This window comes from Ascaphus truei, chromosome 1 (genome assembly GCF_040206685.1).
Source record: "Ascaphus truei isolate aAscTru1 chromosome 1, aAscTru1.hap1, whole genome shotgun sequence".
Classification (NCBI taxonomy): Eukaryota; Metazoa; Chordata; class Amphibia; order Anura; family Ascaphidae; genus Ascaphus; species Ascaphus truei.
The window spans coordinates 67,423,926-67,555,311 of record NC_134483.1 but is presented as its reverse complement, the minus strand read 5'-3'; the positions used below and the strand labels follow the sequence as shown (position 1 = coordinate 67,555,311).

The 131,386-nt window shown below is 43.4% G+C and overlaps 1 long non-coding RNA gene across 1 annotated transcript; it reads right to left on the bottom strand.

Moving 5' to 3' along the window:
* Nucleotides 1-9,793: 9,793 nt before the first annotated feature.
* Nucleotides 9,794-59,664, bottom strand: LOC142469073 (uncharacterized). The gene is made up of 3 exons (XR_012788953.1): nt 59,535-59,664; nt 10,545-10,754; nt 9,794-10,437 (listed from the first exon to the last, which is right to left on the bottom strand). It is a non-coding gene; the product is annotated as an uncharacterized LOC142469073 (long non-coding RNA).
* Between the last annotated feature and the right edge of the window lie 71,722 nt (nt 59,665-131,386).

Sequence of the window (131,386 nt, the reverse complement as noted above, 5' to 3'; positions counted from 1 at the left end):
CCACTCCCTCTCTCAGACCCACTCCCTCTCTCAGACCCACTCCCTCTCTCAGACCCACTCCCTCTCTCAGACCCACTCCCTCTCTCAGGCTCTCAGACCCACTCTCTCTCAGACCCATTCACTCTCTCAGACCCACTCCCTCTCTCAGACCCACTCCCTCTCTCAGACCCACGCCCTCTCTCAGACCCACTCCCTCTCTCAGACCCACTCCCTCTCTCAGACCCACTCCCTCTCTCAGACTCTCAGACCCACTCCCTCTCTCAGACTTTCAGACCCACTCTCTCTCAGGCTCTCAGACACACTCTCTCTCAGGCTCTCAGACCCACTCTCTCTCAGGCTCTCAGACCTACTCTCTCTCAGGCTCTCAGACCCACTCTCTCACTCTCAGACCCACTCTCTCTCAGACTCTCAGACCCACTCTCTCTCAGACACGCACACTTTCTCTCTCAGACACGCACACTCTCTCTCAGACATGCACACTCTCTCTCTTTCAGACACGCACACTTTCTCTCTCAGACACGCACACTTTTTTTTCTCAGACACGCACACTTTCTCTCTCAGACACGCACACGTTCTCTCTCAGACACGAACACTCTCTCAGACACACACACTCTCTCATACATGCACACTCTCTCAGACACGCACTCTCTCAGACACGCACTCTCTCAGACACGCACACACACTCTCAGACACACACACTCAGACACACACACACACACACTCTCAGACACACACACACTCTCAGACACACACACACTCTCAGACACACACACACTCTCTCTCTCAGACACACACACTCTCTCTCTCAGACACACACACTCTCTCTCAGTCACACACACTCTCTCTCAGACACACACACACACTCGTTGAGACACGCACACACACACTCGTTCAGACACTCTCACACTCTCTCTCTCTCTGACACACACAGGGGAAGGGAAATCTGATCGGGGGGGGGGGATCGGAGCAGGTGCCCTCCGCAACTGCTGCTCGGTGTGGGGAGAAGGAGGACCGTGTCAGTGCGCAAGGGGGGGGGGGGAATCTGAGCAGGGGGGATCGGAGCAGGTGCCCTCCTCCGCAACTGCTACCCGGTGTGGGGAGGAGGGCCGTGTAAGTGCACGGGGGAAGAGCAGGGGGGGATCGGAGCAGGTACCCTCCACAACTGCTGCCCGGTGTGAGGAGGAAGGGGAGAGGCGGTAGTGAGGTGTCTCTCCCACCGCAGACTAGTTCTTCTATCCCCCAAGCCTCTTATACCCCCTCCCCCCCATCTCCCACTCCTCTTATACCCTCTCCCCCCGGAGCACACAGTGACAGTGACACACAGTTACAATGACACACACACACACACACACACACACACACACACACACACACACACACACACACACACACACACACACACACACACACACACACACACACACACACACACACACACAGTGAGACACACAGAGAGAGATAGTGAAACACAGAGAGAGAGAGTGAGACACACAGAGAGAGACAGTGAGACACACACAGAGACAGTGATGCACACACACACACACACACACAGAGACAGTGACACACACACACAGAGACAGTGACCGTGACACACACACACACATAGACAGTGACAGTGACACACACAGTGACAGTGACAAACACACAGACAGACAGAGACACACAGTGACAGTGCCAAAAACACAGTGCCAGTGCCAGACACACACAGTGACAGTGCCAGACACACACACACACACACACACACACACACACACACACACACACACACACACACACACACACACACACACACACACACACACACACACACACACACACACAGAGAGACAGACACACAGAGAGACAGACACACACACAGTGACATACACAATAAGCCCACCTCTGCAAACACACACAAAAATAAGGCCTCTCCCCCCTTGGGTGGGTAAGGTGCCTGGGAGGGTGTATAAGCATGTGGGTTACCTGGGGCCCGTGGATGGGCTGCTGGAGCAGCATAGGTAGCCAGTGCAGCTGAGAGACTGGCAGGCCCGCGGAGCCTAAAGGGAGGGACAGAGGGGCGGAGCCGGCATTACTGGGGGAGAGAAGGGAGGGAGCAGTGCTGTAGAAAGAGGCGGGCCAAAAAAAAAAATCTTGGCAGAGAGACAGCACGGGCAGCCAATCAGGAGAGGGTTTTTTTTTTGTTTTTTTTTTAAACCATTCTTGCAGGCTTGCTTCCCGGGGGCCGGACCAAATGACTTTGCGGGCCTTACACGGCCCGTGGGCCGGACGTTCCCCACCCCTGTTCTAAAGCTTCAGATGTAACAGTAAGTTCCTCTGTCTTTAGTTTCTCCCAGTCTGTGATATTCCTATACTTGATTCTAAAATTTCAGATGTAACTGCAAGTTTCTGTCTATGGTTTCCCCTGCAATTTATGATATTTCTGTGCCTGATGCTAAGGTCTCAAATCTAAAGGTCAGCTCTCCTATCTCTTGTGCCTAATATTTCTGTTGTTATTCCAATGCGTCTGCTTTAAAGACACATTTTCCCTCTAATGGTTTTCTTGGGAAGTTTGGGTTCCCCATGTAGGAATCTATGGCTACACTTTGAAAACAGACTTCAGCAATAAATGTGAACACAGTACCACTGACTCTTCAGAGTTTCTCAAAGCAAAGAGAAAGAAAATGAAGAAGGGAGTTTCTCCGATTACATTGGAAACTGCAGAAGGAATTAAGGATGACCCTTTAAAAAACTCACTAGGCAATCAATTACATAAATCATACCACTAACCAAACAATATATTTAATACATAAAACCAGTAACCAATACAACAATTAATTAATACAACCCTAGGTAACACATAAATGAAAACCAGTAGTCAGCAAAATACATAATTTAATAAAAATGCTAACCAATCTGTCCCAAAAAAATACACAAGCCATCACAATTCAAAACAATTTAATCTAAGCAATAAGCAGAAATAGAGCATATAACAGTTAATAGAAGAGATGTATTTGGCCAAAAATGCATTGGCTACCACTGTATTCATCTGTACCCTAAACAGGCACAGATTAATATATTAGCAGTCAATGGGTAATGAAAAACATAAAAAAAAAAACAGATTGGGGATATAGTTCTCACAATCTGATTGTCTGAAGTACCATGTGACAGAAGCCATGTTGGATTGTGTGACGTCATGTTAAAGAGAAATGAAGCACAGCCATTCTGATTGGCTGGCTTCAGTCCATTTACATGACGTTGCATAAAAAAAAGGGCACATGGTTTTCACAGCCATTCAGATGGCGTGTGAACCATTTGCTGCCCAAATGTGACGTCACATGCCATATTTAAGGCCGGGACGTCTCATTTGAGCTCAAGAAGCAGACGGGTAAACATCGTGGATTTAACATGGGGTTATTGGATTAACAGATGAAATCAGGAGATTAAGACAGAAGAAAAAGAAAATAAAGAAATAATCACAGATGAAGAAAGAAGATGAGAGAAGATTAAAGATTGAAGAATTTGGTTAGCTTTTCCAGATCTTCACGGTGGATGGTGTTGGATTGAGTTTCATGACGTCACGGTACGAGAGCTTGTTGATTCCCCAGGATTCGGAGGGCCCAACGCTTCTAAAGGTATGATAAATATTGAATGTACTGTATGTACTTTTATTTTTCCAGGTTTTTTGATTGGATTCTTTTTTTTTATGTTTTTCATTACCCATTGACTGCTAATATATTAATCTGTGCCTGTTTAGGGTACAGATGAATACAGTGCCAATGTATTTTGGCCAAATACATCTCTTCTATTAACTGTTATATTCTCTATTTATATTTATTGTTTAGATTACATTGTTTTGAATTGTGATGGCTTGTGTATTTTTTTGGGACAGATTGATTAGCGTTCTTATTAAATGATGTATTTTGCTGGCTACTGGTTTTCATTTATGTGTTGCCTAGTGATTGTATTAATTAATTGTTGTGTTGGTTACTGCCTTTATGTATTAAATGTGCAGTATTGTTTAGCTAGTGGTATGATTTATGTAATTGATTGCTTAGTGGGTTCTAATGATTATATTGAATGCATAGTGGTTTTATTTCTTTAATTGTTTGGCTAATGTTTTTTTTAGGTAATTGATTGGTTGGCTAGTGCTTTACATTTTTTATTTTGGGTATTTAGGTTCTTGTACAGTATATGTTTGATTATTGTGTATTTTGGACATTCATGTATTTTTTTTGTATTAGGATGACCATTGACTGCTCTAGTAGCTTATCATACCCATATTATTTATTTATTTATTTTATTTATAAAATATTTTACCAGGAAGTAATACATTGAGAGTTACCTCTCGTTTTCAAGTATGTCCTGGGCACAGAGTAAAACAAAATAATACATGGTTACAAATACAGTTACATAAATGAACAAGGTATACATTATATACAAGACATTGCATGCACAGTTAAAGAAAATATATATTATGAGCGTATGAAACAGTTACAGACCAGATTAAAGTGTGAGATATTATATGGTATGATGTACTACTATGCCACTCAATGCGTACAAGGTGGGTATAGTGGGTCCAGGGTGGGAGGTTAGGCCTCCCGGGTGGGTAGTGGGGGAGGGTGGGTTAACCCTTTAATTACTATAGCGGTTATTAACCACTAAGGTGTTAAGGGGTTAGGGGCCATTAGATTATTTTATGTATTCTTTCTGGCAACGGAGGACATGGCCCTGTAGTATGCTGACGAGGACGCCCTTCATAATGGCAGGGTTAAGTAGAACGGTTTTATTTACTTTATTTATGCTGGCTGCCTAATGATTTGTTTAATAATGGGCAAATGAGCTATTATCCATATCTGGATAATAGTTATTTTGCACATTACTGTACTATATGTGTTTGGGGGGGGGTGTATTTATTGAAATGTAGGTAATCTTAATTTTTATTACAACACGAATAGTACCGCAGGCCAGCAGGGACCCACAGGTAGCACCCGAGGACCTCCGGACACCTCCGGACACCACCCGGGGACCCCTGTGGGGCCCCGGACACCCCCACCAGCCTATGTTATCAATCTTGTGTTAAAATAAATTAATAAGGGTTTTATAAGGGGGCAGAGGGGGTGGGTTGTTTATTGGTGCTTACTATATATTTTACTATACATTTTAATACTAGTGTACGTGAGCAGGGGGTCTCCTGAGCAGAACCAAGTTGATTTCAGGTCCGGGGACCCCCTGCTTCCCGAGATACAGGCCCCATTATGGGGTGCTGGTATCTCCTATGCATGTAAATTTCCTGCGTCACGTGACCGGGACATTTACATCCATACGAGATACTGGCACCCCATAATGGGGCCTCTATCTCAGGACGCAGGGGGTCCCTGGACTTGAAATCAACGCGGTTCTGCTCCGGAGACCCCCTGCTCACGTACGCTAGTAATAAAATGTAAATGAAAAATAATTTCTTTACGGCGAAATTTGCGCAGGGAGAGGTGGATCTCTCTCTGCAGCAGAATTAACTCGCGGGGTGAGCCGTTTTCTGATGGTCAATCATCTCGGCGCTGGATACTCCCCATTTTTGCAAATGTTGCTATCACTGGTATTCAGGGCTTTCTGCATACCGTGACAGCAACGCTGTCAAAAATGGAGATTAAAAAAACGGCGATTTTTTCTATCTGACTTTACTGCATGAGGCCCTCAGTCGGTAACAAGATTGAGAAGGTTCCCTGGGTATTCAGTGGTGCTCTTTGTGAAGGTAAGGGAGTAGCCAGGCCATACAATAAAGTTCAAGCCCATCTGGTTACCCCTGAGAGCCGTTGCCCCCTGGCAGCTATCTAGCACCATAAATCAGGGATTGTAACATGTAAAAGTTAAAGTGTCCCCTGCTTTTCCACTTTTCATGTTCCCTGTGCCCTAGACTCATGAAATTTGCTATGGGCAAGTTTTTAGGTGGGATATTTGGGAAGAAATGCAATTGCTTTGATTGCAGGAGTTCGGGGGCCAAAGAAAGTGGTAGTCCCTTTATTCTTCCCGGCGTGCAGGCATGATTTGCCAGTACGCGGATTGAATTACACCGGGGCTGCCCAGTGTCCCCCAGACACCTGGTTTTCGAGCCCAGATATCCCAGTCCTATTTCCCTTACAAATATGTCTCCCCAAGTGTTCCCATGTATTAACGTATATTTTATTTCATTTGTGCTTTTACTATAAATGTCTATTCAGTCAGCCCGAGCATCCATATAGGTGCCTGGAAGTCTGGATAGACATCAGAGTTCAAAGAGGAGACGGGATGTTGAGAGGTCAGGGTGCTAAGTGGCCGGGGCAGTGTTGAGTTCTGGGTCCGGAGAACAGACCCCCTGTAGGAGGACACTCTGGTCTGCAGACTCAGTGGAGCCTGCCCAGTAGGTGGCAATGGGTTGACTGGGGGAAGCGGCAGAATGTCGGCACGTTTCCCATTGGTCAATTCCTATGTCCCGCCCACGGGGCATCCCGAGCCGGTTTGGCATGCCCACTCCTCTGACTTCAGCCAAGAGACGAGCCCCTGTTTCTATTGGCTAGTGTGATAGGGTTCCCACTCTCTGATTGGTCGCTCCTCCTTCCTCCATGCTAAGGATAGCTTAGCGGAGTGTATGTAAGGAGATGCCTCATTCAGAGAACCAGACAATCTAGTGGCTTGTGTCAATGAAGCTAGGAAAGATTGCCCTGCTTTTTTGTTGTTTGTTTTTACAACCTTGTTTTGCCTAGTGAATGATCCTGGTATAAATATAAAAAAAGTGTCAAAAGTCCAGGTCTTCCCTGGTCTCCCATGACACTCTTGTATGAATAAATGAATGCACCAAGGAAGAGGGATGACACAAGATACAGTCAGAGCTGATAAGAGTCCCACCAAGGTTGAGCTGCTGGAGATCTGTGATGCTAAGCCAGACACAGATTGTCACGCAAGCAACAAGAAAAAGATAACAGCACAATGCCTGGGGCAATTTGCTGTTAAACCTGGGGATTAAAACTTTGAGTGAGACGTTCTCTGCGGGGTTAAGAAGAATAATCCCCTCACTGATTTTTATGAAGAGCCTGATGGACCTGTTGTTGTTTCCTGTGCCCTTGCTGTAAAGATAAGCACTTCGCCAGCCAATAGACCAGCAGAGGAGGGCCATCTCGAGTCAGCTTTCCATGAAGGGCATCCTGCTGATCCAGTAAGGTCGTCCGGTGGACCTCCATAGAAAGGGGGGAGTAATGTCAGGTATAGCCCTGACATATCTTCCTAAGTCTCCCTCTCTCCCAGTTCCCTTGTCTGTCCATTTGGTGTGCTACTGTTTTCTGTCTGCTCTGAGTTTCCTCTGTCTGCCTACTCTTGGTGCTCCTATCCTCTGTCTCTGCCTGTCCTTATAGTTTCCTGTGCTTCCTTGCCTTTGCTTTATATGTTGCTGACTCCCTCTGCCCTGATCCGCTTCTGTTTGTTCTGTATTGAGTCCTGTACATATTAAAGGCCCTTGCCTATGATCTGGCTTGTCCCCATTTGTTTCCTGATCCCTGCTCTGTTCCTGCACCCCTGCCTTCCTGCTTCTGACCTCTGCCTGTGACCCCAACCATGCCACCTGCCGCCTGCCTCCGATCTCTGCCTGTGACCTCGACCATGCCGTCTGCCTCCGACCTCTGCCTGTGACCCCCGACCATGCTATCTGCCATATGTCTGCGACCCTGATGAGTCTTGCCTGCTCCCCGCTGTTCCGGCCACTGAGGTATTAGCCACTCAGGAGTCTCCATCGTGACAAGCAGTGTAGTCGGATTGACAGTTCCAAAGTCAGAGCAGGAGAGATGCAAACAGACTCCATGTACAAGGCAAAGTGGAGAGAAACTACGGTGCTCCCTTTTAACACTTGAAGATATAAATGTGAATGAACATATATAAAAACACGTGGGAGCCTAAAAACATAAAGATGGTATACTGGCCCTTCAAATTGCAACTCAACCTTGATGAGATCCTTCCTTGATCTCCACCAGTAGTAATTCTTGTCGAAAAGGTGAGCGCATAGAAAAAAATAAATAAATAAAATAAACACTAAGTGAACCCACTAAATGAAACAAGCATACACACAGGGAATAGGTGGTGAAAATATAAAAAGGCTGAAGCCAGACCTTACTCACACGGACAAGTGAGACGATCTTGTCAAAGTTTCTTTAAAGAGATCTACTTCAAAGGGTAGTACCCAGGGTGATATGGGGGCTTCCGATATGAGCAGTTCACTCCCTCTGATAGGCTCTAAACAGGGGCAGAAACGCTCAGTGAGTTAAAAGTGATTTTATTAAACAACAGGTAAGTGTAAGAACTTACATGTAAATAATACACTTCCGGCATCCGTCTCCTTAGTGCCAGCTCATGCGGGGGTCTCCCTAGCTGACGCGTCCGGTCGCAGGGCCTGCAAATGAGCTTCTCCTTCAGAAAGTACAGTGGCCTTCAGTGGTCCAAAACAGACCAGCTATGCCGACACAGTTAATGTGAAATCATGGGATCCCATCTGTATGTATGAGTGGTCTGTGTTGCCCAATGAACTAGTACATTGTCTACAGCAGTGTTTTTCAACAGGGGTTTCAAGGAGCCTTGGGTTCCGTGGGCATCTCTAAAGGATTCCCTTAAATTTTCAGGTCATTTGCAAATTATACTAAATACAGAACAATGTACAGTGCATCTGATCTCAGATGCAATTAGAGAGGGTTGGGGTTCCTTACAATGCATCTGATCTCAGACACAATTAGAGAGGGTTGGGGTTCCTTACAATGCATCTGATCTCAGATACGCTATTAGAGAGGGTTGGGGTTCCTTACAATGCAACTGATCTCAGACGCGCTATTAGAGAGGGTTGGGATTCCTTACAATGCATCTAATTTCAGATGCGCTATTAGAGAGTGTTAGTGATCTGCAGAATTTCCCAATATAATTATAGGGTTCCAGAACAAATAATAGGTTGAAAACCACTGGTCTACAGACTTTCTGGTCATGGCCTATTGCCTTTTGTCTACTCTAGCTAAAAAATAATACGCACCATGCTAGCCCTTGCTGGTAATTGTCTGTCATCACCTCCACTTACATGAGTCTCCTTCATATTACGCTCATACTTCTCTCCTCCATCAGATATTTTGCCACCTCTAGGTTCACTTAAGCCTGGTGCATAGGTCCTGGCAGCCTCTTTGGCTTCTAAATATGGGACTTTTACTTATAGAAATGAAAGAAAGAGATCAGCAATTGATTTATTTATATATTAAAATAGGTAACTAAAGAACCAAGCCACTTAAAGCAGTAAAGTTTGTTAATGACTTGCAGGATTTTTGCAGTATTTCAGAAACCCATGAGAACCTAGAAAGGGTTAATTACAGTGGTGATGCATAGGAATGAAAACATTTTTGATGTTTGAGAGACCTGCAATGCATTACAGAGCACTAAAAGGGTTAAGTGGATGTGTATTGCTGTTGCATATGAAGTCACACTCTTACAGCACTCCTGTGAGTATTATGAAGTGAGAAAATATTATATTTATTGGGTGATATTGCCAAAGTTTGGATTCTAAGAGACGGCGGAAAACACACAAGGAGGTAGAAGGACAAAGGGAAATTGAGGCAAAGCAGTAGAGAGTAAGGGAGACAAATGAGAAACAAAGAAGGGTGCAAGAGATGGAAAGCTCAATTTAATATGGTTAGGAGTGGGTAACACACAGTTAATAATGCATTATCTCCAAAAGGGGTAGTAGAGCAAGGACTGCAGATTAAGTAATCAAATTCTTTATTTAGATGTTTAGATGTTTAGATGTTTATTTAGATGTTGACAGAACAGCAACACTGGGCAATTATTTCCAACAGGATAAAAATATAAAATAATAAAAAGACCAAACCAGCCCCACATAATTGTACTGGGGGAGTTAGTACAGAATACACCAACAAAGACTTCTGCTGCAGTAACTGTTCTAAGCAAACTGCACACACGGTACTGGGCAGTTATTGCACAAACACCCACACAGACTGTTGCAGCTTTCCAGCAGTGCTAAAGAGCATCCTCTCAGAGTCCACTGTATATGTTATAACTTTTTTTAAAGATATAGGTTATTACTTATGTAACCCTGTTTCCCCCACCCAATCTCATCTCGGGCCTATCTCGGGGAAAGCTACTCTAGTTACTCATTATGGTGTGGTGCAACCGGGGGCTCTGTTGGGGGGGTGGGGGCGAGGGAAATCAGCGGCAATTAACACAGCCGACTCCCGGTCTGTGTGCATACTTTCACTTTGCCAGGCCTTCACCCTCCTTGATTGACGATCCGCTTACTCCTACAAACAATTGACAGCCTCACTGCAGCTATGCTGGCAGAATGGTAGAAAAACGCCAGCCCCTGTGTTTCTTTTGATCTCCCGTTCCTCTGTGTGTCTTGCAAGGGATACTCTAACAGCTGATAGGAATCTCAGTAAGCAGACATTAACCCTATGAGAGATGATAAATATTTTCCATATACATTGCTTCAAAAGCCTTATGTCACATATTATATATCTGCTTTTGTTCTCTGTGAGGCCTTTATCTTTTCTACTTACTTCACTAAGGCCGACAATATCCCATTTCATCTTCTCAAGCAGGTCTTTCAGTTCTTGCAGTGCTGCTTCACTGGAGAGGTTCCAGTAGTTGTAGATGGCCACATAGATGTTTGAAAGATATTTATTGATTTCTACTTGAATTCATTTCTTTCGTGACTTTTTCTTGTGTTTCCTCTATAGATGGGACTCATTGATATCCAATACCAGGATCTAATAAGATTCAACACACAGCATATTTTACTAAATGCTTATTTATTGCACTATGAACTTGCCACATTCTATCTGCTAATTGCAATGCTCTTTAGTTGTCCCTTAATGTTTCAGCTCCTTCCATATACTCTTTCAACACTGTTGCCTTATTAAGCATTATAGATTATACAACCAGTTTATCCTCAAGATTTTCAATAGAATTTTTTTCCAACTTTTTATTTTGTTGGGTACATAATTTTTGGAGTACGTAATTTTTAGATGCTGAGGTGTAAATGGAGACGGACTGTAGTGGTTCCGATTGGTCTTGAGGAAGGACCCAAGGTGGACTGAAACATTGACCAATACATTTGCACGTTTGCACTTGGGTGCACATGCTGTTTTCCTCATTTTCATACTCACATCTTTGACTCTGTACGGCTCTGTGGCTCTGCAGCTCTGCGAATTAGGTATAGAGTCCCTATTCACAAATGGAAGTTAAACGTTTTGTGAATTGCATAACATTTGTGGCAAATTTAAACAAAGAAAAAATTGTTTTTGAAGGATGCAAGAAGTTCTGGTGAGATTGATCATTTCTACATTCAGTATATATTTATTCACAGATGTACTATACATAAATATTACCTAAAACACACAAAAAAAGTCATTAAAAAAAATGACATTGAAAGAATTATATGGGTCTCTCTAATAACTCTGCCATGACCCCCATTTGCATTGGCAATAAGGAAGAAAACACATGCCAAATTGTTATATAGAATAAATGACAGTATATAAAATGGACATAGTTTTAACTTTTAAATGTAGAATGATCATCCATTAGGGAATTTCATAATCCTGGCAACATTTTTCCATTGCAAACCTTGAGCAGATGGAAAAAATGTACATACCCCCCATCCCCCGACTGATCATCTTGCACTTTCACTTAAAACCGATAAACACCGGAAATGAAGAATCCTTTCCTATTAAATTCCACCTCTCGTGGCAGCCCCTCCACAGGTAAGAAACAAAAACATCATATGAAGTGTAAGCCTGCACTCATCATATGAAGTGTAAGCCATCGATCATATGAAGTGTAAGCCTGCATTTTTTGAATCCCCCTTTTAATACAAAAACCATCTGCACTATATGGTCTCTTTTCTTCTTTTTTTCCTCGGAGGTTGGGGGCTGGTGGCTGCTGTATACACAGGGTACATCCACCCCTTAAGTTGGATGACTGCCCAAATTTGACTGCTTTATTGTGAGTAGTCACTTTTGAGCTTTGATTGCACCAATTATTTCATAACATTATTGCACTATAGTGAAAAAAATGTGATTGCAACGGCGCTTACTTATAACAATGTCCTAAAAAAGTGAAATATGTGTAACAATGTGTTTAAAAAGCAAATGACAGAAATAATATCCATAAATTCAATTACAACGTGAACTGTGATCTATTACTTAATCATGTGATAAATCCACCACCCAGTGTAAAAGGTGCTAATAGAAAAGCTACTCAAAACCCTTGTAAAGACTGTTCTCTTAGTCTTTTTGATTGCAGAATTCCTCAAAGATTCAGGTGAGCGCCAATGTTCACGTGATTATATGAAAAAGAAAAATAAAGGCAACATAGTGTGAAACAGTCTCAATTCTTTCTTTCTAGTGAAAAAGGTAATCCACTCACAATTTTCCTTTCAAAAATTAGGCATTACAGAGACACTCCTCTCTCTGTTTAGAGCAATGAACATGGATATCCACAGGTGTAAACCCCTTTCACTTTTTCTGCACCACCGCACGAATACCCAGAAATAATAAGAAATACCAAAATTGCGCAATAACGTCTTAAAATGTATTGGAGATCATCACAGATGAAACATATGGCTATGCACGCACATAAGGAATAATAGGTACAGTCATTGTACGAAATCCTGATAGATAAAGCAATTCACCGGTACACAGTGTGTTTCTTCCCTCTGCTTCTCTGCTCCCATCAACGTCACATCCGGTTGACGCAGGGCTGTGGGCGGAAGTGCTGTAAGGGGGATCTCCGGCTGCCAGGACTTCTCAACTGTGACTTGCACAGACTGGATGCGGTGGTGGAGAAAAAGTGAAAGGGGTCTACACCTGTGGATATCCATGTTCATTGCTCTAAACAGAGAGAGGAGTGTCTCTGTAATGCCTAATTTTTGAAAGGAAAATTGTGAGTGGATTACCTTTTTCACTAGAAAGAAAGAATTGAGACTGTTTCACACTATGTTGCCTTTATTTTTCTTTTTCATATAATCACGTGAACATTGGCGCTCCCCTGAATCTTCGAGGAATTATTGCACTATGTAATGTTTCTTTATTTCATAACTACGAGACAAGCTCCCCTGATTTTTTGGAAGATCACCTGATGCAAGACGAGTGGAACAGTCTTTATCAAGGGTTGTAGCTTGATTCACAGTTCTTTATTTTATTATTTGTTCGCTTAATTGTTATTTTTAACACTATATTACTTTTTAAACACGATTATTACAATTATTGTTTTATTATTCACATATGTGTGGTTGACTTGTATATTTTCACATTTAGGGTGTGTTAGAGTGCTATTGTTAATCTTCCCTCAAAGAGACAAAAACATCACAGGAGAATATGGACACTAAAAAACAAAATGCTTGGATAAACACCAAATTCAAATGTGTATCAATTTCTTTTCGTTGCTCACTCTGATAAACACAGATTTTTAAAATAAACCAAAAAAGCACTGACAATAAATAAACACTGATTTCATGAAACAATAAACAGAGAAAACCGGAATCCCGAAATATAATCTGTAGGGGTTTATTCTGTGTCAGACGAAAGGTCCAGTTGGGCTTCTGTCGGCAGAAATTCCCCATTGACTTTCGTCCGAAAATGGCTTAATCGTCCGCTTCAGCTAATGTAGAAAAAGCCCTTTAGTATTATTAGAATTGCACAAGATTTTACTTCTCCTGATAAACATGTTTAAAAAAAAAAAAAACCTTTGTAAAAGTATTATAAAATGTAAACACAAAGCTGTGTGTATTATTGATTAGAACTAGAAAGTACACACAACGATAAGACCTATAAAATACAGATTAACTGCTTTCAGTGTATTTATGTCTGTTCTGTATTTCTGTATTTACTTATAAATATATATATATATATATATATATATATATATATATATATATATGTGGAAAAAAGGAAAGAAAAAGAAACAGGCGCACACCTAGTGCATTACCATAATAAAATTGTATTAAAGGAACATAAAATCTGTAAAATGCCCACTCACAAAAGTACAGCAATCAATAGCATCTATGAGATAGGCTCTCATGTGCCAACAGCTCGATCATCAGCATCCGGCTCAGGTTAGTGGCGTCGTCACGTGACCCTCCTTCGTGCAGCAAAAACCAGAAGCGGAACACCTCGCATTCAGTGTTCACCGAGAAAGGTCCCTCCAGGGAGCAGTGCTTGGAAGGTCCTTTGATTAGTAGTAAACCGGCCGTGGAACACACACAAGAGCCAAAGTTTGACTGTAGACAGCAACAATGTTCGTGGGCAAATGGCGGCCGCAATCTTAGCCACGAACTAAGATTGCGGCCGCCATTTGCCCACGAACATTGTAAAGTGAAGCGCCGTCCAATCAACTTCGCTGAATTTGGCTGAATCTGAGCAGACAATATATACCTATACACTTCAGAATTCATCCGGCTGCTTCTGTCTTCTGTCACATCATCAATAAACACTAGTGACCCAGTGCCATTGTAAGCCATGCATGCCCATGCCATCACACTGCCTCCACCTTGTTTTACAGATGATGTGGTATGCTTCGGATCATGAGCCGCTCCAAGCCTTCTCCATACTTTTTTCTTCCCATCATTCTGGTACAGGTTGATCTTAGATTCATCTGTCCAAAGAATGCTGTTCCAGAACTGGGCTGGCTTTTTTAGATATTGTTTGGCAAAGTCCAATCTGGACTTTCTATTCTTGAGGCTTCTGAATGGTTTGCACCTTGTGGTGAACCCTCTGTATTTGCTCTCGTGAAGTCTTCTCTTTATGGTAGACTTGGATAATGATATGCCTGTAACGCTTGCGCAAGCCCACAAACAAGACCTGACCCTGGCACTGAGGTGGGAAGGACTATGCCACCCACCCACAGTAGCGGAGGCAGACCCAGAAGGTGGTTTGTAGCGTTGGTGGGTCTGGGTATGAAGAAAGGGTAAATCTAATATTTGCAGTAGTCCGTGTGTTGGAGAGGTACACATAGTTGAAGTCCGTAAGCCTGTGATCTGGGGTTGGAGAGGTACTTGTAGTCATTATCCGTAAGCCAGGGGTCAAAAGCCAGAGAGAATCCAAATACAAAGCTAGGTCGGTACACGAGAGGTTAACTGCAGAGAACATGACAAGACTGGGCTGGACAAGGCAGGCACACACAAAGGCTACACAAAGTTATGCTCAGCAATGAGACTGAGCACTGACTGGGTCTTTATACAGGAAGTGACCAATGACTTGGGAGGTGGAGTGGAGGCGCGGCATCAGAGGAAGCTGGGATACTTGCAGGCAGACAAGGGTCTCGTTAGTAGCTTGACACGCAGCTGGGGATCGCTGCACGATGTCACGCGTGCGCGCCACGCGCAGAGGATGCATGGCGCGACCAAGGGGGCGGAGCTATGCTCTGTGACACTCTGGAAGAGGAGCGAGTGCGCGCTCTGTAAGCAGAGCGGGGTTACGTGCACCAGCGGGGGGAAGAGCGGAGGCAGCAGCAGCTGCAGTACTGGAAGTAAAAGAGGAGGGAACGCGCCACAAGGGACGTGTTCCCCTATTCCTCACAATGCCTACCTCCTGGAGAGTGTTCTTCACTTGGCTGGATGTTGTGAAGGGGTTTTTCTTTACCATGGAAAGGATCCTATGATTATCCACCACTGTTGTCTTCCGTGGACGTCCAGGCCATTTTGTTTTGCAGAGCTCACCAGTGCGTTCTTTTTTCCTCAGAATGTACCAAACTGTTGCTTTGGCCACTCCTAATGTTCCTGCTTTCTCTCTGATGGATTTTTTGCAGCCTAAGGATGCCCTTTTTCACTTGCATTGAGAGCTCCTTTGACCGCATGTTGTGGGTTCACAGCAACAGCTTCCAAATGCGAATGCCACACCTGGAATCAACTCCAGACCTTGTACCTGCTTAATTGATGATGAAATAACAAAGGAATACCGTAGCCCACACCTCTCCATGAATCAGCTTTTGTGTCAATTGTCCAATTACTTTTGGTCCCTTGAAAAAGAGGGGGCTTCATAATAAAGAGATGTAATTCCTAAATCCATCCTCCAATTTGGATGTGAATACCCTCAAATTAAAGCTGATAGACTGCACTGTAAGCCCATATTCATTATTTAACTGTAACTTATTTATTTTGGTACACAGCCGAAATAACAAAACTTGTATCAGTGTCCAATTATTTTCGGACCAAACTGTATGTATGTATATGTATATATGTATATATATATATATATATATATATATATATATATATATATATATATATATAAATATATATATATATATAAATATATATATGTATATATATATATGTATATATGTACTGCTGCGGCACAGTTTATTCGAGCATTTGCCCGTTCTGTGCCGCAGCAGTAGCCTGGCGCGCGCCCGAGTGTGACGGGCGCGCGCCGAAGCAGCGGAAGAGCGCCCTCCGATCGGGGCGCTCTCCCTACCGCTGCCGGGTCCGCCGGGTCCCCCGGAACCCCCTGCCGCTGTCCCGCGATCGCGGGACACCAGGGCTCCCTCGGGGAGCCCCTGGACACGCGTGCAGGGGGCGCACGCTCCCGATGACGCGTGACCGCGCGTCTATGACGCGCGGCACGCCGAGGGGCGGCCACTAGCAAGCCGGGAGATTTCCCGGCTTGCGGTACCGACCACACTTCAATAAAGTGTGTCGGTAGTGTATATATGTATATATGTATATATATATATATATATATATATGTATATATATAATCACCACATTTATTAAGGTTATGGTGGGTAAAAAAAGTGACAAAAACCCTCCACAGTATAGCATATAGCAACTGTAAATATTCCTGTATATTCATTTGCATGTCTTAGACAGGTCTGCAACCCTGTCTTTCACCATTATCGCCCAGCACACAGCACTTCCACTGCAGCAAGGGATTCTGGGAAATGACATGCAAATGAGCACACAGTGCCACCTTTTAGCTCAAGCTCACATTACATGAACAACCCTTAGCCAATGCATGCTGTTTTAAACACAGCTTTTAAGCAAGGACTTGGGAGATGCAAAGTCAGTTAACCCACTCACAGACATGTTTCAACCTTGATGGGCCCAGTGACTCCCTGCACTAGGCCAGCAGCCCCCTAGGCCCCAGATAGCCCTGAGTTACTAGTAGCATTGAGTGTTGTAGGGACAGGCCTCAGGTTAGGGACCCTGCCCCTTACTACCCAGAGTCAGTTAGGGACACAGCGGATGCTGCGCGTCCATCCAGAGGTTTGGGCTCAGACCTCCGCTGCAGCAGCCATCCGGGTGGGATCGCCCCGGATGGTAGTTCCTGTATTCATCAGCCTTCGGATCCTTTGTGAAGCTTCTTGGCAGGCCCGGGCACTGGAGTGCTCGGCAGGTAACCATCACCAAGTGCACCAACGATCCTACATATATATTATATTCATACGGGACTAGTGGCTGCGCAGTCACACATATCATCTCCCTTTAAGGGTGCGGGACATATTGTGTGGGGTTACTGGACACGGGGTGGGATCACCCGGTGTAGGTGGGAGTGTCCTGCAAGACGCAGTAGTTAGTGTCTCCTCTAGAGAGGGACACCTGTTGATATATGAATAAGTATTGCTACAGTAAATTCATTGGTTATTTTACATGCGGTATGTGGAGTGATATATATATATATTTGTCCTGCGAGGTACCACTCCTCCTCTGGCAGGAGCCATCACAGGTGGAGGCGTTGCACCACGAGTTTGTGTTATATGTATGTACCCCAGGCTCCCTGAGCGGAGGCTTAAGCTCCTGAAAGCCACACAGGTATACACAGCAGGTAGTAGCGTCTGTATTCACAGGGAATACCCGTTACATTTGGAGGCGCTGCTGAGATGTCAGCCCTGGGGTGCCCTACTCAGTAGTTCACATAGTATCCTATCAGTCAGCATGTCTGCGCTCACACCCCAACAAGTGGCTGACTGGGTCGAAAGGCTAGGAGAGCTCCTGCGACACATAGTCGCTGTAGACAGGGTACCTGCCGATGTATCCATGTTTACTGTCTGCAGCGCAGTAAGGACATTACCTGGTCTGGCGGGCGCCCACCTCATCAGCAAGCACTACAACCTTGACCAACAAGAGAACACCCTATTACTGGCCACCGAACAAGCTATACCCCCTGATAGAGGCCCACGAGTAGTGTATCTACCAGAGACTTTACCGCAAGTGTGCCCTCTAATTTACCCTGGAACCGTTTCCAGTCACGTAACTTCCCTTACCAGACATGCGGGTTGGGAAGACAAGGATAGTTTGCAGCAAGCTTATCAACAGGCTGATTGCCCTAAACAAAACTGGAGAGGGGGAGATAAGATAAATCTAATATCGCGGCGAGAAAGCTATTGGATCTATACCTTAAAAACATTAACTCCAAGAGGTCTCAATATAGATTTCGATCTGGCATCATTTCTACAAGATAGCTAATTGGGTAAGCATCTGTATGGGAGTTCCTGGTCCTCCTCATTATACTCCTCTGAATCCTCTGTTCTTTTCCTAATCTGCTTGCTACATGGTTTGTGCTAATTAGCTTCAGCAGAGTGAAGGTTAGTATAAGCCATTAAAATGATTAATTAAATGTATTGTAATTTATATCATTTGTTTTGAAATATGTAGAATTATTGCATTGTATTTTTATGTATAATTTTTATGTAATACTTGTATTTACTTATGGTGAATTTTTGCTATGGTCATAAGTTTTTTCCATGGCATTCTCCACTATAATAATTTTTATTATAGCCAGCTGTCCCTTTAAGATTAATTATCCTATCAGGGCCTTAGAACTGGCTTTCTATATGCTTAAATAGCACACTCCACCATCATTGCTCCATACCCCTGAGGAAGTGACGTCAGTAGTCACGAAACGCGCGTAGGGTGGAGCTTAGACTGCACGCATTGCTGCGTGCACGAACCGGCTGGGGAAGGTGCAGTGGATGTTGACGTCATCTGAGGTTGACCTGGCGCTTTGAGTTGTGGCCGCAAGAAGAGGTACACGTGGGACTCAACCTCTTTACACACCACACAACAGCTCCTCAAGCCTGCGGACGGCACGTCGTAATCCATGTAGTAAGGTCATATAGCATGTGAGTGCATTGGCTGTTTTGATCTTAAATCGTTTTTATTAAATTGTACTGTACTACACCATTGGCATTTTTATTATTCCTTATGATATCTGGCACTGCGGTTGATCCGTGTGGAGAGGGCGTATAACACCTGAGGACCCATTTTCAACCTTGGAGTGTCCCAGACGGCCAGCTAAAGATACCTTTCAAGGCCTTTCTTTATCTACTTGGATGTAAGTAGCTAGCAGCTGTGTGGATGAGATCTCCACTAATAGAGAGTACTGCACAATGGTTTTTCTGTCTTCTTTGATTCCAGATAACTACTTACCATCATAAGAAATCCAAGAGAATCAACGGCGAAGATTCATGAACTGTTTCTCTTAATCTCAGCACTGGGAACTTTCGTATCAGGTTAACATACATGATAGTGCGCCAAGGACTTTGTTCTCTGTATTGCTACAGTAAAGTCATTGGTTATTTTACATGCGGTGTGTGGAGTAATATATATATATTTGTCCTGCGAGGAACCACTCCTCCTCTGGCGGGAGCCATCACAGGTGGAGGCGTTGCACCACGAGATTGTGTTATATGTATCTACCCCAGGCTCCCCGAGCGGAGGCTTAGGCTCCTGAGAGCCACACAGGTATACACAGCAGGTAGTAGCGTCTGTATTCACAGGGAATACCCGTTACATATATGTAATATTTGAAAGCTTATACATTTCAAACAATATTTGATGTTTTTATATACAACTATTTGATATATGTTTCCTAATGTAATGCCTATGTAAATGGGGGGCAGAGTTATGGGTCGGAAGTCCATAACTCTGCATTTCCAAACTTTTTCTGGTTGGAGAGAGATCCAAATCGTGCTTTTGACATCATTTTTTCTAATGTTTGTTTCAGCTTGATGTGTTGCAGTTGTAGCTTTTCTAAAACAGTTATAATGACAGTCATTACAAAGCCATCAGATGATCACATACAGTATGACGATTTAAGTGTCTTTAGGTCATGTTTGCTTCACGCTTTGTAGTGCATGTCAAAGTTATCGTATGTTAGATCTGCCATTTCTTCTTAGTAAAGTTCTCCTAAGATGACAGCAACATAATATTCATGATAAATGTGAAGCTGAAGGGTATGTATGAGAACATATAGCAGACACAAACAATGCATGATTTCATGTCACCAAGGAGCAGTTCTTTTTATATGTCACTCCATCCTGTCCCAGTTGCCAGTCTAAACATAAGTAATTTGCTACTTCCTAAAGTGTTAAGATTCACAATGTCATTTATCACTTCAGCCCTCGGCAGGTTGCTAAACAGGTTCATGCCCAAAATAGAGTAAATAAACATCAACACTGCAAGAAGTCCAATGTTAAAAAGGGCAGCAATAGAAATAACCTATGTAAACAAAAGCATTTGTTCTGCTGAGCGATTTTTTCAGTCAAAACAGCTGATCAAGTCTGGCCACTCTAAACTTGGGAAGAAATACATGTTTGCTGTCAAATATTCTTTTATATTATACAGAGTTAGATTAGGGAAACTTCAAATATTTATTTTGAAAAGAGATAAATTAAACGGGAATTGTGCATCATTCTAAAGTGTATTTGAACTGGAGTACTTATTTTATTTTTCATGGGAACAAGCCAATGTCTAAATTTGGAAGCCAGGTTTGCAGTAGTATTTTCCAGGCACTGTACCCTCAGGTTATAAAGGACAAATGCTCCTTTCTAAAATAAGGGATCGTGCTACAGTAGGAGCCTTTATACTGTATCTACTACCAAAAGATTTGAATAAAGAACTAACTTTTGTTGCTATTTTCACAGACTAGACTCTATGCATATTTGCCTTTCTCCTACAGAAAAAAACTACATGTTTAATCAAAAACGATTTAATTATTTAGAATATATTTACCCCAAGACATAGAGGTGCCTGAATGTTTTAACGAGATTCTTTTTTTTTCTTCTCTTAATATGATATTTCTGTTATTAAAAAGGCTGAACAGATTCTTTAAATAAGCAAATTGTGAATATTATAATGTAACAGAGGTTAAGAAGATGGTTGTCCTGTTTAGAACAGTGCTATGGGTCATGTAGGAGCAGAAAATAAGAGAAGTAATTCTGTCATACAGGAGAAAAGCCCTAAATGAATGTTTAATTGCTTCCGAACATGAGAGAACAGCAGAATACCTAACTCTTCAACTACAAGAGGTTACAGCTTCCACAAAGCTATAGTTATCAACACAAGAAGAGGAATATGAAGGTCTAACTGGTACAGTACATGACACACAGGTGATGTAATGAACAAATCCTGGTACAGACTTGGGAATGACCTGGTACAGACTACAGACTTCCTCCACGAGAGAGGTGAATATACTGTAATGTTTACAGGTAGTGGTGGACCTGCAAACCTTGGTGTAGTTGCAGTCTTGCAATGCTTTGGCCAAAGGATTTAACTAAATTACCCCTTCTTATGAGAAGAAACACATACCACACAATAACAGAACAAATACACACACCAGATGCATGCAGCATGCATGAACAAACACACTATATAAACACAGGCACACCACATACACACAGTGCATGCTGAACATATATGCACAAACAGACACAAAATATATACATTTACCTTACCAGCACAGTGCAAAGAGGAGCCAGCAGGAGGAGCCTGGGAGGGGCTACCATTTGAGCTCTCAATACCACCTAGGGGCCTGAATCTTAGGCCTTGGACCCGGTGCGCCCGGCGGCGCGGGCGGCCACACGCGTGTTCCCCACCAGCAGGGGAATCCTGCGGAGCCGGTCCCGGTCCCCCCTGGCTGCACAGCTTACTAAACGCTGAGGCGCATCAGCCGCTATGGGATACAAGAGAATGGTGATCCCTAGCGTTGACGCGTCATGTGATGTGGCTGTGAGCCAATGGGGAGGGGAGACTTCGGGAGGAGGAGAGGCTTCGGGGAGCGGAGGCTTCGGGGAGCGGGGAGGAGTATGGAGTGAAAGCAGCGTGAGTGCCTGTCTGTGTGTGTGTATGTGTGTGTCTGAGTGCGTGAGTGCCTGCCTCTGTGTGTGTGTCTGAGTGCCTGTCTGTGTGTGTGTATGTGTGTGCCTGAGTGCGTGAGTGCCTGCCTCTGTCTGTGTGTGTGTGTGTGTATGAGTGCCTGCGTGTGTGTGTGTGCCTGTCTGTGTGTATGTGCCTGTGCCTGTCTATGTGTATGAGTGTGTGTGTGTGTGTTGCTTTACTTACCTTCAATCAGCAGCCCGAGCCGTGGAGGGAGGGGGGGGAGAGTAGCGGGTCCCTCCGCTCAAGCCATGCCCCACCTCCCGCTCAAGCCTCCCACTCCCGCCCACCTCCCGCTCCGGCTCCCGCTCCCTAGAGACCGCATATCGCGGTCTGTGTATGTCAGCACCCCGCCTGTCTGCAGTGCGGGCGCGCTGACTCTGGGAGCGGGGCCTTAGCCTAATGAAAACTCAGCTGCACGCAGCAAATCCTGCTCCTCTCCTCTCTTCAACCTGCTTCTTGTATTGACCCCGAATATATTTGCATATAGTTTATTTATTTATTTATAAAAATGTTTTACCAGGAAGTAATACATTGAGAGTTACCTCTCGTTTTCAAGTATGTCCTGGGCATAGAGCAATGATGACAATTCCTACTTACCCCCTGAAAGAAACTAATAAGGTTATTTTGGTTATAGGTTATACCTATGCTATATAAATCCATGCTGACTATTACTAATAATTTTGTTATCCATTAGGTATTCATGAATATTATCCTGTACAAAACATACAAGCTGCTTTCTTAGGCCATGTCCCCGCTGCCTACTGCACAATGGGGCCGGGCTCGTTGCGAGGGGCGGCCGCCGTGCTGACAAGAAAATTGAGAACAGGACTCGCGACTGAGCTCTAGGCCATGCCCCCCCCCGTGGTTCAGCCAATGAGGGCGAACCTGCTGGGTGACGTCACGTCCGTGCCCCCTCACTCCCCCATCACACCCCCCCTGTCTTTCACCCCGCAGCTCACTGCATACCGGGGGACTCGGCTGGACGCAACGCCAGCCTCGCAGAAGCGCATGCAGCACAGGCACTGGAGCCGTAGCCTTACTATTGATCTCAGGCTTACAGACAATGGCGTAACTTCATATTTTGGGCCCGCCCTGCAAAAATGTTGTTTCCACCAGAGTCCCTATGTGAGCAGCCTTGCAAGTCCCACCACTCACACACCTTGCTCTTACCCCCTCACAGTCCCTCTTCTCATCCTCACACACCTTCCACCCTTACTCTACCCCCATGTCTCTCCCCCTTTCTTACTCTTCCTTCCTCTCTTTCTCTCCCCCTTTTTTCTCCCTCACCCAGCCCCAGTCCTCACTCAATACGCACGCATGCATGCATGCCCCCCTGTGCGCTCTCGGGAGCAGCGGTGGTTACGTCACTACTACACATGTCTGTAAATACTTCCTTTGTGGCACCTGGTTAATTTTGATGGGTCAAATCTCCTTGATGGGGATCAAAACCTGTCACAGAAGTGACATCATGTGCTGGTGTTGTTTGCGCATACGCAGACGTGGCAGTTGCAGCCAGAACATGCGCATGCGCAGAAACAGCCATAACAGGAAGTGACATAATGCGTAGAGGCGGCCGTCACCGAGAGTGCATGCGCAGAGGCATGGCAACACACACACACTCCTCCTCCCCCTGGGCTGGGGTCTGTGTGTGAGTATAAATATAGAAATGCAAATAGCAAACATTTTAGAAATCTATCATTTCTCATTAAAAACCAAGAAGTGGAAAAGATGCAAGGTGTCTAAACATATAAAGAAACAACAAAGGGATAGGGAGTGATCACAGAACCATACTAATTGAATTAAGTGGTCAAATACATCAATGTGGTAATTAAGTAATGGGTGCAAACTGTGAACTGAAAAGTGAATCAGAAAAGGTGAAGGGAAACACAAAATGGATGTGCCCCCTAAAAGAATTCACTTAAATGCACACCATAACAGTGTAAAAATTAGCTTTTAATAAATTTACTTAAAACATATATTACCAAAGTGATGTGTAATCTGAATTAAAAATATATTAAATCAACGCTATCGGGCAACCGTGTCGTCTGTTATAAGTACATACTATCCCAGTTAACCACTTGATAATGGTGAGATAAGAGGACACAGGTTGCTAGGAGTCAGGGTGTTAACCCCTCTGGAGCAACGGTGAGACCCAATAATGAAAGTGTATAAATGTACACAAGTGAGTGGCCAATGGGTTAAATGTCCAGCTACCTTGCTAAATCAACCAGCACTGCGCACTATAATAAAGACTTTAGTGTGTTAAAATAAGAGTGCTAGAGTGATAAAGCTGGCAAATGCAGTGATAATGGTGATACATACACTGCAGCATAGACCTGCCAGACACAGCAGTGCTGTGCAAGGAAAGCAGGCACACTCACTATAAAATTAAAGAATACAATAAATAATTAGCTGATGGGATCAACACAGTTAGAGCCAGGAGACTACTGACACTACATTAAAACAGCTCCAAGTAGGAGACTGACAACATTGCGCGTCCAACGCGCGTTTCCCTCCAGCAAAGGAGCTTACTCAGGGACAAATTTTACTGGGGCAGTGAGGTGTGAACCTTTTTATACCCTGGCAGTACCCTAATTGCAAGATCAATTGATCACAGCTGTTGCACATGCGCAGTGTGCTTACACCTAAACTCACTCCATAAGGTACTTATATACTAATTAGACACACTATCAGTCAATTCCTTAGTGTCATTCCTTCAGTTAGCACTTTTCCCAGTGATTTTCGGGCTTTAGGAGCAGTTTTTATAACTATAAATCGTGTGCTCCGGTTGGGGTGGCTACTGCGCATGCGCGGGAACTTAGAGGTGATTACAAACGGTCTTTTTCCATTGCGCATGCCCGACATCTTGGAAAATATTCCTGTATCATTCCATACGCATAGCGCATGCGTGTGCTCTTAGAAATGATTCGACTCCATTCCCATTCAATGTGCGCATGCGTGGGGACATAGAAAAGTTTACAGTCTCACATATGCGTCGTGCGCTACTGCGGTCTGCGCATGCGCTGGGACTTAAAACTTATACCATTCTGGCCTGTTCTCATTGCGCATGCGTTGACACTTAGAAATTTTGCGCGATCTCTGTTAGTTAGTCCCGCGCATGCGCGGGGAATTAGAAATTATACCGTTAGGGTCTATACTCATTGCGCATGCGTTGGCACTTAGAAATTTTTCGCAATCTCTGTTAGTTAGTCCCGCGCATGCGCGGGAACTTAGAAATGATACCGTTAGGGTCTATACTCATTGCGCATGCGTTGACACTTAGAAATTTTGCGCGATCTCTGGTAGATAGTCCCACGCAGGCGCGGGGACTTAGAAAAAAATCCTAATATCTAACAGAGCATGGTATACATGCGCAGAGACACAGATTGAATCTATGAAAACACATAGAGAACCTAATAGTAAAGTGCATATATAGGGTACTGATTAAAAGTGGATGTTATGGGTATATGTTATGGTTATAAGGGACTTATATTGCACATATATTAATAAGTGATTGTGCAAGTAAGGATGTTAGCAACCCCCCATAATTATATTATGTTACACAATGTGTCAAGTTGTAATGCAATGGTTGATAATTAAATTGATCAATTCAAAGATATAGGATGTATATTTGCTCGTAATTTTTATTATCTCAATTTAATGTATGGCACGTATACACTCATTACACAAATATTAAACCCACTGCTGGGTTTAGAACTTTAGTCTTATAGTCACTAGTCTAAATAATAATACTATAAAATATTTATTGTTTCAATACCAAAGGCTGAGAACTGTCTTAGTGGACAACGGAAATGACTGAGCCGGTTATCAGAGAGACCAGTTCTGTGTATATTCACAAAGTTGATCAAATGCAGAATACACATGGCCAATCAGTTGGCCCCCTTATCCAATAAAAGGTGTGAAGGTGAACCCCTCATTAAGACCATTGGGGCTCCTTGTTTTTAACTTATAAATCCATTCTGCTTCGATACGAAGCAAGGATTGATCAGTGTTGCCACCTCTCATGGGACATTTCAATTGATAAATGCCCATGAATTTAATAGCATTAATGTCGCCATCATGACATTGTGTAACGTGTCTAGCAACCGATGTCTCTGCAGAGTGTTTAATAGAATTAATGTGTTCAAGAACACGTCTGCGCAGCTGTCTTGTTGTCTTACCAACGTACCTCTTACCACAATTACATGTGATAAGATAGATAACGTTGGTGGTACGACAGTTGATGAAGCTATCGACACTGAATTGTAAAGTATTGTCATGATTGGCGAATGCTTTGCCAACGTTGATGTGTCTGCACGCTTTACATCCCTGGCAGCGATACATACCCTTCATGGGGCTCAACCAGGTGGTAGTTCTAGCCCGCTGAAAATGGCTGTTAACTAGAGAATCCCGTAGGTTCCTAGATCACCTGCTTGTAATGATGGGTCTAGGACCTATAACCTTAGCCAGGTCCTCATCTGCCTGGAGGAGATGCCAATGTCTTGCAAAGATCTTTTTAATAGCCCACCATCTTTTATTAAAGGTGCCAATGACTCTGATTGTATTGTCCTTCGCTTTCTCATTATTACTGGACAGAAGTGAGACCCTATCGCTGTGTAGTTCCCGATGATAAGCCTTATTCAATGTCTTGATGCTATACCCACGGTTGAGGAACCTAGATCGAAGTTCTTTGGATTGGGTAGTAAATTCCTCAATCGTCGAGCAGTTACGCCGAAGACGGAGGTACTGCCCTATTGGGATACCTGCTATCAGGCTCCTGGGATGTTGGCTCTGTGCCAGTAACAAACTGTTAGTTGCTGTACTTTTTCTAAACACCTTAGTTTGGATATTGCATTCGTGATCAACATAGATGTTCAGATCTAAAATTTTTATTGATGTAGTACTCATCACAGTCGTGAGCCTCAAATTAAGCGTGTTCGTATTCAGCACCTCAACAAATTCATACAGTAGTTGACTGGATCCTTCCCACAGGAGCAGGATATCATCTATGTACCTGATCCACATGGAAATGTGGTCAGTGTACATAGAAAGTTCCTCATTAAAAACGTGGGTACGTTCCCACCAGCCCAGGTACAGGTTGGCATATGTGGGTGCACAAGCTGTGCCCATAGCTGTACCTTGGGTCTGGTGGTAATACTGCCCATCAAAGACAAAATAATTATGTGTTAGAACGAAGTTAAGTAGGTCCAACACAAATGAGTTATGTCTATTGAACCTACAATCCCTAGTCGCTAAGAAGTATTGTACAGCAGTAAGACCATTCTTGTGAACGATGTAAGTATATAATGATTCAACATCTAAACTTACAAGAATGGTCTGAGATGTAACATGGATACCGTCCAGTCTCTTGAGTGTATCTTTCGTATCCTGGACATACGACGGGAGGCTAATGACAAAGTCCCTCAAAACCTTATCCAAATAAATACTACTGCCTTCGGACAAGCAGTTATTGCCTGAGACAATTGGGCATCCGGGAGGGGATTGTAGGCGTTTATGTACCTTAGGTAAGGTATAAAATGTCGCCACAGTGGGCGACCTGCGGTACATAAAGTCAAACTCATTACGGCTTATCATTTCTGTGTCTAGGGAGTCCTGCAAGATGTTCAGTAGTTCTGATTTGTATTCAGATGTGGGACTGCGTTCCAGGGTCTCATAACAATCTTTGTCATTGAGGAGTCTCATATTTTCATTAACATAGGCTTCAGTGTCTAAAATAACTATGTTACCACCTTTATCAGATGGTTTGATGGTATAGGCTTTATTAGACATCAGGTCTCTTAGGCCGGTTCTTTCCTCAAATGTGAGGTTGTTGTCAGACTTGTAGTGTTTAGGTTCGGCTTCAAGGTCCCTAGTAACGCAGCTGACAAAGAGTTCAACAGCTGGACAGATGGAAATGGGTGGAGTAAAATGACTCTTGATCTTAAGGTGAGTAAAGGGGCCAGCTATGTCACTATTTGATTAAATATTTTGGTCAAACAACTGACAAAGGTCCGCAACATCCTGTCTTTCCTGTACACTCATTCCATCCGTAAGTTCATTAGGGTTATTGGCAGTACGTTTAGAATGGAATTTATGCAGCAATAACCTTCTGCTGAAGAGGTTCAAGTCCTTCACCCACTCGAATAAGTTAAAGTCCGAAGTGGGTGAAAAGGATAGTCCCTTCCTCAGCAGATTGAGTTGACTAGCAGTGAATGAATAGCCGGACAGATTGAACATTTGCAGGGCATCATTGTCTATATTGTTATTGGTCATTAGGTGGGTGCATTTGGATTTTTCTTTGTTCTTAGCGACCTTTTTTCCTCTCCTGGTTTTGTGCTTTGCAGGGCCTGAGCTAAAAAACCCACCTGAGTGTCTTTGGTGGCCTTGCTACCTCTGCCCTTGTTGGGGCCCTTCTGTTTGGAGCCCCTTTGTTCACTATCAGAGGCTTCTGTCTCTGATGAGGAATAATCAGAGTAGGTGCCCCTTCGCCTAGACCTAATCGGGTATCTATAGACTGTGCCCTGCTCGTAATCATTAGTATCACGTAAATATTTAGTGTGTTTTCTATCCTTCAACTCTTGTCTGAACTTGGTCATATTGGTTTCCAATTTTTTCTCCATCTCCTCAAATTCTTGTAATTGATTATATTTGCTGAGATCTTTAAGGTGGATATCAAGATCTTTGTTAGTCACATCTAGTCTTGACTTCTCATGATCAATTAGGAGATGCATAAGTTCATTAGAGCACCTGGACAAAGTATCTTCCCACTTTTTAATGAAATCCTGTGAGGTAATATGATACGCAGGACTCAGCTTCAATCTCAGTCCTCTGGGGATCATATTTGAGTCAATATAGCTTTGTAAACTTGTGATCTCCCACCAGACTTGAGACTGAGTACGTAGGAGTTGGGAGATATTGCGGAAATAATTTACGATATCCTGACCTGTATCAGAGGTACCCTGTGATATTTTGGTAAAGACGTTCCTGGCCTCATCTTGCCAGCCAGACATGTCCATGCCACTAGTCAGATAACCAGCCATGGTATGTATGAGAATTGGATCCACTCCCTAGAAGGGGTTAACTAGAGTACCCCGTATAGTCACTTAAAGAAACAACAAAGGGATAGGGAGTGATCACAGAACCATACTAATTGAATGAAGTGGTCAAATACATCAATGTGGTAATCAAGTAATGGGTGCAAACTGTGAACTGAAAAGTGAATCAGAAAAGGTGAAGGGAAACACAAAATGGATGTGCCCCCTAAAAGAATTCATTTAAATGCACACCATAACAGTGTAAAAATTAGCTTTTAATAAATTTACTTAAAACATATATTACCAAAGTAATGTGTAATGTGAATTAAAAATATATTAAATCAACGCTATCGGGCAACCGTGTCGTCTGTTATAAGTACATACTATCCCAGTTAACCACTTGATAATGGTGGGATAAGAGGACACAGGTTGCTAGGAGTCAGGGTGTTAACCCCTCTGGAGCAACGGTGAGACCCAATAATGAAAGTGTATAAATGTACACAAGTGAGTACAAGTGGGTTAAATGTCCAGCTACCTTGCTAAATCAACCAGCACTGCGCACTATAATAAAGACTTTAGTGTGTTAAAATAAGAGTGCTAGAGTGATAAAGCTGGCAAATGCAGTGATAATGGTGATACGTACACTGCAGCATAGACCTGCCAGACACAGCAGTGCTGTGCAAGGAAAGCAGGCACACTCACTATAAAATTAAAGAATACAATAAATAATTAGCTGATGGGATCAACACAGTTAGAGCCAGGAGACTACTGACACTACATTAAAACAGCTCCAAGTAGGAGACTGACAACATTGCGCGTCCAACGCGCGTTTCCCTCCAGCAAAGGAGCTTCCTCAGGGACAAATTTTACTGGGGCAATGAGGTCTGAACCTTTTTGTACCCTGGCAGTACCCTAATTGCAAGATCAATTGATCACAGCTGTTGCACATGCGCAGTGTGCTTGCACCTAAACTCACTCCATAAGGTACTTATATACTAATTAGACACACTATTCGTCAATTCCTTAGTGTCATACCTTCAGTTAGCACTTTTCCCAGTGATTTTCGGGCTTTAGGAGCAGTTTTTATAACTATAAATCGTGTGCTCCGGTTGGGGTGGCTACTGCGCATGCGCGGGAACTTAGAGGTGATTACAAACGGTCTTTTTCCATTGCGCATGCGCGACATCTTGGAAAATATTCCTGTATCATTCCATACGCATAGCGCATGCGTGTGCTCTTAGAAATGATTCGACTCCATTCCCATTCAATGTGCGCATGCGTGGGGACATAGAAAAGTTTACAGTCTCACATATGCGTCGTGCGCTACTGTGGTCTGCGCATGCGCTGGGACTTAAAACTTATACCATTCTGGCCTGTTCTCATTGCGCATGCGTTGACACTTAGAAATTTTGCGCGATCTCTGTTAGTTAGTCCCGCGCATGCGCGTGGACTTAGAAATTATACCGTTAGGGTCTATACTCATTGCGCATGCGTTGGCACTTAGAAATTTTTCGCAATCTCTGTTAGTTAGTCCCGCGCATGCGCGGGAACTTAGAAATTATACCGTTAGGGTCTATACTCATTGCGCATGCGTTGACACTTAGAAATTTTGCGCGATCTCTGGTAGATAGTCCCACGCAGGCGCGGGGACTTAGAAAAAAATCCTAATATCTAACAGAGCATGGTATACATGCGCAGAGACACAGATTGAATCTATGAAAACACATAGAGAACCTAATAGTAAAGTGCATATATAGGGTACTGATTAAAAGTGGATGTTATGGGTATATGTTATGGTTATAAGGGACTTATATTGCACATATATTAATAAGTGATTGTGCAAGTAAGGATGTTAGCAACCCCCCATAATTATATTATGTTACACAATGTGTCAAGTTGTAATGCAATGGTTGATAATTAAATTGATCAATTCAAAGATATAGGATGTATATTTGCTCGTAATTTTTATTATCTCAATTTAATGTATGGCACGTATACACTCATTACACAAATATTAAACCCACTGCTGGGTTTAGAACTTTAGTCTTATAGTCACTAGTCTAAATAATAATACTATAAAATATTTATTGTTTCAATACCAAAGGCTGAGAACTGTCTTAGTGGACAACGGAAATGACTGAGCCGGTTATCAGAGAGACCAGTTCTGTGTATATTCACAAAGTTGATCAAATGCAGAATACACATGGCCAATCAGTTGGCCCCCTTATCCAATAAAAGGTGTGAAGGTGAACCCCTCATTAAGACCATTGGGGCTCCTTGTTTTTAACTTATAAATCCATTCTGCTTCGATACGAAGCAAGGATTGATCAGTGTTGCCACCTCTCATGGGACATTTCAATTGATAAATGCCCATGAATTTAATAGCATTAATGTCGCCATCATGACATTGTGTAATGTGTCTAGCAACCGATGTCTCTGCAGAGTGTTTAATAGAATTAATGTGTTCAAGAACACGTCTGCGCAGCTGTCTTGTTGTCTTACCAACGTACCTCTTACCACAATTACATGTGATAAGATAGATAACGTTGGTGGTACGACAGTTGATGAAGCTATCGACACTGAATTGTAAAGTATTGTCATGATTGGCGAATGCTTTGCCAACGTTGATGTGTCTGCACGCTTTACATCCCTGGCAGCGATACATACCCTTCACGGGGCTCAACTAGGTGGTAGTTCTAGCCCGCTGAAAATGGCTGTTAACTAGAGAATCCCGTAGGTTCCTAGATCGCCTGCTTGTAATGATGGGTCTAGGACCTATAACCTTAGCCAGGTCCTCATCTGCCTGGAGGAGATGCCAATGTCTTGACTCAAATATGATCCCCAGAGGACTGAGATTGAAGCTGAGTCCTGTGTATCATATTACCTCACAGGATTTCATTAAAAAGTGGGAAGATACTTTGTCCAGGTGCTCTAATGAACTTATGCATCTCCTAATTGATCATGAGAAGTCAAGACTAGATGTGACTAACAAAGATCTTGATATCCACCTTAAAGATCTCAGCAAATATAATCAATTACAAGAATTTGAGGAGATGGAGAAAAAATTGGAAACCAATATGACCAAGTTCAGACAAGAGTTGAAGGATAGAAAACACACTAAATATTTACGTGATACTAATGATTACGAGCAGGGCACAGTCTATAGATACCCGATTAGGTCTAGGCGAAGGGGCACCTACTCTGATTATTCCTCATCAGAGACAGAAGCCTCTGATAGTGAACAAAGGGGCTCCAAACAGAAGGGCCCCAACAAGGGCAGAGGTAGCAAGGCCACCAAAGACACTCAGGTGGGTTTTTTAGCTCAGGCCCTGCAAAGCACAAAACCAGGAGAGGAAAAAAGGTCGCTAAGAACAAAGAAAAATCCAAATGCACCCACCTAATGACCAATAACAATATAGACAATGATGCCCTGCAAATTTTCAATCTGTCCGGCTATTCATTCACTGCTAGTCAACTCAATCTGCTGAGGAAGGGACTATCCTTTTCACCCACTTCGGACTTTAACTTATTCGAGTGGGTGAAGGACTTGAACCTCTTCAGCAGAAGGTTATTGCTGCATAAATTCCATTCTAAACGTACTGCCAATAACCCTAATGAACTTACGGATGGAATGAGTGTACAGGAAAGACAGGATGTTGCGGACCTTTGTCAGTTGTTTGACCAAAATATTTCATCAAATAGTGACATAACTGGCCCCTTTACTCACCTTAAGATCAAGAGTCATTTTACTCCACCCATTTCCATCTGTCCAGCTGTTGAACTCTTTGTCGGCTGCGTTACTAGGGACCTTGAAGCCGAACCTAAACACTACAAGTCTGACATAATAAGATACAAATATTTTGGATTGCAAAGTATCTAAATGCTGTTACTCTGAAAAGTGAATCAGAAAAAGGGGGAAGGGAAACACAAAATGGATGTGCACCCTAAAAGAATTCACTTATATGCACACCAAACTAGTGTAAAAATTAACTTTTAATAAATTCCTTATGTAACGGGTATTCCCTATGAATACAGCCGCTACTACCTGCTGTGCAACCTGTGTGGCTCTCAGGAGCCTAAGCCTCCGCTTGGGGAACGTGGGGTACATACATATTATACATCTCTTGGTGCAACGCCTCCACCTGGGAGGGATCCCAACAGAGTGGGAGGAGGCCCTCACAGGAAACAACCACACAAAGCGAGCAAATGTAAAACAGGACTGGCTTTACTGCATAGCAAACATATATCAACACAAATCAACATGCGCCACGGCGGACGCTAACCACACTGGGCGTCACGGCGGACGCTAACCACACTAGGCGTCACGGCGGACGCTACCACCTCTTCTAGGCGTCACGGCGGACTCTACCACCTCTAGGCGTCACATTGTGACCCCACGGCGGACACTAACCTCCCACATTGTGACCCCACCCTGTGTCCAGTAACCCACACCCAAATGTCTCGCACTCCCAGAATCAAATACCACTGTGCATATGTGTGTGTGACTGCGCAGCCACTATGTTTGGTGATAGGCCTGGTTGGTGCACATGAGTTGCAGGTTACCTGCCCGGGCTCCAGCCACGGGTACCGCAATATCAATCCGCACGATCCGACGTTGTCCTCCACACCGCGTGGGTTGAAAGTCCAGCGCGAACAATGTCTCTCCTAGTCTTAGGGTCTGTGGTGGTGTTCTGAGCCCAGTACCCACCTCGCAGGGCCGCACGGCTTCAGCACTGTGTCCCTGACTACTCGACCAAATAATGGGGCAGTGTCCCTATCTAGGGCCTGTCCCTAAGCTCCACAAGCTACTAGGTGGCTCAGGACCTAACTGGGACCTTGGGGGCTGCTGGCCTATGCAGAGGGTCACTGACCCCTGCATCCACCTCTTACCCCTAGCTGGTCCGGATCCTGACTCCTGCGTGGCTGCAAAACCCCGCGAAATGTATCTCTCTATCCCCAGGCAAATCCTTCAGCCCTATTGGCTCCCTGGCGTCAGGTGTCTCTGCCCCTATGCACCCTGGGGGCTGGCATACTCGTCTCGCACATGCGCGAGCTATCTGGGGCCTCCCGCGCTGTCCTTTTCCACTGCGCATGCGCAACAGCCTTAGGTATGGCGGCGCCCTGCTTCCCGAGCCGCCGAGCCGGTGGCAACGCGATCGCGGCCTTAGCGACGGCCGATCGCGTCCCCGGCAACCGGCCTGCTCGCCGCTCGCGTCCCTAGCTACCAGGGATTGATCTCTCTCTTCGCGCGCCGGCCCCCCCTCACTCCCTCGCACACAGCGTCTGGCGAGAAGGGAGGAGGGCGTCAGCCATGACAGGGGGGACCTGGCTACATCCTCCCCCTGGTGAAAACTCCAACGTCCTTGCTTGGACCACATAACTTCCCAACAATGTACAAAAATTATATAATAAAAAATGCAGTAACTATATGACTTAGCACAGTTAACTCTAAACGAGATTGCATAATTCGTTGAGCATCACAATCACAGACTGTATCTTACTACGAGAACACTGCTGAGCCTCATAATGGGGTGCCCCCATTTGATCGTAAGTAACCCTAGTTGGCGGGTACCTAACTCATTGACTCCGTCTGAGTTGTTCTTCGGCAACTCCCTCGGGGGAGTAATAAGCATAGTCCTGAGGCCTAGCCTCTTCCCTTGAGGGGAGAAATGTCTCTGAGGGTACAAAACACGGGCTCTGTGGATCCAAAGGCTGGCCTGTTGGTGCCACCTTAGTAGGCATTGGCCTACGGGGCCCTTTACCCGTAGCTCCTTCGGGAGATGCCCCTTCTGCGGGATGGTCCCTTTGAGAGGGTCCCTCCATAGGGTCTTCCGGAGTTTCAGAGTGAGTCTCGTTAGTTACAGTCTCTTGACCCACCTCTGATAGATCGAACTCACCGTTGAGCGGTGTGGCCTGTAGTTCCTCTTCTTCATCTCCCACTTGGGGGATGGGGAGAAGGTGATTACGATGCCAAACCTTTACCCGGCCATCGGTGTCTCTGATGCGATAAACCGGGAGGCCAGGCATCTGTGACTCCACCTCATATACGCCATCTCTCCACCGGTCCGCCAGTTTATGTTTTCCGGGGATTCCCAAATTACGAAGTAACACTGCATCCCCAGGACGTAACTCTCGATACTTGACTTTATTGTCATAACGTCTCTTGTTACTAGCATTCAGTTTGGCTGTAGACTTCTCAGCCTGTTGGTAAGCTTGTTGCAGAATGTCTTTTAGCCTTTGCACGTACTTAAAATGAGTGGTATTGAATATCCCGTCCGTTGATACTCGGAGACGCACATCTACTGGAAGTCTGGCCTCCCGCCCAAACATGAGGAAGTACGGGGAGAACCCCGTGGACTCATGGCGAGTACAGTTATACGCGTGTACCAAAGTTTCTACATGACGACTCCATTCTGTTTTCTGCATTCCCTTCAGGGTTCCAAGCATGTCCAACAGGGTCCTGTTGAATCGTTCAGGTAAAGCATCTCCTTCAGGGTGGTACGGCGTCGTCCGGGATTTGGCGATGTTCAGCATTTTAAGTAATTCTCGGATCAGAGTACTCTCAAAATCTCGCCCTTGGTCGGAGTGAAGTCGGTTTGGAAGACCGTAGTGAACGAATAACTTTTCCCATAGAACTTTCGCGACCGTGATAGCCTTCTGGTCTTTTGTGGGGAAGGCCTGTGCATAGCGGGTGTAATGGTCCGTGATGACCAGCACATTATCGATTCCTCGACTATCAGGTTCGATACACAGGAAGTCCATACACACCAGGTCCATTGGACCAGAACTCTTTAGATGGGCCATGGGAGCTGCTCGGGTAGGCAACGTCTTGCGTTGAACGCACCGGGAACAACGGCGGCAGTGTTGTTCCACCGCTTCCCGCATCTTGGGCCAGAAAAAACGGTCTCGGACTAGCCCAAAAGTCTTCTCTACCCCGAGATGCCCGTGGTCATCGTGTAGAGACTTCAACACCATATATCTCAAGTTTTGGGGTAGAACTAGTTGTCGCCTATCAGGGTGGTTATGATATTGGACTACCCTATAGAGCAAACAATTATCTATCTCGAACTTGTCCACCTCACGCATGAGTAACGCGACCAGATCTCGGGGAGCACTCTTCAATAGAGCAGGGTTCTTCCGCTGAACGGCTTGTCAGATTATGCTGATCACTGGATCTCTTAATTGATAGTCTACTAAGTCTTTCCATCTTATGACTTTGTCCTGGGTTATGTTCATCCCTGCGGGGTCGCAGTAGGCAGCAGGGATCGCCTGCGACTGGCACCCTAACGAATCGGCAACTCTTAGTTCAGAGAATGCGACCTGATCATTGATGACGGCCGCTATACTACACATTGCTCGCATCCCAGGTCCAGGGATCTCTTCCCATTCATCATCATCAGGGGTGGCACTCAATCCTGGTCGTCGTGATAGAGCATCGGCCCCAATGTTCAGAGGCCCTGGCTTGTACTTCAGGGAGAATCGGTAGTTACATAGTGTCGCCAACCATCGGTGTCCGGCTGCATCCAATTTGGCGGAAGTATTGATGTACGTGAGGGGATTGTTATCGGTCCTTACCTCAAACGTAACACCATAGAGGTAATCATGAAGTTTCTCCGTGATCGCCCATTTGAGAGCCAGGAACTCTAACTTGTGCACCGGATATTTCTGCTCACTGGGTGTCAGACTGCGGCTGATGTAGGCTACAGGCCGAAGACCCTCGGGGTGCTTCTGATGAAGGACAGCGCCCAGTCCATTGAGACTGGCATCCACATGCAGGACATATGGTTGTTCTGGGTCAGCATATGCAAGCACTGGTGCTTCAGTCAGGCTTTTCTTCAAATTCAGGAAGGCCCGTTCACACTCAGGCGTCCACTTATCACCAAACGGTTGACGGGCCGACGTGGCCTTTCTCCCAGTATCTTCAGGGTATATCTTCAGCAAATTGTTCAGGGGTTTAGCTCGACTAGAGTACCCTTCCACGAACCGACGGTAATACCCACAGAACCCGAGGAAGGATCGCAGTTCCGCAACATTATCGGGATGCGGCCAGTTCACCACCGCTTCTACTTTGGCTGGATCAGTAGCAATCCCCTGGGCAGACACGATGTGTCCCACGTAGGTCACTGAGGTGTGGCAAAACCTACACTTGTCGAGTGATAGCTTCAATCCTTCTTGGCCAAGACGATCTATCACCTTCAGTAGCCTCTCCTCGTGTTCTTCTAAGGTCTTCCCAAAGACAATGATATCGTCCAGGTAAACCAGGCACTCCCGAGGATTCATGAACCCTATTGTTTTTTCCATCAACCGCTGGAAGGTAGCAGGGGCTCCGCATATACCTTGGGGCATACGCGTGAACTGGTAGAAGCCCAGGGGACAGACGAAGGCAGTCTTTTCCTGATCCTCTTCACTCATGGGTACCTGGTAGTACCCAGATCGCAAATCGAGCACACTAAACCATTGGCTCCCGTTCAGAGCGTTCAGGATCTCTTCAATACGAGGGAGATTGTATTGGTCAGGTACCGTATGATTATTTAGGGTTCGATAATCGACGCACAATCTTACAGATCCATTCTTCTTCCTTACTACCACTATGGGTGATGCATAAGGACTCCGCGACTCCGTCAGTATTCCAGCGGTCTTCATCTCCTCCAGGACATCCCTTACATCGTCCACATCCCTGGGGGCGATACGACGAGAGCGTTCACGGAACGGAGTGGCGTCATTCAGCCTAATAGTGTGTTGGGCGCTGCGACTGCGGCCCACATCCATCTCGCTGGTAGAAAATACTGTTTTTCTTTCCTTCAGCTTGGCTGTCAGTCGATCCTTCCACTCGGTCGGCAGGGTCGAATCTCCGAAGTTGAAGTCCAGGTCGACTAACCGCTCACCTACTGCAGCGGCGTTCACCTGGGGCGTGGTTTCCACCGGGATATATACTGCCCAGACTTTGTCCTACATCGATGTCCATTGGAAATGGAGAGATGTTTTGGATATACACATGGGTTCGGAGAGGAACTCGGGTCGTCCACTCTTTTACTTCAGGTATTACCCGATACCCTCTCTGGATCTCTTCCTCAGGGTCACTCTCCAGAGAGAACAGATGATCGGTCTCCTCCCGATCCGGATAACAGCACCAGACGGCCAGGCGTTTCACTCCCCCTGGTGAAATGGTCGTCAGTCCGCGTTGACGATTGTAGAGGTCACCGTGACGCTCTAGGGCATATACTCGGTTGCACTCCTCTCTCAGTACAGGATCTAGGCGGGTATCGGCCATTGGCAATTCATTAGTCTCCTTCAAGTAGGCTCTGATTACAGCTCGTACTATATCCGTATTTGTCCCCAGGATGACCGGATACTGACACTGTCCTTGAGGCTTTGGGCACACCATTGCCTCCACACTCATGGGATGTTTCTTGCCGGTATTCAATTGAAGTATCTCCAGTTGAACGCTCACAATCCCATCGATGGGGTAATCTTCGTTGCTCAACCCCCTCACTTTCATATGTTCCGCCAACCGCAGGGGACAATGCTTCAGGTGCTGGTCGTAGAAGTGCCGGTATATTATGGTCACTTGAGACCCGGTGTCCAATAGAGCAGCAGCATAGACTCCCTCTACTACCACACGTACGATGGCCGAAGGGCCCACCTGACAGTAGCCATCTCCCCCTGGAGTTCCTTCGCCTGGGCTCAGGTCAGGAGGGGCTTCGGGAGGCGTGGGGGTGGCCTCGGTGGTTTTGGCTTCTGAGGTCTGCCTCTGACAGATCATAGTCCTGGCCGAGCTTCCTTTACGGGGCGTTTCCTTTTCTTGGGTGTCTCCATTAGGGCACTCTCTAGAGAAATGGCCTTTCTGTCCACAGGTATAGCAGACGACGTCTTTGAGGTCCAGTCGTCTTGGGTAGGTGGGGGAGGATCTCCCCGAAGCCCGCCCTTTCGTTGAGGGCGAATTGGGTGGCGCATCTTCCTCTTTGACAGGTGTCTTGGGCCGGCGAGCGGAGGCTCCCGGGGTGGCACTGGCCGGAGGATCTTTGACTTTGGTGCCTGCATGCAGCTTGGTATATGCCTCATGCCCTTTTACGATTCCCAGAATGTCCATGAAGGTAGGGGGAGGTCCCTCCTTTAGTGAGCACCTGATCATAATCACAATGTGATGCGTGGGGATGGCCCCTCGGAGGAACTGCTTGCGCCGATATTCGTCCATCTCTGAAGATAGGATGAGGCCGCAAGTTCGCAATTTCCACAGGACCAGCTGGATGCGTTGCAGGAAGTCGGACAGGTCTTCCTTCTCCTTCTGGCGTAGAGCGTAATATTTGAACCACAGTTCGCTCTCCTCTTCCTCTTTACCATAGATCTGGACTAACAAGTCTACCATCTGGTGAGCAGAGAGATCAGGATCTTGGTCACGCTGTGCATTGACCATGGTGGCCGCTGGGGGTCGTAGGCTTTCCAGGATTCTTTGCCGTCTGACCGTTTCAGAGCAGGGCCATTCGTCGATCACCTTGAGGGTGTGCTCCTTCCAAGAATCGATACTTTCTTCGCCTGTGGGGACAGGGACCGTTCCTTAGAACGCCTTCAACTTCCTATAATTTTGGGCTTGAGCGGACGTAGTTATCGCTTCCACAAGCTGCGGGAATGTCACTCCTAGCAGAGAGCCATCATTGTCGGAGCTACTGGCTATCGCTGCTCGCTGCCTATTAGGGGTTGGGGTAGAACTGTTCACAGACCTGTTAGTAACCGGTGATGTTGGCGAACTACCGGCCCAGCTGGTGGCCCCTTGCCTAGCATCAGAAGAGAAGGTCACTCTGGGTAGTGCTATATCTGATCGGATGGGTGTACTGGCGGCCATATCTCTGTCGTCCCAACCCTCATGTCTGGGGAGGGAAGTGACGTGACTGGAAACGGTTCCGGGGTAAATTAGAGGGCACCCTTGCGGTAAAGTCTCTGGTAGATACACTACTCGTGGGCCTCTATCAGGAAGTATAGCTTGTTCAGTGGCTAGCAATAGGGTATTCTCTTGCCGGTCAACGTTATAGTGCTTGCCGTCTACAGCGACCACGTGTCGCAGAAGCTCTCCTAGCTTTTTGGCCCAGTCGGCCACTTGTTTGGGCGTGAGCGCAGACATGCTGACTGACAGGGTAACGGTAACTACAAAGTGGGGCACCCCAGGACTATCTCAGCAGCGCCTCCAAATGTAACGGGTATTCCCTATGAATACAGCCGCTACTACCTGCTCTGCACCCTGTGTGGCTCACAGGAGCCTAAGCCTCCGCTTGGGGAACCTGGGGTACATACATATTATACATCTCTTGGTGCAACGCCTCCACCTGGGAGGGATCCCAACGGAGTGGGAGGAGGCCCTCACAGGAAACAACCACACAAAGCGAGCAAATGTAAAACAGGACTGGCTTTACTGCATAGCAAACATATATCAACACAAATCAACATGCGCCACGGCGGACGCTAACCACACTGGGCGTCACGGCGGACGCTAACCACACTAGGCGTCACGGCGGACGCTACCACCTCTTCTAGGCGTCACGGCGGACGCTACCACCTCTAGGCGTCACGGCGGACGCTAACCTCCCACAGTGTGACCCCACCCTGTGTCCAGTAACCCCCACCCAAATGTCTCGCACTCCCAGAGTCAAATACCACTGTGCATATGTGTGTGTGACTGCGCAGCCACTATGTTTGGTGATAGGCCTGGTTGGTGCACGTGAGTTGCAGGTTACCTGCCCGGGCTCCAGCCACGGGTACCGCGATATCAATCCGCACGATCCGACGTTGTCCTCCATACCGCGTGGGTTGAAAGTCCAGCGCGAACAATGTCTCTCCTACTCTTAGGGTCTGTGGTGGTGTTCTGAGCCCAGAACCCACCTCGCAGGGCCGCACGGCTTCAGCACTGTGTCCCTGACTACTCGACCAAATAATGGGGCAGTGTCCCTATCTAGGGCCTGTCCCTAAGCTCCACAAGCTACTAGGTGGCTCAGGACCTAACTGGGACCTTGGGGGCTGCTGGCCTAGAGGGTCACTGACCCCTGCATCCACCTCTTACCCCTAGCTGGTCCGGATCCTGACTCCTGTGTGGCTGCAAAACCCCGCGAAATGTATCTCTCTATCCCCAGGCAAATCCTTCAGCCCTATTGGCTCCCTGGCATCAGGTGTCTCTGCCCCTATGCACCCTGGGGGCTGGCATACTCGTCTCGCGCATGCGCGAGCTATCTGGGGCCTCCCGCACTGTCCTTTTCCACTGCGCATGCGCAACAGCCTTAGGTATGGCGGCGCCCTGCTTCCCGAGCCGCCGAGCCGGTGGCAACGCGATCGCGGCCTTAGCGACGGCCCGATCGCGTCCCCGGCAACCAGCCTGCTCGCCGCTCGCGTCCCTAGCTACCAGGGATCGATCTCTCTCTTCGCGCGCCGGCCCCCCCTCACTCCCTCGCACACAGCGTCTGGCGAGAAGGGAGGAGGGGGTCAGCCATGACAGGGGGGACCTGGCTACATCTAAAACATATATTACCAAAGTAATGTGTAATGTGAATTAAAAATGTATTAAATCAGCAATATCTGGCATCCGTGTCTTTGATTTTTGGAGTCATGCTATCCCAGATGTCCACTTAATATTAGTGGGATACCAGAGACAGGGGATGCTAAGAGTCAGGGTATTAACCCCTCTGGAGCAACGATGAGACCCAGTAGTAAGAATATATAGTGGTTCACAAGTAGGTGGCCAACAGATTAAGCTTCCTTGCTTAATATATAATATATAATAAAGCTAGCTTAATATATAATATATAATAAAGCTAGCACATATAGTGTAATGATGATACAGACACTGCAGCATAAAACTGCCAGACACAGTAGTACTGGGGTGAATAGCACAGTGATAACTGTGAAAGCGCCTCACATAGAGTGCAAGGAAAGCAGGCACATAAACTGTGAGAATAAGACTTGACAAGACTTGTCCCTGAAGAAGCGCCTTTGCTGGAGGGAAACGCGCGTTGGACGCGCAATGTTGTCAGTCTCCTACTTGGAGCTGTTTTAATGTAGTGTCTGCAGTCTCCTGGTTCTAACTTTGCAGACCCTAGCAGTTAGTCGTTCATTTATTTATTCTCACAGTTTATGTGCCTGCTTTCCTTGCACTCTATGTGAGGCGCTTTCACAGTTATCACTGTGCTATTCACCCCAGCACTACTGTGTCTGGCAGTTTTATGCTGCAGTGTCTGTATCATCATTACACTATATGTGCTAGCTTTATTATCCAGGCACTTGTACTTTAATACACCTAAGCCTTCATTGCAGTGCGCAGTGCTGGTCCATCTAGCAAGGAAGCTTAATCTGTTGGCCACCTACTTGTGAACCACTATATATTCTTACTACATCGTTGCTCCAGAGGGGTTAATACCCTGACTCTTAGCATCCCCTGTCTCTGGTATCCCACTAATATTAAGTGGACATCTGGGATAGCATGACTCCAAAAATCAAAGACACGGATGCCAGATATTTCTGATTTAATACATTTTTAATTCACATTACACATTACTTTGGTAATATATGTTTTAAGGAATTTATTAAAAGTTAATTTTTACACTAGTTTGGTGTGCATATAAGTGAATTCTTTTAGGGTGCACATCCATTTTGTGTTTCCCTTCCCCCTTTTTCTGATTCACTTTTCAGAGTAACAGCATTTAGATACTTTGCAATCCAAAATATTTGTATCTTATTATGTCAATTAGATCATGTGTTCATAGTAATAGTATGGAAATTTCGACACAAAAATAAATAAAATAAATTCTTCCATTGAATTAAAAACATCACCATTACAAATGCAATTTCTGTGACAAAACACAAAGAAGTTTTACTTACAATGCATGTGCTCAGCACTGACAAAATTTCTTTTAAATATAGGCACCATGTCTGCTTTACGCCAATCTTGTGGTACTGAGCCTGTGGAAATGGAGTCCTTGAATATTAAATGTAATGGTTTGGCTATTACTGAACTTAACTGCTTGAGAACTCTTGGATGTATGCCATCGGGGCCAGGTGCCTTAATTACTTTAATTTTATCAAGCCAACTATTAACTTCTTCCTCAGTTAACCATTTGCTTGTTAATATAGAGGTTGTGGCTTCCTCCTGCGGCACTACTATTGAAATTGATTCCTTCCTAGTAAAAACAGAGAAATTGGAATGTATTTGATGCCTCTGCTTTTGCCTTATCTCCAATAATCTGCCTGCCCATCTCACACTGAAATGGTCCTATATTTTCTTTTCTAATCTTTTTGTTATTAAGGTACTTCATTTTTTTAGGGTTGATCTTACTTTCTAATGCAATCTTTTTTTAATTTTCAATATCTGGTAATCTGATTGCTCTTTTGCATTTGTTGTTACATTCCTTGTTATTCTGATATGATAGACAGAGGATGAGACACGCACTCAATATCAATGGTAATAGAGGTGGGGTACTTAGCTGCCGGTGCGCTGGTCCTGGGGAGCTCCTGTAGTCCCAAATGTTCTAGTACAAAGAAGACGAAGCAGGCACACGGTCTTACTCAAAAGGAGGTTTAATATGCCATAAAGTCCAACGTTTCGGCAGTCAAATACTGCCTTTCTCAAGGTGAGAAAGGCAGTATTTGACTGCCGAAACGTTGGACTTTATGGCATAGTAAACCTCCTTTTGAGTAAGACCGTGTGCCTGCTTCGTCTTCTTTATTCTGATATGATGCCTTTGTCCCCTCTGATTTGATGAAACCAAACGCCTGCCTCTTCCTTTCCATTTCCTCCCCAACCTGTTTATTTGGCGACGTTGGTTTAGATTTTTTTCTTTAATATTTATTAACCAAGGGTATACTGATATGTGTACATATCTAACAATGTTTTAAAGACTGATCATTTATCTTGCACATTTTTTCCTTCAAAAATGTCATCCCAGTTTATTCCCTGTAGATTATTCCTCAGTTTATTCAAATCTGCCTTTCTAAAATGTAAAGCCTTTTAATATCTTCCCTCATAACAGTTTTTAAATTTGGTTTAACATGTAAACATACACCAGGACCTCTTCTATTTGCTCAATCGCTTCGAAAGGTAATAACCCTCTAAATTACCTTCCCACTCATTAGCTTCATCCCACCATGTTGTAGTAATGCCTATGATATCATACTGCTACCTTCTAGCTAGTAATTCTTTTATTATATCTGTCAGACTTCTTACATTAACACACATGCATTAAAGGGGGTTTCCAGTCTGTGCTATTATCTTATCTGCTCCTGCCTTTCTATTCCAATTGCATTTACAGTAGTCTCTAGAAGTTTTTAGTATTATCTGAATTTAATATGGTTGTCTCCCTGCTTGCCAAACTCCCACTTGCCCCTATTCCACCTCCATGACCCGTAGCTATTTATCCATTCCTATCTATTTTGTTTAGTTCATTATCTATTTCTTGTCCACCCCCTCTTGTCCTTGTTTAAAATCTCCTCCAACCATTCTAACGTCTGTCCTCCCCCCTAAAACAGGTGTCTTTGTTGAGGTGCAATCCATCCCTACTATAAAGATAGCAACTCTCAGAGAAGGAATCCCAGTGTTCAAAAAACCCCAAAGCCTCCTTCCTACACCACTTTCTTAGCCATTCCTTTACCTCCCTAAGCTTCAACTGTCTCCCTAGTGTAGCACGACATGTAGTATTTTAGAAAATACTACCTCAGACGTCCTTATCTTAAGCTTGCAGCCTATATCACTGAAATAATTTTTTAGGACCCTTTATCTTTCTCTAGTTTGTTATTGGTGCCAAAATGTACTAATACCGGGTCAGTCCCAATATCTTCACTCAATCTGGCAAATCTATTGGGATAGCTGTAGAGAAAAGAGGAAACTGGCGCACAGTCCAATGAAGTGGGTCCCAGGATAACAAAAATAAATATTTATTGATGTGAAAACATCCAACAAACGGAGGAGAGCAAAAGGAGGTTGCTCTCCTCCGTTTGTTGGATGTTTTCACAACAATAAATATTTATTTTTGTTATCCTGGGACCCACTTCATTGGACTGTGCGCCAGTTTTCTCTTTCTCTACAGCTATCCATATCTACTTGGCTGCACGTCTACCAGGAATCCAAAGGACCAGTGCAATATGCAAGTACTTTTAACACTTTGAGGGGGACCATCCCCATTGGAGGTATTATGGGGGTTTATTGCTTGCCCCTACCTCAGGGATCTTTTGGCCCCACAGAGGATGTTATGTCTTATTAGCCTGAGTTCTTTTCTCCATCATTTGTGTGATCAAACACTGGAGCGCAGTTGTCACTACAAATTTTACAAATCTATTGGGATGTCAGCTCAGAACTGGACTGCCTCTTCCTCCTCCCCCTACTTCCCCTACTAACTGTTAGTCACCTATCATCATAGGTGAACATTTATCCGTTCAATGCAAAGTGACCTTACTTGTATTCTCAAAGGGAAAAAAAAAAGTCACCATTCCACCCTCTGCACCACTAATCCCAGCCAGGGCCTACTTGATGAGCAATAAACTCCTTTCAAGATTGTCAATGTCCTTCAATGTTGCAAATTGTCTCTTCCGATCAGCAATCTAAGGCTAAGGCCCCGGTAACTCAGCTGCAATGCGCGCCCGCGAGACTGGCGGCGCGTGCAGCCGATCACCTGGTCTGCAGGGAGCTGCACTAAGAGAGACCGGGGGGGCGTGGCGGGGGAGTGACGGGGGCGCGGCCATGACGTCACCCGGCTGGTTTGCCCTCATTGGCTGAACCGCCGGGGGGCGTGGCTTTGCGCTCCGTAGCGAGTCCTGCTTTCAATTCTATTGAGAGCAGGAGCAGCTCTCGCCCCAGCGCTGTGGCCCCCCCTCGCAGCGGGCCCGGCGCCATTGAGGGGAGGGCTCTCGTTCCTGCAGCGTCCGCCACAGCGGACGCTGTAGTAGGCAGCAGGATCAAGCCCTAAGACTCCAAAGAGACCACCTGCTCACACTTCCCAAAGCTACATGCTCCCTGGAACAGCTGCTCCAAGTGCACATATATGTGGCAAGATGTGCATTGAGTGGCATTCTCAATCCTGCTCATTGTTGCAACTATGGAGTTATGAAGGTCTAACAATTTACTGTACTTCTATATACCTTGTTTCACACCTTCCTTGTTTCTACTCTTGGTTCAACTCCACACTTAATTCAGCTGTACATGAACACACTGCAATTTACTCACAGATCTCAATATTTGCATGCCAATGATTTGTTACAAGCCTCTGTTACAAGCCAATCTTTGTTACAAGCCAATCAGGTGTGTTAGGTACGTAAAGAACTAAACCACACACACTGCAATCTCTCAACCAGACAGGAAAAAGAAAAAATGTTTGCTACAGACTCCCAATTCCCACACAATCAAAACAAATTGACCCACTCTACACTCCCCAAGCTATTTTTTTTTAACTTTGTCATTAAACTCTTGCACTTATAGTGAAAGAAGATCTTTGTGGTTTAAAAAACATACCTTAATTTCTCTAGTTGGCATTAAATAAAGTTGTTTTTTACTTTAATCTCTAGTACCTTATTTTTAAGAAATCATAAATTGGGTGATTTAAACAAATATTTTATGGCAGCCGATTTTCAGTGCTGGTTACTGATTACTGAAGGAGCAAAGAACGCGCAAGCACTGAGGGCTATAGCGATCTGGCGCCAGCTTGTGACAGGAGTTGGTGGCTGCTGAGAGCTGATGAGGTGCATTTTGTCTAACCTGAACTCCCCCACCCCTGTTGATGACTGCACACAGAGATTTCTCTCCCACATATGGTTGCTTTTTTTAATCCTGTGAGTGCAATACCTTTGGGCTGCAGTCTTTTAATAAATGTACTCTATTGTTTAAACAGTTACATGCTACGGAGCTTGCGCTTCTGTTTGTTTTTTGTTCTTAAATATTTTATACTGTCTGACTGCTATTCCTACAGTAGATGGAATGGTGATAAAACATTATTTTAATGATTCAGCAATCAGAAGTGATTGGATCTTACCAAATATCTGGTGAATTATTACATTAAAACAAATTTAATTGGATGGTAATCGACATTTCTATGGCAATATACTGTACATAAAGCAGAGCCATTCAAGCAGAAGATACATTGGTACTCAAACATTATTACTTATGATAACACTTTTGAGAATATGTGGTTAATGATTAATATCAACTGATATAAATTGTAAAACATTTATCGGAGTTTAGTGAATAAGGGCCTAACAGGGTTATTAATTAAGCTGTGATCGTGCAGATCGGGTAATTATTGTACAGAATCTCCAGTTGACTTGGGTGGGAGTTTAATTGCGACAGTGCTACAATCGGGACTATCGCAGTTTAATGAATAACCTCTTAGGCCCCTATCCACTAAACGGGTAAATATGAGGGGGATTAGATAAGGATCCCCAATTCTTTAAAACTGTGCCTGTCTTTTCCTGATGTTATCCCTGTGAACACTGGCTTGGTGGACAGCAGTAGCGAGAGTGAAGTTGAAGGATAGATTTTCTTAGACTGCCACTTTTGCTTCAACTCTGGTGTTAATCTTAAGAGTCTCAGGTAACAGTTATATAGTGTAAGGCATGTATTCATTGCCCCTGAACAATCATCAGAACACATTCCAATGAATGTTAATGTTTGTGTATTGTTAAAATACCCTATGAAAATCGCAGTCATGAGCACGATTACTCTTGGAAGGGAGGTGCAGCTGGCCCCCTTTCTCACAGAATGGAAAAGATAGGTTGATTGTAGGATTAAGAAACAAGGAAGAAATCCGGAGCAGAAGTGGAGTGAAGCAAGTGAAAATTAGTGCATAAAAAAAGCCCGCGCTTTTCGCACCTGATTCAGGATACGGGGTCGCGGGACAGTTCTATTGTAAACCTCTTAAAGATACATTTCAGAGTATAACAGATGGTTTGCATTTGTATAGGTGGCTGTGCAAAGGGTGGTGTTTGCATTTGTATAGGTGACTGTGTCAAGGAAGATGTTTGCATTTGTATAGGTGGCTGTGCCAAGGGTGGTGTTTGCCTTTGTATAGGTGGCTGTGCCAAGGGTGGTGTTTGCCTTTGTATAGGTGGCTGTGCCAAGGGTGGTGTTTGCCTTTGTATAGGTGGCTGTGCCAAGGGTGGTGTTTGCATTTGTATAGGTGGCTGTGCCATGGGTGGTGTTTGCATTTGTATAGGTGGCTGTGCCAAGGGTGGTGTTTGCATTTGTATAGGTGGCTGTGCCAAGGGTGGTGTTTGCATTTGTATAGGTGGCTGTGCCAAGGGTGGAGTGACTGGCATGAAATGTGGTTGTGGCAAGTATGGACTTAGTGGCATTATGCGAGCTGGCTGTGGCAACAGTGCATGAGAAATTGTGTCTGTTCTACAAAATGTTTCTTCCAAGTACACGATTGTGTGCACCAGTATTTAGGAACTAATTTTCTCTTCTTATTATACATCTACACTTTTAGTTTTTACAGGTGTCTAAGCAATGAGTGCTTGTGGAGATGCTTCAATAATGTTTGGCAGCGATGCTTCAATGACTGTTGGTGAAGATAATTGCATTAGTCTTTGTGGAGACGCTTCACTAACTGTTATTGGAGAATGTGCTAGAGATGTCTTTGGTTAAAAAACTGCACAATCTAACGATCAACACACAGAACACCAGCAAGCTCTTTTTGGGAACCCCTGAGCCCCCACAAAATATACAGTATATGCATATAAGTGTCAAAAAAGAGAGCTATTGAGCATGGCAAATGTATACAACAAGCAACAGAGAAGCCCAATGCTACATCCAATGTGGCAAAAATACAATTTAACGATCCAACTTCTGAGGAGGCAGGTGTAACGTACGTGCTTGCCACAAACTGGTACCGGACCACGGGGCTGAGGTGGGAATGTATAAGCACCGACCTTAGGCCACAGAGTCAGGTCCGGAGTGCGGATTCCATAGTCAGACATAGCCAGGTCAGGATTGGAGAAAGTAGGGTTAACGTTATCCAGGCAGGGGTCAAGGCAGGCGGCACAGGAGCGGTGGTCGAGGAAACAAGCCGAGGTCATCAACAGGAAATCTTGGGTGAAGGTACTTGAGCATAGGAGGCTAGAACCTTGAGAGAAGCCACTGCAGCGGAGATGCTTCAGCGAAGGTGCTGCAGTGCGTCAGGAAAAGGCCAGGAGTAAACTCCACTCGGAGGAAGCAGGAGCCAGAGGTGCAGACACGCCACAGGAAATGCTGGGGAAACCAGCGTAGCCGCTTCAGCGCGGTGAAGGCAAAGTCTGCCAGGAACAAGGAAGCAGCGCCGAGGCTACTATGCAAGAAGCCCTAGGCAGCAGGGGACTAGGCACAGGATATAAGGCACAAGGAGGCCTAGCAGGCCAAACAGAGAGTCTGTGACAAGCACAGTTACTTGCAACTTGGATTGCAAAGTCTATGTCCAGCAACTTCCTGAGGGCGGGGCAGTCACTAAATAGCACAGGAGGCCAATCAGGCCAGAGCTGCACAGGAGGCAGCAAGAGGCAGGTGATGGCAGAAACAGGGAATAGTTTGTCTGGAACCTTCAAAGCTCCGGATGGATGGGCTCCAGCCAAACCCAGGAGCGGATTCATGACAGCAGGAAAGTGTACTTTCGAGGCGATTGCCGAGGCCTGAATCTCATTTTGTTTCAGTAAACTTGCACCAATAGATTGCATCGTGGTATTGTGAATTTGAAATTCTGCAGTATTCAGTAGCAAGTTTTCTTTTATATTTGTGATTTCAGCTACCATTTTTTCATGAACACTCATCAATTGTTGATGACGGGATATTTGGCTTTGCAATAAACGAGCTGCTTCAGATTGTTCAATTGAAGCCAAATGCTCTTGGTGGACATAATCACAATGTGCGGTAGCATGTTGGTGATGGCTTAATCCCGGACTCTCAATATCCATAGCGAAAGACATAGAGCTGCGACTGCCTTTATCCTAAGGCGGCCGTAGCCGCGTCGCTCTGATAACCGCGGCCAGACGCAGTCTGTTTTCTTTTTTTCCGGAGCGATTTTCGAAATGTTAGCGCTCGGATTTTTAGCGTTGTCTGCAATACTGCAATACCGTGTAAAAACTCAGATGGGCGATCGCGAGCTGTTGTCTTAAAAGTCTAATAGCAATTCAACCTACAGTACAGCCGTACATTTTCTGCAAGTCTGTGTGTGCACGTGCAGTAATTGTAAATTTGAAGATTTATACAGTATTACAAAAATATAACGTTGCGTCTTCTTCGAATATAAAATTATCACATTTCTACAGTATATGTATTATTTAGTAATCAATACTTTTACTTCTTTTCATACTGTTTATTTTATGCGCATGTGTGTACTGTACAGTAAAGTATGTCTCATTTGAACATTGTTGAAATGCATAGGCATGTTACAATATCACATTTCGGCGCATTAAACATTATGATGACATTTTGAAAATATTTCTTTGAACTGATAATCCATCATACAGCGCTCTCCCCCTCGCCCCCGCACACACACAAGGCTCAAGGATTTCAACTTCTTATCTACACCTCTCCCACACCATTCATTTGTAATGGATGGCTTTCTGACTTGAATCTTCCCGAGCATGGCATTACATTCCTGCGCATGCGTGTATGACTTTCCATTCATTTAGAAGTTAGTTCAAGTTTTAAAAATTTGTTTTTTTTGGTTATCGACATGGGCTTGCATAACAATTCTGGATATTATGAGAATCAAGTTTTAAAAAAATATTTTTTTTTCCGGTTATCGATATGGGCTTGCATAACAATTCTGCATATTATGAGAATCACGTTTTAAAAATATCGATTTTTTTCGGGTTATCGACATGGGCTTGCATAACAATTCTGGATATTATGAGAATCAATCAGTACAAGGGCTTTTTAATTCTACACTAGTCATGTACGTTCTTTATGAGGTGGGTGGCGTAGTACTGTGATTTTTATTTGGGGGTGTGGGGATCAAAACATTATGATGAACTGTTGAAAATATTTATTTGAACTACAGGTAATCCATCATACAGCTTTACCCCCCTCCCCCCGCACACACACAAGGCTCAAGGATTTCAACTCCTTATCGACACCTCTCACAAACCATTCATTTTCAAATAGTTGGCTTTGTGGCTTTAATCTTCCGAGCCTTGTCTCACATTTCTGCGCCTGCATGTAATTCTCTTTGGGTGGGACCTTCTTGATTATTAATGCGCATGCGTGTATAACTTCCCATTCATTTAGAAGTTAGTTCAAGTTTAAAAAAAAAAAATATATATTTTTTGGTTATCGACTGGGCTTGCATAACAATTCTGGATATTATGAGAATCAAGTAAGTACTGTTTCTTTTTAATTCTACACTAGTCATGTATGTTCTTTATGAGGTGGGTGGCATAGTACTGTGATTTTTATTTCGGGGTGTGGGGATCAAAACATTAATATGACCTGTTGAAAATATTTCTTTGAACTACAGGTAATCCATCATACAGCTTTACCCCCTTTCCCCCCCGCACACACACAAGGCTCGAGGATTTCAACTTCTTATCGACACCTCTCACAAATGTGATAATCCCTTCCCGAATTTAATATGTTAATCTGATTAGCACTTCTTGGCCCTTTAACCACTCCCCCCCCACCACTTCACACACAAGCCTTACAATGTGAGGGGTGTGGGGTGTTTCAATGATTATGATTATCGTGAATGTAAAGAAATATTTATTTTATTTTATCAGGAATAAAAAATACAAATAATCATGAATAATACAAATTTAAGTCTTTATCTTCTTTGTACACGTACTGCAGTTCTTCTGTCAGTTGAAAATTAAGGGCCGGTGGATAATAATGGAAAAATGAAAAATACAAATAATCATGAATAATGTAAATTTATAATAATAAAACAGTAATACACATTTTCAGTCTTTCTCTTCTTTGTCATGGCCACATTGCATTCTGTAGTTCATTGAGAGAGGGGGGGGGGGTTGTGTAAATCATGACTTTAGATACACTATACACACTATACACACTGATCACACAATTTACACATGATAGCCCCCTCCCCCTCACCCGTCCTTTTTTAGTGCAGATCTCTCTGAAAAGGAAAGAAAAAATTAGTTCAGTTAAGTGCATTTACTGTAATGGCATTGTGTTCAGTATAACTACTCCATATTGGACTATGCAGTTACTACTGTCAAACCAATGTATACTGGAACTCATTATACATTATAACTACTGTATAACTACTGTAAAATACGTTGTAACAGGAACAGGTTAAGTGCATACTGTAGCAAAGTAAACGGACGAAACGCGTCAGAGGATGTGAATCTTTGTGATGTCCAGCACCACGTTTGAATAAAAATTGATTTTATCTTCATCTATGGCTGAGTTCCTATCTGCGCAGTGACCGCCAACATTCCATTTACTTTGCTACTCTACGTCTATGGCTGGGGCACGCTAAGGATCCCTTGCTCTAAAGGACATACGTCACGATACCTCCTCCCTCTGCAGTTGCGGGGCTTGCCGGGATACGTGACGCGTCGTGGGAAACCCTCCCGGAGTAACCAGGTCGGCGATGGCGATGACATCATTCTGAAGCGCAGCACATGTGGAGCAAACACCGGGAGTTCACCGAGGGAGCAGTGAAGACACCAGGCGGGCAAGGGCAGCAGACACCGGTTGGTTTATCCGTGAGTACAGGAGGGGAGTTCTCAAAGGGCTTCTCATCCAGTCTCCTTACCAGCCCCTGCACAACGGCCCCCCCCCTAGGTATTTCAAGTCTGCCTTATCCTTCTCTCATTTATATACATGAATGCTTCATACTTCAATTGCAGTGGGATCGCTTTTTCATTCCTTTTCATGACAGCATCCAAGTGTACCAATTGACCCATATCCAGTTATACACACCCCTAAGAGCACCGAACACTATGGGGTTTACTCCCCTTACTTTATATAAGTGCATACTGTATACTGTAAAACAATCTGTCATACTTACCTGTATCATACTGTACTTGGTGTGCCTGTACTTACCATACTACAGTATAGTACTGTACCATACTACCTTCCTGATGCATGCCCATTAAACTGTATCACAATGGGAAACACAGTCGCAATATGGTCGATATATTTATTACATCGTTCGACGGTGAGTACATTGTTCCAAAAACTCAGTATGCCAATCGCCAACTAATCCTTTTTTGAGGGTTTCACAACTTTTCGGATATGATCCTTTGCTGTTGCAAGACCATTTTGATTGGATTGAAGTCTGGCGATCTGTCATTGGAGGGGGAAAAGAAGGAAAATTAGTTAAAGAGATACACAGTAAACAGTGGGAAAAAATGAGACACGATTACCGTACTTACTCCGCTGGCGTCTTCACTCAGTTGATACCGCAGGCAAGAATATGCGCAGTTGACGCGGTGTGTTTGGGATCGTTGTCCTGATAGAAACGGTGACCATCTGGAAATTCACGTGTGATGTATTCCACAATCTCAGGCACTATTTTCTCTTGAAAAAAAACTTTATTCATGATTCCTGTAACAAGAAAAGAAAAGTGCTCAAAATAATGCACACTACAGTAGTACAGTACAGTGCATAAGGCTACAGCATGTGACTTTGTGCATTATTTTACCATCAAAGATGACGATGCATTCTGGTCCACGCCTAGAGATGGAACCCCACACATGCATCTTCACTGGGTGTTTTGGACGCGGCTTCATAGATATGCGTTCTTTTTTGTGTAATGCAAAGGTGGCAAATCTCTCCAGCGATACAGTAGACTCGTCAGTGAAGATACAATCCTGAAAAGTTTCTCCACTGTCGATTCATGCCTGGGCCTGGACCACTCTCTTGATCTTGTTGACATCTCTTATCATAGGTTACACTCTGTAATGACAATGAATAATTTTATAGGTACAGTACAGTTTCTTAAACCACACTTTTACCTCCTGTACCGTCCAGTACTAACCTCACACGTCCATATTTCCATCCAATTCTGCGTCTCATCTTCTTGATGCTGGTCTCTGGTACGGATATATTATGAGTTTTCTGCAGAGTTTCTTTGACCCTTGTGGCACTCTTCTCATCATTCTCTTCACTTATTTGGTCAACCAGAAGAGTTGTCTCCCTACAGTGTAAAGGAAAACCAACAATACGTTACAGTAGACCACAAGTACTGTACAGTACATCATTTATGCTCAGGCCTACAATATGGCTAAATATATATAATACTGTATACTGTAGTTATATAAATATACAGCGATATAAATAATAATATATATATATTATATACAGTAATATAGTTATATAAATATACAGCGATGTAAATAATAATAGATATATATAGTAATATAGTTATATAAATATACAGCGATATAAATAATAATAGATATGTATATATAGTAATATTGTTATATAAATATACAGCGATAACAATAATAATAGATAAATATATAATATAGTTATATAAATATACAGCGATAACAATTATAATATAATATTTCTGGTACTTTATGTGTGTGTGTCATGCTGTTTACAGTAAACAGTAAACTATGTACTGAAATGGGGGGTTGTGAGTGCGTGAGTCATAATGAGTAATAATGAAGTGAGTGATAATTAAGGAAAGTGGTGCAACTCACTTTGAAATACTGTAGAAATAGAATTGATTATAAGAATGTAAGAATGTAATTATGATAATTGAGGAAGGAGGTGCAATACAAAAACAAATTGTACAGTCAGGGAGAAATATAGGTTTGCAAGCGGTGGTATAGCCCAGAAACATGCCATGTACATTTTCAAGCACCACGTGAGCTACGAGTTGTACTTACTGTGGGCCCACAAAGTCAATTACAAAGGGAATCGCGTCAAAAAGGCTCTTCCTGAAAATTTAACAAAGACTATTGTGGAGGAATTGCGGCGCAATCATTCCATTACAGATCATTGAATGAAAATCGTGAGAGACTCCATAAATGGCATTTTGCGGCATACAAAGCATCGTCCCTGGAAGGACAGACTGGTGGGGATCGAATTCGATGCGTGATTGGTTGTCTTTTCAAATGTTGATTCATTTTTGACTTACTGTACTGTACTCCAATAAAAATAATGTAGATTGTTTTAAATTGTATTAATAAATAAATATTTTTACTTACACCATACACCTGTGAATATTTTGACTTACAGTACTGTACTACAATAAAAATAATGTAGATTGTTTTAAATTGTATTAATAAATAAATGTTTTTACTTACACCATACACCTGTGAATGTTTTGACTTACTGTACTCCAATAAAAATTATGTACAGTACATTAGATTGTTTTAAATTGTATTAATAAATAAATGTTTTTACTTACACCATACACCTGTGAATGTTTTGATTTACTGTACTCCAATAAAAACAATGTAGATTTTTTAAAATTGTTTCATTGTGTCTCCTTTTATAACAAAATACAGTGTTTCTGTACAGTAATTAATGGTTGGTTAATGAATGTGCAGTAGTAAACACAAGCATTTTGCGTTTCAACAAGGTTCCATGAGGCATACTGTACAGTACTGTACTGTATACTGTAAGCATGCGCATCACATCAAAACAGTATTAAAACAATACATACTGTACGGTTATAGAATACACATTCTGTAATACATGTAGAATAAATGCATACTTTTGTGAGGGGTAAGCGGTGTGGGGTGTTTCAATGATTATGATTATTGTGAATGTAAAGAAATATTTATTTTATTTTATCAGGAATAAAAAATACAAATAATCATGAATAATACAAATTTCAGTCTTTATCTTCTTTCTACATGTACTGTAGTTTTTCTGTCAGTTGAAAATTAAGGGACGGTGGATAATCATGGAAGAATGAAAAATACAAATAATCATGAATAATGCAAATTTATAATAATAAAAACAGTAATACACATTTTCAGTCTTTCTCTTCTTTGTCATGGCCACATTGCATTCTGTAGTTCATTGAGAGAGGGGGGGGGGGGTTGTGTAAATCATGACTTTAGATACACTATACACACTATACACACAGTTCACACAATTTACACATGATAGCCCCCCCCTCCCCCTCACCCGTCCTTTTTTAGTGCAGATCTCTCTGAAAAGGAAAGAAAAAATTAGTGCAGTTAAGTGCATATACTGTAATGGCATTGTGTACAGTATAACTACTCCATATTGGACTATGCTGTTACTACTGTCAAACCACTGTATACTGGAACTCATTATACATTATAACCACTGTATAACTACTGTAACATACTTTGTAACAGGAACAGGTTAAGTGCATACTGTATACTGTAAAACAATCTGTGTCATACTTACCTGTATCATACTGTACTTGGTGTGCCTGTACTTACCATACTACAGTACAGCACTGTACCATACTACCTTCCTGATGCATGCCCATTAAACTGTATCACAATGGGCAACACAGTCGCAATATGGTCGATATATTTATTACATCGTTCGACGGTGAGTACATTGTTCCAAAAACTCAGTATGCCATTCGCCAACTCATCCTTTTTTGAGGGTTTCACAACTTTTCGGATATGATCCTTTGCTGTTGCAAGACCATTTTGATTGGATTGAAGTCTGGCGATCTGTCATTGGAGGGGGAAAAGAAGGAGAATTAGTTAAAGAGATACACAGTAAACAGTGGGAAAAAATGAGACACGATTACCGTACTTACTCCGCTGGCGTCTTCACTCAGTTGATACCGCAGGCAAGAATATGCGCAGTTGACGTAGTGTGTTTGGGATCGTTGTCCTGATAGGAACAGTGACCATCTGGAATTCACGTGTGATGTATTCCACAATATCAGGCACTATTTTCTCTTGAAAAAAAACTTTATTCATGATTCCTGTAACAAGAAAAGAAAAGTGCTCAAAATAATGCACACTACAGTAATACAGTACAGTGCATAAGGCTACAGCATGTGACTTTGTGCATTATTTACCATCAAAGATGACGATGCATTCTGGTCCACGCCTAGAGATGGCACCCTACACATGCATCTTCACTGGGTGTTTTGGACGCGGCTTCATAGATATGCGTTCTTTTTTGTGTAATGCAAAGGTGGCAAATCTCTCCAGCGGTACAGTAGACTCGTCAGTGAAGATACAATCCTGAAAAGTTTCTCCACTGTCGATTCATGCCTGGGCCTGGACCACTCTCTTGATCTTGTTGACATCTCTTATCATAGGGTACGCTCTGTAATGACAAGGAATAATTTTATAGGTACAGTACAGTTTCTTAAACCACACTTTTACCTCCTGTACCGTCCAGTACTAACCTCACACGTCCATATTTCCATCCAATTCTGCGTCTCATCTTCTTGATGCTGGTCTCTGATACGGATATATTATGAGTTTTCTGCAGAGTTTCTTTTACCCTTGTGGCACTCTTCTCATCATTCTCTTCACTTATTTGGACAACCAGAAGAGTTGTCTCCCTACAGTGTAAAGGAAAACCAATAATACGTTACAGTAGACCACAAGTACTGTACAGTACATCATTTATGCTCAGGCCTACAATATGGCTAAATATATATAATACTGTATACTGTAGTTATATAAATATACAGCAATATAAATAATAATATATATTATATACAGTAATATAGTTATATAAATATACAGCGATGTAAATAATAATAGATATATATAGTAATATAGTTATATAAATATACAGCGATATAAATAATAATAGATATGTATATATAGTAATATTGTTATATAAATATACAGCGATAACAATAATAATAGATATATAATATAGTTATATAAATATACAGTGATAACAATTATAATATAGTATTACTGGTACTTTATGTGTGTGTGTCATGCTGTTTACAGTAAACAGTAAACTATGTACTGAAATGGGGGGTTGTGAGTGCGTGAGTCATAATGAGTAATAATGAAGTGAGTGATAATTAAGGAAAGTGGTGCAACTCACTTTGAAATACTGTAGAAATAGAATTGATTATAAGAATGTAAGAATGTAATTATGATAATTGAGGAAGGTGGTGCAATACAAAAACAAATTGTACAGTCAGGGAGAAATATAGGTTTGCAAGTGGTGGTATATCCCAGAAACATGCCATGTACATTTTCAAGCACCACGTGAGCTACGAGTTGTACTAACTGTGGGCCCACAAAGTCAATTACAAAGGGAATCGTGTCAAAAAGGCTCTTCCTGAAAATTTAAGAAAGACTATTGTGGAGGAATTGCGGCGCAATCATTCCATTACAGATCATTGAATGAAAATCGTGAGAGACTCCATAAATGGCATTTTGCGGCATACAAAGCATCGTCCCTGGAAGGACAGACTGGTGGGGATCGAATTCGATGCGTGATTGGTTGTCTTTTTAAATGTTGATTCATTTTTGACTTACTGTACTGTACTCCAATAAAAATAATGTAGATTGTTTTAAATTGTATTAATAAATAAATGTTTTTACTTACACCATACACCTGTGAATGTTTTGACTTACAGTACTGTACTCCAATAAAAATAATGTAGATTGTTTTAAATTGTATTAATAAATAAATGTTTTTACTTACATCATACTGTACACCTGTGAATGTTTTGACTTACTGTACTCCAATAAAAATAATGTAGATTGTTTTAAATTGTATTACTAAATAAATGTTTTTACTTTCACCATACACCTGTGAATGTTTTGACTTACTGTACTCCAATAACAAATTATGTACATTAGATTGTTTTAAATTTTATTAATAAATAAATGTTTTTACTTACACCATACACCTGTGAATGTTTTGATTTACTGTACTCCAATAAAAATAATGTAGATTGTTTTAAAGTGTTTCATTGTGTCTCCTTTTATAACAAAATACAGTGTTTCTGTACAGTTAGTAATGGTTGGTTAATGAATGTACAGTAGTAAACACAAGCATTTTGCGTTTCAACAAGGTTCCATGAGGCATACTGTACAGTACTGTACTGTATACTGTAGGCATGCGCATCACATCAAAACAGTATTAAAACAATACATACTGTACGGGTATAGTATGTAAAAAAAGTATTGTATATTGTATGAAAAATATTTTTCATATGTGAGTGTTTAACTTTGATCAGCAGCAGCTGTATATGCTACATATCAATAATATTTTACATTGACACATGACATCATGAAAAACACAATATGAATACTACTACATACTACAGTATGTGAATGCAGGGGTGTGTGATACATTTTCTTCTGTGAGCCTACATAAACAGTATGTACTAAGTATTATTTTGTTCGCATACACTATAAAATCATGTAATCATAACAGAATAAACAACTTAGAACACTAATGATATTGTATTTTTAAACAGTACATTTCAATTGAAAACATTTACTCATGTAAAAGTACTGACCTGGGGGAAACGGATGATCGTACACACCGATATCCCTATCACCAGGCAAGCCTTCAACCATGACGGGTAAGAATCTTTCACTCAGCTGCTCCTCCAATGGAGTCAGCCTTAAATTGGGGACTGGAGGTCCTCCTCCAGTGCCTGAAACATGTAAACATACACTTTGCAATTTCACCTTCAATTCCCGTTTTATATTATCAAATAGTTTTCTGCAGTTATCATATGTTCGGACATGATTTCCACAGGCAGACAGAGACAGTCTAATCTGTTCCCACAAATCCTTTTTGACATGTGCACTGGTCTTGCCTTTAGATATATAACAAAATAACTTTTATCATGTACATATCTTAACATGAAATATTCTCCTCATCGTTGAAATGTATATTTAGTTTTTTTTCTATACGCTTTTAACGCCAAGCTACAACCACTGAGCTCGGCGGCTGCTGACTGGACTCCCCTTCTTCCAATGGAAGAGACTGCAGGAGCCAACACCATCGCCAAAACCTTCACCAGTCGCCAACACCTTCACCAGCCACCCCACCATCACCAGTCACCGTACCAACAACAGTCACCCCACCATGAACAGTCACCCCACCATCAACAGTCACCCACCATCACCAGTCACCCAACCACAACCACTACTCCCCTGACTCACATGTACACTCATATGTCGACTCATACAAACACCACTCACCTCAGCACCACCACTCACCCCAGCCGTCACCCCACCATCACTCCTCTGACTCCCACGCCTGCCGTCCATACCTCTAGCACTCCCAAATAACAGATAAACAAATTAAACGACACACTCACAAAACACTTTCAAAATCACAAGAACAAAAATGTGTAAAGAAAACAAAACAGCACAAGACTAATCTATCAAAATACACAACTGTAGCAATCTCAAATCCTCCAAACGCCTAGCTCTGCCTGTCTCTCACTCCCAACAACACAGAGAAAGAATAAAAATAAACGTAGCATTTAAATAGGCCGCTCGACAAATTGGTTGTCTCGCGAGATTATCGCCAAATGCCAAAATAAATTTTTTGAACACGCCTTGCCATTTCCTAGTTCTCAGAGCGACGATCATCACGCTGCAGGATACTCACCAATTGGAAACATTTTGCTATCATTGTTATTTGGGGCGTTCTCCATACCGTAATAGCAACGCTGTAAAAATAGCGATTTAAAAACCGTGGCAATTTTTTTTTTCAGAGTTTAGTACATGAGGCCCTAAGTGTTTTAGAGTTGGATGGACTTTTACTACACTCATTATCCCATGTGATATTCAAGACTTTATGAGCAAATCATTATTCAGTTTCTCCCAGAGCGCAAGACAGTGGACTTTCCTATTTCTATGATTGTAGGATTATCCAAGTACACTAAGATTAAATATTAACCATGGCTGCTTTTCCTCAAGGTCCAAAAAGCCCAACAAATTATTCTAAGAAATTTGGGAGATTGCCTTTTACATACTGCTTTACAGTGTTTCCAAAGAGCTACATACACAATGTTATATACAATATATTAATAAATGGCGACATTTACCAGACATAAGGATCATGAAAGCTAATTGAAAGACTTAATTGACCACCATAAACCAAGGAGGGGGTACGAGACTACTATTTCAGAAACCTAAAAACTTTCAAGGAAAATTATGCAACCTTTAAATTCAATATTGGAATATCCCTGTTTCCCAGGTCTGCAAGTCGTCTCCCATATTAGGACTCAACACTGAATGCATTTTAGAAAATGGAGACATGCATACATTTGGAAATCTTAAGCTCCTGTTTTTTCAGTTCTGAGCATGTGATGATGACAGTAGGGGCAATATGGCTGGCATAATAAAGGTTAAGCCCAGCCATTGTCCCTACTTGTCAAGATGGGGGCCCAGGTTTGGGCATAGTATCTCCATCTTATTATGGCTAAAATGGCTGACATGTGTGAATCTGTGTGCTCTGTAGCAGCAGTCTTTCCCCCATGCATACTGTATATAATGTAATGTATTCAAATGACTCCTTTGTGTGTTGAGTGGGTACTTTACATTACCAGCCAGCACACAAAAATACATTTTGCCCATCCCTGACTGATGCAGTGGTCAGTTTGAATTTCTCACTCTCCTAAAACTTGGTCACCTCCCATGGCCCTGATTGTCTGACATGGCATCCGTGCTGGGATTGGCCGTGGCATTCGTGCTCTGATTGGTCAGCACACGGTCTTCCATGCTTGTAGATGGAGACTAGGAAGCTATGTAAACCCTTGCCCATCACAGATAGTTAGATCAGTTCCAGACTCATTCAGGGAGACAGTTGGGTTGTTACTCTGAGGATTTTGACGGAGACACACAGATCCAGAACGAGTCTCGGTTGCATAGACAAGCAGGACTTTTAAACAACTAGTATCCTTACAGTACCGTGGTACCCAGAGAGTACCGATGAGCGGTAGCTGACCTGGGTAAGCCTACTGAAGCGGCGCCCAGCACCTAGTGAGCTAGGATTCCCCCTGTAAGCCATGTTTTGGTGAGTTTGTGCTGTAATCATGTATTGTGTTGTGCCTGTTGACTCTGGACAAAATTAACCTGTTTTCTTTAACTCCTTCGTTCTGCCTGGTGTGTGCGATCCCATGTAAATTGTCCTATTCTACCGTGACAGTGACGAAACCAGCAAAACACATTTTTTGATGTGGTCTTGACATGTGATATACAGCTACCAGTTTGACGAGGTGATGGAGGAATTAAGCGAATAGTCCAAAATTACTTTGAGAACTCAGGTTTGCCCAAATTGGGGATGAGACAAAAAATTAAAACAATGGAAAGCAGATGAGTGATTTGAATGGGACAAGGTCAGAAATAGTTCATTCCAAGATTTCAAAATAACAGCAGAACAGAGATTGTTGGGGGAAATAACCTTCAATATGGAATGATGTGGGAGTACCACATACTCCCATCCATGATATCAGTCCAAGCCTTCCAGTAAATATTATTGCGCTTGGCAATTTAAGGAAAATGAACACTTTCAGTACATTTATTTCAATGCATTTTGTCACAACCATTATAACTGTAGCCCTCCGATCTCCCCCCCCCCGGTCGCAGATCGGACGCCCTGAGGTGTACTAAGGTCTAGCTACGTGTCTTGATGTGGTGCATACCTGCTGGCAACAGGAGGGCCTGAGTCTCCCGCGATGGTGTGGGGGATGACAGGACCAGGTTTCTGGGGCAAATGCCTTCATCTCTTCTCAGTGGTGCAATGCCTCCATCTCTGTGAAGCCCCAGGGATATGGGGTGGAACCCTTACAGAGGACTTCCCACAAAGGGATGAGAGATTCCAGTCTCAGTCAGTCTTTAAAATCAGCAGCAGCTCTTTATTGCACACAGCAGCAGAGTAGCAGCAACAGCAACAATCAGGTATCACAGGTACAGGGTCTTCTCTCCCACCAGACTGCACACACTCAGGATGGTCTCTGGGTACTCTGTGTCCCTGCCTCCACCCCAAGTCATGGGCACTCAGGGTGGGGCTAGCTCTTCCCTCACCCCCTAGGCAGGGTGAGAGGCACTGGTCCATCTATAGCTCACTAGGCCCTACTCCTCAGGAACCTAGCTAGCTCACACACTATGACTGTTCAGGACTGAACCCAGGAATCAACTCTTACTGTCACTGACAGGAACAGGCAACCTCTAAATTGAGCCAGCCCTCCCCTTCATCACATCAGCAGGTACCGCCCCTGTGTCTATGCCTTCCACACAGGGTCAGGTGACCTACTTCCACCACTCAGAGCAGGGCTTGATGTGGGGGAAACCCATGATAACTACTGGCAGCCTGCCCTTAGCAGGGCTTATACCAGTAGGAGGAAAGACATATAGCCCTATTTCTTACCAGGGCTACATAACAAATAGTAATGCTATTTGGATTTCTCATAAATGTGTATTTTGCCATTGGCAATATACCTGTTGACACATTGGAACACTTTGGTAAAATAAATAATTTAATATTGAGTATTCCAAAGTTGTGCAAATGGGTATTTAATAGACCAACTTTGGCTGAAATCTAATTAAAAATGGCAGATAATAAATATATTATAATCTATATTATAATATCTCTCACATTCTCTTCTGACATTCAAAAGATAGCAAAATATTTTTTTTCCTATGCAATATTACCAAGATACGCCCTTTCCTTTGTTGCTTGACTGCAAAAACTCCAACACAGACCCTAATTCTCTCCCGTCTCGACTACTGTAACCTCCTGCTGTCTGGCCTTCCTGCCTCTCACCTGTCTCCCCTACAATCTATCCTAATTGCTGCTGCTAGAATCCCTACTCTTTCCTAAATCTGTCTCAGCGTCTCCCCTGCTGAAATCCCTCTCCTGGCTTTCTATCAAATTCCATACCACACACTCAATTCTTCTCACTTTTAAAGCTTTACACTCTTCTGCTCCTCCTTACATCTCAGCCCTAATTTCTCGCTGTACATCATCCCAACTCTTGCGTTCTGCTCAAGGATGTCTTCTCTCTACCCCTTTTGTATCTAAAGCCCTCTCCCGCCTTAAACCCTTCTCACTGACTGCCCCACACCTCTGGAATGCCCTTCCCCTCAATATCCGACTAGCACCCTCTCTATCCACATTTAAGATCCACCTCAAAACACACCTGCTTAAGGAAGCATATGAGTAGCTCCATGGCTGATAATTATCACCTCATACATTAACCTTGGCCCCCTGCAGACGCACTTAGCAGAACACCCTCCTACTGTCTCTGTACGTTCTTCCTACCTACTAATTAGATTGTAAGCTCTTTGGAGCAGGGACTCCTTTTCCTAACTGTTACTTTTAAGTCTGAAGCACTTCTCCCCTTTATGTGTTATTTATATTATTTGTTATTTATATGATTGTCACGTATATTACTGCTGTGAAGCGCTATGTACATTAATGGCGCTATATAAATAAAGAGATACAGTACAATACAATATATATATAATGTAGAATTACTGTATATAATTGTCATGTTTGTTATGCAACTTCTGTTTGCCCCCTATCATTTTTATTGGGTTCACTGTACTGTGTTGATTTCAAGCCTATTCTTTTTTTTATCTCTGATTAATTATATTTGTGAAGGTTGCACTGTACTTTTCCATCTACTTTTTTTGCCATGTTTATAGCATTGTTACTATTATTATCTTTTATTTGCATAGCGACAACATATTTCACAGAGCAGTACAATTTGGGAGGGAGGTCAATAACATTGTACAACAAAAGATCTAATGCAAACCGAGATAATAGGAATGCGGTTCCAGCTTCAAGGAGCTTACAGTGTTAAAGGGTGGGGCGAGTGGAGACACAAGGAAAAGGGAATATGTGTGTTTGTGTGAAGTTGCTCAGCATGGGTTTATCAACAACTTTGGTCCTCTGAGTTTGGACTTCTAAAATTAAAGTAAAAGGAAGCAGTCAGAAGAGTGTTGGATAGGCCCATTGGAAAAAGTGTGTTTTTAGAGAACATGAAATGTATATAATAATAACAATACCTTTATTTAATATCATGCTTTTCTCACTCAGCACTTTTCAATTACAGCACAATGTCTGGTATGCAGGACATAGGATTTTTCACAGACACAGTCACTGCCCAGATGAGCTTGCAATCTATGATTCTGGTGCACAAGGAAATAAGGTGACACTGGGATTTGAACCCTGTGCTGATTCAAACTCAGTATCTTTGTTTACGCAATCAATAAAGTGTCTTTAGTCACTGAGCCGCTCCTTCTCCAACTATATGGTAATGGAGAGTCTGATTGTGTATGGTAGAGAATTCTAAAGTTGGGGTACAGCCAAGAAGTCTTGGAGGCAGGATTGAGAGGAAATACTGAGGGAGGTGGAGAGATGTAGAACGAGTCGAGCATTCATTTTGTGGGAGTTTTCTTTGTAACTAGGCTTCAAATGTAGAGAGGAGCAGTGCTATGTATAGATTTATAGATGGGCACAAAGTGTCTTGCTTTGGGCTCTGTTGGGTATGGGCATCCATTTGCATAGTGGGGCAGTAGAGGAGGAGCAATAGGTGAAGTAAATGAGCCTGTCACCTACATTTAGAAGGGACTGAAGAAGGGACAGATGGCAGAGAGGAAGCAACTACAATTAGGTTGCAATATTCCATTCGGGTATAATAACTGAGTTAGTTTGGGTGGATTTTTCAGTGAGGAAGGGGCTGTTATACGTTTCAATAAAATATGAAATATTTTGAACATTGGGGTTTGGGATTAATATTCTGGGATAAAGCCAATGTACTGTAAACAAAGATAAGTTGCTATGCTACACAATCTCCAGATGATTGTGTTATTTCAGAGTTTGGAATGATCTCTACTTCTTAACTGTGGAGCCATTTTTATATCATATTTTTTGGCAAAACGTACCTGAATGTATCTGTTTATTAACAATGAGTATTCCAGAATGCTTAATATAAAGAGGAATCTGATGTCAACTGCAGAACCAAGAGCAATCCTAATGTCCGGAATGCTACATAGTTAATGTTTTAAGACATTTAAGATGTGAGCTGCTATGTATTAATCAGAGTATATTTGAATTGAAGAGCTTTGCATTAGTTTTTACTTTATTTTGCAATAATACCAAGTGAGTAACTGCCTTTATAGGGCAATAAGATGAACTAAACTAAAAGTAATTTGATACATAAGTATTATGGGTTTGCATAAATATGCTTTTTTTTATTGTAACAATTTGCCCTCTCGTTTTTAGAATAATCAAAATCACCAGATTTGAACTATCAATAGCTGTGGCTTTGTAAAAAATGTGTATTACATGTATTAAATTGAGTGCAAATGTTACGAGAGAGGCTATTGGAAAAGTGGTTGAAACCATTGTCACATATAGATAAAAATGCCAAAAGCACCTGTTGGAGTTGCGTTACCATCAAATAACCCTTAGGTTTTAAAAATTTCAGCTAACCAGATTGTGACTAAAAATTTCAACAGTACTGTTTCTTATCATGCTTGTTGAAGTTCTTGCACAAGTTTAATTTTGGCAAGATAAATGCACTGTATTCCAACAATGACGTATTGAAATTCTCTTGTTCGAGCAGAAAATAAAAGCTTAATTTATGCTATAAACAGAAATCATTTTTGCGTTGTATTATTTAATATCCTCTGTCCGTTTCAGGTCAGGATAAAATGGTAATCTGAACCAGAAAGGTTTAAATGTTCTAATCCAGAGGTGGCCAACTCCAGTCCTCAAGGGCCACCATCAGTCCAGGTATTACAGATATCCCTGCTTCAGCACATGTGACTCAATCAGTGGCTCCGTCGTTGACTCCTGTGCTGAAGCAGGGATATCCTTAAAATCTGAGCTTTAGGACTTGAGCTGGCCGCCTCTGTTCTAGTCTGTAAAGGATTTTTTTTTAACTGTTTCAGAATTACAATGTAATGTTTTTGATGATTCATAATTTACTTTTGAAAGATTTCTTACTACAAAATGGATTCTGACTTTGTAAATGACCAAACTAGTTTATATTGGTAACATTTAGGGCCAAATTCAATAGACTCCAAAGCGGCTGCTTGCACCGTTATCAGCGGGAAAAAATAAAATACTATGGGAGTATTGGCTGTTTTATAGTATATTGAATTACCCCCTTAATGTTCCAATAATATCCAGAATGATACACAAAGCATGGGGATGATCATAAAGTAAACTGCTTTAGTTAAAATGCTTTTTGAAGTGTTCATTATTTCCTACAATTGAACAAAACGATTGTAATTTTTTTTGGACTGATAAATATACTCTATCCATTTTTATGGTGTAATCAAGTGTAAATGTTTTGAAAACCTTGTCTTTATCAACTGTTTTGGTTTTGCTCGTGTATATGAATGGTAGGGGTTAGGCCCACCGACACGGAGAAGAGCGTAGACATGAATGACGGAGGTTGGTCCGCCCCAGCAGTCCGATCCCGTAAGTCAGGCCCCACCAGAAGTTGGGCCCTATTTCTGGTGTCAGCCGTGCCTGGGTGGGCCCTCCTCTGCCTCCAGGATGGAACCTTACCCCCACTCTAAAGGTAGGGCCCGGGTGGGGGCAGAGGGGGGGAAGGGAAGAAGAGAGGGGGGAGGGAAAAGAGGGGGTGAAGGGAAGAAGAGAGGGGGGAGATGGAAAGGAGGGGGTGAGAGAAAGGGTACCACAGAGTGGGAGGTAGGCTGGAGTGGGAGAGTAGGGGATACGGTGAGAGGGGGAGATAAATTAGGGATTGAAAGAGGGGGGGAAGGAGAGGGGTAAACTGTGTGTGGGAGGGGTGGAAGTGATAGAGGGAGAGGTGGGGATCACTGGACTACCGACAGGGGAGGAGCAGACACCTCCCTCAAAATCTGTCCGTTGCCCTGGTAAGGGTGGTATTGATTTGAGGTGATATAACTTGAAGATGAAACGTATGTAACATGGTATGTCCCATAATACCTTTCTTTCCCCACAGTATATCTGTGATGTAAGTCCCTAGTAAGTTCAAGGCTTTCATGGGTTAATCTTTAGGCAATTGACCCCCTTTCTGCCCACGTGTAAGGGATGGACGTAAGGTGGTGACTCGTGGCCTGTGTAAGCTTATCAGTGATGGGTACAGTCCATGAGCCCGCCTATTCCTGAAGCTAACCAGTGGGTGTTGCAAAGTTAGAGCAGTCTTGCTCTGCCTTCCAAGGGGAGAGCATGGGCTGTCAGACTCTCCCATTACGTGGATGAGCTGACCCATCCTAGGCTGAAAGGCCTGGGGACCATCAAGACTCAAGGCCCCATAATATCAGGGCAAACACCATCCTGAAGTCCTGGGATGTTGGACTTCAACAAATATGCTGTGTGAAAAGCTGATGCAGCATGTCCAATAAATCTACTTGTTCACTATACCTCTGCCTGGGTATGATCCTGGGCAGGAGGGGTAAGGAGTGTTATGGTGGGAGTTGAGAACCTGCATCCCAGGAACCCATCACAGCTGAAGGCGCAGAACCAATGAGCAAGAACCCAGAGACCACCCTGGACCACCCAAAAGCCTGTCTTGTTGCCCCTACCATCACGGCTACACAGCTCTCCTGAACCAGCAGGTATGCCTCAGCACCACACTAAGATAGTAATTCAGTCCTTCTCCCAGAGGGAGGTGGGGGTGGAATATGGGTTATACCTATAACATTTTGAAAGCTCTGAATACTATATTTCCCCTATGAGGAACACTAATGTTCATCCCCTAAAATGTAAAACAACCTATAAGGAATCCAGCTTATGCAATCCAGTAATCACAAATTATGCAGATATCATGGTCTTTTCATTTTTTTTTCAGTATCGGAGGCTTCTGTATACTTTAACTGGGAGATAATATGTTCTTGGTTTTACTCTTATTTTCACAAGGTACAGTCTACAATCTTTTAGCAACATTGTTTTTCATTACTATTTTATATCCACATAATGCATTTCCATGGTTTGTATTTTAGGAGTAGCAGGATGTTAACAACAACTGGAGCATATGCATGCATGTACTGTACATAAACAGGGCAAGAGAGGCAGAGCTTTACCTTTGTAAGCAGTGATTGCTCGGGTTATATTCCAGCACTGAAAAACACTTTCTGTTACTACACAGTGAACTATTGGTGAGTCATAGAAATGTAACAATTGTATGCTGACCATACACCTTGCTGACCATAGTCACTACACTTTGTCAATCATTGGTGCTTCCTTATTTGTGGGAATAAAGACCAAAGAAATCTACACGCTACATTTACATGTGCCCAGAGCAGGGCAAGCACCCACAGGCGCATTGTTGCTCATACAAACATAAGAGTAGTTTTCAAATGCAGGGATTTCAATAACTGACAAGGGAAAAAGCAGGGGCGGACTGGTCTATCGGGACACTGGGCAAATGCCGGTGGGTTCATGGGCCGGTGCCACAGCATGCCCGCTGCACCGGGCATGCTGTGGGCCGGTGCTGTACTAGGCATCATTACAAAGGCCCCTTCCCCACAGCAGTAAAAGTGTTTGCCAGGGGACTCTGTAAGAGAGCAGCACTCTTTCATGGATGTTGCAACGTCGTGACACTGTCACGGCAACACGACATCACATGGAGACATATTGCCATGACAACCCTAAAGAGAAACATGGGAACATCAATAATATTCTGTTTGTCTGTGTTCCATAACATACTTTAAAACTCTACAGCCAGGGAGGAATGAGCTAGGAAACCATAAAACCTCTATCCACTGCCTTGTGCAGTAGTTATCAAGACCACTCATAAGCTAAATAAATTCTGGAAAAGAAAAAAGGATCTGCCTATGTTTTTACTTGTAAAGTACAAACCAGGGTCTGTACAATTTGAGCTGTAGTTGAGAAGAAGCATAGCTGTCTTCCATTAGCTGAAAAGGACAGTACATTGTAAGAAAGGGTTTAGATTGAACTGGGAGACAAGCGATTTCCCTAAAATAAATACAGTGTTTAGCCTTTAAACTATGCTTTCTTGTTTAGTCATTGCATTTACAATACCTGTGTCACTAAATATGTATATCCAGCGTAGCCCTGGTCCCTGGCGGCACCTAGAGACCCCCCTCCTTTGTGGCATCGCGGTCGCGGGTGCTGCCGGAGCCAGCGACGGACCCGCCGGCTGCTTCCAAAGGTGGGGGCCGGAGCAGGGAGCGGTGAGAGCCTTAGGGGGCTCGGCGGCGCACCCGGCCAGCGGGGGCCGCCATTGCGGTTGCGCATGCATGCGGCGTAATCACGCATGCGCGGATGAGGCCAGGGAGTTGCGGTGGCCATTGAGGAGTTGCGCATGCGCAGTGCAGTCGCGCATGCGGCCCCAATGTAGGGATAGCCTCCACGGGACTACTATTCCCAGGAGGCTAAGGGGGGAAGGTACCAGGTGCCCCAGAGTGGCCAATAGGGCTGGAGGATTGCCCTGCAGAGAGAATAGATACATTTGGCGGGGTTTGGAGGAGAGGGGCAGTTGGCGCCAGGAGAAGCTAGGGGAAGGAGGTAGGGTGCAGGAGTCAGTGACTCCCTGCACTAGGCCAGCAGCCCCCAAGGCCCAGCTAGCCCTGAGTCACCCAGTAGTGTGAGTTGTGTCAGGGACAGCCCCCAGGTTAGGGACCCTGCCACTTACTATCTAGAGTCAGTTAGTGGCCCCGCAAACGCTGCGCGTCCGTCCAGAGTTTTGGGCTCAGACCTCCGCTAGCAAGGCAGCAGCCATCCGGGTGGGATCGCCCCGGACGGTAGTTCCTGTGTAAAGTCGACATCAAGATCCTTTGTGAAGTTCTCTGGCAGGCCCGGGCACCGGAGTGCCCGTCAGGTAATCTACATGTGCACCAACGAGTCATATCACATTCACAAGGGACATAGTGGCTGCGCAGTCACACATATTTCTCTCACTTGAGGGTGGGGTAATACTGTGTGGGGTTACTGGAGGTGGAGGTGGAGGTAGCGTCCTGCGAGATGCAGTAGTTAGTGTCTCCTCTAGGGAGGGACACCTGTTGATTATATGCAAAAGTACTTTCATATACTCACAGGTAAAGTCATTGTTGTTTTACATACTGTGTGTGGAGTGATATATATAGTGTCCTGCGAGGAACCACTCCCCCTCTGGTGGGAGCCATCGCAGGTGGAGGCGCTGCACCAAGTACGAGATTGTTCATATTGTGTCATACGTGCCCCAGGCTCTCCGTGGCGGAGGCTTAGGCCTCCTGTGAGCCTAACAGGTAAAGCACCACGCTGGGTAATGCATATAGATCCCCTCCTATACACCCTATCTGCGATTGGGGGGGGGGGATATGGGTTACACCTGTTTAAAAAAAACTGAACACATAACAGCAAAGGAATTCATATAAAAAAAAATTTCTTCAATTTTTTTTTTTTGTATGTTAACTAGACAAACAAAGGTGAATAGTCCTGCTCAACTAAATGCTGGAGATATAGTTTTAGGGCTAGCTAAGATCTAGATCATTTGGATTTATAGAGATAGAAAAAACATATACAGGCATACCCCGGTTTAAGGACACTCACTTTAAGTACACTCGCGAGTAAGTACATATCGCTCAATAGGCAAACGGCAGCTCACGCATGCGCCTGTCAGCACGTCCTGAACAGCAATACCGGCTCCCTACCTGTACCGAAGCTGTGCGCAAGCGGGGAGACTATAGAGCCTGTTACACATGTGTTATTTACATCAGTTATGCACCTATATGACAATTGCAGTACAGTACATGCATCGATAAGTGGAAAAATGTAGTGCTTCACTTTAAGAACATTTTCGCTTTACATACATGCTCCGGTCCCATTGTGTACGTTAATGCGGGGTATGCCTGTAGATCTTTTATTCTGCACATTTAAATGCCCATAAATAATGGTAAGCTGATGTGTAAATTAAAATTACTTTATTTCAAACAAATGTAAAATAAATGTGATAATATCACATAATCTAGCACTTGTAACCAGTAAATGTATTATTTGTCTGTGATTATCTTGTTCGCTGCATTGAACTCCATGTCTAATTAATATAGCCCGTTTATTAGGAATGGAGTGTACAATTTATAGCTATAAGGTAGCTATTGAAATCGGAGTCATTTTTATTAGTATATCCTTTTGATACACAAATTAATTCTACTGCCAAGTTAGAAAGATGTCCGCCAAACATTAGCATTAGTAATTGACCCCATAGATCTATAGCCAAAAAAATCACTCTTTAGCTAGAGGTTTTTTGTTAGACTGAAAGATCTAGCTGTGGGATCTTAGCTTATAGCAGAGGTAGCAATCACATACAAGATTCACTGGAAAAGAGAGAATTCTCTAAGTGCAACAATAAATACTTTTCTAGCACTTGTATCCAGTGTATGTATCATTTGTTTGTGTTTATATCATTCGCTGCTGTAAAACTCAGTGCCTAATTAATATAGCCTTTTAGACAGGAATGGAGAGTACAGCTTACAGCTATGAGGTACAGTAGCTATATAATTTAGAGCAGTTGTTGCTAGCATGCCATGTTAGTACACAAGTTACAGTATCTCTACTGCCACATAAAAAAGATTGCAGCCATATATACTTCATATGTAGAAGTTAGTCCACGTTGTTCTCTTGTATATTGTATATATAACCCAGATAGTAGGTAGCATCTTATAAGTCTAGAAGTATACAGTAGCTCTGTAAATGTTATATCATGCTCTTAGTGTTGTAAATGAGTTTGCCCCAGCACTAGAACGGCATCCCACAGAATCGCCTAGTGTTACAATAGAAACATAGAGTACAGCTTGCCCCCGTTTCTCCGTTGTGGCGTAACACGTTTATGACGTCACATGCACCCAACGCGCGTTTCGCCTTATAGGCTTCGTCTGGGGTGGAGTCCTCCATATCGCATTGGGAAGTTTTATAGTGTCTCATTGCCATGGAGATTTGTCAATGCTCTATTTCTTTTTATACGCATGCGTTTGCTTCTTATAATTAATGACGATCATTTTGTTAGGGAAAGTAGAAATTATATGCCTTCATTGTAATTATAGCGTTATTAAGAAGTTCAAACAATGTTTTGGTAACAGTTTTCAGTTTTCAATACATTTAATAGTTTGTGGGTTTTAATTTGCTGTTTTGGCACAGAAGCTGCAAAGAGAGCTGTTATACACACCACTCAATCCAGCTAGGTAAGTATTGAGAGAGGGAAATAAATGCCATAGATGTTGGGATGAGTGTTCAATCATTTACTATAGTGATATACCTTATAGTGATATAAAATATGTGAAAGCAAAACCTTCATTTATACCATTAGGACTCTGGGTGTTTAAGTTGAAGATCCATATAAACGCCTGTTGTAAAAGTCTGAGGTTCAGTTTCCCCCTCATCTGTAATTTGGGATATATTCAATACCTTGGGAACTTAAGGTTTCCAGGTTTCCATCATGACTTTCCCTTACATATTTAAAGATAGGGGTATCTAAAGAATTTGGGATAGATCCTATATTTTCAAGTATTCTTGTTTGAAATTTTCTGTGGATTTTACCCATGTATTTGAGTCCAAAAGTACAGGTTATTAGATAGATCACGCAGGTGTTTTACAATTTATAAAACAATGTATTTTGAATTATTTGGTATTTCCTTGGTAATAGAAGGCTTTGCTGGATTTTACATATTGGCACACCTAGCATCTACAACATTTGTAAGTACCCAAGGTTTGTCGGGAGCGCCTTTTTTATTTGTTATACTTGTAGCTATGCCATGACTGGCTACTATTCTGCCCTGTCCTGACATATCAGTCCCGGTAACAGCAGGCAATGATAGGACCAATCATGGGTTTTCCCACTTAGGGAGTACCCTTGAGTGACAGGGTAGAAGGTGGAATCAGGTCTGTGTTCTATCCAATCCTGGGTTCAGACCTGGTACCCTCCCCCTACTTTACTCAAGGGGGTTGCATCTCTAAAATGTCAATTGGTCTCTACCCTTGAGAGAGACAATGTATCATACCCAGGCTGCTGTGTACTGGCAGGTCCTGGTTCCCTTCAGGGAGTGGGTGATTACCTATACCTCTGTTCCCGCTAGAGAATCAGGGAAGAGCTAGGACTGCTGCGGGGGCCCTTGACCAGTAGTGTAGGTCCAGGGACCATCTGAAGTTTGAGACCAGAGCTGTGACTGCATTGGGCAGAATTTGCCTTGAGACTGTGCTGTACAGAAGAATAAACCAGTTCCTGTTATCGATACCTCCTGCCTGGTGTGTAATCTTTCCTGGGGGAGAGGAGTCTATTCTACTGTGGGAGATTACCTTCATACATCTTGAGCCTACAGCAGATGGCACGCCTAGCATCTACAACATTTGTAAGTACCCAAGGTTTGTCGGGAGCGCCTTTTTTAGTTGTTATACTTGTAGCTATGCCACGACTGGCTACTATTCTGCCCTGTCCTGACATATCAGTCCTGGTAACAGCAGGCAATGTTAGGACCAATCATGGGTTTTCCCACTTAGGCAGTACCCTTGAGTGACAGGGTAGGAGGTGGAATCAGGTCTGTGTTCTATCCAATCCTGGGTTCAGACCTGGTACCCTCCCCCTACTTTACTCAAGGGAGTTGCATCTCTAAATTGTCAATTGGTCTCTACCCTTGAGAGAAACAAGGTATCATACCCAGGCTGCTGTGTACTGGCAGGTCCTGGTTCCCTTCAGGGAGTGGGTGATTACCTATACCTCTGTTCCCGCTAGAGAATCAGGGAAGAGCTAGGACTACTGCGGGGGCCCTTGACCAGTAGTGTAGGTCCAGGGACCATCTGAAGTTTGAGAGACCAGAGCTGTGACTGCATTGGGCAGAATTTGCCTTGAGACTGTGCTGTACAGAAGAATAAACCAGTTCCTGTTATCGATACCTCCTGCCTGGTGTGTAATCTTTCCTGGGGGAGAGGAGTCTATTCTACTGTGGGAGATTACCTTCATACATCTTTAGCCTACAGCAGATGGAGGCACTGAGTACTATGGAGTAAATGTTGGGCATGTACCCCAGAAGCCTGCCCTCCAGTCCCCACAAACATCGGCAGACACCTCAGCCTCTTGTGAACCAACAGGTAGCATGCACCATACACCTGGTAACAGTGGTCTCCCATAGGGTGGGGGAAACACTGTTATATACTTTTGTTTCTAAAGTGACTGTGCACTAGAAGATCATTTAGATCTTTTGACCTCCTGCTGACATTTGTGGGTATAGATTTTAGGAATTTTCTCAAGTCCTTATCCTCAAGATGGATGTGCAAAAGTTTTTTTTATATATTAGGTTATAGTTTGCCATTGTGAATTATAGGTCCCTATAAATCTAATGGTCTTTTGTTCTCCTTTAGTTTCTTTTTGTCCATGTAGAAGTTGATGTCTTTCTTTCCCCAAAGCATTTGATAAGCTCTTTTAATGTTGTCATGGCTATATCCCCTAACTAGGAATTTTTATTTCTTTAGATCAGCCTGTTTCTTAAATTCACAAAGGTCAGAGCAGTTCCTGCAAATCCTTAGAAATTGTCCCGCCGGGATGCCTTTAATAAGTGCTTGTGGATGATGACTATCTGCCAGTAGGTAACTGTTAGTTGTTGTCTTTTGTGTGTATACAGTTTTGCTTAATATGCCAAGTTTATCTTTCTTGATTTTTAAGTATAGAATGACAATTTCCTCTAGACTTGTTTCATACGTCAATAATAAGTTGTCAGTGTTGGCATTCAATATTTGTGCAAATTCATGAAAGAGTTCTTGACTTCCCTTCCACAAGACCAGGATTTCAAGACCAGGATTCTATCAATGTAGTGTATCCAGAGCCCCTCACATTCAGTGTATTTCTGTAGTGCCTCATGGAATATGCTACATCTTTCCCACCACCCTAAATATAAGTGTTCCTACGTTGGGGCACTTGTTGTGCCCATGGCTGTGCCTTGTGTCTGAAGATATATTTTTAATTATTTTATCTAGTTGATAATATCACATTTATTTTACACTTATTTGAAATAAAGTAATTTTAATTTATACACCAACTTCCCATTATTTATGGGCATTTAAGTGTGCGGCGTAAAAGATCTGTTCTCTCTATCTCTTAGCTAGACAAGCATCAATTCCAAACCTACTAACAGCTTATTCTATCCCCCACTAATGTTAGCGTGTGCTATGGGTTCCGTATATACCAGATATAACCGTACCGTATAGAACAGAAGTTGAATGGCAGGTTTCCTATATTCCTTGTGTGGCCATGGCTGGGTGTGGCTACTATTGTACTCTGTACTGGTAACAACAGGGGGTATTAGGATCAATCAGGGGTTTTCCCCAATCAAGGCAGTACCCTTGAGTGACAGGGGAGGAGGTGGATAAGGCCTGAGGTTGCCCAATCGTGGCTTAAGACTGGTACCCCCCCCTGCTGTGCTTAAGTGGGTTGCATTCTAAATTATAGTGAGTTGGTCTCTACCATTGAGAGAGACAAGGTGTCACAACCAGGCTGCTGTGCACTGGCAGGCCCAGGTTTCCTTCCCTTCAGGGAAGTGAGTGATTACCTACATCCCTGGTGCTACTAGAGGGCTAGGGAAGATCTAGGACTGATGCGGAGGCCCTTGACCCGTAGTGCAGGTCCATGGACCATCTGAAGTCTGAGACCAGAATTTTGTGACTGCATTGGGCAGAGCTGCCAAGTGACTACGCTGAGAGCAGAAGAGAATATACCCTTTCCTGTTTCATATATGTCCTGCATATTGTGTAATCTTTCTGGGGGGAGAGGAAACCATTCTACTGTGGGAGATTACCTCCATACACATGGAGCCTACAGCAGATAGAGTACCATGAGCAAAATGTCGGGTATGTACCCCAGAAGCCTGTTCTGTAGTCCCCCCAACCATCGGCGGACACCACAGCCTCTTGTGAGCCTACAGGTAGCATGCACCATATACCTGGTAACAGGGAAATCTCCCATAGGGTGGAGGAAACACCGTTACACTTGAAACAACTGCCATATGTTAACTAATTGAAATGAAAGTAAAAACTTTCACTAGCACCTTTCCTAATTCAATGCAGGGGCTTCTTTTTTTTTTTTTTAAACACTTTTGAGCTGGAGAGGTTAATTATCTTAGTTCAGGTATTTCTGGTATGAAGACTGAACATTTTAGTATTTGTTTCCAGTAACTGTTAATTAATTTTACTGTATGCAACCCCCCCCCCCCCAATGAATGTGCTTAGTAAAAGAAATAATGTGAGCATTAACTAAATTCCACATTGTTTGTGCGCACAAACCCCAAAGGCACTGCAGATTATTTAACCTCAACATTTGTAACCTCACTGTGTCAGCACTGCTTAGGCCAAACTGAGGCACATCCAGCTTTACAAATGAGGTGATCCAGCTCCAAGAAACATGTTACGTGTGTTCCAAATATGAAGACACCACAGCTTCCTCCTCCAAGAGTCCTGTCTGTAATGCATCTCTCCATGGAGTGCTACATGATAACAATTACTTTTGTATTTTGTAAAAACAGGAAGAAATTGGTTCGTTTTTAAAAACAGTGTTTTCGCTGCAAAGCCCCAAGTAATTGTATTTCTATACTACATTTTTTTCTAACATAAAGTACCACATAGTATTAATAACAATGTCAAATAAACAACAGCCAGAAAATGTAAATGTCTGAAACACATTTCTTTCCCATATTTTCCAATATGCAACTGGCTTATTGGAAGTGTATACACATATGTGAAAGTGTTGGTATTTGGGGTCAGTCTTAATGCTAAATGAATAAGATAGAGCGTTAGTATCCAGCAGCATGTAATGCATACCGTCATGGGCGTCCGCAGGGGGGGGCAAGGGGGGGCGCTTGCCCCCCCCTGGATCCTGGGCCGCCAACAGCGAGGAACAGAGGGCACTGGCGTGACAGGATTTAGCGCGCTCTTCTGCAAAAAAAAAAAACCTCCCTTGTCTCCTGATTGGCTGGCACGTGTTGGCACGCTGCCAGGATTTTTTTTTTTTGTCCCTCGCAACCCTATCTCAGCGGTGCGCAAAACTGGGGGGCGCCAAATTATTTAGGGGGGGGGGGCAGCCTGTGCGGCGAAACCTGTGGGCAGAGCAGAGCAGGGGCAGAGCAGGGGCAGAGCAGAGCAGAGCAATGCCAGGCAGAAGATCCGTGCTGTGTTTCCCTGTGCTTGCAGAGGGGGCGGGGCGTCCCTCTGCACACAGACACAAGCCCTCCTCTTCCTGTCTTTACTTGAGTGGGGAGCCGAGCAAGCAGTACAGGTGTGTGTGTGTGTGTGTGTGTGTGTGTGTGTGTGTGTGTGTGTGTGTGTGTGTGTGTGTGTGTGTGTGTGTGTGTGTGTGTGTGTGTGTGTGTGTGTGTGTGTGTGTGTGTGTGTGTGTATAGTGATGTCACTGTGTGTGTGTATATGTATAGTGATGTGTGTGTGTGTGTGTGTGTATATGTATAGTGATGTGTGTGTGTATATATATATGTATAGTGATGTGTGTGTGTGTGTATATGTATAGTGATGTGTGTGTGTGTGTGTGTATATATGTATAGTGATGTGTGTGTGTGTGTATGTATATATATATATATATATATATATATATATATATAAAATGTGTAGTGATGTGTGTGTTTTGTGATTGAATGTGTGCTGTGATTGTGTGGGGGGTGTTGTTTGTGTTGTGATTGATTGTGTGCTTGGCGAGACAAACAAAATTGACATTGAAGCATGCTCAGCAGCAGTCAATGCGCACAACCCCACACCCACACACAAACACAGAAATAGCCCTGATCCATACCCCCCACTCGTGCTTGCAAAATTATGCAGGACACCCTGTGCTCATGCTTGGAGAGTTGGTGATGTCACCACTCTCGGCGGCAGAGTGGACGCAGCCTAATTTTGCAAGCGCGAGCTGTTGAAACATATTTGTATTTACATTGTATATCGTTTAATAAAGGGGGGGGGGTCATGTGATTTTGATTACGTCAGGCAGGGGGGGGCCCGAGAAATTAAATGGATGAAAAGGGGGGCTCGGCATAAAAAGTTTGCTCACCCCTGCGAGTCTATCTGACCTTCCCTGGCGAGGCCTGCCCTTTCCTGCATGGAGCAAGTCAGGTGACTACTGCTCCATGCCACTCTCGCTTCCCCCTTGTCCTCCTGCTCTGATTCCCTCCCCCCCCCTGCTCCGGTCCCCCCTTCCCGTTCCGATTCCCCCCCTGCTCCGGGTCCCCCCTTCCCGTTCCGATTCCCCCCCCCCCCTGCTCCGATTCCCCCTTGTTGCGAGTGTCTGAGTTTGTGTCTGAGTGTGTTTCAGTGTGTGTGAGATCAGGGGGGGAGGGAATGAATGTGAGGAGGACGGATTCAGGGAGTGGGTTTGAGTCAGAGGGGCATAATTGATGGAGGGGGAAGAGTGAGGAGACAGGGGGTGTAATAGAGGAAGTGAGGAAGAGAGGGGTGAGGGGAGAGAGTGAATGAAGAAGAGAGGGGGTAAGAAAGAGATGGGGCTACACCTTGGGACTATCTGCATTAGAGTGGGGTGTGTGGTGTGTGGGGTGTGTGTGTGTCTGAGTCTGAGTGAGAGACAGAGAGAGTCTGAGTGAGAGAGAGAGAGTCTGAGTGAGCGAGGGATTCTGAAGGGGAGGGAGTCTGAGGGGGGAGTCTGAGAGAGTCTGAGGGGGAGAGAGTCTGAGGGGAAGAGAGTCTGAGGGGGAGAGAGAGAGTCTGAGGGGGAGAGAGAGAGTCTGAGGGGGAGAGAGAGAGTCTGAGGGGGAGAGAGACAGTCTGAGAGGGAGAGGGAGAGTCTGAGAGGGAGAGGGAGAGTCTGAGAGGGAGAGGGAGAGTCTGAGAGGGAGAGGGAGAGTCTGAGAGGGAGAGTCTGAGAGGGAGAGGGAGAGTCTGAGAGGGAGAGTGAGAGTCTGAGAGGGAGAGTGAGAGTTTGAGAGGGAGAGGGACAGTCTGAAAGGGAGAGTGAGAGGGAGAGTGAGAGTCTGAGAGGGAGAGGGACAGTCTGAGAGGGAGAGGGAGAGTTTGAGAGGGAGAGTCTGAGAGGGAGAGTCTGAGAGGGAGAGGGAGAGTCTGAGAGGGAGAGTCTGAGAGGGGGAGAGTCTGAGAGAGGGAGGGTGTGTGTTTGTGTCTGTCTGTCTGTGAATGAATACAGACACCAACCCACAGTCAGTCAGTCACCCACCCAAGTGTCAGTCAGTCACCCAAGTGTCAGTCACACACGAGTCAGTCAGTCAAAGTGTCAGTCACCCACCCCGTCACCCCCCCCCCCACAACCACTCTCTCTCTCTGTATAGTTAACATTATGCCCCCCCCTGAAAACATTTCTGCGGACGCCCATGCATACCGTATATTGACTTCAATAGGAGTTTTCAGCCATTGATGGTTCAATCCGTTGCTTCAGAACTTGAATGAGCCCATGAATGTGTTACCGTGATAAAGTTAGTTAATGATGGGCAGGTTCGTGGGTTTAACATCTGGACTTCGCGGAATCAGGAAATCTATTTGAGCAGTTTGACAATTTGATGTCTGATTTGCACCACGAATCAAACTTCAGAACATGCTTTTGAATTCCAACGAGGCAAAAACAGATTTTGTTTAGTTTTTCCCATAATTAAAAAACAAACAAATCCAAATTCATTAGAGTTTTGGCAAAACCAAAAACACAGAGACCAAAATACAAAACATTTTTAGAATGAAAACACAAGTGCAACCCTCCATTTATTTAGGTACAAATAAAAGCTGACACATTTCAACAAATCTGTCTTTGGACAATTTTGTGCACGTCAAACAAAAAACAAGCAATTTTTACATGGATTTTTTTTAAAGAAGCATTTTATTTTGTCTTTCAAAGCTTAGTGCTAAATGTTAATTACTATGTTAATACATTTTTGTTCAAATATATATTCACCCATTATTTATTAAACTCTAGTGACCTGTAATATTAGAATAATTTGATTAAATCTGTCAGATATCTATCTCAGATTCCAGACTGATAATCTGTGGCTAGGTTGGCTATACATATAATACCTGCAACGTGCGTTGCCAATCCGCACATAAGACCAGAAACATTTAATAAAGTACCTGATCACATAAATTAATAATTATAATGTTTATCCTATATCAGTCAAAATGGCTACCAAGACATTAACAATCCATTCTTACCTGACTTCTGTGGAATACAAGAAACTTATTATGGTGCCTAACCAAACACTACCTTGGCACTAAATTACCTCAATGACCCTACTATGGTCCAGATACATCAAGCTACATTATTAAAAAAATGCGGTATTACCATCCAAAAAAAAGCATTATCTTTATAGTGCAACATATCAATGTTGCAACGTTAAAATTAACCCATTTTAATCGGATCCGTTAAAAATATCGGAGGTGTTACAAAGTAGGCCAATGTCACGAACAGCACGCCTGTGAGCACGTGACTTGTGTATGTGACAAGGGTTAATACACACAGCTCACAAGCTGACTCGCATCTTCCCCTATATGAGCTATATATCCCCCCAGGTATGAGCTATATGTCCCCCTAAACCATCACAGTATACCTCAATTCGCTTCCACCACCAAAACATTTTCATGTCTAACCTGCAGAGTTCTTGGTCTTTGTTTATTAGGATAAAATATGATTAACACACAAAAACTTACTGTAGCAAAATGTGTCTGACAATGCAGTTACTCTACAAATTCAATTAGATCCCTAAAACAGAACTTATTAAATGTTATATTTAATATATGCAAATAGTACAGTGCTTAGTTACAGAAAAAAAGAATGTTACAAGAATATACAATTATATAATTGCAGACAATTTAATAAAATAAACAAGATCAAAACAGAAAATCAAAATATTTTACCACATAACAATATCATATACAAACCCCACTTGGCTACCTTAGTGGTTAGTAAAGCATTGTCATTCAATGATTTACTAACCACTAACCATGTGTTGCCGCACATATGAAATTTAAAAAAAACAAAATTTCTTTAATGGTTTTCAATGGCCAAAAGCCCTTTTAGTCACATTTGGCTAATAGTGATATTGCCCACTAGTCAATGGGGGAGGAAGAGTTTTTCTTGGGGGGGGGGGAGGGAAGGGGAGGTAGAGGCGGTGATGATGGAAGTAGTGGCCCCAGGTTGGGTGGTTATGCTACCCAGGGAGGGTGTGGTGATAGGGGTTAAACCCTTGATTACCTTAGCGGTTAGTAAAGCATTGCATGACACTAGCCAGTAAAGTACGGTAGCCAAGGGGGAGGGTACTATAGAGTATTTCTTTTAAATTGTATTAACTCCTTTGATGCCTGTGGTACACCTTGGTTGTCATAGGCATCAAAGGGGTTAATGTTATTTCTACTAAAGGGTTCTGTAATAATAGCTATTGCAGATTGTCACGAAGATACCAATATTGAATATTTTAATAATCTGGTACACAAAGGGCTTACGTATATTTTTGAAAAACCTATTTTACTTCTATGTAAAGTCAAACTGGCCTAGGTATTTATTGGTTGGTAAATAAAAAAAAATGTTTAGATAACAGTTCTTGGTGGGGGTTATCTAATAGCACCCTGGATGTCATTCTTAAAAGGGATCATATATTTCTCAAATCCACCCTTTAAGTAGCAGAGAAAGGTGACCAAAGGGTCACCATTCAGTCGCAGGTCCTTACTAAAATTTAAAGATATATTAAATCTGATATAATCCACAAGAATAAAAGATATATGTTTCTAACTGTTCAGCTGTTTCAATTGAGTCCAAAGATGCTGAAGTAGTTAGGCTGCATATGTAAGATATTCATTTGTCCATCAGAGATGGAAATAGGTCTGCCAAGAGATAGGTGTGTAAACGTATATTTTCATCAGTCGAACACAGCAATATGAGTTCCATCATCCTGGCGCTATAGAAAGAAAGTTATGGATTCTTTTAATGCTGAAATATTCTAATCCTAAAACTAAGTTTGTTGTCATTAATGTCACATGGATGGGAGGGAGTTAAGGGCACACCCACAAAAGGTGGGGATCATCTTTACGACAGAGGCAAAGTTAGGATAAAAATATTAATTTATTTCATGAAGGGAGAATTCAACAAAGGAATTATTAATGCTATAACGTGAATGCCAATATTTCCAAATTTCCAACTCAAGACCCTGTGAGAAGCCTAATATGTGGTATGTGGTAATGTACAGTATGTTAGGAATTTCTGTTTGTTTTATCCCATTATTTTTTATGAAATTGTCTACATATTATACTGTATGTTTCTTGTAACATTCGTTTCTGTAACTAAGCACTGTACTTCTGTTGCATATTAACTAAAATCGAATAAGTATTGTCTTTGGGCCCAAATTGAATTTTGTATGCTTTTAAATAGAATAACTGCATTTTCGGACACATTTAGCTACAATAGGTTTTCGTGTGATAATTACATATTTTTTCATTGTAAACAGGACCGAGGACCCTTAGAGGTAAGATCCTTGGGGGTGGCATATTGTGCCATATTGAGGTATATTGTGACGGATTGACGGATATTACTCATGTTAGGAACCCGTCTGGGAGATAAAGTAACTGAACCAGCTAGATAGCTGTGTGTTTTAACCCTTGTCATGCAAGTCATGTGCTCACAAGTGTGGTTTACGTGATACAGAAGCCTCTGATAGAAATAGTATTAATGTTATCACGAGGCAGCAATGAACACATTATTAATGGTCACGTTAATTCCCGCATCGCGAATTTGGGTAAAATATCGCGCCTGGTAAATTATTACCAGAATCTTGATGTATTCCATCTTAAAATTGTAGCAATAAGAGGCTTTATTTATTGTTTAGCGGGTGCGATACTAACTCTATTTTAACGGAGTTTGATGTATTCGGACCTATGTCTGAGGAGCTTGTTAGCTGTTCAAGAACACACGTTTGTAGACTTTTAGGGAAAACATATACAACAATAAATAAGACATAAAATTAATAATTAAATAGTAATGTGGTACTATAAATATATTATTGACATTATTTGCTAGTACATCATAAATCCTTTCCACTAATCCATTAAAAAAAATGAAAAAAAATCTAAATAGTTTAACATGATAAATGAAACCTAGCAGGGCATTGTTTTGCCACCTGCTACTGACCACGCATTGTTTTTCATCCTAAGTGTAAGCCTCCATTTGTAGTCTTACTGTGTACTAATATACTTGCAATCTACACTATTTGGTCTGTTTTCTTCTTTTGGAAATTGGCTGCTGATATTTGCTGCATTTCATCTATGGGAACATCCACCCCTTGAGTTGGATGACTGCCCCCTTTTTCTGCTCTATTGTGAGTAGCCATTTGTGAGCCCTTTATGAGAGATTGTTGATTCACTTTGTATGACATTACTATTTGATGTCCATTTATTTTTCATGGCTGCAAGCTATGCTTATGAGAACAGCTGTATCTTAGTATCTGTGTAGGTTGTTCAGAAAGGATGATCTATATTTAGGTATTGGATTTACTGTCTGCAATACTTTGTCAAATATGTATCAATATAATGCAATTTTATCCATCCCAATGGAGGAAATGTTTTAATTTTCTCCATTTGTTTGATGCTTGCTCTTTGAGCTTGGTGCTTAGGAAAAAAGACTAATGTCACCTCAGACCTGGTGGATTAAATGACATAACTCTGCTCCACTGTATTGATAGTAACTTTGATACATCAAACTGCTCCAAAACTCAGTAATTGAACCACGTTGAGCAAAACTGATGCAAAGCACCTTAAAGCCGCAGTCAAAGCTGCTGTTTTTTAATTTATTTAATTGTTTCCCTTTAATATGTGCATCAATACAATCCACACACTGATAAGTTGTTAGCTAAGTTGCAGATCGATCCGTTCTCCTGTGATTGATCGGCCAAGATTTTGCTCGGGGGTTCACTAAATGGCTGTCAGTGCTGCAGAAGTGGACGAAAGATGCAAAGTTATGAGGGAAAGACCATTTGACCAGGCAGTCACTAGATACAATTGGTGCACTGCTAGAGAGAGGGCAGGGCACAAAAAGGGATGAGCCAGAAACTTTTTCAGAAGAGGAAGGGGATGTGACTTTGTAAATGGTTGCTATAGAAACAAAAAATGCTTGTTAAATTATAATACATTAAAAAAGTCATTCGTAGTTGTTGCTTTAAAAAAAAATGCTACAAGTATTTTCTCATAGCACAGAACTGATTTATTTAAAAAAAACACACATGTAGGATATTGCTTGGTCTGCAGCTTTAATACATTGACACGAGAGTAACACATCATTTTTGGAGCAATACTCCACATTTGATCCAATTGCGATGCTCGACACATATACCATATTGAATTCATCCATTTCCTGCTGCCATTACTACAGGGCTGTACTAGAGATAATGACAAAGAACACTTCTTTAGCACAGCATTAACATGTTTGCAATAGGATTTCCCCCCCTAATTTTTCCTGTTGAATATATAAAGTATATGATGTCAGCAAAATAAACCTATTTAATGTATTTGCCTTTTGGGCAAACGCAATAACAGTATAATAAAAAGTAAATGACTGTGTCTACTTTATAGTACGTAGCGGTGTATGACTATATACAGATGTAGTTTCTCTTAAATTGCATGTTTTCACCAAATTTTCAGGTCACATTGCTAAACATTTGCAGTCAATTTGGCCACTTTTAGTCTGATTTATGCTAAGATTGCAGTATTTAAAGGGTCATGTGACTGGCAGATTGACTAATGCTTGGTAATTTTTTTTTTTTAAGACTTTGCCAATTTGTGCCAAAACGATAGGAAAAAGTTGTCAGGTTGCCGAACTACAGCAAATATTTGACATAATTTCTAATAGTACTAATAATATTTGAATCTTACAAAGTGATAACTTAGGCAACCCATCAGAGGAGATAGTAAATTAAATGCCACCCACTCCATATGCTTATTCACATACACAATTCTAAAATAATTATGTCTGCTGTGTTGACAGTGGTTAGATTTTAAGACAGTTTGTTGGAGGATTCTAGATAACCATTATGGCACATCTTAATTTGCTGAAAAGAAAAGTTGATACAGTGCACTCAAGTTACGGTGTCATCTAGGAATTGTGACTATTTATTCTATTTTTGTGTAGTTTCAATGTTATTTAAAAAAAAGTTTAAAATAAATGAATAATGTGTGCTTTATGTGGGGTTATTAGAGATATATTTCGATAACTCATTTGCTTTTTCCTGTTTTTGCTACTATGCAATACTAGGTCTGAAGACTGAAATCTAAACCTGCTCACTGTACACACCCACACACTCGGCTCAATGCCTAACAAAAAAAAGGTGAAAAGAATGTGGGTAACTTTATTTTTGTAAGCTGTGGTCTAACCACAGGTATCAACCCAAATAGCCCAACTCACCTCGTAAAACTTCACAAAATAAGCACATGGAGACTAACAACAAATCTAACAGAAAAATGAAAAGAATGCCTTAAGAATATTTTTGTGACTTCCCGACTGAAACACATTATATTTATTGTAGCTGCTGTCTTTTTAACAGTAGTTAAAGCACTACTTACTGTAAATGTTGCACATTGATATATTTGTTATACTCATCACAAAAGAAAATTGAGAACTAATGGTCACCCAAACATACATTTTATTTTGGTTTTGTGGCCTTTTCAATGCTAATTAAAGTTATTATAATATTATCATGAGAATATGAGATTTTTTCTTCAGTTTGTTCAGGTGCTATGTATATCTCAAAAGTCTCTTCTACCAATGAACATTGTATCAGATAATGCAGAAACTTGGTTACCACAAAGTAAGGCCACACTTAGGGGCTTATTCTAGTAGCATCGATAAAATCACTACCAAATCAAACGGTTTTGCATGACTTGACCTCATGGTCTGACATTTGTGTTATCACGGTATTCAGAAAGAATTATCGCAAGTCAGAAACCGTGAGGAAGAAAAATGACAATACAGCTCGGGTTAGAAGTGTCCTTATTTCAGCCTTTTTCTAAGTTCTACCCGTGCGATCTGCCTGCGGTCTGTAAGAACTGCACAGACAGAGCTGCATCTCTCTGCACAGATCTTACAGAGTTTCTCACTGCACAGCTCTTAAGGCGATTGCACTGTTTTTAATTACATTTTAATAACAGAGTATTGATGCAGGGGGTCTCCGGAGCTCAAGCACCTTAATTTCAGCCTCGGGGACCTCCTGCTTCCTGAGTTACAGACTCCGGTATGGGGTACCGGTATCTCCTGTGCATTTAAATCTCCCGGTCATGTTATGCAGGACATTTAAACAATGCAGGGAGATTCCAGCACCACATACCGAGGCCTATAACTCGGGAAACAGGGGGTTCCCGAGGCTGAAATCTATGTGGTTTAGATCCAGAGACCCCCTGCTTCAATACCCTGTTATTAAATTTTAAATAAGAACAGTGTGATCGCCTGTAAGAGCTGTGCAGGGAGATCGCCTGTAGGAGCTGTTCAGGGAGATGCAGCTATCTATGTGCAGTTCTTACAGACTGCAGGCAGATCACATTTAATACTGTTATTAAAATCAAATAAAAACAGCTTCCTTATCTTAGCCGCTAGCCGCTAAGATAATGAAGGGGTTAAGCCAGAGTACCTGGTTGGTTGGGGGTAGAGGGTGTGGTTTAAGGGGGTAGTTGCACCAGGGTGGGTGGTTAGGCCTACCAGGAAGGTTGCGGGAGGAGTTAATCTCTTCACAACCATAGCACTTTAACCCACTCGAGAGGCCTAACCACCTACCCTGAGACAACTACCCCCTTCATCCACCCCCTATACCCCCAAGAAACATTAAAATACAACAACCCTACTACCCACCCCCACCCTCCCAACATATACAGTACCATAATAGGCAAAATTCCAAAAATCCAGATATGGATAATAGCGCATTTGCTATAGAGCATCTTCCCTTTCACCCTTATTATTTTTGATTATTGTTCAAAAATATTGTTGTTATATCTTTAGGTAATCCTGGACATATTGTATCTATAAAATTGGCCTAACCAAACTGTCTTTGGACATCTATACATATAGAAAATGGCCAATTGGAAATTTCTCTGTCTGTATGGTTTACCACTGTTATTTTGTTTATTTTCTGTATGTAAATATTGTTTACTGTCTTTGATTTTGTTCTATTTTATGTCATGCTGAAAAATTCAATAAAAATGTATGTAAAATAAAATAAATAAATAAAAATTACCCAGCCAGCATAAAGTAAATTAAAGTTCTACCTACCCCTGCCAGGATAAAGGCTGTCCTCATCTTCCTCCGCATCCTCTGTGTCCTCTCTGGGCAGCAGCATTAAAATAAAAAACGAACTACTGGCCACTAACCCCTTAATTGCCTTAGTGGTAAGAAACTGCTATAGTAATTATGGGGTTACTCCCCAGCCCCGCTATCCACCTGGGAGGCCTAACCACACTCCCTGGGTCAACTACCAATTGATTTTCACAGTGGTAACCCATGCCCAAAATATGGACATAAATTACCACAAAAGCAATGAATGGACAAGCTAAAAAAATGAAACACAAAATAAAACACATTATATTTAAAGAAAAACAAGCATTGGACAATAAAGTCATTGATTGTGACTGTTGTAAACCATGCCCACCATATGGACATGGATTGCCACAATAACAATGAGTAATCAAGCTAAAAAAAAACCATAATAAAAAATATCCAGAAAGGGGCAAAGATAAGCACATTGGCAGTCAATGGGCAACCTGAAAAAAACCCATTGTATCGAGTTGAGTATTGTATCGAGGTTCAAGGGGTGGTGCCGGAGAAGGACGAGGGTGAATACAGCAAAGCTAAGAAACACATTGATTGGCTTTTATGTAATTGTGTTTTTTTAGGTTGCCCATTGACTGCCAATGTGCTTATTTATGCCCCTTTCTGGGTATAGATAAGCACAATGACAATCAATGCATTTTTTTAGCAAATGCTTGTTTTTATTTAATTGTTATGTATTGTATTTTTTGTTATGTTTTTTTAGCTTGCCCATTCAGTGCTATTGTGGCAATCCATGCCCATATTGTGGGCACGGTTTACCAAAGTAACAATCAATGAGTTTATTGGCAAGTGTACTGTTATGCCAATATTATTTTATTGTGCATTTCTTTTGTTTTACAAACAAATGGGCAAACGTGCTATTAGCCATTTTTGGATACAAGGGCATTTGCCCATTTGTATGTGTGGTGATGGGGGTAGAGTGGTGGGGGTAGTTGCCTGAGTGAGGGTGGTTAGGCCTCCTGGGTGGGTATTGGGGAGGGGTTAACCCCTTAATTACTATAGCGGTTACTAACCGCTAAGGGTATTAAGGGGTTAGTGGCCAGTAGTTAGGTTTTTCATTTTAATGCTTTTAAAGTTGCTGCCCACAAATGAAAAGGAGGATGCAGAGGATGGCGATGAGGATGTTAGCAGCCCTCATCCTGGCAGGGGTAATTCTAACTTTAATTTACTTTATGATGCCTGGATAATGTTTTATTTTTAATGGGCAAATGAGCTATTATCCAGATCTGGATAATAGGGATTTTCCCGTTACTGTACTGTACATGTTAAGGGGTCACTGGGTTGTTGGGGGATAGACGGGGTGGGTTGTAGGGTGACCATTCATTGCTATTGGGGTTATCTTTGCTCCAATTGAGGGCATAGGTAACCACACTGGCAATCAATGGGTGTATTGGCTAGTATTGGTGTTTGTATGGTGTTTTAATGTTTATTATGGGTAGTGGAAGTGGGTGAAGGTGGTATTTGGCGTGTGGTGGGTGTTTATGCCTACCGGATGGGTAGCGGGAGGGATTAAACCCTTCATTACCTTAGCAGTAGTAACCGCTAAGGTAATGCAGGGGTTAATTCCTCCCGCACCCCTACCTGTAGGCATAAACACCCACCATGGGCCAAATACCACCTTCACCCACCTCCTCTACCCCCAATAAACCGGGTAATTTTATTTACTTATTTATAAAAAAAATTACAGGAAGAAATACATTGAGAGTTACCTCTCATTTTCAAGTATGTCCTGGACATAGTTAATGACAAATAATACATGGTTACAAATACAGGTAATGGTATTTAACCCCTTCATTACCTTAGCAGTTAGCCGCTAAGTAACAAAGCTGCGTGTAAATATATTTTTATTACAATGGGTTGAAGCAGGGGGTTTCTGGAGCCGATATGAATGCGGGTCAGCTCCGGAGACACCCAGATTCAATCCTATGCAGTAAAAATATTTTTTTTCTTCTACGTCACATCGCGAATCCCATCTCTCCACCCTTAAGTTGGAGAGAAGAGAACCTACAAATTTATTGCGAGTTGCAGCCATGATGTGCATATCAAAGCTACCGAAATAGCGTGATATCTCAAGAAATGCGAGTTTGAGCATTTTTGGAGCTCCCGCATGGTTTGTCGGTTCGGGAGCACTTCTGATCAGGAAGAAGCACTTCTCGAGAGAGTTTGGCAAGTGATCAAATTTTTCAGAATAGCTACTCTTGCCAACTCGTTTGGGAAGTGCCCAAAATGCTTGATGAGTTCCTTATCGAAGCTATTAGAATAGGCCCCTTAGTGTTCAATCTGTCTCAAAATTTAGGTAACAAATTACCCAATTGCACTTTAGCATAGACATTTTAAAAATCTTTAAGATGTCCATCATTTAATCAACTTGTTAACTGCTTATATCTGTGACCATATGTCTGAATAGGAGATGGAGGAGATTCTTGGGGCATGGTCTTTAAAAGGGGTTCAAGGAAATTTGTTAACTCAGAAATAATGGGGTGATGTATAGATGTACTTTAACAAGTCATGATACACTTTTTCCTCTATTATGTCCTGCAATCCTATTGAAGTGCACATCAAATTTGCATATACACTTGAACAAAACCTCTAATGAACCTAATTAACCTAGGGGCCAGATGTGGCCGTTATTGAATTTGGAGTAGCTTGATATTTTTTTCTCTGGCAAAATCCCATGGACCAGTTATCAGATATTTCTAAATGTTCTTAAGAGGTTAAGAAAAAGTATTCCTGAAACAGCCTTTCACTTAATATCATTTTAAGGTTCTCAAGAGGAAAGTAAGCCTAATACTAAGCCACGGGATTTGGCATCTTTGCTACAGTGCATCATATGAGGCCAATTACTTTATTTCACTGCATTTTTTCATAGTAGAAATGATCCAACGTGGTTGATACTGGTAAAATAAATAATGCACACCCCAAATATTGGGGTGTGCTCTTTCTGATCTGTAACTTTCTCCAAAATACAGTATCAAGCAGACATTATTAAATTTGTGCAATTTTTTAATGCTTCATAATACATAAACAATATAAACACATTTTATAATAGTTTGGAATTATACTAAGGGGAAGAACAGAGGAAGGAAAGCAGAGCACTTGTCTCCATTGAAAAAAGGAGTAGAGCAGAGAGAGTTGTCCCAGAGTATAAAAATGTATTAATTAAGAAAAACAAACCTGGACAAATAGGTCTATCAGCAGCTCCTACGCGTTTCAGGCAAAAAAGCCCTTTATCAAGGTAACTAAGGGACACTTACCAGACTGTTTAAATACCGAAGTTTGGCGCCGATTTGTTTTATACCAACTCTGAATTTCTATTTCAAATTCATCAATAAATCAGGAGTCAGAACTGTAAATCATTTTCATTTTTGTAACCTTATGATTTAAGTAAAAGTGTAAGGTAAAGTTTATATAATGTTTTTTATAACCATTTACTAGAGGAAAAAATAAATGCTATCAAGCTATAATGAAATGAAATAAATATGAATACAAAATAAATCACATATTTTAAATAACCAAGTGAGTGAATACATGCAGAAAATACATGCAGAAAAAACAACCACCAATGTACAAAAAAGGATCTACTTAGAGAATTGAACTACATACAAAAGGCAGGTCGATAGTTAGAAAGACAGGTAGGGTCAAGCTTGCGGTTTTTGAGTAATGGTATGACTGTTGCATGTTTGAAGGAGGATGGAAAGGTTCCAGAGCAGAGGGAGGAGTTAAAAATGTGTGTGAGCGTAGGGATTATAGTAGGAGCAAAGGGTTTTAGGAGATGGGAGGGAATGGGGTCGAGAGGGCAAGTGGTAGAGGGAGAAGAGGCAATCAACAGCGACACATCCTCCTCTGAGACAGTGGAAAAAGAGTCAAGGAAGGCAGGAGGAGAGTTAGGAAGAGGTGTAGGATGGGAAGAAGAAACAGAGGGGATGTTCTGCCGTATGGATTCCACCTTTTCCTTAAAATAGTCAGCAAAGTCCTGAGTGGAGATGGAGGAAGGAGAGGCAGCTGAGGGTGGTTTGAGAAGAGTATCAAAGACAGAGAACAGTTGGCATGGGTTAGACTTGTGCATGTTGATTAGTGCAGAAAAGTAGGCTTGTTTAGCTTGCGAGAGGGCAGAGTTGAAACAGGATAGCATAAATTTGTAGTGAAGGAAGTCATGCGAGAGTGTGAGACTTCCTCCAGAGGCGTTCAGAGGAACGAGTGGAGGAACGCAGCATGCGCGTGTGGGAATTTAGCCAGGGTCTAGGGTTAGAAGGGCGGCAGAGAGAAAGCGGGGCATGTAGATCAAGAGAGGAGGACAAGGCAGAGTTGTAGTCCCTGACCAAGTTGTCAGGGTCTGTAGCAGAGCTGAGAGAGGAGAGGGAGGAGCGTAAAGTGGACTCAAAGTCAGGCAAGTGAATAGAGCACAGGTTTCTCCAGAACTGGGGGAAGCTGGAGGTGGAGAAGGGGAGAAGCGAGATAGAGAGAATGAGATGAGGTGATGGTCAGAGAGAGGAAAAGGGGAAATTGAGAAATCGGAGAGAGAGAAGTTTTTAGTGAAAACCAGGTCTAAGTAATGGCCATCCTTGTGGGTGCTGGCTGCAGTCCACTGTTGAAGGCCAAAAGAAGAGGTTAGAGAAAGTAAGCGGGAAGCCCAAGGGAGAGAGGGGTCATCAATGTGGCAGTTGAAGTCCCCAAGGAGAAGAACACGGGAGTCTGAGGAGAGGAAGAAAGAGAGCCAGGATTCAAAGTGAGAGAGAAAGGCAGAAGGGGGATGAGTAGAGGTAGGTGGGCGATAGATGACCGCCACATGGACAGGGAGAGGAGAGAAGATCTGGACAGTGTGAGCCTCAAAGGAGGGAAAAGCAAGAGATGGAGGAATAGGAAGGGTTCGGTGGTGGCAGAGAGAGGAGAACAGGAGCCCCACGCCTCCACCCCTGCCATCAGTGCGCAGAATGTGGGAGAAGGAATGGCCACCATAGGAGAGGGCAGCTTCCAGAGCAGTGTCAGACTGAGTGAGCCAGGTCTCAGTTATAGCAAATAGGAGCAGTGTCAGGGCGTGCTCACCACAAACGAGACGGGACCGCGGTGCTGAGGTGGGATAGGATATAACGCCACCCACAGCCACGAGGGCACGTCTTGAGAGTAGAGTGGTCTGGGAGTCCGGATCGGGGCAGGAGAGGTACAGATGGTAGAGGGTGCTGTTTGCCAAGTCCGGGGTTAGAGAGAAGGACGTAATCGTTTACCGTTAGCCAGGATCGGGATGCCAGAGGTGCGGAGAGTCGTGTTGCCGTATGCCGAGTTCGGGATGCCAGAGGTGCGGGTAGACGTAGCGGAAGCCGGTTCGGTACACGAGGAAGACTGCAAAACAAGACAGGACAAGAGGACTAGGGAGGCAGAGAGTGATGAGAACAACTGGTTCTATGCTCAGCCAACGAGTCAGTGACACTGTAAGGTATATATAGGAGAGAGGGTCCAATGGCAGCGCAGCAAGGTGGGGGTGTGTGGAAGGGCCAGGCTACGGCAGGGATAGGTCCAGCATGAGTCCCAGGGGAGGAGCCATAAAGCTCAGTAGTCAGACTGCATTTGATTGCAGCAATGGTTTGAGGTGCTGTGCCTTTAAGGGGTTGGTGCGGCTCCGTGTGGCCGCGCCTCCGTGTAGCTGTGCTTGCGGGCGCGTGACCGAGCGTAGCCGCCGACCCAAGAGTAGAAGAGGAGTTTTGGCGTGCGCGCGCGCCCACGTGGAGCTGTGATCGGCGTTCCGGAGAGAGGCTGCCAGCGTGCCGCGGGGGGACCCGTCGGAGCTGCAGGTGAGTGGGGAGCACGCAGAGGGCGGCGTGACTCCCAGACCCTTACAAGCAGAGAGTGAGAGAGAAAAAGTCATGTACAGAGAGGAACTATTAGAAAGGGAGCGAGCATTCCAAAGGGCACATGAGAAAGGGAGAGAGGAGGGAGGGTGGCAGGGGATGGTTATGAGGTTGGAGGGGTTGACACCAGAAGGAGTAGAGGTTGCAATTGGCAGGCGAGGACGAGCGCATGTAGAAATAAGGCAGTTACCAGGATTGGGAGAGATATCCCCAGAAGCAGGGAGGAGAAGCATGGATAGAAAGAGGATGTGTGAGGATGATTTGTAAGGGTGTTTTTTAGTGCAGGGGATATAGCTGTGTGGTGTCAGAGGACGCAGGTAAGAAAGGAGTTCATGTGAACAGAGAAGTGGTGAAGGAAGGAGAGATGGAGATATATGAATAGAGTTTGAGACATACTGAGGCTGGTAAAAAGAAGTGCATAATTTGAGAAGAAGTGAAGTTACAGCAAATATAAATGGTAAAGGCAGCATCACAGCAGTAATGATGCAGATACCTATTATATACCTCCAACATATTGCAGGGTCTACTTTAAGTGTAAAGGTGTAATTACAAAACCCTGTACTACAGTAGCGACAAAGTTTATTCGAGCAAATGCCGCTCGGCAGGATGCGTGGCGGCAGCGTGGAGAAGCGTTGGGAAGCGGCTCGTTCGCGTGACGTCCGTGACGTCACAGTCAAGCGAGCGCCCGGCTTCCCCGGCTTCCCCGGCTTCCCCGACTCCCCTGAAGGTTTGAAGTGAGGTAAGCGGGGGAGCGGGGAAGCAGAGGGGCACAGCAGGCGCAGCTAGAGGGTCGGGAAGATGTTTAAATTGCGCGCGGATTGGAGGGGGGGGGGGGGGAACGGAGGGGACGCGGCTGGATGCGGCTGATGTGCTGACTTTCCTCAGCACCAGCCGGAGTAAATCCCAGTGAACCGGCGGCATTTGCTGCAATAAACTTTGTCGGTGCTGTAGGTGGTATGCATATTATTTATTTATAAAATGGTTTACCAGGAAGTAACACATTGATAGTTACCTCCCGTTTTCAAGTATGTTCTGGGTACAGAGTTATGATGACAAATACATGGTTACAAATACATGGCTGCATTAAGTGAACAGAGTTATTCATTATTTATAAAGCCATTGCATGACCGTAAAAGATAATATATGTTATAGGCGTATGTAACAGTCACGGACCAGATTAAAATGTAAATATGTAAAAATGTAATATGTATTTGCAAAAAGAAAAAAGTACACTTTTTTTCATATTTCTTTGATAATTTGAGCATTTAAAATTGTCTGGGATTAGTGGTAATTTATTGTGAAGATATAATTAATGATTTTGCCTGCAAGTTAAATGTTTATAGTATAGCAGGAAATGGAACTGTAATCACACAGTTTTCCAAAGTTTTGTTAACACTTCAGACCTGTTAACATATATCGATATACAATAAAAGTTTGCAACAAAAATTAGAAACAGAAATATATACAAAGTCATTAGGAAAATACATCTTGGAAATATCAAACAAAATGTAACCAGCACATGCATATTAGTACAATTGAATCAATTCTATAAATACTACACATTCTTTCTTGTAACTTGCAAAAACGAACCAGTGGGAACTCATAATAAATGTAAATTATTTTTCAACACAGAAAAACGACTAATGTTTTAAACACTAGAGATCTATGATTCTTGCCCTTTCCAAAGCCATTTTTTTAATCTGATGCTTCATTTAGGAGATATAAGCATTTGAAATATTTTAAGTATAGGCTGTGTCCCCCTGGTCCCCTGTTTGTCCTCTTAACTTTCCATAGGAGTATAGCAGCAAGGGAACTGCAAGTTCCAACAGCCTCAGGGGCTGCATCCACGTGTTGCCAGGCAACCAATAGGCAGAGAAATTCTGACAGTTGGGATTCTGCCAGTTAAGGGGACTGTTAGTTGGAGCCAGGGCAGACAAGGGGAAGGGAGGGTCTGCGTTTCAGTGGCACTTAGACTAGGCCAGAGAATCCCCATAGGTCCCAGATAGGCCCCACTCACGTGTAGCTTGTGGCTGCTGCAGGGAAATCCCCTTAGATAGGGATGCTTCTCCATTTTACTGTAGTGTCAGGGACAAAGTGAAGACGCCGTGCGGTGATCGTGGTCTGTGGTCTGGGACCAGACCACCACGGTGCTATCAAAGACTCTAAAAGGTGAGACCCTCCTACCGGAGTTCACCTAACGCAGAGGCGGACGCCATTGCTGAGGGCCACGTTGCTGGATCATACGGATCCTCATTTCTAAGTCGGCCGCACCGAGTACTGGAGTACTCAGAAGGTACCTCAACAAGTGCAACAACAGTTCACGGGATAGTGCTACTCCCTACACTTTTGGGTGGGCTGGACACTGGGTAAGGGACATCAGGGTATTGGTGCCTAGCACCCAATATACATTGGGACACTCACTGGTGGTACTGGGAGGTGGTGTATGTTATATGTGTTATCAGTAAATGTTGTTATTATATACTGTGTGTTTAATATTACTATTGGTTCCTGTGAGAGGCTTCTCCCACTATGCCGGGATCCCTCGCATGTGGAGACGCTGCACCGAGATGATAATTATACCACCCCAGGCTTCCCGTGGCAGAGGCTTGGGTCCTCTGTGAGCCAACAGGTAACAGCAATACCGGTAGTCTCTTTATTTACGGGGAGAGAGGGCTACATATGCAAAATGTCTTTATTTTTATTACGCCATTAATGTACATAGCGCTTCACAGCAGTAATACACATGACAATCATATAAATAACAAATGGTACAAATACAACATAAATGGAAGAAGTGCTTCAGGCCTAAAAGTAACATTTAGGAAAAGGAGTCCCTGCTCCGAAGAGCTTACAATCTAATTGGTTGGTAGGAAGAAAGTACAGAGACAGTAGGAGGGCGTTCTGGTAAATACATCTGCAAGGGGCCAAGGTTTATGTATGAGGTGTAAATTATCAGCCATGGAGCTACTCATATCCTTCCTTTGCAGGTGTGTTTTAAGGTGGGTCTTAAAGGTGCTAGTCGGATATTGAGGGGATGGGCATTCCAGAGGTTTGGGGCAGTCAATGAGAAAGGTTTAAGGCAGAAGAGGGCTTTAGATATGAAAAGAGGTAGAGAGAAGACATCCTTGAGCAGAACACAAGAGTCAGGATGGTGTACAGTATACTGAGAAATTAGGGCTGAGATGTAAGGAGGAGAAGAAGTGTGTAAAGCTTTAAAAGTGAGGAGGGGAATTGCGTGTGTAATATGAGATTTGATAGGAAGCCAGGAGAGGGATTTCAGCAGTGGAGACGCTGAGACAGATTTCGGAAATAGTAGAGTGATTCTGGCAGCAGCGTTTAGGATAAATTGTAGGGGAGACAAGTGAGAGGCAGGAAGGCCGACCAGCAGGAGGTAACAGTAATCAAGACGGGAGAGAATGAGGGTCCCTTTCCCAATTCAACAAAAATCTGTAATCACCACTGTCATGGGAGACCAAGACACTTAAAACCAGGCTCGCAGACACTAGACAAGGCAAGAGGTTAAAATAAAACAAGTTTATTTTGACCGAAGTCCACAGACACAGCACTACAAACAGTAGGGCACAAACTCAACCAAAAAAGGGAATACAGGGGAATCCTAACTCAAATAAGTGCCGGGCGCTGTTTCCAACACTTATCCGGGCAGTTTCCACTCTCTGTCCGTTTTGGGTACTGGATCAGTCCAAGGATGCTATTTGAACTATTGCGAGCTCAAATCGCCTGATCACCTCTACTACGAGCCTTGCTTTGGTTTCTCCGGCAAAAATTTCAGATGACACCAACTACGTTATTACCATAATAGCCTCTGGAACTGAAGTCTGCAGCATTTTACATAGACTCCCCATCTCCATAGAAAGGCATGAAAGACAGGGTGCCAACCAATCAGTGTGCGGATGCTGCGAAGGACCAATCACAGAGTGAAGGCTCATCAGTGATGGGCCAATCCAAAACTTGGGAGCTGACCATACCTCTTAGTCAGCCCACTGAGGTGGGCTTGCAGACGAGTGGAAAATTCAAACCAGCCAATAGGAATCGTGCCTACAGGGCTCATACCTAGCAACGGTTCCCACAGTCTCCCGCAGAAATAGGTGTCTCAGAGTCTGGGGAACAAAGGTTCAGCTCAGAGAGACATTGTTCCCCTGACCTGAGTCAGCACCTCTCCCCTCCCCTAACAATTGCCAGAGCACTTCACCACCCACACCCTGGATAGCAGGACCATATCTCTTTGTGTGCACACTGGTTGAGTGAATTTCCAGTCCTGTTCACAAACACAGTTTCAAAACATAAACAAAGATGCCTAAAGCTACTTCCAATATGACAAAAATACACAGTGCAATACCTATATAGTCTCTTGAAAAAGGGTCATTTAGTTCAACCCTTTGTCAAAAGCGTCTTAAGCTTGCTAGCCAACTTCAAGGCATGACCGTTAGCAGGTCCTAGCACTCCCTGAGTTAAAATTCTTATTTACCTGTATTATTACATGAAGAATGATCAGCATTGGATCTGACATAACCCAGCAAAATGAAACTGACCTGCTAACTTGGAAAGTGGGGAAGGGAAAGCTTAAACCTTGGGTGGGAGAGGTCACTAACATCCCCAAAACAGCTGAGACCAGCTGCACATAGTTAATAAACACACAGATACCCAACAAGCTCTGAGAAACTCCAAACATTACCACATAGTAAACCACTCAACAACATCAGCTGCAGCAAGTAGAGGGACTGCAAAATTATGTGGCTACCGTATAGGTAAAGGCCCAACATCATGGATCCACCACAAATTTCAAATCAACAAAAATTAACAGGGAAAGACATTAATACATTGTGGTGGCCAAGAGGTCCAACCTAACAGTCTATGTGGTGAGAGATGAGCAAGAAGGACCCAAAATGAACTCTACATTGCAACCTGCTCATCCTCTGTATGCTCTTCCCATTGGAGCCAGTCTCTGGCTTGTACCATGATGATACTGATGATGACACAAGAAACACCCGGTCACCCCCAATTCAAAAGGATAGTATGCGGAAAACGACCTGGCAGGAAATCTGTCTAATGAAGATGAGAACAATGAGCTCTCCTTACTTAACGGTACAGCAACTGGCAACCAGGTAGGGGATGTATCTGAAGAAGAGGAGAATTGCGACACCCCACCACCGGCTGAACCAAGGCAAGTATGAAGAACTCCTCCCTGCTAGTGCCACTTGCCACTCTGTTTTTGCTGCCTGTTGCAGTATCCATAGACATCTGAATACACTTAGATTGTAAGATCTCCGGGGCAGGGATTTGCTTTCTCATTATCTGACTTGGTCTTACTTATTGTATTATAATTCCCTATATTGTATTGTCTTTGTAAAGCATTGAGTACATTGTGGGCACTATATAAATAAAAATATACATACAGTACATGCTGTGACAGAATCACTGTCTGTGTATGTCAAAGAGTGGTGCAGTATGTGTGCTTTCCAGTATGCAGGAGTTTAAACACCTCTGGAGAGACACGCTGGAGGTGCAAGTTATTAAGGCAGACTGAACTCCTGACAGCAAGGTTTTTTTTAAAGGCAATCAGCAAGCTGCCAGAGATTAGAGATTTTTCCCTAAGCAGTTTGAAACTGGTTAGTATGACTCCCCAGGACTACTGGATACAGAGCTTGCTGAAACCACCTGGGACCTACACCCAGGAACCTGAGGCACAACCCGTGGATGAATCGGGGCTGCCTTTCTACAAGGTGCTGCACTATCCAGAGGGATTTCCTGGAGATTCCTGGTTTGGATTCCCAGGTCCCCAGATAAGGACTTTATATTTTTATTACAGACATTTGTGTGTATTCTTTACAACTGGACAAAACCTAGCTACCCAGTTGGTTAACTAGGGACATGTCTGTGTAGTTTTGCTCCCTACATGGAGTAGGTTTTTCTTTTATGGCTTTTGTTTTGCCGTAAAGGTACAGCGTGTTCAATACTTTCTTGTGCATAAATAAATCACCAAAGGGCTTTATTAAAGCCTAAAAATAATATTTTAAGCGTTAGCGCTGTTAAGCACATTTTTCTTTTTTTGCAAATTCAGTACCTGATGGTACCCCCTTGAGCAGCAATCACTTCAACTACAGTAAGTGTTTCCTGTAACTGCTGCTCAGTCTCTCACATTTGTTTTGAGAAATTTCTCCAATTCCTCCTTACAGAACTGCTTCAACTCAGTGATATTTGAGGGTTTCCTTGCATGGACAGTTCACTTCAGGCCTGCCTCAACATTTCGATGGGGTTTAGGTCTTCTGCAGCCATTCTTTTGTTTATCTGCTTGTATATTTAGGATCATTATCTTGCTGCATAACCTTCACCTTCAGCTCACGGATGGATCGCCTGACAATTTTCTAATAATAATGCAGAATGCATGGTTGTGTCAATGATGGCAAGCCGTCCAGGTCCTGAGGCAGCAATGTAGCCTAAGACCATCACACTCCCACCACCATGATTGATGGTTGGGATGAGGTTCTTCTGTTCGAACACAGTTTTAGTTTTCATTTCAATGTTTATCATTGAGGCCAAAAAGTTCTACCTTTGACTTGTCTGTCCAGAGAACATTGTTCCAGAAGTCATGGATCATCTATGTGTTCTTTGGCGAAATTCAGACAGGCAGCAAGAGCATCAATAACTGCTTTTCTGAGGTCCTCAGATTTATTTTGATCGTGGCATGACGTGTTTCCACACACCTGTATGGTGAAAACCAAACTCAGAAAGTTTCTGATATTTATATGTGGTAGGGCCTCCAAACTCACACCTGAAAATCTACCTAATTATTTAAACACCCAATTGTAATTAACCCCTTTAATTTAGCTGATAGAACCAGGGTTTCACTTACTTTATCACATACCCTGACTCTTAATTACTCATGGTTTGCCTAATTTATACATCATTTTTTTTTCAAAAGACATGGAATTGGTTAATAGAAACCCAATTGAATATTTAAGAAAAGGGGTTCACTGGGGTTCACAAACTTTTTCTCGCCACTGTATGTTAAATTTAGATGACAGATACTTATCGTATATTTGTAATTACAGTATGTTGATCCACAAGAATGCAAACAAAAAATGCCAGTGAAACATTATCCAATGATATCATAAGTCAAGTATAATCAGGGGGTGGGGAGCGAATCATCAGGGGGCTGGGCAAGTATCAGCAAGAACTGAGCTGCTGTGCTATAATGGAGAGAAATATGCATCTGCAGATTCTGCCACACAGGGCACCTTCATGGTTACTCCTCCTTGCAGCCCCTTCTTGTAGAGCTAGTTCTTAAGGACAGTGTGTGTAGGTCAGTCTGTGTGTTTTTATGTGATAGTCAGTCTTTGTGTATGTTGTGTGTGAGTCTGTGCTTGTCAGTGGCAGTGTGTCGGTCTGAGTGAGTGTTGTGCAGGTACGTATGTGTGTGTTGTGCAGGTAACTATGTCTGAGTAAGGGTTGTGCAGGTCAGGATCCGTGGAGTGTTGTGCAGTTCAGGGTCTGGGGAGTGTTGTACAGATCAGGGTCTGTATTAATGTTGGGTAGGTCAGAGTCTATGTGTGTGTTGTGCAGATCAGGGTCTGTGTGTGTGTGTTAGCAGGTCAGGGTCTGTCTGTGTGTTGTGATGTGTGTCTGTTGTGCAGGTCTCTGTTTGTGTGTGTTGCAGGTCAGGGTCTGTCTGTGTGGGTATTGTGCAGGTCAGGGTTTGTGTGTGTTGCAGGTCAGGGTCTGTCTGTGTAAGATACAGATGCAGCCATGAGTATCCGAACACTTGCCTTGGAAAATCAGTTTGAATGGGACTTCCAGGGAACCCCTCTGTGTTAATCCGATGGGCCATTAGTCTGTCTGCAGAAATGTCACAGAAATGTTGCAGCATTACTGGGAGATTGCCCCAGATTTTCCAAGGCAAGTGTTTGGATACTCGTGGCTGCATCTGTATAGGCAAAAATAGTTGTACAGCGCACAGCCAAAGAGAGTGGGGCCAGTATGAGGAAAATTAAATTATTTGGACAAACATTGTAAAAAAACGAGGTCTAATACTCTCCTACGCGTTTCGTGCGTGATGGCACTTTATCAAGGAGTTAGGAACTGTTTGAACAAGCCGTCCTTTTAAAAACAGCTGTTTTGGTGGTTTTGCACCAAAAACGCTGTGACGTTATGACCCCCAGATTTTCCGCACATGCACACAACTTTGCACACTCCCTGTTTGACCAGCCAGTCTCCCTTGGTGTCTTGTACGTATGCGCAATGGAGACTAAATATTTCAATTATATTTGTTTTTGGGAATCAAATACTGGGAAGATTTGGGAGTACCTTTTTAAGACTGGAATAAGTGGAATTTTTTTTCTTTGAAAACTCTTCAATGCTTATGAAACTATCTGGGCTTTGAATGAAAAGGGCTAGAAGCCCTGGCACAGAGTTAAAATAACATTTCATATGACAAAAAGTGAAAAGAAAAACAGACAATATACAGCCAACAAATTTAATCAGGGCTAAAGAGCAGGTGAATTAGGAAAAATATTTATTAGGCAAGATCCATGAGTTAAACAATTAACAAAAATCCTCTAACGAATTTCACACCCGAATTGGCGCTTTGACAATATTTTGCTCCTGTTTTTTTTTTATCTAATGGCTCTTGACCAATAAATATTTTCACCCTCTCTCTAAAACAGCAGAGAGGCAAGAACCCTGGCTTGAGCACTCAATACCCTAGATGTAGTATGACAATAATTAAAACTTATATCTTTAATGTTTATCTAATTAAAATAAGGAGGTTTAAAATCCAAAGAAGGACACCCATATGATCCAAAGTTGAGTGTATATGACACTCCGGATTGTAGAATGATATGAACAGTTGAGGGGAATTAGATCAAGTGTTCAAAGAAGGGAGCTGGTATGCAGTGTTCCCTAAATAAGAGTTCTTGGGTAGAGCAGAGATGAGGAGATGGTGTAGAAACCTGCCTATTGTGAGCAAGTATAGCTCATGAGAATCAGGACTAAAGAGATTAATTGCTGGCAGTAGATAAAACAGCTGACAAATACCAGAAAACGGCGTGGCTTGTTGTGTATGCCTGTGCACATATTCATGAATGTGCTCAACCGTCAGGTACTGTGCTTAGGTATGATCTCATGAAGTAATAATCTATACCACTAAATAAAGGTACAATCACTGAGATGTTAAGTGAATAAACTGCTGGCAGTAAATAAAGCAGCTAACAGATACCAGAAAACGGTGTTGCTGATTGTGTATGCCTGTGCACATATTCAGGAATGTGCTCAACCGTCAGGTACTGTACTTGGACATGATCTCATAATGTACCACTACATAAAGGTATAATCCATGTGGGTGTGTGCAGGCGCTAGGACCTCCCCCTCTGATTGAAGCCTTGAGAAAGCGTTTCTCACGCGAAACATGCACGTCGGCACCTCTCACGTGTACGCGCATGATCAGCTCTGACATGGCAGCCTCTTATCTCGCAGAGCGAGTAGCTGCCGGACCTAGCGCCTGCACACACCCTCTCTAATCGGGTCAGAGTTTTAGAGTTCACACGTTGGGTAGATGGTGAGGATAGTTTGCTGTATACACCTGAATTGGCATGCACGGTTGTACTCACTCTCTATATGAACACAAGGTATACTTACCGCTACACCGCAGCACCAAAACAGTAGTACCTCATTGATTATACCTTTATTTAGTGGTATAGTTTATTACATTATGAGATCATGTCCAAGCACAGTACTCTGCATACACAATCAGCCACACCGTTTTCTGGTATCTGTTAGCTGCTTTATTTACTGCCAGCAGTTGATTCACTTAACATCTCAGTGATTGTACCTTTATTTAGTGGTATAGATTATTACTTCATGAGATCATACCTAAGCACAGTACCTGACGGTTGAGCACATTCATGAATATGTGCACAGGCATACACAACAAGCCACGCCGTTTTCTGGTATCTGTCAGCTGTTTTATCTATTAACAAAAAAATTGGAGAGCAGAAGCATATTAGTGCCTCCGCTATCCAACTAGTAGCTCATTTTTTCAAATGCACTCCTGGGCGGTTAATACTTAACGTTTAATAAATTTCTTGCTAAAATAAATTCTACATACAGAGTAATTATTATATACACACAATGTACTTATAAAGGAAGGGTGATGGGGAGGTAGGGTTGGGCTTGGGGTGTATAGCGCAATTACAATTAACCTAGATAAATTAAAGGAAAAATGGGCTAATTAACACCTGGGGTTGCCTATTATTATAGAACATAGAGTAGGATCTCTAAATTACCACCACTAGCAAGACTATAGTACCTTGATGCCGCACAACACATATATGTCAATATAGGTACTATAGTCTTGCTAGTGGTGGTAATTTAGAGATCCTATGTTCTATAATAATAGGCAACCCCAGGTGTTAATTTATTTTAGCAAGACATTTATTAAACGTTAAGTATTAACCGCGCAGGAGTGCATTTGAAAAATGAGCTTCTAGTTGGATAGCGGAGGCACTAATATGCTTCTGCTCTCCAATTGTTTTGTTAATCCATTAATATCAGCTCATTAACTACACCCAACGTCACACTAGGCGTTTACGGGCACATTCACTTAAACATAACACTATTACTTTAGTGAGCTGTATACTTTGTTTGTATTTGAGTGTTTTATCTACTGCCAGCAATTAATCTCTTTAGCCCTGATTCTCATGGGCTATACTTGCTCACAATAGGCAGGTTTCTACACCATCTCCTCATCTCTGCTCTACCCAAGAACTCTTATTTAGGGAACACTGCATACCAGCTCCCTTCTTTGAACACTTGATCTAATTCCCCTCAACTGTTCATATCATTCTACAATCCGGAGTGTCATATACACTCAACTTTGGATCATATGGGTGTCCTTCTTTGGATTTTAAACCTCATTATTTTAATTAGATAAACATTAAAGATATAAGTTGTAATTATTGTCATACAACATCAAGGGTATTGAGTGCTCAAGCCAGGGTTCTTTCCTCTCTGCTGTTTTACTGATTCACTACCCTCAGCACCTTACCCTATATACATACCTAGTTTAACTTAGCAGTAGCGGGGTTCACCTATTATTAGTTCACCCTCTCTCTAACCTTAATATATTTTGTTAGCTGTGAATCATCTGATTTTTTCCCCTTTTTGTTCTCTTTATCTGATACTGTACATGATCAGCACTTTCATACAGAGAAATGGATGACCAGCGGGGAGAATTTATCAACGTACAAACTATTGTATGTGAGTACTACGTTGATACGAATGACACCTGTTTAATGGATTTATTGTTCTTGTCAACTTCAACGCGTGCTTGGGTTTTCTAGGACACCGACTACCAGGTTCTTTTGCACTGGGCGCTCCCGAGTCATCTGTTCAACTGGGGTTTTGGTTCTGCATTACCTCAGTAGGTGTCCATTCATGAACAACGCACACTTACTTTCATTACATCCTCATTCAAGTTACCTGGAATAATCAACTTATATCCATGGCTTAAAAAAAAAAAATTCTCTGCATACATGGACACTTATTTTGCTCATATGATTGAGGTTTTATAGATTTGATCAAATATCTCTTGTAACATTGCATATATGGCTCTCTTGGGGTGGCGTTGGGTTGGTTTAGAACTTCAGAGAGGGTTTGCTGAACTTTAGCACATGTATGACTTAGTGGTATACAATTGCCTTTTAATTGCTTACTAGCCTTTATTGACATGCCTGGGTGAGTAGGGCTTTGAAATCTAGGCCTTATCACTGACTTAATTATCTATATCATGGGCTGAAATGTACGCCCCACCTGAGAGCACGCAACCTGCACACTGGACAAGGGTTAATACTCTCGCTCGCAAGCGCTCCCACTTTTCACCTCCACAGAGGTCCTTCAAATGGACAATATCTCCTCTACCGGACAAGGGTTAATACACAACTCACAAGTTGCCCCACTCTTCACCTCCACAAAGGTCCCTCAAATTAGTTAAATCACCCCTAAATCCGTCGCAATATATTGTACCACCTGTCACGAACAGCACACAAGTGGGCACTTGACTTTGATATGCAATCAGGGTTAATACACATGCCTACTCTAGCCATCTCACCTTTCTCCTCTGCAAAGGTACCTTTGACAAAGTGCCCGTCGGCCCGAAACGCGTCAGAGCGTTCTCCTCGAGGGACCTGCAGTTGTTTTATGGATTGATGACGCTAATAAACAGAATTTTTAAGTGACCCGGCAATATCAGTACTTCCTTGGCACACATATGTATCCAGTGCGCGGCTTCATTCTCCTTGATGTGAGAAGCTTCATCCTGCTGTCATCGCTGAAGCTGTTGCACGCTTATCCAGGAAAAGAATCCGTGAGTACATTTTCATTTCTGTATTTTCTCACTCACATGTTGTGATCCAGCTTCGGGGACTTATTTACCAACAAGTTCGGGATCTAGTTTGCCCTTCATGTGGTCTTCTCAGACATCCCTATGCTTTTTATTGGTTCAAGAACCTTACATAGGAGCACAATAGGATCCAGACTATTAAATTATGGATGCATTTGTACTGGATTAAGTACATTCATCCTCTGATTATATTTACTTATATTATCATACAAAGTGCCTACTCACATGCTCTTGAGCTCTGTTTTTTTTATTTCCTCCACTCCTCTACCCACCCATGACAAGCCTTGACCTGTGATAACCCAATATATGGTATTTTTAAACCCAAGTTGTACCTTTTTAACCCCTGAAGCACCAGAGAGATTAAAGTACCTAACAACTCATGATATTATCATGACATGGGCAATGATATTAATGAATAGATACATCTTTTTTTGCGCTGTGGACTGTGGAGCTTTTTGAAAATCCTGTGCATGAGTAATTTGGCCACACATACTTATTTAAATGCACAACATAAAATCAGTAAATAATTTTTCACTGGTACTAGCAAAGCAATATTTCAAGTATCAGTTAATTCATAGTAGGGGACGGACAATAGAATTCTTCACCAATCACATTATAGCGTACAGAGCTTTGAAAATATTTCTAGAAATTTGAAATATCAGTAAAAAATTCTTCATTAGAAATTTTTTATTTATTCCTTTAATCCTTCAGCATTTTGCCATCAGTGTATTGCACATTTATGGAAAATATCATATTTTTGAGTTTTTACATGTAACTATGATTCTTTAAGTAATTATTAAAATGTGTATTTTCTTTATACAAGCCATCATTCACCAACTAAAATCACATGCTGATATCCAACATTCAAACATTCTGAGATTAATATACAACTGCTTCAACCCAGTTCTGTAATGTAATATATCAAAACTAATAATTGAGGGAGTTCAATTTAACCTAACCTTGTTATAAAATACCAACTAAATACACCAGTTACTGTAGTTTATGAGTTTTCAAAGGTAAGCAGCTTATGCTACAACACATTAGTTTGCAAACTTCTATACCAGCCCTGATTTTTCCCTAAAACAGAGCATGATATTTTTGCCTAATATATGCTGTGGGTTTGTGGTGTATACAAATGTCCAATAATGAGGATCGTGAACCAAACTGAGATTACGGACCAAACCAAACATAGCTTAGTTTCTATGATGAGAATTTATTATGCATCCAGAAAGGAAACAACACGTTCAAGCAGTCATATGAAAACTATCATAGAAGAAGGGATTATTTATAAAGTTTATTCAGAGGCATATTTTTGGATAAGGAAATTTAGGACTGTCAGTGTATTGCATAAAGCTATAAATAAATATATGGTTAATGTGTGTATGTGTGTGTATATATATATCTATATACACACACACACATACACACATACACACACACACACACACACAAACACATACACACACACACACACACACACACACACACACACACACACACACACACACACACACACACACACACACACACACACACACACACACACACACACACACACACACACACACATATAAATAAAAAATAAATATATGATTTTTTATATATATGTGTGTGTGTATGTGTGTATATATATATATATATATATATATATATATATATATATATATATATATTGCCTAACCCTCCAGCCGCTATCCTTCGTTTGGGCCCTAACAGTATAAGTATTTTTAGGTAAAGGCTCTGTGAAGGATAAGCTCTTTCATAAGGCCTGGCTTGTTATTGCTGCCAGGATGCATTGTTACTGTTTCCAGGGGCGGGCATAGCAACAACCTGAGAGTGTCATCCCTGGAAGGATACTGGCTGGGTCACATGCAACAGATGTGATGCCTTTTAGTATCAGACCTGCCCTGTTATGGGGCGGGGTTACAAGCCACACCCTGGGAATAGATACTGACACTCTCCCAGAAGTAAGGCAGTAGGTCTTCCCTCCACCTGCAGAGTGGAAGGATATACTACCCTATGTACCATCAGGGGTAAGGAGCTGGGATGGGGCCCACAGGGCCTTCTGCAAAGGGAGTTTGGCTCCAGGACAGTCACTGCTGTGAACCTGACTATGAATAAAGACATGTTGGTCTGTAATATGGCTATCTTTATTGAACATCATCTGAATGTCAGTGGGAACATCCTGGCTGCCTCAGAATCCTACCTGACTTGAGGCACTACAGCATGCAAGACCAGTACTGAGAACCTGTCCTGATGTCTACCCATACCACTGCGAAGTGACTCAAGACCTCCTGTTACAGCCTCACAGGTACACACCGCACTAACAACACATGGTAGCAGCATGATCTTACTCGGGGTGGGGGAAAAGGTGATACAGATATATGTATTTATTTCATTTTTTTTCTAATGCTTTACTCACTAGCAAACTCAGTACTAGAGCATGTGTAGGAACCTAGGGATTACACCATTCAAGACCTACAAACCGGACCTACCAAAAGAAAACTTATAGGGAAACTACGTGGAAGACCAACAAACGGTGGGAGAGATGAATGGGAGCAGGAAAGCTGGCTGTCAGCGTACTAGGGTCTGTTTGCAATGTTTTATTTTAAATGGTAGGTTTTTCATTCCTTTCTGAATGGAAGTAAAGTTTCTTGATTTCTTAAAGCAGCAGGAAGCTTATTCCACAGTCTAGGGGCACTTCTTTAAAAAGCTTTCCCATCAGCTTTATTGACCTATTAAACAAAGACTCAAATCAGTTGATGAGCGATAGCAGATCTAAGGGCCCGATTGAGGTGTTACTGATTAGGCAGTTCTGAAGGTAAAAGAGGCGAGTCCATGAATTGCCTTAAAGGTAATGGTCAAGATCTTAAAATTAACCCTTTGCTGGAACAAGTGCAGATCATGTAATGCTGGCGAGATTTGATTTCTCCTTGCCCTACCTGCTCTAAGACGGTCTGTGGCATTTTGCACCAACTGCAGAGCTTTGATGTTATATTTTTTGGAGACCCATCAGCAGAAAGTGTGTCTGGAGAGGACAAATGTTGAACTATCTGAACTATCTGAACTATCTGTAGATTTGTTTTCAAGAGAAACACTTTCATTTGTCCCAGTCAATGGATTTGGAAGTAACAGTTTTTCCAATAGATGCAATATGTGACTAATCAATTATGTTTTTGTCAATAATAGCTCAAAGGCTTCTCACTTTCTCTTTCCTTGGGATAGCGGAGGTATTGATTTTTAGATCATTGAAGGTGTTAGCATCTGTTTAGTGCTTTAGGGCCTATCAGAAGCAGCTTTGATTTAGAAGGATTAAGTTGTAGCCAATTCAATGTTATCCACTTATAGATGTCACTAAAGTAATTATTCAGACCGTTCACTGTGATAGAATCATTGGAAATGTCCGACATCAACTGGATCGTATCCACGTACTGATGTAACTGAATTTTTTTCGATGAATAATGTCCTTTAGAGCTTTAACATATATATTAAATAGAACCGGGGAAATGGCAGATCCATGAGGGAAAGCCACGCTTAGAAGAATAGGACCATTGGTGACCCCTTTGTCTACAGTGTTGAGCAGGAAGTCTGTGACACGTATCAGGGTTGTCTCAGTGCTGTAATTTTTTCAACATTCAGATTGGTTGGAGTCCAACAGATTAAGAAGCCTATACAGAAAGCTCTGAAAAAATTTATCGGCAGGGTTTTGAACGCGCCATGTTTTTGGCGAGTTGATCTCACTGTATGCAGGAAGGCCCGAATACCTGCAAGAGCAAACTGAGCAAACATGGCGAGTTGCCTGTGGCGAGACGATCTGCCCTGCGAGAAAGGCTCCCCTGACAAGATCTGTCTGCAGCAGAGAGAGGAGATCCACCACTCTCTGTGCAAATCTTCCCAGATTTTTTTTTTTTTAAATAAAAATGTTATTCATAGTATAAAAGAGCAGGGGCTCTCCTGAGTTGAACTGTGTTGGTTTCAGCCTCGGGACCCCCTATTCCTGAGATACAGGCCCCATTACGGGGTTCCGATATCCCTCTGCTTGAAGATGTCCCGATCACGTGATCAGGACATTTAAATTCTGCATGGGGATACCGGCACCCAACAACGGGCCTGTATCTCGGGAAGTAGGGGGTCCAAGAGGCTGAAACCAACGCGGTTCAGCTCAGGAGACCCCCTGCACTACACTAGTGTCAAAACACACATATCAATTGTAACCCTTGTTCCCCCCCCCCCCCGGTCGCAGATTGGACCTCTAGGGTGTAGTGAGGGCTGGCTACATGCATGTTGGTGGTGCATACCTGTGAGGAACAGGAGGGCTTGAGTCTCCCGCGTTGGTATTGGGGATAACAGGGACAGGCTTCTGGGGTATAGGCCTCCATCTTCTCTAGCAACGGTGCAGCGCCTCCATCCCTATAAGCCCCAGGGATATGGGGTGGAACCCTTACAGAGAATTCCCACTCAGGGAAGAGAGATTCCAATCTCACACACAGTCTTAGATAAAAGCAGCAATGTCTTTATTCGCCACCCGCAGAGTTACAGCATACAGCAACACAGGGTACAGGCTTCTCCTCCTTCTCCTTCCTCCAGAAGAACACCCTCAGGATGGGCTGTCTGGAGCTCCAGTACTCCACACCTTCCACCCCAAGGTATAGGCCCTCAGGGTGGGGCTAACTCTCCCCTCACCCTCTGCAGGGTGAGGGGCATTGGTCCACTGCACTATTGTGCTATCAGCTCTACTCAAGGTGGCTGAGTCTTTCCTCTCCTCTCACTGGCATGCTCCAAGCTCAGACTCTGCTTCAGCACTCTCTCTCTGTCTTGCAGCACTCCAACACTCCTCTCCAAAAGTACTAACTCACTAACAAACTCCAGACTCACAGGAGTAGCCCACTATATCGAGACAGCCCTGTCCATCATGATGTCAGCAGGCCCCTCCCCTGTGTCTCTTGCATTAGCCACAGAGTCAGGTGCCTACCTCCACCAATCCTGGCAGGGCTTGAAGCTGGGGAAACCCATGATAGCTACTGGCAGCCTGCCCTTAACAGGACTTACACCAGTAGGAGAAAGATATATAGCCCCCATTTCTTACCGGGGCTACACTCTCCCTCAGGTGGAATCCAATGGTCCCCACTTGGACCTAACTTTAGCAGCTCCATCCTGCAGGTGAACAAATCTGGGAAACAAAACCAGTTCATATGATTAGTATACATAACTCAGACCATCCACGCAGATGGTGTAATTAATGACAATAGGTACCTCCCAACATGGAGAACCTAACTAGTTATAATGTTTTGGGTCAGGCTTCCATACCTGCCTCCCATTATGGTCTGTTATAGTGACAGAATATGGCTATACCGACCCATACTCCGGCCGATATGCCACACAGTGCTTATAAATACATCTCCCAACATACAGGCCCGGGCTACCTCACTGATTTTATCCTCGTTCTGGTAACCGGCTTTGCCGAACTTTGTTCGCAGATACTCTTGCACAGCCTCTCTGAGCCAGCTATCTCGGTGCTCTTCTATCTCACTCATGATAGGTTCAGGCACGTAAGGGAACTCGTACCCGTGTGACTGTCTATACCTGGCCACTGTGGCCCTGTCTGCCCGGCTCAACTTGGGAAGCTTCCTATGACCCGCCCTGCTTGGCAGAACCCAAAACTCTGGTTCTACTGGCGCAATGTCATCGTACAAAATACTTGGCCCCTTAGGAAGGATGATCTTTAGTTCTATCTCCTGAAACCTGTGTTCTAGCTCATCCGCCACCTCCTGGGGAGTATAGGCACCTACCGCCCACCAATGGTCTAAGATGTTGCTCCTTTGTGGTACCCAGTGAACAGGGGTGCCCACCACTTGTCACGGTGCTCATACTCGGACACTGCACTAGAGGTACCTGTCTCTGACTCAACTTGGGATGACAAACCGGACGTGACCGTCTCTGTAGAGTGCGAGCAACTGCGTCTACCTTTCGCGTTAATGTAGATGGTTGAGTTAATTTTGTGAACCACTTTGCTTACAGGCCCTGCCTCTACAGTAGTGTGGGACCCTCGGGCCCTCCCTCTAAACACAGGAGAAAATGACATTGGATTAGGCACACGTATCCCATTACCATATGGTACTTCCCCATCAGATCCCTCGTCACTTAGTTCCCAGTCCCTCAAATCCTTGGAGTACTTGGGGTTTCTTACTTAACTTATCCCCGCTAGGTCCCGGTGTCAGGACTCATGACTGGGCAGGGACAGTGGCTGGGGTGATGGCGCTAGGGGCTGGGACAATGTCCGAATCAATGTCCAGCAAGCGGGTAATGCCGCAGCCAGTGGGTACTTTCTTGCTTGCCCTCTCCGGCATGCTTCGTGCTCCTTTGTGAACGCCGTGGCAGTCAAGGTTGGCAAGTGCAGCTGCCATGGTGGCTCCGCTGGCCGCAAAGATGGCCGCCGGTCCTCCGTGCCAGCCGGAAAAGTGTCATCAGCGTTGCCACCTGCGGAATCTCCATCCGCTCCGTGGTCATGCACCGGAAGTGCGTCGAAGACCGGAAGGGGCGGTGGTGGATCATCCGGTCCACGGACGGGTAAGTAGGCCGCAAGCCTCTCCTTCTCGTTCTCTGCAGGGTCCTTCGTCGCCTGGCGGGAGTAAGGGGGTGGTGGAGTCTCCTTACCGCTCCGCTGCCGGCTGATGACCTCTGGTTCCTCCGGAGCCGTCTCGGATCCTGTCTCCGCCGCACTGGGAGTCACCACGGCCGTGGGACTTCTACGGGCCTCAGGCCGCACCAGCGCTCACCGTCGGGAGGTGTCCGGACTCGTCTGCTCCCTCTCTCTGGTAAGTGGACCGCCATCTTTCTTACAGCTGGGGTTGTTCGCCGGTAGGCGCATCGCCACCGATGAAACGCCATCTTCTTCCTCCGATGACGACTTGGTCGGATCCTCCGCTAGGGAGTCACCTTGGTCTTTTGCGGCCCCGCCAGTGGGTAGTGGTACAAAACGGGCCCGCTCCGGTACCTCCACTGCGGTCGCGCTCTTCTCCGCCGGAGTTTCTCTTGGCTCGATAGTCGGCTGGGCCTTGGTTCCCACCTCAGCAGTGGTGCAGGGAACTAGGGCAGCCTCGTCTGTTGTCTCCGCCACCTCCGTTAGAGTTCCCGGAGAGGCACCCCGAGGGGTCTTTAGCATAGGCCATGGTTCGTTAGGCCATAGGTAGTACATGCCACATTGAGGGCATCGTGCTTTGGTCCTTGCGGCCGTTCCGGGTGTCCTGCAGTGGACGCACAGGCAGCGGAGGTACTCTTGGCCCTCAATCTCCACCACCAGGAAGCCTCCTGGGAGCTGGAAAATCGTAGTGCTTAGTTCTGACATATTGCACGCAGGGGTTGAACAGTTCAATAATTCAGCTCCTTGCTCTTCGAATGCCAGATGGAAGTGAAGTTCCTCGCTCTCACTTCCTGCCCCTCCCTTCGCTGGAGAGGACGCTCATGATTGGCTCTCCTTGTGCTCCCACCCTCTGGTGGAAACAAGAGGAGGGGCACTCCTTCTCTCCGTGTGACGTGGCCTTGTCTGTTGGCCAGTCACAGCACAAGTGGGTGGGCTTTCGCGCTGCTCCGCTCCTTTTGCAGGGGATCTGGGTTTGGCACCAAACCCCTGCACATTTCCCTCCACATTTCTCTAACAGTCTCTTTGCACGCTTCACGTGCGTGATCCAGGATTGGCGGGAGTCGCCATTTTGGTTCGGCTGCTAACTGCTGGGCCGTGGATGGCGCTGCGGTCGCCATTTTTAACTCTTTCTTGCTCTGCGGAGCACATGTAGTGATGACCACCATCTTTGATGAGCCCTCCAAATGTATAATGTCACTATTCTCATTGTCTAGTGTATAACTCGTTCCTAGGCACTGACTGCGCTCACACTGCTCACTGAACGCTCTCTGCAAGCTCTCTCTGATGCTTTCTGACTGTTTGCCCACTGATATGATGTGGCATACCCCAGGCTAGGCAGAACTCTTTCTCTGTGCACCGCACTCGCTGACGGTTCCTACAAGTACTCTGTGGTGTGTTTTATGTGGGTGCTGGCTAGTGTACCTGGGCATCTCCCTAAGGTACGGGCATCTCCTACCTTTGGACACTCATAGTGCGGGCACTGGGCCATGGACCCTGGAAACGTTAACAGGCTAACCCCCCCCAGTTGCCTCACACTATCTGCCTCAGGGGACTAGGACAGCTATAGCTCCACACCCATCTTACAGCACCCTCTTAGGGCACCCAGAGAGTACTGTGCGGGAATCCACGCTCCCCTGACTACCCCTGGTATTATATGCCCTACTCTCTCCAGTACTTGCACGGAGGTGCACTTCACTCTTCTCGCTCTGGCTTGCTGAAAGCCTGTCCTGTTCTGGATCTCAGCAGCGCCTCCAAATGTAACCCTTGTTCCCCCCCCCGGTCGCAGATTGGACCTCTAGGGTGTAGTGAGGGCTGGCTACATGCATGTTGGTGGTGCATACCTGTGAGGAACAGGAGGGCCTGAGTCTCCCGCGTTGGTATTGGGGATAACAGGGACAGGCTTCTGGGGTATAGGCCTCCATCTTCTCTAGAAACGGTGCAGCGCCTCCATCCCTATAAGCCCCAGGGATATGGGGTGGAAGCCTTACAGAGAATTCCCACTCAGGGAAGAGAGATTCCAATCTCACACACAGTCTTAGATAAAAGCAGCAATGTCTTTATTCGCCACCCGCAGAGTTACAGCATACAGCAACACAGGGTACAGGCTTCTCCTCCTTCTCCTTCCTCCAGAAGAACACCCTCAGGATGGGCTGTCTGGAGCTCCAGTACTCCACACCTTCCACCCCAAGGTATAGGCCCTCAGGGTGGGGCTAACTCTCCCCTCACCCTCTGCAGGGTGAGGGGCATTGGTCCACTGCACTATTGTGCTATCAGCTCTACTCAAGGTGGCTGAATCTTTACTCTCCTCTCACTAGCATGCTCCAAGCTCAGACTCTGCTTCAGCACTCTCTCTCTGTCTTGCAGCACTCCAACACTCCTCTCCAAAAGTACTAACTCACTAACTAACTCCAGACTCACAGGAGCAGCCCACTAAATCGAGACAGCCCTGCCCATCATGATGTCAGCAGGCCCCTCCCCTGTGTCTCTTGCATTAGCCACAGAGTCAGGTGCCTACCTCCACCAATCCTGGCAGGGCTTGAAGCTGGGGAAACCCATGATAGCTACTGGCGGCCTGCCCTTAACAGGACTTACACCAGTAGGAGAAAGATATATAGCCCCCATTTCTTACCGGGGCTACACAATAAACAATCATTAATTACCGTATCGGATAGCCGCTAAGGTAATGAAGCTGGGATAACTACCGGCACACAATGCCCCATACAGGCCAGTGGCCTGTAACATGGGAAGCAGGGGGTCCCTGAGCCATAAATCAAAGCAGTTCAGCTCAGGAGACACCCTGCTCCCGCACAATATTAATACAAAGACGTCACTTAGGAAAAAAATGCATTTTTCCTGCATCGAATTGATGCCAGGAGACTCCGGAGCTGATATCCATTAATATCAGCACCGGAGAGCCCCGACATGAATCAGAGGCATGAAAAATGCATTTACAGGCAACTTCATTACCTTAGCGGCTAATCGCTCACCTGCTTCTCCTTGTCATGCCTCTAGCCTTACCTGCTTCTCCTCTAAATCTCCCCTTGCAATCTCCCCTCACTCTCTTACTCTCTCCCTCCCCCACTCTCTTACCTCATCATCAGACCACAAGTCCCACCGAGCTGATCGTGTTGATCCAGAAGAGGCAAAGTGGTGAGGCGGGATTTGGTGAGGAGAGAGACAGGAGCAGAGTGGGTGAGGAGACACAACCTATTTTTGGTGTTTTATTTTTACTACTTAATTTTTTACGTGAGTTGAGGCCTATTTTAATAAATACTGCTTTTGTTTTTGTAAAGGTTCCTAGTGCCTGTCATGATAGGGGATGTTAACAAACTTTTCGGGATCGTAAAACACGAGGCAAAACAGAGAGTTAAATAAAGTGAGATTTATTCTGGCTGGAGCCAACAGGGAGCAATATGGGGAAACTCTGTTTTTATAAGTGAGTAAAAGCAAGCATATTTATGTATCAATTATCGAAAATCCTGTCACTGAAAGGAGAATCCTGCTTTTTTTTGTTTTGTGAAGTATTCCTCTGATTTATTGTATTGAGTTTGTATTTTGCTGCAATTTGGGATTTCTTCTGTCTATTATATACATTTTAAGATGAATATATTTATTGGTTGGATAATATGGACTATGTTATATATTATTTGGTTACGTGTAAAAAATGGTATCATTTGCTCCAAAACATTGAGCAAAAATGTTCAACTGTCTCAAATTACATCACTAGCAAATTTAAGAATCTTGTCAACCTTATGTAGCCCTGGTAAGAAATGGGGCTATAGTTCTATCCTCCTCCTGGTATAATCCCTGCTAAGGGCAGGTTGCCAGGAGTTATCATGGGTTTCCCCCACTTCAAGCACTTGCCCTGAATGGGGGAGGTAGGTCACCTGACCCTGAGTCCAATCAAGAGACACAGGGGCGGTGCTGCTGAGATCATAAAGAGTAGTGCATTTCCTATTTAGTGTGTGTCAGTGTTACAGTTGTAGTTAGTGTTAGGGAGCAGAGGAGTGAGCAGCTCATTAGTAGAGCTGATAGGATATAGTGAGGTGGACCAAATACCTCTCACCCTGCTTAGGGGGTGAGGGAAGAGCTAGCCCCACTCTGGATGGCCCTTAGGTCCAAAGTGGCAGCAGAGACCATCACTAAGGAGAACAGCTGTTGGCATTGTAAATCAACTGTACCTGTCTGCTGCTGCTGCGGGAGACTGAGACTGAGGGAAAAGGAGTGGCTCAGTGAGTAAAGAAACTGACACAGAGATTGCTGCAGGGGAGCCTGGTTCAATTCCCGGTGTCGGCTCTTTGTGACCTTGGGCAAGTCACTTTATCTCCCTGTGCCTCAGGCATCAAAAACATAGATTGTAAGCTCCACGGGGCAGGGACCTGTGCCTGCAAAAATGTCTCTGTAAAGCGCTGCGTATAACTAGCAGCGCTATACAAGAACATGCTATTATTATTACTATTATTATTAATAAAGGAGTCTGCTGTTTAAAGAGAATCTTGTGTGAGACTGGAATCTCTCATCTCTGGGAGGGGGATTTCTGTGGTAGGGATTCCACCCCGCGTCCCTGGGGCTTACTACAGATGGAGGCGCTGCACCATTGAAGGAGAACGAAGGCATCCACCCCAGTAACCTGTTCCTGTTGTCCCCCATATCATCGCTGGAGACTCAGGCCCTCCTGTTGCAAGCAGGTATGCACCACACAAAGACATATAGCCAGACCATAGAACACCTGAGGGGGTCTGATCTGCGATTGGGTGGGGCTCTAGGGGCTGTACTTATTTCTTTCATTTAGCAGAGATTTTTCTGGAGCAGAGGTTAATATAACAGCAGAACATGCACATTTATTTGGTGCAAAGAAAAAAAAGGAAACCTTTTCTAGTTCTAGGCACATATTTTTGATACATCAGTTCATAATATTGTACTTACTCCTACTCCCTACTCTTCTTACTTCTGCTCACAATGTTTACAGTACCTTTGCAAGTGGAGCAAAACATGGAGCAAAGCCCTTTGCATCTGTTTGTGGAGCAATGCTCCAACCTGCAACACTTGATACAACACCCCCTCAACCCCCCCAAGGGGTCATGGGAATGCTTATAAAATCCCTACCATCAGCCACAATTATGGAAGTGGCATAAAGTTTCACGGAGCGTATTAGTAAGAAATACTTACTAAAACAGATTTATTGACATAAAAATTCTGACAATGTTCATGTCTACAAATACCATTTTGACAGATAACATACTGATACTATTTTACTAATACAACATGCTGGACTTTATGTAATAGTAAAGCATTTATAAAATGAAAGTACATGTGAAATGTAAACAGACCACATCTGTATTTATTTATCATGTATATTGCATGAACCTATTGCCAAGAATGCTCAAAATAAAACTCAATTAAAGAATAATAAAACTCATGCAAAGTGCCACGAGGTAAGTCTAGGCAATATATATGTCACATTTTTGAGTTCCCTTTATCATTTGTCACAAGAATAATATTAAAACTAAAACTGGCACAAAGGGTAGCAATCCACTTGAAAAACAAGCCCCAATGGGGATTTGTTTCCTTTCCATTGTTTAGTCCAGTGGTGCGCAAACTGGGGGGCGCGCCCTCAGGGGGGGGCATGAGATTATCTGCGGGGGCGCTGGGTTTACAGAGGCCCCACACGCTTCCCAAAGGCACTTAAATTAGACCTTTGTAAACCTCACTTACTGTGGTTCATCCGGCTTCAGGAGATGCATCGCCATGTCAATGCGGCATCAAATGACTCCGCGGGGGTAATGTGATGTTGCATTGCTATGGCAACGTGATGTCTTGACGCCCAGACCCCGGAAACCAAGGTAAGGGAGGGGGAGAGGCGTGGAGAGGAGGACAGCCAGCAGGGGGGCACAGGGGGGAAATATTCCGCTCCCTTGGTTTAGTCTATCCTATAAAAGTAAATTATTTGGTCTGTGCATACTGTCCCGGCCAGCTTTATTCTAAAGCTTGCCGGGTGCATAGCGGGCTAACCGCGGAACTTTTCTCCGTTTAAAATAGAGTTTCCCGCGCGGCGGCCGCTTCAATAGATAAGCGCTAATGAGGCTTGTTATTGAAAGCGCCCGAGGCGCGGGAAAACCGGCCGAAGATAGCTGCGCGCCGCCCGCAGCTGTTTTTAAGCTGCGGAGGCAGCCGCATTAGTTTTAAGCTGGCCGCCACTGTATATGTTCTCTTGAACAATGCTAATCACGCTGAAATGTGCTCCTGTCCCTACTATGAGTAGGTGATCTTTTCATATATAATTCGAATTATATTATTTTATGGAACTGAAACTGTAGTTTACTAAATTAGATACAACTCTGGTTTATTTTATTTATAAGAACATTTATATAGCGCCCTTCTCCAGGGCACCTTACATTAGTTAGCAAAACTTGTTTGGTTGGTGGGCAAGGTAGGGAACATTATGGACCGGGTTATGGGTTAGGAGCATTTAAGAGCTTGCTTGGTTGGTGGATAGGGATTTGGGTAAGGTCTCTGGATTTAATCTTGTCGTTGGTATGGTGATGGGTCTGACAGTGGGGACAGTGGTGTAAATTTGATCAATGACGTGGGTGACTTTGGAAGATTTTGGAGAGGCTTTAGAAAGGTTCAGGAAGTGGTGAGGGAGGGAATTGGAAAGGAGGTTAATGGGGATCATGGAATGTGATGGAGAAGAGATGAGTTTTGAGTTGCCTTCCAGAGGGAGTTAGGGAGGGGGCAGATTGGATGTGGTGGGGCAGCTTGTTCTAGTGGAGGGGGCGAGTTAGGCAAATGATCGTAATTGAGAGCAGGCACAGAGGGCTGGGGGGGAGTGAGGATTGTGGTACTCAGGGAGTGTAGAGGACAGGAAGGGGTGTAGCGAGAGATGAGTGCTGTAAAATAAGAAGGAGCAAGACCATGGAGAGATTTGTAGACCAGGGTGAGGAATTATGAAGAGGGAACATTGTTGGATGGGTTGCCAGTGGAGTTGGGAGAGGAGAGGGGTGGAATGGGCAGAGCGGGGGAGATTACGGAGGGCACAGGCTACAGCATTTTGGATTTTGTGGAGGGGTATTGAGGAGTAGAGGGGGCGACCAAGGAGAAGGGAGTTACAGTAGTCAAGACTGGTGAAGATGAGTGAGTGAATGAGAAGTTTCACCAAGGAGAGAGAAATTAGTGGACAAATGTTTCTTACAGTATGTTGTATAGGTTGTAGCGACAGGTGGTAGTGATGGAGGTGATGTGTTGGGCAAAGAGGAGGGAAGGATGAGCTGACTCCAAGGTTGCGAGCAGAAGGAGAAGGGAGGTGGTGAGGATGGGGGAAAGGAGATGGTGGGGATTGGGGAGAATGGGAAGGAGGTGGAAGCAGGAAAATAGGGAACTTCAGTCTTAGCTGGGTTAATTTATAGGAAGTGGGAGGATATCCAGGTGGAAATGGCAGAAAGGCAGGCAGAGATACAGTTGGAAAAAGTCTGCAAACAAATGTACATTGAATACATGGGAGGAGATGATGTCAAAGAGGGGGCTGTGTAGAGGGAACAGAGGAGAGGACCAAGGATAGAGCCTGGGGCACGCCAACTTTTGAAAAGTAAATTTGAGTGTCATCAGTAAAAGGTGCTATTTAAACCCAAGAGATGTGATTAGGTCATCTAGAGAAAGTGTGTACAGAGAAAAGAGAAGAGATCCCAGGACAGACCCCTGGGGTACCTCCACAGAGAGATCAATAGAGGAGGAGGAGGTGTTCGCAGAAGAGACACTGAAAGTACAATGGGAGAGGTAAGAGGAGATCCAGGATAGAGCTTTGTTCCGAATACCAAGAGTATGGAAAATGTGAAGGAGACGAGGGCGGGCCACGGTGTCAAATGCTGCAGAGAGGTCGAGTAATATGAGCAGTATAATGACCTTTGTCTTTAGCAGCATGGAGGTCATTAGTTATTTTAGTGAGGGCTCTTTTAGTCGAGTGAGCAGTGCGGAAGCCAGATTGTAGAGGGTCTAGGAGAGAATGGGTGTTGAGACAGTGGAGCAAGCAAGAGAATACAAGACATTCAAGGCGTTTAGAGGCAAATGGCAGGAGGGAGACAGGCGATAGTTAGAAATACAGGTAGGGTCAAGCTTGCTGTTTTTGAGAAATGGTATATCTGTTGACTGTTTGAAGGAAGAAAGAAATGTACCAGAGTAGAGGGAGGAGTTAAAAATGTGTGTGAGCGTAGGGGTTATAGTACTGTAGGAACAAGAGGTTTAAGGAGATGGGAGGGAAAGGGGTCAAGAGGGCAAGTGGTAGAGGAGGAGATCAACAGTGACACATCCTCCTTTCAGACAATGGAAAAAGAGTTAAGGAAGGCAGGAGGAGAGTTGGGAAGCAGTGTAGGATGGGAGGAGGAAACAGAAGGGATGTTCTGACGTATGGATTCCACCTTTTCCTTAAAATAGTCAGCAAAGTCCTGAGGGGAGATGGAGGAAGAAGAAGAGGCAGCTGAGGGTGGTTTGAGTAGGGAGTCAAAGACAGAAAAGAGTTGGCGTGGGTTAGAGAGTCAAAGACAGAAAAGAGTTGGCGTGGGTTAGATTTGTGCGTGTTGATTAGTAAAGAAAAGTAGGGTTGATTAGCTTGAGATAGGGCAGAGTTGAAACAGGAAAGCATAAATTTGTAGTGAAGGAAGTCTGCAAGAGTGTGAGATTTCCTCCAGAGACGTTCAGAGGAATGAGTGGAGGAACACAGCATGCGTGTGTGGGAATTTAGCCAGGGTCTGGGGTTAGAAGGGCGAGGATGGCCGAGATAAAGCGGGTCATATAGATCGATTAAGGAGGATTAGGCAGAGTTGTAGTTCCGGACCAGGTTGTAAGGGTCTGGACCAGAACTAAGAGAGGCAAAAGAGGAGCGTAAAGTGGACTCAAAGGCTGGCAGGTTAATAGAGCGCAGGTTTCTCAGAAACGAGGGGTCGATGGAGATGGGAAGAAGCGAGAGAGAGAAAATGATGAGGTGATGGTCAGAGAGAGAAACATTTTTAGTGAAAACCAGATCTAGATAGTGGCCATCCTTGTGGATGGAGAGAGGGGTCATCAATGTGGCAGTTGAAGTCCCCATGGTGAAGAACAGGAGAGTCTGAGGAGAGAATTCAAAGTAAGAGAGAAAGGCAAAAGGAGAATGAGTAGAGGTAGGTGGGCGATACATGACCGCCACGTGGACAGGGAGAGGAGAGACAATCTGGACAGTGTGGGCCTCAAAGGAGGGGAAAGCAAGAGAGGATGGGATAGGAAGGGTTCGGTAACAGCAGGGAGAGGAGGAGCCCCACGCCTCCATACCTGCCACCAGGGCACGGAGTGTGGGAGACAGAAAGGCCACCATAAGAGAGGGCAGCTTCCAGAGCAGAGTCATACTGAGTGAGCCAAGTCTCAGTTATAGCAAATAGGAGCAGAGAGTCAGAGAGAAAGAAGTCATGGACAGAGAGTCACTTGTTAGAAAGGGAGTTAGCATTCCAAAGGGCACAGTAGAAAGGGAGAGAGGATGGAGGGTGGCAGGGTATTGGTATGATGTTGGAGGGATTGACACCAGAAGGAGTAGAAGTTGCATTTGGTAAACGAGGGTGAGAGCATGTAGAATTAAGGCAGGGACCAGGATTGGGAGAGATATCCCCAGAAGCAAGGAGGAGACGCATGGATAAAAAGAGAACGTGTGAGGGTGTTTTGTAGAGGTGTGTTTTAGTGCAGGAGGTATAGCTGTGTAGTGACAGAGGGTGCAGGTAAGAAAGTAGTTCATGTGAGCTGAGAAGTGGCAAAGAAAGGAGAGATGGAGATATATGAATAGAGTTGGAGACATGAGGCTGGTAGAAAGAAGTGCATAATTTGAAAACAAGTGAGGTCATATATGAATAGTAAAGGTGGCATCACAGCAATAGTTAAGTGCTGAGATGTGCAGTCTTGGATGGATAATAACCTCCTTTCCAGCGTAGATCAAATGCAGGAATCAGGACCAGTAGGTGTTGCCAACTTGTTCACTCCTTTTGAACTTCCTTTTAAACTTCAGCACTAACATTCTACTTTAACCTGGCTACTTCAAACATGGCTGCAAACAGCAAGGCTTCTGTGTGCTTACTTATACACTTCTAAAATGTCACCTGACTGGCCGAACCAACTTAATTAGCACATGTGAGGGACATTAAAACAGATGTTTTTCTAAGCAGGGTTTTGTCCTGCCCAAGTGTGAAATCTGAATTGAATTAAGAGACTCTTCAAGGGGTGATTTGGAGACAGACAATTCAAATATGGTTTTACCTAGCTAGAAGTTAAATAGACAAAGCAGGGGATGATTTGAAGACTGACAGACAATTCAAATATTGTTTTACCTGAGAAGAGAAGAAAAAGATGATCAGTAATTCAATAGAGTTCCGAACTTCCTTTTAAACTTCAGCAGTAACATTCTACTTTAACCTGGCTACTTCAAACATGGCTGCAGACAGCAAGGCTGCTGTGTGCTTACTTATATACTTCTAAAATGTCACCTGACTGGCCCAATGTAACAGTTATGCTCACCACAAACCTGGATCGGACCGCAGGGCTGAGGTGGGGATAGGTATACACCGACCTTAGACCACGTAGCCGGATCCGGGTTGCGAATTCCATGGTCAAACTTGGCTGGGTCAGGACTGGAGAAGGTAGAGTAATCGGTAGACAAATACGAACATCCAGAGAAGGGGACGGAGCACAGCTGTGAAAAAATGCAGGGGCTGACACCATTGAAAAGTTAAAAGGTTAAATTTTAATGTTGTGGCATGTTGGGAACATGATAGAAGCTCTGACGCGTACTCTTTGATAAAGGGCGTTAGCCTGAAACGCGTCAGAGTTTCTATCATGTTCCCTGCATTTTTTCACAGCTGTGCTCCGTCCCCTTCTCTTCTGTTCGTATTTACCTTCTGTTTGGCATGATGCACACACCAGGACAAGCTGCCCCATGTGAGTACTGTTTTTCCTACATTTATGTACTGTGGAGGAATTGACCCCTATTGGTGTTATTCTAGAGGTTTGTCCAGTGGAGTTCTCTTACTGAGTTATGTTATGTACCACCACTATATGGACAGTTATTGCTATTAACTCCTCATATGTGATGCAGATAAACTGGGTCCATCAGTCTCACTGGGCTTAATTCAGAGCTTTTCCTATATACATCTATACTTATGACTCAAGACTACATTGGAATACATAGTTCCTGTGGATACTGAGCACCGTCACTTAGAACTTGTTTCTATTTTCTCACTAATCGGTAGACAAGCCAGGGTCAGGGCAGGTGGCACAGGAACAAAGGTGACGGTCACGAGCTGAGGTCATCATCAGGAAAAAAGGTAGAAGTCGCTTAAGCGTAGAGAGCCGGACACTGGAACTACACCGCTTCAGCGTAGAGGGCAGGAACCAGAACTGGGGATCCAGTGCTTCAGCACAGAACAGCACCCCCAAGCCGGGTACAGTCGAGAGTGGTGGAGGCCACTGGAAGGTCACTGGGAATAGGAATTGCAGACAGGATAAGAAACACTGAGGGCTTCAGTGTAACTGCTTCAGCACGGCGGAGTCTGCCAGTAGAACAGAGGATCCAGCACTTCAGCACAGAACAGCACCCCCTAGCCAGGTACAACTGAGAGTGGTGGAGGCCACTGAAAGGTCACGGGGAAAAGGAACTGCAGACAGGATAGAAACACTGAGGGCTTCAGTGTAACCACTTCAGCACGGCAGAGTCTGCCAGAGACTAGGAGCTATGGCAAGAAGGCCAAGGCAGGCCAAACAGAGGTGCTGTGGCAAGCACAGTAACTTGACAAAGTCTATGTTCAGCAACTTCCTGGGGGGAGGGGCAGGAGTTAAATAGAACAGGCTGCAAATGAGGCAGAGTTGCACAGGAGGCAGCAAGAAGCAGGAGCAGGTGATTCTTGATTGCAGGTTTTAGACAGGAGTTTGTCTGGAAACACTATAGCTCTTTAAGGGTGAGTTACAGCCAAACCCAGGAGCGGATTCCTTACACCCAACCAACTTAATTAGCACATGTGAGGGACATTAAAACAGATGTTTTTTCTAAGCAGGGTGTTGTGCTGCCCAAGTGTGAAAGCTGAATTGAATTAAGAGACACTTCAAGGGGTGATTTGGAGACAGACAGACAGACAATTCAAATATGGTTTTACCTACTGTAGCTAGAACTTAAATAGACACAGCAGGGGATAATTTAAAGACAGGCAGACAATTCAAATATGGTTTTACATAGTTATAACTTAAATAGACACAGCGGGGGATGATTTAAAGACAGACAGACAATTCAAATATGGTTTTACCTGAGAAGAGAAGAAAAAGATAATCAGTAATTCAATAGCGTTCCCAACTTCCTTTTAAACTTTGGCAATAACATTCTACTTTAACCTTGCTACTTCAAACATGGCTGCATACATTCAATTTTTATCTTACCCTTAGAAATCTTCACCCTCCAAATACCAGCCTATCAGGAAGCTCTCGACCCGCAATGTCATCCACTGCAATCCGACTCCGTCGTCCTTGAAGAACAGCATCAGGTACAAAAATCTTCTTTCTTCCATCTTCTTTTTTCTTCTATCTTCATCTGTCATTCTTTTCTTCTTTTCTTTAATCTTCTGTCTTCTTTTTCTGTAATCCAATAGAGCCCCATGGTAAATCCAGCAACAGAAGTTGCCTCAACGTCTTCTTGAGCTAAAATGAGACAGAGCAGGCCTTTTATAGGGCCTGTGACATCACATTTTGGGGTCAAGTGGTACAGCTCCTATCCGATTGGATGCTGTGTCATGTGACGTTTTTTTTTTAAGGATGTGACGTCATCGCCAAGGGAGGTATGTCACATCCTTAAAACCACATGGCTCATATCACATGGTATTACAGCCAATGGTATGGAAGACAATCCCATTGGTTCCTGTATCATCTGATGTATTCGATGAGTTAAAAGGATATGACTTCACTTTAAGGACCCTCCCTCTCTCGCCGCCGCCAATGAAGCTTCTTGGCAGCTTCATGACAACTTTTTCTGGCGAGAGGAATTTGGGAGTAAATCATCATTCTAGAGACTCGATAAGCCTACGGCAGAGACTGCGACTATTCTAGCACAAACCAGTGGAAATCACCAAAAAGACCCAGGTACACCCAGGTACATGCTGGGTACATGCCTTAAACTTGCCTTAAAGTAGGCCCAGCATTTCTGCATTGATTAAAGGCCCATTAGATTAACAGTGGGGATCCCTGGCAGTCCCATTCAAACTGAATGGGACTGCCAGGGACCCCTGCTGTGTTAATCCTATAGGTCATTAGTCAATGCAGAAATGTCTTAAACTTGCCTTAAACTAGCCAGGTTACACCCAGCAGATACCCAGAATGTAACCGGGCTAGTTTAAGGCAAGCTTTAGAATAGTCGTGGTCTCGTCTGTAGAATTGCAGGAGTTTCAAAACCTGCCGATAAGTGTCTTATCACCACTCACTTGGCAACGTGTTTTTGACAGCAGCAAAAATTGGCGATTCTGCCCGCTTATCGAGGCTTTCTGAATTGCTGTAGGCATTTTTGGCTGATAACAGCTAAAATTCCTCGATAAATGTGACAGAGGTTTGGGGGAGAACGGATATGACGTCATTGAAAGCCTGTCACATGGTACTAGAGCCAATCAGAGTAGGGATAGACTTCCCACGCTCTGATTGGCTACCGTACCATGTGAGGCCGGCCATGTTTCTTTTAGTGACGTCATCTTAAAGGCAATTGAAGCAAAGCCATTCTGATTGGCTGTGCTTTCATTGCCTTTAAGTGACGTCATAATTTTTTTTTTATCGGCCAAAGCACATGGTTTTCACGGCCCAATCAGGGCCGTGGAAACCATGACGAAAATGTGACGTCATTGGCCTTTAAAAGCCTATGTCGTCTCATTTTGAAGCCCGACACCGAGGAGGATGGACCTCCTAAAGAAGAAGACAAGGGCGTGTCAGCGGACGGTAAGAAGACCCCGAACAGAGCCGCAGCTGAAAGAAAGAAGAATACAGATGAAGATGGATTACAACTAGAAGACCCGTGGATTGTTTTGGATTTTTAGTGTAATGTTTATTTTTTTCTGGTTTATTATTTTATGGGTTCCTGTGCGTGGATTGGTTCGCGAGTAAGCTGTTCAACGCGAGTCGGTGAGGGGGTCAAGTAATGGTAAGTGAAGAAAAGAAATGTATTTTATGTAACTTGTTTTTTTCTTGCTTTTTACGTGTTGGTTTTTTTTGGTACATCATTTCTTGTCACTGTATGTATTTATGTATGTATGTCTAGAGAGATATATACATACAGGGTAAGAAATTATTGTGTTTGAAAAGCTTGCTTTGCACTATTTTAAAATATTTTGGCTATGCTGCTATGCATAGATGTGTGTTGAATGTATTTTATAATTAGAGAGATGTAATTTTTGGGCTTGTATGCTGTACTTTAGGTCATGGTGAGGCTTGCTTTTGTATATTTTATTTTTTGGTGTCCTTCTATTTTGTTATCTTTAACGGTTGCTGTACAGTAGTTAATTGTGTAATTGGTATGGATGCTATTTTAATTGTTTTGGGATGTAATTAATGTATGCAAATTGATTGATGGTGACTTTATTGGATGACATAGTATACTTTGTTTAATGTAATGCTATTTTCTTTGGAATATTGCATTGTTAACATTGATTTGCAGCGTCTACATGTTGCTTAGATTTTATGCATCATGTATACAATGTAAATGCAATGTTTTGAGTGGCATTTGAAGCTTTTGATTGGCTTTTTATGCTTTAGATTGGATGATTACATTTGATTTGTTTAGGAAATAGCATTGTATTTCATTGTGGATGTTATAGAGAAGTGGTATTTTTATTTAAGCATGTTTTTGTTAACCCTGAGACATTTATTTGTATATTGGTTCATCATGTATATATATATATATATATATATATATATATATATAATAATGTAGATTCCTTACCAGGCAGACCAGGAGTCCAAGACCACGCAGCAAGAACCGAGACAGCACTCAGATTGATATCAAATATAAATGTATTGAAAAAAAAAGGCACATACAACCGACGTTTCGGTCCTGAAATAGGACCTTTCTCAAGGGAGTGCTATATATATATATATATTGTATATATTTTTTTTTATTTTTTTTTTGCATGATGAAGCCACTTTACAAAGGAATGTGTGAAGGGTGGGTATCGGGCCAGGGTGGCTTAACCCCTTCATTACCTTTGCGGTTAGTATCCAATAAGGTGATTAAGGGGTTCATTGATATGTGAATGTAATTGCAATGTATTGGCTATGTATTATTTTGGCAACGGACTACAAGGATTATGCTGTCGACGGGGCCTTCTTATTGATGAGGTCAGTAGAAGTTTCTTTATTTTACTATGTTAGTTAATGTGTTTAATAATGGCCAAATAATCTATTATCCCTATCTGGATAATAGTTATTTGGTACATTATTGTACTGTATGTGTTGGGGTGGGGGGAGGGGTTATTGGCCCCAAGGCATGTGGGTAGGCCTCCCTTGTGGGTATTGGGTGAGGGTGGTTAGGCATCACGGGGTGGGTGAGGGTGGGTTAACCCCTTAATGACTGTAGCGGTTACTAACCGCTATGGTGATTAAGGGGTTAGGGGACATTACATGGGATGTTTGTATTCTTGTTTCTGTTTTGCAGAAGCGGATGGGGCATTAGCAGAATGAAGATGAGGATGGCCTTCATCGTGGCAGCCGGACAAGGGTGAGTGCTATATGTATTTAATGTTTTTATTGTTCTTTATGTATTTTAAATGGGCACATTCACTATTATCCATTTGTGGATAATAGTAATTGTGCCCATTACTATACTGTATGTTAGGGGGGTATAGGGGTTGCTGGAACAAGATACAAACAGCGCAAATGTTAACAATATGTTAGCGTAGTAGAAAATATATAAACCACACTTATAGCCGAATCAGTCAATATAAAAGAGGTATAAACCCTTACAATCTACTAACCCTACAAACTGCAGCCAAATTAGGTCTGCGGCTCCACAATTGCCGCCTGGAGTGTATAGAGAAGAATGACCTAGGCGCAAAAATGCAGGGGAAGAGAAAAAGAAAGGAACATCATAGGGCAGTATATCTAAAAATCCAGAAAATATAATGGTAAGATATGCACTTACACTAGTGGAGCAAATAATAGCCTTTAATCCACTTAGGGACTCACGAACTCAGCTCCGGAAGCTTGTCCTTTTTCTGTAACTGGCCTCTGGGTCTTTGGAATGGTTGTCCACATGAAGCAGCAACAGCAATCACGGTGTATCTGTTACACAGACTGTACCTTGCAGATGGATCTCACAAAAGAGGATAGGAAGGGAATAAAAGGAGAAACAGTATCGTGTAAAACCTTTTAATAAAAATGTGACTCAAAAGAAAAATAGAGGTAATAAACTCACATTCTGTGAGTTAAATATGGGCAGTAGAGAGTATTAGCGAGTCTCTCACACTCGTGATTAGAAAACGCCGGTTACCAGCCCTCCTCACTCCGGCGGTTACTTCCGCATCACGTGGCCTGGCTTGGCTCGTCTCTCGCGGGATTTGGTCTCTGATGTTTCAGAAATGTACTGCCACGGCTTCGTTCGGATCAGTCTTGGATCAGTCTCTCGGCGTGTCTCTCACTGCACCTGTAACGCTATATATATATATATATATTTATATATTAATTTATTTAGAGTGGGGCTGTTGTGTGTGTTTTATTGTTATTTTTATTGTGGGTAGCAGGGGTGGGTGAAGTGGGTATTAGACCCAACGGTGGTTTGTTTAGGGCTTTGCGGGTGGGTAGCGGGAGGGCTTAACCCCTTCATGACCGTAGCGGTATTAACTACATTTTAATAAATTTGAATAAATGTCAGTTTATTTTGCTCAACCTGTTCTGCTCAATCAGGACCCACGAAATATAAATGTGTTATTAAGTGCGTCTCCCGGAAAAAAGCCAGAATGTTTTCTAAGTGCCGATCCGCCGCTCATCAGCAGCCTCTCACCATCAACTTGCCTACTTTTTGTGGTGTGCCGGATTCGGCATAAAAACGGCATTCTAGAGTGGCGAATAGCGGCGCAAAGCTACTCGCCACTATTAGAATACAGCGTGGCGGAAAAAATGTCTATTTGAGGCGAAAGTGCCTTCTCGCCTCGCCAATGGCGGGAAAAAAAAACTGCCAAACACATTGGCGTTTTTTTTGATTCTCGCCACGTTTTTGCCCCTTACTGAATAGGGGTAGGCATTTTTGGCGTGAAACGGGCGAGAAGTGCCATTCCGCCGCTTACTGCATGAGGCCTTTAGTTGTCTTCTACCAAGTACATTGTAGGTATTATGTGTGACCCCATCATAGATCATCAATTAATGCAAGTATTTTACTGTAAGCATTGAATTTATTTAGCACTGTAAATGTAGGTAATGTATTGGATTTGTACTATAGTTTGTGATATGCCATCCTAATATCACCATTTTTGTTTTCTAAAAATTAGAAAATAAGTTCTACTTGGAATGTGTGCATTATTTATGTGAAATTGGGTCTAGACAATCATTTCCATCTTCATTGCTATGCAGAAAGACAATTTCATCAAATAAATAATGCTTTGTATATTATAATGAGAGTGATTAATGGTACTTGAGCTAAACTCATGAAATAAAGCAAACAGGTTATTGCTAACAACGTAAATGCACTAATTGTTTCTGACAAACAATTCAACAGGGATTTATAATCTGACATCAGAATTAATTCCACCACCTACAAGACTTTGTATTGTGATAAATGATAGAGGAAGCATTTGTTAAATATCCTTAGCATTGTTTATACAAGTGTGCCGCACTCTTGTGCCTTCTCAAAAGGAAAATAACTGGCATTAACAAAGATACTTTACTCTTAAAGTTGCTTTATAAACAAGAAATGTAAACAGCAAAAGTCAATGCACCTAAAAAACAGGGTAAATTGAAAAACAAAGATATTTGTAAAAATAGAAAACACACAAGCTCAAATGGGAGTTCCTAAATAAATCTATAAAAAAAATCTAGGGTGGTGCTCTCGCCAAACTTGCTCATGTGTGACAAAGAAAATTAGCTTAATAGCCCAATATATCAAAAAATAGATCATAAACAATCAAGAGTGACCAATCACTGATTAAATGTGTAAGGATAAACAATGTGTATCATATATAGTCGACACACAATCCCTGCAAGC